Below are 144179 nucleotides of genomic sequence, written 5' to 3'. Positions count from 1 at the left end.
CTGGTGCTTTACTCTCTGTGAGTGGTGGATCGAGACGTCGGCGTAATCTGAGCCTGGTAGCTGAGTGGCTGTTACTCTCTACTTATGCCACTCAAACTGTTTTAACCTTAGTGTTCAAATGTCTCCTTAGGATTTTTTTGTTGTTGTTGTTTAATGCTGTGAAGATGTATTCGGTTACATCTAGCTCTTGAAAGACCCTTGACTCCTGTGCTTTTCTTTTCAACTTTTCTTTCTACAAACTACCTAACATGGAGAGGATGAAAAAAGATCAGAAGTTATCTTCAGGTAATAAAAATAATAAGAAAACCCTAAAAAATTTAACTTTTGATAAACTGTATTTATCTAACATCTACAGTTCAATTAACTTATTTCTAGAACAGTGTTATCCAGTTTTAGAGTATGCTGATGCAAAAATTTATTTGCAGCTGCCTGCAATGAGGTTACAAATAAACTAATGATATATTTTCTTTTCTTTTGGAATTTATTCTGTGAAGATGATTCATATTGGGCAGCTAAAAGCTGTCAGTGTTGTGTCAGCTTTTACTGGTTAAAGTATTTTTCCGTATGTGATAGTGGACTGTTCTCATTAATGGCTGAACTGTAAAATCTTGCTTTCCCTCTTATTTATTATACTGGAAAACATCCAATGTAGCATAGTACATGTGTAAGTCATTACTTCATTTTAAACTCCCCCCCAAAAATGGAATGTTACTGTATTTTAATATACTGCAGAAATAAACAAATGCTATACATGCGGGGAATAATGTAAATCAGACATTACTCAAAAGGCAAAATGGCTAAACAGAGTTTATTGGGCCTGGAAATCTCCAGAGCATCTAAACCTGTACTGGGATGGGGAGAGGTTGAGCTGCTGCGCTGTGCCCCTGCCTCACCATTTTGGCCACATCCAGCCCGGGGCATTGCCAGGTTTCCAGGTCATGCAGAGTTTTCTACACTAGTTTTTAAAGGACTGAGTATATCCGATATGGTTTGGGTCTTGGTGCGCGTTTATAGGAGATGGACTGGAAATTTGGCTTCTAAGAGCACGGCGGGGCGAGCGCTCGGGTGTAGCAGGCAGCGTGGGCGCGCTGAGCGCCGCTCAGTTCGGGGGGTGGCCTCTTCCTCGGAAGGAGATGCAGCACTGATTTCTGGCAGTGCCACGTGTGATTTAGCAAGGCATGTTCTGGCAAAAAGGCAAGGGAGCCCGAGGAGGCCACAGGGCACGTCAGCTGTCAAAGCCCAAAAGTATGACCCAGAAAGCCCTGCTTCAGCAGCCCTTGACCGCCGAGGTACCTCTCTGGAGAGCTGCGGAGGAAGCTGAGGTGGGTGGCAGGATGTGGGGAGATGACCAGCTGTGCCACCACAGAGGTGACACTCCCAGGCCAGTATGAGTGAGGGGCATCCTCAACCTGCTGCTTCGCCATCGTGAGGGGCAGGGACACCTAGACCCCCTCCCTACCTTCAAAGTTATGTTTGCAAGTTTTTTATGTGAAAGAGTGAAGGCTGATGATGGTTAGATGCATAGATATCTCTTTGAGCAGGGTGCCCGCACCATCTGACTTTCTTCCCGTTCGGCCCTCTGTATCGAGTGTTTCTCCTTGCGTTAGCAGCCCTGTTTCCAGAGGAGATGGACAGTGCTGAGGTTATTCTCCAAGGAGATGTGTTTTCAAATGCCCTTAGACTAGGGCAGGGGGGAACTGGCCCTCAGCCCTGTGTTTTGTGGTCCATGTGCTGCCGCTGTCATCCCACTCAAAATGCAGGAGATATCTCAGCAGGTATTGTAACTCCTAACCCAGAGACACCAAAGCCCTTCTTTGGATCAGGCCTGGAGTTTGCCATGATGAACTCTCCAGCCCAAGCATTTACGTTTTGATCAATTCTCTTTCACAGAGGAGGGAAAAACGTATTTATCCGCAAGAGCCTTTTCTTCCACCTGGATCAACACATACAACTTCATCTGACATCAGTGGGAGCTCTATAACAGATCAAGAGTAGTAAATGGTCTAATGGAAAGAATAATAATGTTATCACACATACATACTGCTTTTCATCCATCTTGCAATTTTCAAGACCCTCCTCTTGGTGAGCTTGGTGGTCATAATGCTCACTCACAGCTAATTCATTTTTTCTCCATTATCTTTTCAAAGGGCTCTCAAAAATCAGGATGAAAGTGGAAAAGCACAGAATATGCAGATTGGAAGTTGAAATGAGATGCTCTAAAGCAGGAGCCCTTCTGCCTTTGAAATGTAATAGGCAATAAAAGTTAAAAAAAAACAGTAGCTTTTATTAAAAGCATCATTATTTAAAAACTGTGAGCCTGGGATTTAATTTCATCCACAAGCTGCAATTCAATACTTATTGATGTCTTAAGTCGCTTTATACTGTATAAATATATATGTGTGTGTGTGTGTGCATGTATAAATACATACACTTAGTGCTAAGAGGTACATATTTATAAGCCACTGGATTATTTATTAATGCAGCATTTTTATTGTATTTCAAGTGGGAAGAAAATCTGTTTGTTATAGGATTTTATGTTTCATGGCATTTTTTTCCACCAGTATTGCTTCCTTTTGGATACCTTTCATAGCATTCATGATGGAGCTTGTTGTTCCCTATTTGATATTCACTTGAAACTGGATAACAAAGTGGGAGAGAGTAAGAGAAAGACAACAGAAAGAGAAAAGTCTTCTATATATGTGATGGTTATTTGTTTTGTAGCATCATCATTATGTCCCCAAAAACCTGTTTGTGTGCTCAAGATTTCACTATTCTTTTGATGCTTTTGTGACTCAGTGGAAGGTTTAAATAATTACTGTTTTTTTTCCCTTTGGTTAATATAGTAAAAATGTGCTGCTACTCTCAGGGTTTCAGTAGTCTCATTCACTTGTAGCTCTAGATGTGGAGTTACCAAAAAAATTCTCTTTAAGATATTGTGCAGTAGCCCAAAGAGCACACATTTTAGGGAGACAAGTAGAGGTAAATTACTTTCCTTATTTACTTTTACATCAAGAAAAGTATAAATCATCACCCTGGTGTTGTAAGTGATCATTAGGAAGCAAATGAGAGGTTTTTGATCACGTTAGATAATTTTTTTTTAAATGAGGATTTTAAAACAGTGTGATAGCATTAACAAATTGTTATTGATTGATTCACAAGAACTACTCCTTCTATGCCAGGTATCCCCATAGATTCACATTATGGAAGCCTTCCTATACAATGGATAAATAATAATAGCCCAAACATGAGGAGCTGTGATAAAAGCACTGACATTTAGTTCCAAAATGTAGCAAAGAGCTAAAATTAAACACATGCTTCCTCTCCCTTAGCAAATTCGCCTCGATCTTCAACGGGGAATCAGAAGCACATCTGTACATAGCACAATAAAAGGCAGGAATTGAGACTATTGATAGAAAATGATTTTAGGGGTAATTGCTGTTGCATTTGGTCTTGTCCTTGGAGATGACTGAGTTGTTACTAACCAAATGCTCAAGAACGTTATAGGCAAAACTGCATTCCCTGGGGGAGAATAGTCTGGGCGAACGTAAAGGGTTACTAGGAGAACAGGGATATTTTAACAGGAAATGTGCTGTAATGTGCTGTAGTCCTTAAACAAAGGAGACAACTTCCTTCATTGCAGGGAAGGAATTCATTCAGGAATTCTGAAATTTTAAGAGTGAACAATTAGGACTTAATTCACATGATCAAATAGCACACTAGAAAGCTGGCTGTACAGCAGAGCCATATTTTCAACGAGAAGAGCTGGAGAGAACTTAATCTACCCAGTGAAGCCCCGGGATAAATGAAAATATATTAAAATACAAAATACTTCCCCACAAACATCTGGGTGTTAGAGAGCACACGGCAAAAAGCCTAAATGACTTCTGAGCAGCTGTCAGTCATTTGGGATCCTGCCAGTCACAGTGCAGTGGGGAGATATGCAGTCATGACAGGTGCTTCATTAAGGGCCAGAAAATACTAATGTCAGGTAGCAGGATTCCACTTCTTGGCAATCTGTCACCATTCAGACAACAGAAAGGGTTGTCAAGACCATATGATATATTTTTTTCTTCCATTTAAACTCCTTTGAGCTCCTATTAATGAGCAAAAGCAGCACATTTCCAGCTTCTGGAGTGATTCTCGTGCGAGCCTCTGCAGCAATTTCTTTTGCAGAGGTCACAACTGAGTCTCAGCGAGGTTAAGTGCCTTTCCCCGGCCTCGAGTGCTGCAGCAGTCAGGGCTATGGGGAGCGCGCGGAGAGATGGCGGGGAGAGATCACACAGCAAAACAATTGCAAGTCAGGAAAGGAATCTGGGCCAGGCGATGCTCAGACCCCTGCGTGGCTGCGCAGCCGGACGCAAGCTCACCATGGTGAGAATAAGAAGGAGGACATTGTTTCTTTAAATTTCTCAGGGCTCGAACATTTATTAACATGGAGCTGTCTTTGGATTGTTTTCCAAAATGCAGTCAAGCCCAATGTTTTGTTGGATATCTGGAGACAACTTTGAAGGCGTTCATAAAAAGCAGTGAAGATTAACAAGCCTTTGGTAGGCTTAAATTTCTTATTTCAGCATTGCTACCTCCCCTGGATAGATGTCTGCAAATCAAAATAGTTTGAGAAAAAACATGGATCTCACCTTTACCCAGGAAATAGAACTGTGTAGCAAAATAATCAAAAATCTCAAGAAACATCCTTTAGAAATATGTCGTTTTCCTGATTCTTGGAAAGAATGAAAAAAAGATGAGCGCAAAGGTAGTTGCATCAAATTCCTTAAGCCATACAGAAGGTTTTTGGTGCACTCTGCTTTTTAATGTACATTAGGACTGAAAATGATTCAATAACTTCTTTGAAATGAGGAAAAACCCTCTGAATAGTGCAGCAGTAGGAACACCAGTGTCAGGGGGAGGAACTGCACAGAAAAAGGGTCAGATTTAGAAGGGCTGTAAGTGAAGCAGTAAAATCCTTGCACATTGAGGATGTTAGGGAAGATTTCTACAGCTGCCCCTAAAGCCTGCTTGTGGCCAAGACCAAGCCAGAGTATGCATTTGACTTACCTTTTAGTGTGGTTTTTCTTTTTCTTTTTTTTTTCTATCATGTCACAAGAATACTCTTCTTTAATGAGCTATGGTAGACCTGGGAAATGAGGTTCTTTATCCTCTCTGTGGAGCTCAGATGCTCAGAAGGAAGAAAAGGGAATCTGTTAGCGGTTCCTTGAGGCTAGGATTCATTAAAGTAGTCTAACTTTTACAGCTGTCGTAAAGGTTCATCAGTGGCCTTATTTCACTAGAAGATTCAGGTCTGTTAGACTATCCTCAGGGAGTGTTAAGAGCTTCTCTGCAGACCTTACGCACATAGTCTTTCTTTGTTGGGTAGGAGAGAGAAGCAGGTACCAGAGGAAGAATATCTGCTTGAAAAGAGTTGCTTTGCACAGGGGCAATACATTTCCAATCATTTCTGACCAGCTAAGTTGCCTTTGCACAATCTGAGTGGTAGAAAAGAAATGTAGCTCAGTGCAGAATGTATCTCAAGGGTGCTTGCATCCAAAATATGCTTGAAATACAGTCCCAGCTTAGCCCACCTCCTGAGCCCCCCCAAATCAGTGCCCCATTGAAGTGTACTTGTCTACATTTTCAAGAAGGACAAAAGAGATACTGAAAGGCTAACCCAGTGTAATGGCACTGTACATTACAAAATCTCAGAAACTTTGATCTAAAGGCTTTCCATTGGCAAATGTATAGATGGATAAATCCCCATTGGTGCATACAACCACGCACACCAATGATCAGAAACTGCACCTTCTAATTTATTGCTTGAGTGTATTTGTCCTACTACCACATGTTGTGCATTGGAGCTCCTGTAGATCCAGCCGGTGGAAGTATCTGCCTGCCCTAGCACTTGTGCCACTGTCTGTGCCAGGAAAGATCTTTTTCCCAGCACAGCCTGAAAGTGACGGAGTAGTCAGGAGGACACCTGAGTGAAGGCAGAGGATGGCTAGGACAGTCACAGCACATGGGAAAAGCTAGCATGGGGGATCCCGCTCCAATGCAGTTTTGGGTGTTACAGCTCCCAGCATCGTGAGTGCACGTGAGACCCTGATATGCACAGCCTGGCGTCACCCTGTCTCCCCACATGTCAGGCAGTATTCAGGCCAAAATCCTCCCGGCTGCTTACCGTGTTGTCTTGCAAAGGTATCCTTCGCTCTCTGCCACCCTTAACTCTCTGCCACAGCTGACTTTCTAGGTTTCTTGTCTCCTTGAACATCCGCGTTTCAGCTTGTTTTTCCCTACATATATTATGTTTCATTTTCTGAGTGAATGTCACTGTTATTTTTCAGTTGGTATTTGCAGACTTCTTCTATCCCCACTGGTGTTTGCAACAGTATCGTCTGTGAATCTTAATAAACCCAAGTGCGGAGTATCAAAGACAAGCGCTTAGTTTGTTAGGAATTCAAACCTGCACTGAACTAACGAAACAGGAAGGCAAATGCTCTACCCACGTCCTCAGAGGTGCGTTCAGACTCTGATGTGGCAGGGAGGCTCTGGGGCTATGTTTTGCCTGCTCTGCAAGGAGAAAGTCACAAACTGCCTGAAAAGAAAACGACAGCAATGATAACACCCCCTAGACTGTTTGTATAAATGAAAAGTCGCAAATATGAAAAACCATAAAGACGGAAGAGGAAAAAACATCCCTCGAAAATTGCGATTGGAAATTCAGACGTTGCTCTTGCTTTGAATTTACGGATTCTAGAAATGAATGAGTGCTTACATGATGTTATAAACGGTTACTTGTGCCGAGAGGGTCAGCTCGGTGGCGAACAGAGAGGCTGAGCGAGAAGCGAGTGCTGCCTAAAGGAGCCGCATTCCCAGCCTGACACTGCCCTAGGCAGAGAGAATTGGCCTTTAAAACAGGAGTGAGCCCTGGGCTCCCCCTGGGGCCAGCAGGGTTTTTCTGGGGTGCCCTGGGGCTCTGGAGGGTGCTTGGGGGTTGGTTAGAGCATGTTTACTGGAGTGGGCACAGATGGCACCACAACTGCTTTCTCCGCACTTGAAGCGGGTATCTTTTGGGAGAGCAGGGCCTGGAAGCCCGTGCTGTTATTCCTCCTGTATCCAGATCCTAAAGGCATTTGAAGGTCCTCTTTTCCCAGGGATTTGGTTCCTCATCCCTGTTCTAATGTGCTTGTGCATTTCCTGAATATCCCTTAGCTGTTACATACACTAAGTAGAAGGCGATTTTTGGAACAACATTACTTCATCTCTTTAAAAATGTTTCTTTTTCCCTTCTCTCCTCACTTTTCACATATTTTTCTTTGCTGGATTCCGGGTGAATGGTCAAGGGTAAACTCAATTTCACAGGCTTGCTATGTGTGGTAGGCTGGGGAGTAAGAGCTTTCTGAAGCAAGCATAAACATGGAAGATCTCTTGGGAATAGAAAGGCAAGCGGACATAGTAAAAAGGAAAGCTAGGATGAATGAAAAATAAAATACCAGGGCTGACTTTCCTATAGTTAGTGAGTACTTGTTTAGATTAGGACAAAAGGTATTCTAAAATGCCTCAGTTAGTGTGTTCTAATACCTCTTAATATTCACATCAAAGAATATTTTTATTTTTAGTATTTTATTGCGTACTTAAAGGTATAGTTCAGACTGAAGTAAAGGCTAATGGGAAGATAACTTTTATCCAGCCAGCTAATCTCTGCTAAAACAGTTCTCCTTGCCTATATTAAGGGCACAGGTCCATGGCTGCAAGCAGTTGTAGCAGCTGAACAAGTTGACCCTCACCAGTTGATCTGCAATACTGATTGAATGCCTGCTCTTAGTTCATTAAGAAGGTGAACTTAAATAATTTCCCAGTGGAACATTTATGGAAAATCCTAGCTACGGTTTAAAGTATGATGTGTAGGGCAAGCAGCTGCTATGGCCCTTTTAGACCCTTTCAGTGAAGGATCTGTCAAGTTTATGTGCCACAAGCACATCTCTTGACGCCACAAAGAGCCAGGATCTGGATCACTCATCACTCCCTTGATCCTTTAAGAAGCACAGCACCTACGTGAGGCACTTCTGAAAGGCAGCCTGAATAAAGCCCCTAGTCTCTATCTAATCTGACTGGGCTGATGTAATGCATGATATGAGCCAGCACCTTCATGAGATAGGAATCAAGGAGCTGCTTATATGGCTAAGCCTTATACCAGACACTGCCTGGTAATGTTGATAGGATGGAGGAATTAACTGGAGGAATAGTCAAGATTCTTTGATGAAGGGATTGCATCAACTGTCATAAGATATGTTTACAATAAAGATCTGTGGTTCCTTCTAGCAGGTTGGTATCAGCTGTGGCTAAGAACACTATCTTGCCATCTGTTCTTGGCAGGAATTGTACAATCCTTTCTTTCAAGTCACAGATAATATTACACTTACTCAGCCTTTGTCAGCTCAGGACTTGACCGGTATAATGCTCTCTGCAGGATGCTGCTTGCTGCGACCATCTGGAAAATGAAGCTAGATGAGAATACAGCTGCTTGCTTATTCAAGTAGTATTTCATACCACAAATGTCTTACACATCTGCATTATTGTCTGTCCAAGCTATTCATTTATGGGTGTGGTACAAGGTGTTGCTTTCAGTCTATACAATACCATGTGCGCACACACAAAACTATGTTAAAGGAACATAAAGTTGCAGAGTGGAGCACAGTTAGGAAATGTCAGAATGAGAGTGGACTGTGAAATCTTAGTTTAGAGGCTTTGTAGGTAGTCTCTGGACTTCATTAAATGTACAATCATTTATGATTGTGTATTCACACCTCCCACTTTAGGTAACATGAGCACAACATTTCTCTGTTGGCTAGATTTGTAACTTTGTTTTCTGAGTTGCCTCTAATGCAGATTGCTGTAATATCCTCTAGTCACCATTAATATCTTGTCACCAGACCCTCGCCTCATTCCTTGCACAGAAAGGATGATGCCCACTAAGTGAGCAGCCATTCAGTATTTTGTTTCTCATCATTATTCAATGCATAGCCCAATGCCTCACTGACCACACATTGTCCAAGTGTTTCTCAAAGGCAGATTTGTTCCTTTCCTCATGGTCCTCTCTGTGCCACTCATCACGACAATGGGGGTATTAATCAGTTTATTCTCATAGCCTCATCTGTGGGGAAGATGGTGTTTTTATCTTCATTTTGCCAGAACTTAGCTGCTAAATTCTCCAAAGGTCTCATCTGCTCTGTGTGTGCTTCACCCTTTCACAAGCTCCCTTACACCAAATGCACTGTGAGTGCATTGCCCCTGTGGGCTATATCTGGCCAAGGCTGCAGGTCATTCCTTGCTATTGCTGCACTTCCCTGATGGTGGCCAGGGTGGGCCTCCACCCCAGGAAGGCAGAAGACATGGTGTCTGCATCTCCTACGTTTTTGGCATGCCACTGCCCAGGTTGTGTGGAGAAGAATGTGCCCATCTCAAATACAGAGAAAACAAGCACCAGCTCAAAGATGGGGCACCAGGTGGAAAGCACCCGAGGACTTGGAGCTTTGTGAGGAGAGGAAGGGAAGAAGCGCTCGGAGGAATGGAGGCCATGACTGGGGCAAGGCCACCTGCTGTGGGCCCTGGGGGAAACACAGAGATTGCACAAAGGACTGGGAGAGGAGACTATGCCAAGAATAAAGTGCTCACAGGCTGGAAAATAAGAAAGGTTGGAAAGGTAAAGTGGCTTAGACAAGACAGGAGAGATGAAAAAAGAAGCAGAACAGGGACTGGGAGAGGCTGGAGCATGTTCTCCATCAGAGTCTGGGGCAGAACTCGTCTTGACATGACAAAGCTGGCAAGCAATGGCTATGAAACTCACCCATAAACTGTGTTATCATCCTCATCTTCTCATTGGTCAATGGATTGGATGGCAACCTGTTCCTGCTATCAGTTACTCTCTCAGATCAAGTGTCGGAGTTACCTGAAGTCCTGGAAGATCGATCTACCACAGACCACATCTAACCTACCAGCTTTGCAAGGTAGCTCTTACCTGTGGAGACAAGGTGGAAGCTAAAATTCAAATACAGTGGAAAAATCTTTGGAGCTACTACCATACTAACTCTTATATTTTCCCAGTAGTGTTCATGTAAGTCATACCAGCAATGAATGTGTAGCTGTTTTGTGTGCAGTTACAACTGCATAAGGAAATCGCACAGTCTATTTGCACAGCCAGTTAGCTGCATAACTGGCCTTTTGTACACAAAATCTCTGATTCAGCAAGTTCTTTAATCATGTGTCCTACTTTAAGCATGTCTCTGAGAATCGGGCTTTATGTCACGTATCTCTATAAAATTCATTTTTGTAATAATTTGCAGCCGTTTCTATAATTTTAAACCTCTTACTAGATTTAGCTAAAATTCTGTGTCTGAAACAGGACATCAAGCACACATAAAAGTTTATATAAATTACTATGTTTGTCAAACAATTTTCCTTTTACAGCTTGAAGTGACACTACAATCATTTTCCATTTTTCTGCAGTATTACCCCACAGGAAAGGAATACCACTAGAAAAAAAAATCTATTGCTAAGATTACCAAGGTTGGGCTTTTTTACTCACTTTTATTAATGGGGATAAAATTATGGACTCTATCTGCCTCTGCCTCTTCCCTCAAGCTTTACAAGCTGTGGTTATACTAACATACAGCTTTGCAAGGTTGTTTGTACTTTTCAAGCATGCTCAATCTGCATGCATCCCACACAGCCTATCATGTGCTGTGTCCAACCACATGGCAAGAAATTTGCCCAGACTAACAACAGTTTTATAGCGTGTTAGCAGGCCCTTTTCTAGGCCAGTGATTCAATGCCGTCTGTTGAGAAATGGGAAAAAATATCTCCTCCATTACTGTTAAAATCCAGCAGCTTTCCTAAACACTTCTATCCATTAGTGATCATATTTTTGGTTAAAATTATCTAAAATGCTTCCTTCACTCCTGTTCCTTGTTATGTGTATTAGAGTCTTCATAACTTGCTTTCTCAGAGATCACTGCTTATACCCGGGTATCAAAGAGCAAGTTCTCTGCTCTTGGGAGGTTTTTGAGAGCAGCCAACACTTGCCTCACTTGGTGACTCTCAGAGGATGTGTATGCCAGCCCTGATGGAAAGAAATGACAAACTTCTTTACAGGTATCTCCATGGAAAGCCAATTTGGGAATCAGATACCTTTGCATTTTCTAGGCTGCAGTCTGAATAGGCAAACAAGGAGGAAACCACTGTCAATAGATACAAGGCTAAAAATAGACACACTGAAAGCCTCAGCAGAGCTCTGGAAAACTTCTGAAGGTGGAAGTAAGAGTTATTTATAAGGTTGGGAATAGAGAAGGGAGAAAGAGGTCAGTGGAAAACTTTATTTACATAGTTCGGCTTCCAGAAATGACTTTCCTATGCACACAACATTATTAGGAAGTGTTTCTGCTCAAGTCCTGGCTGAAGTCTTGGCTACTTTTTATGCCTACAAAACATGCTCTGTAGTGCCAGAAAGCGGGTTTCTGTGCACTCCCAGCACTGCAAGAGGGTCAGGACTCAAGAGCTGGGATTCCACTTGTCAGCATGGAAGAGCTTTTCAACTCTGGATACAAGCTGTGCTAAAGCACTTCTTGAAGTCTGAAAGCAGGTTAAGCTGCCTTCATAGAGGTGGCCCCAGGTAGCAAGTAGGTAGATAGATAAAGAGATGCCCAAGCATGGAATCATCTTCCCTAAGCGAAACCACATAAAGGTGAGTTTTCTAAGTCAGTCAGCTAGGGTGTAGACAGGTATGGACTGTAGGTGAGCTTTGATGGTTAGTACTGACTTAGACCATGTATAGATACATTAGCAGGTAGTGCATATAGTGCAGTAGGAGCAAAATGAGAGAAGTGGAGCTGGAAACTTGATGTCTGCACTACAGACATTAGCAGAGGGTACTCCGGTCTAGCCTCAGTCTTATCCCAAGAGTGCACTAGACACTTATCCCTAGAGTACATCTTTTGATTTAGTTTCATCAGCAGGCAGTCCAGATGAGACCGCTCCATGAATTAAAACACAGCATGGTAAATGGGGATTACTGGGTGATGCATTTCTGAAGTGCTTTCTCAATGCAAGCAAAAATGTTGCTGTAGACAAATCCTTAGACAAATAATTTTTATACAACTAAAACAGCTATCACAATAGCTATCCCTCAGTCTAAGTTGTCTAGTGCAAACATGAGGTTTGAGACAAAAACAGGAAGATCAATGTCACTGACATTTCATAAATTTGAAAAATGCATAGGTTTTCACCTCACATTTTCAAAGGAAATAAAAGGAACATTTGTTTCACAAGAAACCATCAATATTCTTTCTATCTTTGACAATTTTGCTTGAGGCAGGCAAGTAGCATGAAAACTTTCTGCATTATAACAACTTCATATAGTAAGAAGTCCTTGGAAACCTTAATAATAGAGTCCAGTCCAGTATCTTCCAGTCTAATGTAATGTAATATAGCATAAATGACAAATAAGTGTTTATCTAAATAGAAATCTCCTTTTGGGTATTTTTTAAATTTGTTATTTACATTAATTAAGAGTTTAATTGTGAAAGATTGCTAGTGAATTTCATGAGGAACTTAATTAAGTTTGCTATGTATGAGAAACAAGCCAGTAGTTGAGCAGATGCACAACCCTGTTCGTTTCACCAAAAATCGAATGGACATCGTTGAAAGAGAAAAGATAAATGTTCTTCTCCAACCTTTTAAGAAGCTGCCTGTGCAGGTTAGCAGTAGAAGGAAATGCAAGTGATGTTTCTATCCTGCAGGACTTGGAGATGATTGGCATTGAAAAATCATTCATTTCATTCATTCATTTCCTTTGAGCCACTACCCAGCCACTGGCTGAAATCATGGAAACCATCCATGATGGGCAGAGACTGATTTTTCATTTCGGTGACCTGATTTATTGCCTGATGCCACAGACAATTGGCATCGATTATGCCACTGGCACAACTGCACTGTGGAGCTGTGGTGTGGAGGTGGGAACAAGCAACTTGGGTCAGGAATCATTTAAACCAGCTTTGCTGCAGGAGGAAATGAGTGAGCAAAGGAGCAACGAGATGGGAATGTCCCTTGCTGAAGCTGGAGCTTGAGAAGCAGCAGTACTTCTTCAGAAGCTAATTTAACAATCTTCTTGCATATCAAAAGGACCCACTAACTTTTGAAGTGCATAGAATAAATAATTGACCCTCATGAAGGAGACTACAAGGTCTCAGCCTCTAAGCTGATGGGAATTTTCCTCGTAGGAGAAAACGTTAGTCTTTGTAAGGCAGGATCGTAGACACTTCTAATGCTGAATGATTTGGCTATGACATAATGCAAAAGTTAATGATATGTTAATATTTTAATGTTTCATTTTACTCTCTGCTTTTCATTAAAGCCTTTAGTATCTAAAAAATTATTTTTTCCCAGTCACTGTGGCATTTATCAGAGCCCTCTGACCGAGACAGCTTAGTTTTAGTGCTCTTCTTCCAGGAGGGTCTCCTGATGCTGCTGCTGAAGCAAAAACACTCTCTGGAAAGTGTTTGTGCAGGCAAGAGGGGCCCAGCAAAGGCTATTTTCAGCTCTGCTTTGAAGCTTCTTGGATTTCACAGTGTGACGTCTTCAAGAGTGAAAAGATTGACATTCTTTTTAAAAATAAAGGCTCACGTTTTTAAGGGGGAAGATGTTGCATATGGCCCAACAGAGGCAGGATGGGATCATCAGCACCAACTGCTTTGTAGGTAAGGTTGTGTATCACAGATACTTCATTTGTTTTAGCCTGGGCACAAACACCTCACCAAAAGAAAATTCCCATCCCAGACTATCTGGTCAGAGTTAGGGCCTACTAGAAAATACCATTTGACTTAGATCATTTGGAATTAGCCTAGACAAGGTATGTGAAAATGGTCTGTGAATACAATACAAACTGCAGGGTACAACCATAAACAAGTAAAACAGTGAGTGAGTCTGGCCTATGAAAATGTCTTTGAGCCTCTGATTTCCATGGCTGTGTATTTTGGACCAAGTCTTCATTCTTATGCACTGGACCTATCTTCACTGCACCTAAAATTTAGATGAAGGATTTTGTTGGACCCCTGAGCCAGTCCAACAGAAGTAGAGCTGCAGTATTTTTACCAGCTACATATATCTTTTCCTTAAAAAAGGAGACAAAACAACGTCCAAATTTCTCGGGGACAGGTTACTAGACCAGGGAACTTCTGGGCATCCCAGTGGTGACTGCTGAGACCAAAATTCTTAGTCACACAGGGCAAAAGTACTGTGAAGCACCTGCTCGGCAGTTTGAATGTGCCCAGCATATATTGCTGAAATCTCAGTGGAGCTGGCTCTCTGAACCCAGCGCACTTCAGAGCATCTCAGATAAGGCTCAGGCCTGCAGCTGTTCCTGAAGAAAATAGTTCAGATCACAAACTCCACCCAGGACTGGCCAGGAGAGTGCCCCAAAGCCCGGTCATGCATGCCGTGCATGCCTCCAACCCCCCTAGGTGTCAACGGGAGAGGAGAGTGCAGCGGAAACGAGAGCCAACTTGGCCCCTTAAGTGTCAGCAAATAAAACAGCCGGAGGGGTTGTTTTCTGGATTCCTCCTGAGAGGGAGCGTAAGGTAAATTGATATGAAGGTAAAGGTGATGAGGTCTTTCCCTCTTTTCCCGGTGAACCGGTCAACCCCAAGCCACAACCAATCCCCCTGGTGCTGGGTCACAGCTTGTGCTGGGGGGCAGCTGAGTATTGCCTGAAGTCAAACAGAGTTGGAGCTGGGAAATGCAAAGAACTCTTTCACACAAAGGGTTTCCGCATCCTCAGAAGGCAGATCATGTTGCACCTTGTCATTTAGTAACATTTGGATAACACCTCAAGTTTTGGAAAGAGTTTGAATTGTTGACGTTTTGGAAACAGGGAGATCTATTAAAAAAAAACAAAAAACAAACAAACAAACAAAAAAACACATGCTGCAGTGGGAACCTGTGTAAGCTCTGTAAGATTTTAAACTGTGGACATTGCGACCTTGAAGTCTGTAACGCTTCCCAAATCCTCAAACTAAGATCTGGATAGTACTAATAATGATGTAGATTATCTGCTGCTTGGTTGAGATAAACAAGTGGAAGTGAAACAACTGTTTCTCTTACAAAAGTTTCCCACTTTGTAAGAACCCGTCCTCCCTCTTTTCATCAGAGCAGATCACCAGATCAAGTTCTCCAGGATCAGCAGAAAGCTCAGTTAGGGGGTGAGATTTCCTTTGTTCTACATTACCAAAATTTCTGAGAATTTAAAACCCATCAGTGAATATATTATCCTCCCACAATATGTCTGTATTATTTCCTCTGCAGATGAAGAACCAAACAGTGGGACATGGAGAGATTAAATGACTTGCTGAAAGTCATACAAAAGACCTGTGCTTTCCAGCCTTGCTTTTGGCATTCAACTGAAGTCCATATATCTGGAGCAGTCTTATCTCAAATTCTTTCTATTTTCTGTAGAGTGAGATGAATACTCCCCAAAACTGAGCTCTCTAAAGGTACTTATCTCTCCTATTTTTACAGAGGGAGTTTAACTTGGGTACATGAGAGGAACTGGAGATGAACCAAACCTCCACTGAAGCACTGTCCAATATCTTTATAATCATACTAATTGCCATTCTTAACTGTGCTAGTCTGTCTGGAATCAGGATTGAGCCTGTGATGGAGTGTGTTTGCATTTCATAATCTGCCCCTAAATTCTAACAATAATCTGCCATAACCGCTGTAATAGGCTCTTCAAATTAAAAAGCTGTTTAACAGGAAAATGAAGTTCTAGAAATGTATTGCAAAATTAGAATTACCCACAAAATAAAATAATTTTGACATGACATATCTGGCTGTAAATTTGCCTTGCAACAGAAATATTCATAATTACAGTAATTTGCAGCTCAGCCTCTTACTGTAGTTATATGATCCTGTAATTGCTGAGTTGTCTGCTAAGTGCTGGTTGTGCTAGCTAAACCAGTTTGCCTCTTTAAAGGAGCAGACCATGAGCCAGCTCCAGTACATCCTGAAGTCATGGAAAACTTCCTAGCAACTACAGTAAGAAGTGGATTGGACCTGGAGCTGGAAGGGAGGATATTCAGCCTCCTGCAGATCAGTGTTTCTACAGCATTTATTCATGAGTATGAAATATTGGATTGGAGGCAGATGTTGCTTATAACTGTATAAATCAACCTCTACTTTAAATCACTTACTTTTAACTGAGTAGTTCTGGATTTATGCCTATACAAATACAAAAAAAAATGCTGGTCAACATCACAGATAAACTTCTGGCCTATAGGTAGGATACAAAGCTGTTTGTTGCTGGAAATTAAGAACTGAACATGCATTTCCACACCTAGGAACCCGACTATACCTGAAAAGGAATAGTCAACAAATATTACTTCTAGCTTAAATGAAGGTACCAAACAAAAACATTGATTATATGGGCTCTATGACCTTCAGAAGAAAATCTGTTAATTGCTGATCTTATCCAAAATAACATAACACATGAAGGAATGTTGTTAATAACATCAGCAAGCAAGAAATTTGCATAAGAAAGGAGAGCTTGAGGTTCAGGTCCTTGATTGCAGGACTGCTCTGCATTTAACATTGCATAAAAGGCAAAACCAGTCCTAAGATCCTCTGCTCCTAAATCATAAGCTTTCAAGGCCATCTTCCAGCCTGTAATGCCACCCTTGTTCCATGAATCTTGGTTGCAGAGAGGTCTATGTTCAGCAAGAATAGAGACTGCACCACCTACGTGGCCACTGTTGTCTCCTGGGACATGGACACAAACTTCTTTGGACTGATGGGGGAAGAGATTTTCTATCTCCTAAGAAAATCCTCTTACTACTGAGCTATTAAAGACAAGCTGTGATGCATGGTCATATAATATGTAATGGTAGTGCAGACACATAAATACCATAAATAAACATAGTTTTTTGGGTATTTTATAAAGGATGGACAGAGTTTTTGATTAATGAGTGCTACTATTTAAGATATTTTCCTTCTAGTATGCAAAATAAATGTCCACTCTGTTCCATCTCACATCCTGACACTTCATAGAGAAAGTTGTAACAGGTATATTATATATTTACATTATTTTTATATCCAGTCATGTCTATTTGTCCTTATTGAGTACAGTTTTTGAGTAACTCCTCTGTTATCAAATGTGGTTCAGTAATGACCACCATTTCTTAGATAAAGTTCAGTGACCATGTTGGCGGAGTACCAGCAGAATTCAGCTAAGGCATAAACGGTGAAACTTCTCTCCTAGGCCTGGGAAAAAGCACTAACAAGCAAATTTACCTAAGACTATACGTGGGCATTGTGGCCCAGCATTACAAAGCAGCCTGAATCCTATTGCTGACGGGATATCTGCTTCAAAATGCCCCGTCAGTTCAAGCCCGTATGTTACAGCTTTTCATTATTATTTTCACTGTAACTTAATACACTGTACAGCTGGCAGGGTCCTAGCACATAAAAATGTAAACAGCTTGCATGGACTCATTTGCTATGCCGAATCCTGGGTTAAGTGCCACAGCCTTGTATACCACATGTTTTATGGCAGCTGGATAAAAATATTAATAATATTTGAGAAGTAAAATATGATGGTGGAATGCTAAAACTGGGAGCCAGCCATTCGGCTGCTGTAAATCCCCTCCAGAGACTCTTTCAGCACGTGACCACAGGAAGGAGAGTCCAGTCACACGTCACACACTTTCCCTTGCAGCAGGCCAAGCAGGGAAGTTGCCGGTCATCCTTACGTCAAATATATTTTAGAAGGTTGTTCTTCCTTCTGACCCATCGCACATGGCTTTTCTCATCATTTGTATCTAACTAGGTCTTCTGTCAATGGAGTTTGAACCACATGGAAGCATTCACCTTCCCGTCCACTCTTTCAAATGCCTATGAATAAGGCCACCATGGTGTTTCTTCTGAAAGTAATGGCCCATACTGGGATTACTGGGATTGCAGTACAGGAATGCAGGGGCCCAGCCTCTTCCTGTAAGCTGCAGCAAGGAAAATCTCTCTTCCCTCCTCCCTGCATACAAACCACTCAGTGCTAAACGTTGTCTGTCAGCCCCTTAACACATCCAAGGAAATCACATATACTTGGCATTCATTTAGTTTGCAATAGCAAAAGAGATGCAAGATCAGCAGTCAGAGGAGTGTGAGAGCTGAAGGATCAGCAGGAAGAGCTAAGGCCCCACCACCCTCTCAACAGGCAGATGTTCTAGAGCAGGAACTAATTCTCCAGCTCTGTCTCTATTCTCCATCCTTTTTGATTCAGGGAGGCCTTTGGAATGGCAGGGGTCCAAGTGCCGTTTTAAAGATTGTTTCTCCACCCTCGCCTCCATCTCTTTTACTTTTTAACCCTCACCATGCTTGCAGTTTTTAATTTCAAACACCTTTCTCACAGCTGAAGAGCTGTTAGTACTGGCTCCTGGTGCTGGATATACTGGTGTCTGTGCAGGGAGATGATGGTACCCACAGAGATGGAGCCCACTGCACAGATAGGCTCAGAAAGGTCGGCAATGGGGCCTGGACCTGCAGTGCATAATACCAAGGATCTGTTTTATCAGCAATTTTCTTGGCTTTTATTCCACTTTACTCCTGGATCAAGCTTAGGCTTCTCCATGGACAACCAGCAAACATTGTGTTAAGTCATCACCTCGTATCATCTATTTTTTCCCTCTCTTAAAAAGAAAGAAAGAAAAGCTTCATGACAAGAGGTTTGTTATATCAATAAGAAAAGCAATGCAAACATTGACTTTATGGAATCTTCTGCCCTGGGCTGTATGTTTTGTAAAGCACTTTTTCAGTCAGTGCCAGGCTGGGATTACCAGATTCTGATAATCTGCATGTATAATGATCTGAATAGCTGGACATTGCAAATGCATTGATTTTTGTCATACTTAATGAAAGTTATTATTCTGACCTTAACGCTTCCTTAACTTTCAAAGCAGTCCGTGGTGTTTCAGCTCGATGGCTCCATGGCCACATACTGCTTCTGCTGAAGACAATAGGAATTTTATCATTGACTTCAAAGGGAACAAGCTTAGACCAATGGAGTCAATAGCAGCTGTACTACAAAGCTATCCTCCTCCTGGAAAAATGGGCGACTTTATCAGATTAATTCTGACCGTGAAGTACCACAGTCCATGTGGTTGTACCAGTCAAATATCTGCACTGGGACATTATATGTCTCTGCACATTTCCAACCTGTGCTAGAGTGTTCACAGCTAGAGCGGCAAGGAGTAGAGGCACAGTCAGGCTCATTTTCAGGTGTCTGTTTCCTCTAGTATGAAGCCAAAGTCCGGGTCTATTGGCAGTGACTCCATAAAATGTCAGTAGTGCTTATGCTTCTGTGGCCAAAGGTAAATTGAGTCATTCTTTTTAATGAATGTTCCTTAATTTCTGTTATTTATCTGAACAGAACAGTAAATAGAAAATACATTTCATAGAGAGATTATAGGAAAGAAGAGTTGCCAATATAATCTTGCAAATGCTAAACCTGAATTTGCCTTTTGTTTGCTCTTTTACATTACATCTTTTCCTCATGTCCTCTATGGATGACAGAATAGTGTTTGTTTAAAAGAAGTATCTGACAGAAAATACCATGGGAAAAAAATGTATTGTTAAATCTCAGCCAACATACGCGAAGGCTCAAGCAGGGACTGTCAACACATACAATCCCAATTCAATGTTTGCTCTTTGCAGCAAAAGAAAGCATTGTGGAACTAAGCAGAAATTAATTAGAGGACTGAAAGGAAAGAACAGAACAAATTTTATGTCTTTCTAATCCCAACCCAAACCCAGTTGGCTAATACCTAGGTACTGTACAGGGATATGGTTTCACTTTGTAGTCTATCTAATGAAAATTATAAGACACTTTACGGTGAAATCATCATTCTTTTGAAGTCACAAACAAAACTCCTACTGATTTCAGCAGAGCTAGGCTTTCATTTGAGATGTTTATCTTGTGCTATTTCAGCACCTCAAGGAACCAGTATTTGTATTTTTTTTCAAAATCATGCATTTCTTGGTCTGTATATTTCAGGTAACTCATCATAAACTCTAGGAACATATGGTGGGACAATACATATTTCTCAGAGCTGTGGGATGTCTTTTTACTCCTTGCCCCTCACTACAGACACACAAGCTAATCCAGGCAGAAGACTTCTCCACACCTCTTCTGGCATAAAGTGTTATCAGCTCTCAAAGTGGTCTTTCCCATAGCAGACATGCCCTGGTTCTTGGGATTCCCCAAGACTGAAGGTACCCACAGAGACTGTCTGTAAATACCTCCTTGCTTGGCTCAGTTCCACCAGGGAAAACAATAAGTGCCGCACCCCATCAGATTCACTGAAATCCACTTTAAACTCTAGACACCCTCCAAATGAAAGCAGCTAGTTTTACTATAGCAAAGTAAAGGTTTGTACTTTTGATTACAAGTTGGAAACATTGCTACGGAAGCAGAGTATACAAACATATAGAAAAGAAACTTAAAATATGTTTGATATCAGTCTCTGCCCAAACTGTCACTTAAACGTCCTCTGAAGCACATGAGTGTTAACCAGTGGAGACTAAGCACAAACTAGCGGTAGCTGGTTTCTGTTTTATTTAGTATCCCAGTCTTGCTAGACTGGCATTGCACCTGACAGAATCATGGTTTCACTGCGTGCCAATGAACCTTAGAGTTCGTAGGATTCATGGGAATCCTTTCTTTTACTGAACAGTCTAAGGAAACCTGTATTACTGTTGCAGGAATGTAACTATACTGTAAAAGTTGTCTGGACCTGGGATGTACAGTCACTGCCACACTTACCTTCCTGTTTAGGAAGTTAAACTCACCTGAGATTGCCCTTCCCAGATAGCATGACTTGCACGGAGAACTTCTGATAGCGTCATAGCAATGTACACATTGATTACCATAAACAGAATTACAGACAGAGCATTTTGACAGCCTCTGGATTTGTGGGAGACTAGTGCTGGCTTTCTATGAGATTGTGTATGATGTTATGGTAGGTGTGGGACCTGGCAAGTCTTTTCTCCATCTACCTTACGTCAGTATTATAAAATCATCATAACTATTGTACTAGTCATGGCTAAACAACCACGCTCTTGAGCCACAGCAGTGTGGTATTGCAAGCTGGTCTGCAGCAGAATTAGTAATGCCTGGTTCCCTGCAGTTTCATGTCTCACAGTTGCATCTATGAAATTCAGGAAAGTTATGAGTATGGGGGTTTTATACACGGTCTAAGTATCTGTTTCTCTTACACTCTTCTTTCCATCTTCATGTCCTCTCAGGAGTAAATGTCACACTACAGCTTTCCTCCTCTACTTGTACTAAGCTTGTAGAAGCTGAAGGTGTTTGTGACCCTACATTTTTGTCAAATATGATAGAAATCACATATTGTTCAGAAGTAATTGATGGAACTGGAGAAGTAGGAAAAATAGGTACTCACAGAAAACTATCTAAATTTCAAGTCTTATGGGAGCTAGGTTAAATAAAAAGCAATACATAAGATGTAAGGCTTTCATACTACTGCACTTTCACTTTCCACCATACTGCTGAACAAAAGAAGTAAAATGGTCACAGAATATTAGTGATAAAAAAGGGCATGGTGCTAGCACAGTGCTGCTGGGCACCACAGTGGCAGGGGCACTTGTGCTCTGTAGAGAGATCCCTTATCCCCTTTACTTGTAGAAAGCCTGCCCTCATCACTTCCCTAAAGCAATGCTTCTCATTAGTGGGCACACTGGAAACAAAAGGCACAGCATGAAATGTTGCCTATGGTATGTTGCCACAAAAATCTGGTATAGTTTGAGCCCCCTTGCTAGCCACCTGGAGCTATTCAAGTGCCCCTTTGAAAGACGTTTTTTCACAAGACAGAAAAGCTTATTTTTGGGATGTGATTTCTTCAGATCAGCTGTTGCAGAGCTTCTGGGATGTCTGGTATTCCTGCAAAACTGTGAATATCCTGGGATTTATTGCCCACACTCTTTCCTTTTGCTGTCTTTTCTACAAACTTCTTAGGTGAGTAGGCAATCTGCAGAGTCTGGTACATTTAGACAAGTAGAATTCCTTATATTTAAGAGCACAGAAGGGGCCTATTGCTTTTTGCTAAATATGCGCTGTTTTGTCCACCAGGATTTTTACAGCTGATTGATTATGTGGCTTTCTAAGAAATCAGTGGCTCAAAGAACAGAGACAACAGAACAGGACTGTAAGTCCCGTAAGACTCATACGGAAACATTTGCCAAGGTAGGTCAGTGTGCTGTGTATTAATTTCAGCAGGCCTCCTGAAAGAGATAAAAATGTAAAATTGCTTTATTTGTTATTGACTTTGCAATCTACTTTGACTTATTTAAAGAAGTTGTTAAAAATATACAGAAACAATTATTATGGCAATTGAGACAATAGCGATCAGGTTGTGAACAGAAGCAGCATGATCATATACTCATGCAAAGCTCTAAAGCTTCCTTTGGCAGACTGCAAATGTTTCTGATTTAATCCCAGACCTTCCTGTTACTTATTACAATTTTTAACCTTAAGAACTAACAAATCATGAGAACTTTCAAAATTCCACAGCGACACTTTTCACCCTAGAGAAAATTAGTTTACCTGGGATTTCTTCAAAGAGCAGGAGGACAAATAGAAATTTTCTAGGAAGTTTAGTGAAAGATGTGCTGATCCAAATGCTACCTAGGTATCTAGGAGTCATAGCATTTTTTGCACCATAAATATGTAAATAAGACAGGATGTACCTTTTTGATAAGATATTATTATATTTGCTCTTCTAATATTCTGTGCCAATTCTTCAGTACCCTAATACCTTTCTCTAAAAAGAGCATGTTTTCTACAAAGATTCCCAAGTTTGCTTCTTAGTTCCTTGTAGTTAAATTTGATTCCTTACTTTTTTTCCAGCTTTGTTAAACAGCTACAACTGATAGCCAAATGTAATTCTGGGGCTGTGTTTTCAGCCAAAGAAATGGACTTAGGGCTCTGAAATGTAAAAACTCAGCCGAGGCACTTGTTTCACATGTGATTCCAAGCCTTCCCTATAAACAGCTTGAGCAGGAGAGCCCCTCTGCTTTTTCCTCCCTGCATTTTGACGGATAGCTTTGTTGGCATCTCCGCAGTTGACACTATACTAAATTCAAAAAAGAGGCTGAGTCAGTCCTAAGTAATGGAGTGCATCCAAATTCTCCTTGGCTTTGATTCTAACAGAGAAAGACATAATTTTCTCGTCTCCTTCCAGATTAAACTCCATTCGATTTTCTGCTGCCCTCAAAGCATACTCCTGAAAATCCCACAGATGCATTAACATTCAGTCAATGAGATATTTCGAGCTGCTAGACTACTATTATGTTTAGGTTCTTCTTGGTTCTTCTGTAGTTGCAAGGCCTTTATTATAGCCTGCTCTTGTATTGCAACAGCTGTCTTTAATCTTGACAGCCCTGAATACAATCTTGACAGCCCGTATTGTCTTGTATCCTTGCTAGCTGCCCAATTCTATATTTAAGTCTGTCATTTGACTCTTCTGTTGTATCCTGATAGAGTTTTTTTTTTTTTAATAACATTTATAATCACCATCCCAATCATGAGGAATCTTCAGTCCTCACAGAATTCATGAGGAATTTTTCCTCACTTCAGAGAAATTGCTCCGGGTGCAGGTGAAAAGTCAGAATGTTCATGTGTTCTTCCTGCCTTTGGTGCACAATGCATAAGTCACCTCCAACTGGTAATGCATCACCAACTGCATGATCAGATGTGGGGGAGCTGGGTGAAGGGAGGGGTGGCATGTCAGGGAAGCGTGAGAAGTAGGTTTGGACTGTCAGTAGAAACCCTATATCTGCTAAAGAGACCAGCTGTGGATCGGCTAAGATTATTGACTGAAATCCTTGTCTTGAAGATTCAGCCTTTCACTCTGCAGAAGGTACAAGCTATTTTCTTGCTGCTTGAAACTTTTGGTTTAGTTGCCTGCGGACTCAGTAAGAATTGCTGTGACGGTTTATGGTGGATCACATTTTCAAGGTTTTCTTTACAACTTCAGAAGACAGGAGGGCACCTTAGATTGGAAATGGACAGCAAAAACAGCACGTGCTTTTAAGTGTGCAGAGCACAGGCACTGTTTAGGTGCAGGCCATTCGGGCATACTCCGACATCCCTGAGCTGACTTTATACTAGCCAGCTCGCATACTGCTAATGGTGTAAAACCATTAGCCTAAGTTCAGGATAGTCTAACCAACCAAGAAACTATCTCAGTGCTCAAGAGTGTTTTACCATCTGTGCTGAGCTTCGGGTTACTACAGTGCTCACAATACCCAAGCTAGTTTAATGGTAGCCTATGTATAAGCTGCATGTGCTCATAGCAGTGAAGATTACTTACTACACAGTGTTGTCAAAAGTCTAACATGTTCAAAGGCGGTGACCCTGCTGAGCAGGGAGGTTGGACTAGATGATCTCCAGAGGTCCCTTCCAACCTTACTGATTCTATGATTCTATGATTCTGTGTGTTCAGTTTTCATTGGCCTTTTGTCTTCTTCAAACTCAGTTCATCTGAAGTAATTCACAGGGCCTGATCAAATGTAAAGCCCCAAAGGGCCAGGTTCCTTGAGAAACTACCACCTACCTTAAACTCCATCAAAACAGCCGAGATTGGTTACAGAGCCCTCCAAAACAGGTGGCCAAATGCAAACTGCCTGTTGGAAATGGCTTTAGACTATGCTCACTCTCAAACTGTGCTCAGGATCATCTGGGAGACTACCAGTGGGAAGAGACCAAAGCCATGCCAAGAGACACTTGGAGGATTTGATAACACAGTTAAGTGTACTACAGTGGCCAGAAATGTTCCCTAGGATTGTTTAACTCATAAGTACAAGCACTGACAGAGGATCTCCATAGAGGAGGTGTTAGGAGTGTCCTATCCACAGGAAAACCTGGCTCAAAATTGACCATATGAGACACTGGAGAATCCAAGCATGAAGCGCAAATCCCCAGGAAATGGGCCTCATTAAATCTGTTGCTCACAGAACGACTTATTTAGCTGATGGCACCTTATTTAGAATTCACTCCCACAAGCAACCCATTTCAGATATAATATAGCAACTTTCAGCCCTGGATGCCAGATGCATGTGCTGTTTTTTTTAGTACTCATTTAGCTGTTCATATTTTGTTGCCTAGTTTGTTTGTATTAGCTACCACTATAACTGGTGTTTCAGACATTATAATTATGTGCATCTTTATCACTTAACATGTGAATCAGATGATTTATCGTATTTGCTGTTTGTGTAAGAGTTCAGTCCATGACCTCCAGAGCTAAAGCTGAAGATGTTAAAATCTTAGCTAGAGTGTTAACTCTGCTAACTGGCAGCTGTAAAGTCTCATCATCCACAGCACAAAGAGAGACAGAGCACATATACTGACTATCTGGATAGGGGATATCTGCAGACTAGCCTGCTGCAAGAATAAACACCCTAAAACTATATCAGTGTTGAGCAGAAGACTCTGAGGAGCTAGAAACTTGAATGCCCAGGAGAGCTCTGCAAATTGCAAGCCGTAGACTCTATCTCTTGGGTACTGAAGGACGGAGACTAACATTCCTGCTGCAATATTATTAACATCTAGTGTTTGTATTTCAGTGGCACCTAGTGACCCAAATCCAAGATTAAGCCACCATTTACAGGAAAAAAAGAAAAAGAATACGTGCACACACTGTGAGTTTATTATATGCATACACTCTTTCCAAGAAGGGAGAGAAAGACTACTTTGATGGAAACTCTTTTTGCCTTCTTTCTTTCTTTGCCACAAATACACAACTTGTTCCATGAACAGCAGGAATAATGAAGTTTGGTTTCCTATAGATTATTGTCCCACATCCCTTGCTACACGGCAGGCTTCCTTTCTTTCTACTCTGTTGGCTGTTTTCCCTTCGCCAGGACACCTTCCCTCTTCAACTTCTTTGTTCCTGGGGGTAGGACACGTCCTGGCAGGTCAGTGCGTGCAGGCTCCACTGTGCCTAACTGGCCACCGGTGCCCTGAATGGCTGAGGGGATGCCTGTTCTTTAGTGACAGCAGCATGTTAGGACTTTGTCCTCTACCCAGCTATAAAATTGCATGAACTTTATGACCTTCATATCTTTGAGATCTCTATCCCAGCCTGAAACCAGCCACCAGGTTTAAAGTTATTAAAGAGAGACTGACAGACAAGCAGATGGACAGCCAGGCAGCACAGTTGTGTAAGCTTTGTTTCCTTAGGAAAGCAGGCTAAAAAAAGAAACCAAATGCAGTATTCACCCATCATTGTCTAAAAAAACTACTGAAATCAGCTATTTAACACTTTGTAACTAGTGTAATGGCTCAGCAGAGTTATTTATTCTGCTAGAAAAACCTGTTTCGAGGCCTCAGAGGATTAGCTGAGAAGCTGAGAGGCAGCATAACCTCTCTGTGACCCTATCTGAGAAGAAGCTGGTCTAACTGGAAGTCTGAAACCAGCATTTTGAAAGTGGTGGCAGCTAGGAATAGATGGGCTAGAGCTGGTCTAAGCTAAGGGGAAGTTTTACAGAGAAAGAAAATAATCCAAACATCAGAGAGGAAAAAAAAGAGTTAAAAAAAAAGAGAAGAAGTTAGAAGTAGGCTAGCAGATGAAGGAAAAAACAGAATCAGCACAGCAATGAATTTATTTTAGTGTGTTCAGGAACACAGTAAATAATTTATATGACAGGTTAAAGGTATATTAGGACAGTAGATATAGGCAGAACAATGAAGGGGGAGTTTGCAGAATGCAGATTTGCTTTCTTGAATCGTTTTTAAATCAACATCAGTGCCTTGAAACACAGTATACCATAGCAAAGAACAGCTGTCAATGTCACTGGAGCCAGGGCTGAGCCCACAAATCTGTTTTTTCTGTAGATAAATACACAAATCTGTAGATACCTGCCAGTGTTTGGTTCGGAAGGTCAAGCTTATGTGGACTGTAGCGAGCTGTCCGGGTTTGTGTCAAAGAAGATAACAAAATTGAGATGGAGCTCACAGATGCCCAGACTGAACCTGACTCAGAGCATCCACAGCTTATGGGACCTGACAGCAGCAGGATGCAGAAGCGTTGATTAGCAGACACTGAAAGCACCACAGAGTTTCAGTCAGAAAATGCACTACTATATATATACATGTATGCTGAGGAATAAAATCAGTATTGTTTCCTGTGCTGGATAATCACCTGTCACTTTAATCCTAGCACCACATAAGAGCCTTAAATTAAATTATTACTTATTGTAGTTTCTCAGATAAGAGCATTGTTTATATTAATGGTAGGAATAATCGTATAGATTATATGAGCCCTCTCTTGGTCAATGTAGGATTATTCTCCACAGGCAATTTTTTAGTATTTTATCCCATCTAAATTTGAGCATCTCTGTGACTGACCTTCTGTCACTTTTTTGTGGGCTATATTTCACTGTCATTGGCCAATGCATCTTCAAAACCGTTTGTCCTGGTGTTTAATCTAAATATTCTTTTTCTTATGCCTTTGGCTCTCCACCTCCCACCTTTCTCTAGGTTCCTACTGAGAAACATAAGTTAGACATCTAATTACTCTGGGCTCCCCCAACAGCCAGTGGAAAGAAATGATCAGCTTTAGAAGATGTAAAGGTTATGGGTGAAGGTTCCTTTTCTCTCCCAGTACTTTTAATGCAACTACACTCCTAATTCAGGTACTTCATCTGGGAGGAGCTGAATCTGGGTCAGAAATATCTTCTTGCCTCTTACAGTAGTCAGAGATTTCTTGTGGTTTGATGCCTCAACCTGCAGACACATGCAAAACAGAGATTTATTATCCATAGACCAAAACTCCAGTCTTCTCCATCATCACTTTTGTTGCACTTCTCTGTACTATTTCTGGTTTTCTAGTACACTTCTGGTAACATTGTGTCCTGAAATTATAACAATTTCTAGGTACACTGGCAACAGAGCTTGGCAACACAGCATCTTTGTGTATGTCACTAAAAATGTTATTCTGCATCCATTTTGTATTCCAAAATCAAATCTAATTTCACGTTTACTAAACGTGTAAACTAAGCAATTGTACTTCTTTCTGGAAATATTCAGCCCTCCTGTGTTATTTCCTGGACCAGACTGGTTTCAACAACACCTCTCATCTTAATGTCTATGCATTTCAGTTGTAACTCATTAACTTCCTTTTCCATGTACAAAGTATAAAAGTACTCTCTCCCGCAGCCCACACCAATAGGGACTTGTTGAAACCATCTCATGAAGTCTTCTCCTTTGCCCATCCTCATGAGCTGCTGAGAAGACAGCTGTCAATCAGAGAGCAAGTGCTCTGCATGTTTCTGAGCTAGACCTAGCATATATTGTTGACCACGTTTGTCTCTTGGCTGCTACAGACACTTTAGAAGAGAGAACTGAGTCACTGGGCAGGGAATGTGGGCTGCAAGAAGCAATTTCCTCAGCTATGGTGACACCATATTTTGTCTCACAGGACAGGCATGCTAACATACTACTGCTCACTCGGGTAGGACAAGTCACTTGATCGACCCAGTTGCAGGAGCATTTTGACACTATTTTTGCCTTTCCTCATTTATTAGCTGAGAAACCACTTTGCAGAGAGATGTGGCAAGTAATGCTGACAGGTTTTAAATTTCATCAGTGCTTCCATGCTGAATTACCAATAAAGGTATTAAAACTGAGCAGAAATAAACCAGATTTAGACAAACAAACACACCTTTTTGTTTGATAGCCTATTCATAAATAGCCTCTTACTAACACTAAAAATGCCTTCATGAGCAGTAAAACTGGAAACGAGATAATATGACTTGATCTTGAAACAGTGAAATATTGCAGGGTTGTTTTTTAAGCTAAGACCAAAAGCACTTATATGTGCCAGTACTTTTAAAAAAATATTGGAGAAGCTCTGGTCTGGTAGTATATGAAATAACATCACTTTCTTTGTGAAAAGGACTTAACACTGTTACCAATTAAAGATCAACATTATCCTAAGGCTACATACGACTGCACCTTAGCACATACCTCATCTTTTTTTGTCTTTTGAGCCCGCAAATATTTACACATGTTGAATGTTAAGCTCTTTGGGGTCTAGTGACTGAAAGTTAACAGTCAAAGGGACTATTCACATGACTGAAGTTAAGCCCATAACTACTTGTTTAAACCGTCAGGTCTTTACACATCTTTAGTCTACCAAAATTGACATAGGCAATTTTTTCTAATGCTTGAACTGGAAATTTCAAACCTACTTTCCACTGTATTTTATCGCAAGGACATTAATTCCACTTTCCAATGCCCCCCCCCCCCCAAAAAAAAAAAAAAAAAAAAGGAGAGAGAGAACATGCCTGAACAATTATAAATTAGGGAAACAAACCAAGGAACTCATATAAATGGAGAAATTAAATATACTACTTTACTATTACTGTAAATGAGTTTGCATGTCCTTTAGTAGAGATATAATATAGGTAATCATTATTGGAATTATGGGAAAGCACACAACTGCTTACTCGTAAAATGTGTTTGCTTCTGATGTATTCCTCACCAGTCTGTGCTTGCTTTCAGTAACCAGTTCAGCTGTATAACAGCTAATGTATATACAAAGCAAAGTTTAAGTTTGCTCAAGTACTGTCCAATAGAATTTTTTAGATTTGCACAAACATTTGCTTCTAAAGAATATGTTTTAAGTCTGAAGAAATACTGTTAACACGGTAGAAGAGGAGATGAAAAGAAGATACCTAAGATTCAGACAGTTAATGAGTTCAAGGACTTCTCTGTACCCTTCGCAGCTAGGACAGCCTACCTCCCCCCTGTTACTGCATGATAATATAATGACAAAACATATGTGGCTGTGCTCAATACCAGGTAGTTACACATTGTGCTTTCCTGAAGAATTTTACATTAGACAAGCCTGGTGGTTCAGGGAAAATTTCAAAAAATCCCTTTATTTATTCCTAACCTGAGATTATAAGATTTCTTCCTCACTACAAAAGACACATTCACCCATGACCATTCACAAAAAATCACACATAAGTTACAGAACTTTTAGACAACACAAAATTACCACTCATCTATCGTAGCAAAGCGCGTTCTTAAATGTAGCATTTTCCTAAGTGCTTTCCTCTATCACGGTTAAGATCAGTGAAAAGAAAACAATACCACACAACCTTTGTGACTGAGAACTACAAACTAAAAGAGCTTAAATTTGCAACACTATTAAATACTCCTGTGCAAATGTATATGACTAATTCATAAAAACTAAGACTAATGTAAAAAACTGGTTGACTTCACAATGTGGTCATAGGTTTTCCAGAGGTAAAAAAAGGGAGAGTCTATTAACAGTCAGACCATTTTTCAATGATTTGATCATTTATTTTATTTGATCTTCAGCTTAATTATATATACCACTTGGCTAACTAATAAAAGATCAAACAGTTAACAATCTAAGACTTGTATTCTACAAACATCTAATTAACAAAATGATCTCAGGCTACAATAGAAGTACATCCATTACAGTTGTAGGTTGAGGTATCTGAGAAAGACTGCAGAACCTGACTCTTGTATAAGATGCAATTTCATCATCTGACTACAAATGCAAGTGAAAATAGAGAAGTAAAGAAAAGGAAGATGATAACAGTGACAAAATTATGGTGTTGGCTTGATTGATAATACATTAGTCATGGAGTGGAAGAGGATTTACTTTTAACTTGCTTCTGCGGTAGATTGCTGTGCACGCAGTCTATATGCTTATAGTCTGTGCAGACTAAACTGATGATAAAACAAAGCTTCTAGAAGTCTTTCATAAAATCTGTACTTGAATACAGTCTTCATGAAAAGAACTATCTACTTTGGCCACATTTTCCAAGTGCAGGGATAGAGAAATAAAGAATATTTTAAGGTGACTTCTCCAGACGACCTACAAAGATAGAACTTTTGAGAACAGTGGCACTGGAAACCTGAATAATTAAATAAGTATAAAATTAAAAGTATATTAAAGTATATTAATAAGTATAAAATTAATTAAATAAGTTTAAAAAAGGAAAAAAAAAAGGAAAAGATTGCTAGGACTGTCAATTTCTAGGAGAATTTATTTAATAGAAGCTTGTAAGAAAATTTCCCTCTACAAAAGATTCAACATCATTTCATAAGCATTAAAATAAGGATTGAAAAATATCTCAGTAGGCGTTTTGGAATCAGTCAGTAAACCCAATCAACTAACTAACCAGCCAAGTAAAAACAAAACAAGAAAGGAAGATCAAGACTTGACTTGAACTTTCTAGGAAAATGCAGAATTATAACTTTTTCAGAGCTGAAAGATGAGAAATTTCTTATGAGTACTTCTCTAAGGAGGAAGAAAAATAATTGCACACACCTTTGCTAATCAACTTACAAACTACAGTCAGCAATATTAATGAATACAGAAAAATCTTCTGTCTGAAGTAACAATGGCAGCTTCATAACATAAAAATGCCACTTCTCATTAGTTTAAAAAATTATTTATGAAGCAACTGCTTCATAACCCCACATAGGGTTTAAAACACACTTCAGATTGATTTGCCAAGATTATGAGTTTGTCTTGAGTAAAAAAACCCATAGTATTCCTGTTGGTTTTATAATTACTCTGTACAAACATGAAATATCGCATAAACTAGGATGAGTGCATACAGCTGTGTCCCACAGCAAAGGCAGCTTAGAAATAGAAGATTAGAATCCTGCTTTTTCTAGTATCCTTGGAGAATCTGTGGTGTCAACAAACATGTTGTTTCCTGTCTGAAGAAATATTACATATATGGGAGACAGATCTCTAAATATGTAGACTGTGTCATGTTCTCTTGCACTAAGCTAAATCGTGAGATTGTAAGGTTAAAACAGGAAGAGTTCTTCCAGACACTCACTCTCCCTGCCTCGCAGCAAGGGCTCTGTCAAGCCCATCTGTGCTTGTTCATTTGGGGAAGCATGCATATAGGAGATGCAGTCCAAGGGGATTCCTCTATATTGGCAGCCCTCCAGCAGTCTTCAGTCTCCAGCTGAGGTAATGAAGGCATTGCAGTAGTCTGCCCTGTACTCATGAGCAGTGACCACAGTGAACAAGGTGCTGGATCCAGAAAGCGATGACAGAGGCACCTCTGGTTCCAGCCATTTCATTGATATAGTTTATTAAAAAACAGCAGACGGATTTGTTTGAAATAACTATGGAGTAATTTCACTTACCATTCAGCAACCCATAGTTGAGCGTGGTCAATTTTGTTGCTACTGAATTTTGAAATATTTGGTATTTTTAAAGGAATTATTTAACAAAATCCCTCTTCCCACTTTGAACAACTAAGTAACACAATTTATAGCAGTAAGCTGTCAATTTCAACTGTTTGACCAAATGTTTAATTTTATAAAGCTTGATGGATATGAAAAGGAATAAAAATCTTAAATTTGAGAAATCCCACTTTCATTCTTAGATTACAGCATATATAAAAAAAAGTGTTAGCATGTATTTGATGGAAACAGTTAAGCGAAGAAAAGCAATGTGTAACATCACATTAATATTTATAAGAAACACATTAAAATATTTCAATCGGGCTACTTCAGATGTGTTTTGTCTAGGCCAGACTGTCATTTGGATTGTTAACTGCAGTTTCTTTTACGTAAGAACAGAACTACATGGAGCCAATTTAAAAATCTGCTTCACATGTTGTTCTAATAAGTTTATTAGTCCAACAGAATAACAGGTAACTACCCACATTTAAAAATGAATAGAAGTTATTCAGTGAGTATGTGCGAAAGTAAATGTTTAACCAGTTATAATACTACTGTTTTAATTCTTTTTCAAGCTTATTGATGTCTATTGCTCTTTGGAAGATAGTTGCATACAAACTTTACAGTTCAATCGTGTTTGAGACACCTAAGCATGGATTTTTAAGGTTAAAAGATTTACTCATATTCATAGACAGCATGTTTTAAAAGTAGTTGGACTTTGTTCAAGTATTCAGAAAAATCATCTCTGAGCTGGGACTAATCATAGAAGACTTAATTCCTCAAGGAAACAGCTCTGGGAAAGTTATAAGCAGTCAGGATAGGAATTTATAATGGAAGCTGGCTTACAAACTCGGGCTCTCATCCCAAAAATGTTTACACACATTTAACTTTCAGTATATGAGTATCTCATTAAACGCACATATCAGTCCTCAGTGTTGCAACACACTTCATGTAGACAGAACACGATGTGATGCTTTGCTGAAATCTGTGGAGGTTACATGAAAACACTCTCCTGTAGGGAGCTCCTGACAGGTTCAGCTAGTAGGGTACTCAAGCTGTTTTGTCTTGCACTGGCCTAAGCATATCGGGAAGTTATTTATGTTAGAAGATCTGATCGATTATCAATTAATAAAAAAGAAAAAAAAAAGTGTTCTCATAAAAGGCAGAATGTTGACTACTAAGTGTTAATTGTTTCCTGGTGTTATGCACTGCCTGCATACAGACAGTGGGCTAGAGTCGAGAAAGGACCAAGGGTTGCATATACCTAGAGACTCAAGCTGAATGTCTGCATTCCAGATATAAAAGGAATTAGGCTGCAAAAGGTAGGGTTCTCAAAGCCATCCCTGGCCTCACACTAAAGGGAGAGCTAGGTGAGCTAGTTAACAGGAAAAGGCAAGACGAAGAGGTGAAATTTAGATCTTCTGTTTCAGGATCAGACAGCAAAACCCCCAGCTCCACACGACCTTGAATCTTGTTTTCACAAAATGGAGTTAGTAAAACAGCTTTTCCAGAATCTCAATAATTAAACTCCACACACCGAATATGGGAGCCTCAAATTTCCTTTCTGCCTGGAGGAACTAGAATTTACATCTCCCATAAGAACTCTCTAATGACTCAGCTATATGATATAATAGGTTGGAGTCTCACAACGTCTCCCCTTGGAGCTCTACCACTCCTTATAACATACTTAAATATTCACTGCAGTAAACACCAAACTCAGGTCCTTCCCCCCTTATCCTGTTGACTGCCCTAACCAACAGCTTTCATAAGCAGGTTATGGAATTAGTCTGAGCCAGCATCTCTCAGGTCCTGCGAACATTTAACTATTCAATGCAAAGTGGAACAATTTCAAAAGAGTGATTGAGATACCTCTACCAGCTCATGAAAATCTATAGCTGGAGATTAGGATGTGCTGCTTGAAGATGGGAAATGCAAACTTCTGTCCTCCACAAATGGGTGAAAATCCCACCCACCAGATTATTGAGAAAATGGGGGAGGAATGTGTGAACCTTTTTCCCTCTTTGCAGGAGAGCAGAATGCACCATTTAGTGAGCTCTGAAAATGCTCCCAGATGGGGTCCTGCAGGCAAGAGAGGTGAAGCAATGCAGACAGCATGAACTTCAGCTGGGACGGCTAACTGCTCAGCACTCACCAGCCTTGGGTATCTCTGTGGAAGCTAAATAACAGACACGTAGAAATAATCATAGAATGGTAAGGTTGGAAGGGACCTTGGGAGATCATCTAGTCCAACCCCCAGCGTAGCCCATATGGGACTGAGCCCGCAACCTTGACGTTAGTAGCACCACGCTCTAACCAACTGAGCTAAACCTGCCCCCGACGCTTAGGAAAATCTCCTGGCAAACATGGAAACACCTAGTGTCCTCAGAGGTAAGATGGTAGTCAAGGAGGGATTAGGAGAAGCTAGATTTCGGACAAGGAAGAGCTGCAGCAGCAGGTATGCACCACCGCGGCGGGGAGGTGGCCCGGGGCGCACAGAGCTTCGCCCCCGAGGAGGACCACGCACGAGGCCTCTCCTCCCTCACGACATGGCTGGGGTGGGAGCAGCGAGGGAAGACCGGTGGATCTCACCTCATCCCACTTAGTAATTGAGGAACGGCTTTTAACGGCAGTGTTTTTTGGGGGATGGTGCTTTGGCGCGCGTTCGCTCCAGCGCGCCTCGAGACCCCTCAGCGCCCGCGCTGCCACACGTGGGGGTCGCGCTGGCCCACGGAGCAGCCGGGCCGGGGGGGGGGGCGAGCGGCCATTTCGGGGTGTGCGGCGCCACAAAGGGAAGCGCGGCCCCCAGGCGGCCGCCTCGGGCTTCCCCCTCCACGGGGAAGGAGGAAAAGAGGAGGAGGGGGGGGGCGGGAATATTCTGGACCGAGGGAGGAGGAGGAGGGAGGAGGTGATGGATAACTTGAATAAATCCGCAGCAGAGCTGAGGAGAGGGGGAAGGGAGGAGGCGGCGGCCGGTCATGTGAGGCACAGTCATGCTGCGGCCCCGCTGAGGGAGGCGGCCGGGGGCGCCCGCGCCGCGTGTGAGTGTGTGTGTGGGGGGGGAGTGGGGGGAAGCAGCGGGGGAAGCAGCAGCAGCAGCGGAAGAAGGAGGAGGAGGAGGAGGAGGAGGAGGAGGAGGCGGCTGCTGCTGCTGCTGCTGCTGCTGCTGCTGCTGTCGTCGTCGTCGTCGTCGTCGTCGTCGTCGCCGCCGCCGCCGCCGCCCCCTCGCCGCGGCGCTCGGCGGCGCTCGGCGATTTCCGCCGCGCGAGCCGAACCCGCTTCCGTCGGCCGGGGCCAGACGGGCTTTATGTCGGCCAGCGGGGCGCGCATGCGCGGCCGCCGCCGCCATCTTACGTTGTCTGCCGCCTGCCCTCCCCTTTGGCGAGCTCTCCCCTCCCCCCCGCGGCCGCGCGCTGCGCCCTCCTCCCGCGCCGTGTGAGGAGACGGGGCTGGGCGGGCGGGGGAGAGACCGGCTGTGGCGGGGAAGCCGGGGAGCGACCCGGAGGGAAGAAAGAAAGGGGCAGACACACATGCGGGCGGAGAGCTAATCCCCGGCGCGGGGCTGCGGAGGAAGAGCCGGTGCCGCCTGTTATAAAGGGGGAGGAGGCAGCGGTGGGGGGAAGGAAGAGCGTGTGGAGCGGAGCCTCCTCTAGAGACAGCCAGACACAGAGGGAGGAGAGCGCGGCTGCCTGCCTGCCTGGCGGCCCCCCCTCCCTCCTGCCCTCCCTCCTTCCCTTTCATGGACTCTCTCGTTGGGCTGCCGCCGCTTTTCTTCCCTCCTCATTCCGTCTCGCGAGTCCCCAAAATGATTCAGCTCCATGGCTGCCACTGACGGGGATGTCCCTGCCCGGCTCAGCCTGCTGCTGCCGCCCTGCCGTGTGCCGGTCCTGTACGTATCTGCGCCCGCCTCGCTGCCGCGGGGGTGACGGGGGCCGCCCGCGGCCCGGCGGCGGCGCCCGCCGGGGCGGGGGGCGGAGGGGGGGGGGCTCGGCCGCGGGGTGCGCGGGGAGGCCGAGGAGGAGCGGGGCCGGGGGCAGGCGCCGGCGAGGGGGGGGGGGGGCGAGAAGGGCGGTGGGGGTAGGGGCAGACAGCGAATGGCGAGGGGCTGGAAGTGCCGCGTTCAGAGAGGCGGCGGAGGGCCGGTGCTCGCCCCCTCCCTGCCTCGGCGGGGAGGCGGCGGCGGCGAGGGGGGTGGTTCGCGGCGGTGCCGAGCCGCCTCAGCCCGTGCTCTGCGTGTGCCCGGGGGGGGGGGGGGGGGGAAGCTGCGTGTGGTGTCTCGCTGCCCTGCCGTGAACGCCAAGCTAACTGTGCGTGTGTGTGTGTGTCTGTCTGTCTCTCTCCATACCGGGGGATTACACTCTTTAAATACACCCGATACAATGCACCAGCCTGACTCAGCCGCAGACATTAGTGCTAGGAAGATGGCGCACCCGGCAATGTTTCCTAGAAGGGGCAGCAGCAGCAGCAGTGGCAGCAGCTGCGTTACTGCTCCCAGTGCGCCAGGTACCGGTGTTGGGAGTGCTGCCCTCGCCGCCGAGGATTATCAGCCGCCTCTGCTGGTCCAGCCGCTGCCTCCGTCTTCTGCAGCATCTTCATCGGCGGGTCCACAGCCAACACCCCCTCCTCCACAAAGCCTGAACCTCCTCTCGCAGTCTCAGCTCCAGCCACAGCCTCTGGCACAGACTGGAGCTCAAATGAAAAAGAAAAGTGGCTTCCAGATTACCAGTGTGACCCCTGCTCAAATATCAGCCAGTATGAGCTCTAATAACAGCATAGCTGAGGATACAGAAAGCTACGATGACCTGGATGAGTCCCACACTGAAGACCTGTCTTCTTCAGAGATCCTGGATGTTTCTTTATCCAGGGCCACTGATTTGGGAGAACCTGAGCGGAGCTCCTCTGAAGAGACTTTAAATAACTTCCAAGAGGCAGAGACTCCTGGGGCTGTTTCTCCAAACCAGCCTCATCTTCCTCAGCAGCACCCTCCTCTGCCACATCACCCACAGCAGAGTGTTGTGATCAATGGAAATGTTCACCCCCATCACATTCACCATCACCACCATCTTCACCACCACCATCATGGACACCATCATCCATCGCATCCTGGGGTTGGCAGTACACCAATTTCTGGAGGACCACCACCCAGTCCATCATTTAGAAAACTCTCAACAACTGGAAGCGCTGACAGTGTTATATCAACTGCACCAGTTTCTGCTGCATCATCCACTGGTTCCCCTGCATCTGTCATGTCTAATATCCGCACTACAAGTACTCCTGGCAGTTTAGGTGTAAGTCCTGCTACCGGAACTAGTACCTTAAGTAATATGGGTGGTGGTAGTTCTAGTGTGCCAAGCAGCATGCTTAGTACTATAAATTTAAGTAACATCCCAAGTACTGGTAATGTAAATGTGTTGTCTGGAACTAGCAGCAATGTAAATGTGAATATCTTGAGTGGTGTTGGCAATGGTACGAGTGCTTCCTCTAGTGTCATTAACAATGTTACTAATCCAACCGCAGGAATGGCGGTGGGATCAAGCCAGCAGCAGCCTGCAGCTGGCACATCAAGGTTTAGAGTTGTAAAATTAGATTCTAGTTCTGAACCTTTCAAAAAAGGTAGATGGACATGCACTGAATTCTATGATAAAGACAACACTGTTGCAGTTACAGAAGGAGTAGCAGTAAACAAAGCAGTAGAGACGATAAAACAAAACCCGCTTGAAGTGACTTCTGAAAGGGAGAGCACCAGTGGGAGTTCTGTTAGCAGCAATGTAAGCACACTGAGTCACTATACAGAAAGTGTGGGAAGCGGAGAAATGGGAGCACCTACTGTGGTACAGCAGCAAGCATTTCAAGGTGTGGGTCCACAGCAGATGGATTTTAGCAGTGCTGCTCCTCCGGCAATTCCAGCATCTAGTATACCACAGAGTGTTTCTCAATCACAGCTTGCACAAGTACAGCTGCATTCTCAAGAAGTCAGCTATCCACAGCAGAAGCAAGGGGTCCAACCTCCTGCTCAGGCCAGTCTAACCACTGTTACTGGGGTTCAGCCAGCTCCAGTTAATATACTAGGTGTATCCCCATCTCTGGGCCACCAACAACCTGCTATTCAAAGCATGGCTCAACAGCAGCTCCCGTATTCTCAGCCAGCCCAGCCTGTGCAAACTTTGCCAGTTGTACAACAGCAGCAGTTGCAGTATGGACAACAGCAGCAGCAGCAAACGGTTCCTACGCAGATGGCTGCAGGTCATGTGAAACCGGTGAACCAAAACTCTATTACAGGGGCAATGCCAGACTACATTCAACATCAGCAGATCCTTCAGACTCCGCCACCTGCCATGCAGCCTGGTTCTGCAGGAGTGGGAGCAGGCACACCGGTTCCCATTGCTCAGGCACCGAGCATGCAGCCTTCAGTACAAGCACATCCTGCTGCTGCCCCTACTCAGCCTGTTGCACATGCTCCGGCATCGATACCTGGTGTAGGTACCAGTGGTCAAATGCTCAGTGTTGGGCAGCAAGGAAGTGTAGCCACTGTGGTGCAACCACCTTCTGCTGCAAACCAAATTCCACCCCCAGTTATGCCGTCAGCAGCTGCTCCTCCATCTTCACAAGTAGTGCAGCCTGTGCAGACAGGAATAATGCAACAGGGATTACAGGCAAGTGCTTCAGGCCTTCCTCAGCAAATGGTCATTGCTCAACAAAATACTTTGTTACCTGTACAACCGCAGGCCCAAGCAGTGGAGTCTGTAGTCCAAGGAATGACCAGTCAGCAGCTGCCTGCTGTTAGCCCTATACCTTCTGCCAGTACTGTTCCTGCACCAAGTCAAGCTAGTTCAGCTGTACCTCCTGGCATACCTTCTGCTTCTATAGGTTTGGGACAGCCACAGAACCTAGCGCAAGCTTCAGCTGTACAGAATGGGAATCTGGCTCAAAGTGTTAGTCAGCCTCCATTGATATCAACTAGCATAGGTATGCCAGCAGCCCAGAGTATGCCACAGCAGATACCACTAAGCTCTACCCAGTTCCCTGCACAATCAGTAGCCCAGTCAATTGTAAGCCAAATTGAAGATGGCAGACGTCCTACAGAACCTTCCTTAGTTGGTTTACCTCAAGCTGCTGGTGGTGACAGCACTGTTGGAGCATCAGCTGTTTCAGATGGCAGTGGTAGCAACATACCATCCTCTGCTTCCCTATTTCCACTGAAGGTACTGCCATTGACAACACATCTTGTTGATGGTGAGGATGAGAGGTAAGATTGCCTGTAACTTTATTGAAAGATAAACCGTATGATGCACATGAGATGCACTACCTTGCAGCTCCTACTACAGCCATACTGTGAGATGAAATGCTGTGATATTTTTCTCTAATCAGAAATATTGTTTCTCAGGCCCCTGTGTATGTAGGTATGTTAAGATGCTTGTTTCTTTCTTAAGAGGGTGGGCTGTATTGATTATCCTCTGGAACTGCTGCGTGGGTAAATTGTGTTTAACAGTCTGTGACAACGTGTATATTACCATTGTACAGAGGAAGACAAAAGAATACTGTGGAATGTGGGTATGCTAGTGGTGCCTGTAGGTTAGCTTATTTATTATACTGAAATAATTTATATCTGTTCTTAGGTAGGTTTTTTTTTTTGTATATACAGGCCTAGGCTTCATCCTGCCTCAGCTTCTCTTTTCAAGTATTGACCTTACTCAAGTTGAACCAATTGCAAGCCTGTGGTGTATAGAAAAGCCTTCTCTTTGACAGCCAAGAGATACTTTAGGCAAATGAGTATGGTGGGAAAAGGGAGGTTCAGCAATGCTGTTGTGGCTCTTTAAATTGAATTTGGGGCATTTTTTGGTGTTGGTGATTTTGCTTCAAAATATTAATCCATTGTGAGAGCAGTTCAGGCCTGTGGAGGGGCGGTGAGCCTTTGTATCTGATGTGCCTATTCTGTGCAGTTGGAGTAACGAACAGTACATGTTCTCCCACCTTCACATTTTCAAATAAATGAGAACTGGTTGGTCTTAATGGTGTGTGCACCTGCATTTGAATGTTCTGGTTTCTCTGACAATGTGTGCAGAGAAGCTCTGTCAGTTGCCAAAGGCTCCTGCATGTGCGGGATAAACAATGATTTTTAAAGTGCAATTATTTAATTATGTCTATAAATTCCTTATTCTATTGAGGACCTGTTGTGATATGACAAATGAATAGGAAGATGGTGGTTCTTCTCCCAAATAACTTACTGTCTAAAAAGAAACTATGTTAATAGGAGAAGTAGATACTTTAAGGCAATTTGCCTTGAAAGTGAGGGGAGGATAGAAAAGAAAACTAAAAGAAAAACTTAGATTCAGGGAAAGAAACAAAATGAAACACTGAATTCTCTTTCAAGGTGGGAAAGAATATTGTAGCAAGGGGAGGTGAGGTACTTAAATTTATCTTCTTGGTGCCCTAACTTAAAGGAAAGAAAAAATCAGCGGGCAAACTTAAAATGTAAAAGAAAAAAATTCATGGGAGAGGTTGAATTCTTAATATTGAAAATGTTAACTCTATCAGCAGTCTTTGATTATGCTGATCATGAGGTGTTGACTGTCTTAGTGGCTTTCATCACTTCTTTCTAAGATGCCAGAGAGCTATAATGAGTAGCAGCTTGTCTTTCAGGAGTGCTAGAAGACAAGTTCCAACACTGTTCCATTTTGACTATGTTTTTAGTCAATAAGTATGTGAAGGTGGTAGAAGACAGATTGAGGTGTTAAAGCCCACAATGTCACCATAACGCTACTAATAGTCAGTTTTCTTGGAAGTTTGTTTTATTTGCTTTTCTTTCCTTCTATCTTTCTAAATTGGAACACTGATCTTTCTTTTCCTTGGGGCTTTTTATAAACATATATAAAGCTTCCAAGGGGTGCTGGTTGAGTAAGAGAATCATAAGCTTGGTGGTATTGAAATTGTTTTGAGAAATCACATCTAGCATGTTACTGTACCCAGATTTCAAGAGCACGTGTTAACTGTCTGTTGTGAATGCTAGTCTTTCCTAGAATGTTTAAATCTCTGAGGGTAACAATAGCCAGAAACGCCTTCTTCCTCTGCTGTTCGGCTGGCCAAAGATCACATCCTTTCTTCTCCCATGCACGTTGTGACTTTGTGCTATATGTCATCTCCAGGTAGACTATACTTTTGTTTAGCTACAGTTGGAAAATCATTTAGATACTCTACATAAAGCAGGATATAACTCTACTGTTAAATGGAGACCAATTTTTTTTTCTTCCTTTGGCATTGCAGTTGTGATGAGTTCTCTTCTGTGTATAGTGAGAGATAATTTACAGAGGCACCTTCTTTCTATGTACCTCCCTGTAAAATTTAAATGAATAAATGAGGGGGGAAAAAATAAAATGATTGCCATTTCTACTTCCAGGGAGTCTCATGTCAAGATGTTGTATGCATTGTCCTCTTGGCTCTGGAATTACTTTTGGCCTGGACCTTGAATCTTGTCATTTAGTAAAAGTAGTGCAAGATACGCTGTTATTCTGTTACTTCAGGTCTTTGAATGTCTCTGGTCAGAGTTCTCTTGAGAGTTTTTGGCAGTTTGGTTATTCTCTCTCCTGCAGGAGATAGAGGGTAATGTATTATATAAGTATCTAAACATTTAAAGAGCAGATATACTGTAAATATGCATACAAGTAAAATGAGGGTGAAATATATATAAACCTTTTGTTCAAAATAGATATTGATTATATCTGAAGTGGTTCTAAACTTGGCCGGGGAAAAAGTAGGAAAAAATTGCAAATGAAACATGTACGTGATGACATAATTGGGCTGGTGAAGAAGCTGTAAAATTCCATTTAGTGTGCCTTTGAAGAAACGTCTGAACCATGTAGTATCTTGTTTAGATTAACTCTCAGCTTTCATTAAACCCATATATAATTGTGTATAAAGACATGCCAGCATCTTTAAGTCTTCAGCCCCATCCCATTTTTTTGAATACCATTTGCAGCCCTTTCTATGCCTGTTATTAGAGCATTGTCTTTTAAATGTAGATAGTATAGAGTGCATTTGCTTTGAAAACAGTAACCTTTATTTCCCCAATATGAATGATTTTTTTTAATCTTCACTACAATTTGAAATGAGAGATATTAAAAATAAACTGCTTGACAGAATGCCCTATGGAAGATTAATTTGCAAACATTTCTTAAAGAGAAGATGCAAACAGTACTATTACATTTTCTGTATTAGAAACTATTCCTGTGACTACTATTCCTTCAGCTTGTCTGGTATGCCTGAGGTATTTAAATGTTGGCAAACTCACCATCTCTTAGTATTTCGATCTTCAAAAATACAGGCCATTTTTTTGAAGTAAAGCATTTCTTTTTCTTTTTTTTTTTTTTTTTTTCTTCCTTGAGTCTTGTTTTAAATGCATGATTTTCATATAGTTACTTCCTTAGACTTGTGCCTGTTACCTCAGTTTATGCAGTTCAGTTATTAAATCCTGTCCATTTTAGACATGTTCTTTTGAGGTCAGTATTTCATCGTTAAAATTGTAGGAGAGGAGTTCTTTTGTTTTACTTCAATGCCTTTGAAACCTTTAAGTGTGGAAAAAATTGTGCTGAATTCTTTTGTAAATTTATACTTCATGTTGCAAAATGAGTCAGTTTGATATCTTTCTAGACAATGCTTCATTATTCTATGGATATTCTCAAGAAGAATTTGAGCAGATAACAATTTTTACTTTACCTGTAAAGTGAAAATTTAAATACAGTAAAATACATGAATTTTTTTAATAGGGGCTGCTGTAAGTGAATATAAGACCAATTTAATTTAAACTTCGTATGCCATTACTCGAAAGTAGATTTTGTAAATGAAAGAAAACTAACAACTTTCTTTGTCGGTGACAGCATTTGCTGTAGAGTTGCTTTCATTCTTTCATCTGATACAGTGTGCTTTTACCTATTTGTGTATTTCATCCAGCAGTGAAGCAAAAGAGGAAGAAGAAAAAGATGATAAACCAATAAAATCAACATGGAAATTTGAAGTATTGTTTATCTTACAATTTCTTACCTTTTGTCTTTGAAGAAGAATTTTTATTAAAATCTCCTTACAAGTAGACAGACAGCAAAAAAAAAAAGTCTTTCAGATTTTTTTTTTTGTGTGTGTGTGTAGCATGTATGTTTTGGCTTATTATTAAGTCTGGGGAAAGCCTGGAAGATTAAAGCTAAAGATGTGAATTAAAACACTTGTAATAGACTTTCAAGAGTCTCTAGTAGTAATCTCCTAACTAGTAGTGGCTTGTAAAGGAAGAAAGTACACTGAGAAAATTGGGCAAAATATCATACGTGGGTAAAATATCATATATGTGGGTATATTGTATTAAGATCTGTTAGGTAGAAATGAGATTTCTTTATAGATGTAGGTTTATTTGTTGAAGATGTTTATAGGCAGTAGTGAACTAACATATTTGAAAGTAGAATTGCAGTTTTCAATTATCTTTTTTGTGATAATTGTTTTGCAAGCTTTCCTTTTAGTTTGATAAATTATTCTGCAGTTTATGTGGACTTGGAGATTTTATCATTTGTTGTGTATTTAGGAAAGAGGACAAAGATAGTTTAAGAAGGTACTTCACAACAGTGGTTTGCATGGATTTATGGTAGTTTCTGTAAGTTACATCATTAGTTCCCACAATGTCAGTGTTACTGTCTTCAATTTTTCAGTAGTTAAATTCACTTCATAGACTTCATACCAATTTGAAAATCATAGAACTTGATTTCCATATTTATTTATTTATGTTTAAGTCTGTACCTTCAATTTGACCATTTCTGGAATTTGAAAAGCATTTACCATCAATAATAGTAGATGAAATGAATGAAAAGAGAGCATTTTTGTGAATAAAATACGATTGCTGTTGTGTCATGCTGCCAAGTTCAGCTTCTCACTTCGTCTGATGGAATAAAATACCTCCATTGGCAGAAGGGACTTTGTTAGTTCTCTACTGTAAATAAAGAAGGATGAAGAGGAATTTAGGGTCTGCATTTCCTGTTTACTGGCCAGTTACAGTTGAAGGAGATAGCTGTTCTCCCATACATCTCTGCAGCAGTCTTGATTCACTGTGACTCTTGTGAATTGAATTCTGTGATGCTGGACACTGGTTATTCCAAATGAGCACAGTTTTCAGAGTATGTAATGACAGCAATTGCTATGCCTTCATTGGGTGGTTGTAGTAAGGGGGAAGGAGGGAGCTTCATGGAGGTAGGAAGCCGTGATACCTGTTTGGATGGGCCTTTCTCTGGGGTCTCACAGACGCACTCCTGCTGTGCCACGGTACCTTGCATACCAGGGATCGCTACAGTGCTCCGTATTCCATTGTCTTTAAGGACGGGAAGAATCGGCATGTTTTAGGGGTTGTAAAAGCAGTAATTTAACGCTGTAAGCAAGATAAGGCAGGCTGTTGGAGATACTGAGAAATGTGCTTGTTCAATTGATAACTTGATTTCCAGAAATGTTCTTTACCACTCTAGTTTTGGCTGCTCTCTCTGTAAGCTGTCAATGTATAAGCAGACTAAATCATCTGTGCATGTATATGCCAAAAAAAAAAAAAGGAGTTCTTGAGATTTAATGCTGAAAAGCAATCTTTGGTTTTTCAGGATTTGCTTTCTTAAAGTTACAGGCTAAACTGGAAATTAGAATCATCTATTCCTCAGTTTGTGTATGGGCAGTGGAGTGTTCCAGGCTTGACAAGTTACCATGATTTAAATAATGCTGCAATAGAGTAATGACTTTAATGTTAACAGTTAAGCTAGGGAAGCTACAAAAAAAAAAAAAAAAAAAAAAAAGAGGGGGCAGGGGGAAGCCATTATGCTATGCCTTGCTTAAGCATGAAAGAAGACACACAACTTGCACAGCTGTGGTACAAACAAAGCTATAATAACTAAGCTCTTCACTTTACAGAAGGTAGTGCAGAATGTGAGCTGTGTAGGGACAGACCTAAAAAGGCTTAAGAAGTAGATAAAGTTGTAAACATTACTATTTCTGGCATAATATTATGAGAAGACATTATACACACAAATATCAATGCATTAATAAGTGGATTCTTGATATGACTCTTCTTGGAGTAATATGATGTCATCTGAGTTTGGAGTATGGTATAGGTAAACCACAATCAAGAATAAAAAAGCATAATGCAGCTTTGTTCTCATTGGTTTTATGCTCTAGTTGTTTTCTATTCTTGATTAACTTAGAATAAAACATGTTATGTGTATAGTATTTATTATACTTTACTGCAGTTTGGGCATCCAAGTCTACACTATTAAAGCATGCTTAACAGCATATCAAGCAGGGAGTGCAGGTAGGAGATCATGATTATTCAGTAAATTATTTCATAGTAACAATCACTAAAGAACTGATTTATTCTCAGTATAATTGTACAAGAAACCATAGTCTAAAACTAAGATGGAAAAGAGTGACTGGAGAAGAGTGACTGGAAATACCACTCTCTCTGTGAATGTTTGAGAGTAGGTTAAAATAGTTATCAATCGCGTGGTGGAAGTGCTGCGTAATACATGTATCAAACTGGGGCGGCTAATCATCTTCTTGGCTTTAATGCCTTACTCTATAACAACCTAACTCTTGGTCTGTCTTTACAATTTGCTAGCAAAGTAATTGTGCTGCAGTCTGTGAGGCACAGAAACCCTTATCAGCAAATTCTGTGTGAGCCAACAAACACCTGCTATGCATTATCAGTGTTTGAAGCAGGATTTTTTTTGTGGTTAGTTGTATGCAAAAGTCTCCATCTTCCACTGAAGCTGGAGAGATTTTTCTGAGAGAGAATTAGAGGTTACAGAGTTTGACAGGCAGGGACTGTAACAATCCTATACATGCAAATGCTGAAGAGTATTAATGTGATAGACTGGATATTTAATCATTGTTAGTTAACTTAAGGACTAACTGACCTGCTAGTGCCTTCTAAATGAGGATTTCTGACTTTGGTGCCATGCAGAACTTAATGTTACTCATCACAGTACAAATATAACATTACGCTTTAACTGAACATGTTTGGTTTTATGAAAATACTTATACTTTCAAAGTAAAAATCACAAGTGAATGTTTAGGTAGACTAGAACAGTCACAGTAAATTCTTTTAGCATTTTCCCTTGAGGCAGCTATTCTTTTGTTACAACATTAAAAAAATTCTTTTGGGGTGTTTTGTTATTTTTGTACTTCAGAAGTGATTTGTAAATTTTTCTAATCCACAATTTAAATGTAGATTTACTGGTTGTGACCTCATCTAAGTTGTTCTCATATTGTTGGTGACTTAACTATTTTTTAACAGTTTAGTGAAACTGGAGAATTACTAATTAGTCTTTTTATCATAATATTTAAAATTAGAGAAAGTGACTTCTGAGCTTAAATACCACTGTAAACTTAAAATAAACTGCCACATGAATTTCTGGGGGGAAATCATTTAAATTGGGCTGTGTATACTGGAACTCACTGCAAAGTTTATAAATATTGCTCCATATGTATATATGGAGTCAAGTTCTCTTCACAGAGCTAAGCATGTCAAATATATGTTTAGGTATTTTTCTGAATTTGAGGACTTAGGCCAATCTGTGCTGTGGTATGTTAATATTTTTTTTTTTTCTTGATTAAGTAAATGCTTACTCTGCTGCTTTTGTGAGGTGCGTTGCACCAGAAAAGCTTCACATATTGAGTACCTTTGATAATCGGGATGCATAATTAAGTATTGTAGGCATTCAGGCTTGAAGTTCTTGTCCCCATTTGTATTTCTTCTTGCGATGCAGGGCCGGCAGTGCTCCAAAAGAGTCAAGGTGATTTTTTTGTTCAATGTAGAACTGCCTCCTAAACAAATTACCCTTTATTGTTAATCTTCACTGCTGGAGTTATAGGTTGTTTTTATAAATAAAATGGGACAGAATTTTGAAAGTATTTAAGAACAACAGAGCAGGAAGTAACACAGTTTAAGGGTTTTTCATCATTAAGGATTAGAAATTTAACACATTTCTAAAACTGACTGTAATCCTTGAAGTGCAGCACATGCAATACCGCAGATGTTCATTTCCCCCCCCCCCCAAGAAAACTGAAAACTGCATTTCATATTTTATTAAAATCTGAGAAGTATTTTGGTAATCTGTTTATATACTTCTGAGTGACCTATTCTTTTTATATAGTGGAGGAGTACAAATTTATAATTTGCTAAAACACCAGAAGATCTTCTGTAAGTTTAGGCTTAACTGAAAGATGCAGATGGGCCCACAGTCCACTGAAAAGGTGCAGACAGTATTTCTAGAAAGGTATAAATTCGATAGCAACTGGAAGCTGCAGCCTGCTGCTCCTACGTTTTCTGAACTACTGAGCTAGACAAACTGTTTGAGTTTGCAGGAGTTAAGTACTTTTTTCAACCTTCTGTTTGTAAATGTCTTCTTGTTGTAATTAGTGCAGATGTCCAGCAAAAGCTTTGCAAGACTCTTTCTTCATGTGTGTAATACAGAACTTCAAATTACTCATCTGTTACTTAAGTGACAGTATCAAAGTGCTATGTTAAATATTAGAGAGAGTACTTAAAGCAACTGAAAACACAGATGCCTTTGTGTGCATTTAGTTTTTTTTATACTACTATACTGTATACACTTAAAGATGGGGTACGCAGATGTGAAAATTTCAGCACAAACTGCTATTGGTGTGTGCTTACCTCAGTTTCTAGAGCATCACACTCAATTCATTCCTGTAAGATCGGGAGGTACCAACCAAATATAACTTAAACATTTTTGCAAACATTGCTGACTTTTATTTGTAAACTGATGTCTTATTGGTAAGTAATAGTAACAGAAATAATTCTTAGCCAAGTGTTAATCTTTTGTGCTTTTTTAATCTAGTTAGCAGTACCATTAATGGCAATGCAAGTATGTGAACTTGGTATCTGTGGTGAGTTGCCTCAAATGTAATTTTTCCTTTAAGTTGTAAGTAAATGTATGGGATAGAAACACCTTCTAATTTTTTTTCAGTAACTTTGAAGTTCAGCTGCATAATGTAGAGGGATGAAATCCTTGTGAAGATGAGAGAAATTAAACTCCTTTTAAGCTTCGTCTGCCCTTCATTTTACCTAACCCCTGCCATAATTATGTATGGATGAAGAAGATTTATGACTGCCAGTCATTCTTATATAAAAAGAACTGAAGAAACAAAGACAACAACTAACATTATTAAACTTGTTTGTAAATATGCAATGCTGTTGCAACTAATAAGGTCTTAGGAAGTCATTTAAAGAAGTGAATATAAGATTGCTCTAAATTAATATTTTTGGTATTAATTTCTCTGCATGAGCTATCTCCAGATTACTCTGAGAAAACCCTTCGTCTTAGACGGGGTCAAAATGTAGCATCTCAGAGTGCAGAATTTAATGTAGAACCTTATTTTATTCTAGGAATTGCAGGAAATAAAAGAGTGAAGGAAGATTGAAAAAAATAAAATTCAGTACCTCTTGTGTGATAGCTTTGACTTCTGTTTTGACTGCAATTTTGAAATCTAGCTTTTTAAGAGCAAGCTAAAACTACTGTCAGAACCAGAATTGTGTATCACTTGTTACAGGTGAATTGGGCTAAGCTTAGTCAAAAAAACTAAGGTCTGCCTAACTAGAGGAAATATTTTCAGTCTTCCATTTCTTAGTTTCAGACATTTGTATACAGGAATGAGAGAAGTGGAACTAGTTTAGAGTGTGAACATGGTATCTAAGAATCATTACTGATGTTTTAAGCAGGCTTTATTCAGGCTATTACACATAGGACCCATATTTTATTACATGATAACTATTTTTTTATTGCAGAGTCTATATTTCATTCAGTTTGATCTTTAGATCTACATCACTTAATTTAAAAATCATGCTTACAGTGGATATATATATATGTAACGTCTAATAATGTAGTTTTTTTAGTATATGGAAAGATTGTATGCTTCTTTGAGGAGGTCCATCTGTGGACTATAAACAACGTTTTAATTCTTACTTCCACGTTGAGCCTGGCAGAAGTGGAGTGCTTTCTTTGGTCCTAGATTTGATGCAAGTTTGTGCAGTAATGCCTGCCAGCAGAAAGGCATGTAAGGAGAAGCAGAAGACTCCAGTTTAATTCAATTGTGGGTGGAAGCCTATGCAAGGTGTTGATTGCCATCATCCCTTGATCTCACTCTCAGTTCAGGATTCTTATAAGTTTATAGGATTAAGCTCTAAATACTTACGAAATCTGGCAAGGAAGGATTTTATAGTAGTAGTTAGTTTATGTTCAGCATTATTATTTTTATTACAGCCATTCAGTGACAATCTTGATTTGACTTTAACTTGAAATATCTACTGAACTATCTGACTCAACTTCAGGGGAAACTTCTGGGTTTAAAATTCAGTATGCTACCTTATCTGTAGGTGTACACATGTATGGGAGTATTCAAAGTTTAATTATTATTATTTTTTTAAATTGCTAACTTAAAAGGAGCAATCGCTGCTCTTATGGTTCCATTTCTTTCACTCTTACAAAATAAAACTAAATGAAAATAAAAGGAACTATGAGTTAATGACTACATATTTTAAGTACTTGTTAATAATTTACTACTCAGATGAATTCAAGGTATAAATGTACCTCTTTAATCTATTGAATGAGGTTATTATGTTAAGAATAGATCAGCATATGGCTCTGCCAAGTGTTTCTTTAGTAGGCCTAATATTCTAAATGGGGTGAAATGGCAAGTTATCTTGCACCATTCCCTAAACAGTTATTCATACGTGTGTGCCTCCTTGTTCTCTTTTTTTCCAAGTTTGTAAGCCTGTTTACAATTCCATAATTCCTTGCAAAAGAGAGGAGTTCCTCAGTGTGTATTTGATTGGAGAAGGAGGAGGGAGGAAAGAAGGCGTGAAATATGTGTGTGATGGTAGGTTTGTTTTTTGTTTTTCTTCTTTTAGTGGGGAAAGGGTATATGAGTATTTTTAAACTTTGTTTTTGTGAAGTGGCATAGGGCTTATGTGTGTTTGAGCTAACTACATGCAGTTGTTGGCAACGTAGCCTCTTATTATTTGTGTGGTAGTAGCTAAAAGAGCTAGCCGTGAATTGGGGCTCTGCTTTGCTGGCTGCTCTGTAACAAAGAACAGGAAATATGATCCTTGTTTAAAAGGACTTGCTGTCTCCTGTACATATTATTTCTGAACTGATTGGGGGTTAGGGGTACTTTAAAGTGGGCAAAATCTTAAATGTTTTCGGTGATGTATGGAAAAAACACAGCAGCAGAGCAAGATAATAATCTATATATTCCTACAGAGATGTATTTTGTTAGTAATGAAGAACATAGTCTCTGGAACATTACTGCATTGGAACTTAATTATTTGTTTGACCTGCCACTTTGTCATGATGGGTTAGCTTCTGTAAGGTTTTACTATCTCTGGAATTGGGATGTGTATATTCTTGGTGCTGCTTGCTTATGGTGGAGCACAGGGATGTCATTGAGCAGTTTTCTTACTGCACTGGAAACTAACAGGCAGATGGAAGAAGGACCTGTAGTGGAAGATATTTTCAGCTTCTGGAAGAGTACTGTAATCTGTAGAAGAGGAAAAAATAAATATTAACATGTTATAGCAGACAGTTGTGACTAGCAGTAGTTATCTTCACTTCTTTTTGCATTTGTCAGACTCAGAATCCAATCAGAGTCTTCGATATGTATTTTTATTATCCAAATGATAATTAAAATATTTAGAGCATGCTTTTCTAGTGGATGTGAAGCTATTAGATGAAGGTGTTTTATCTGAAATTATTGCTGAAACAGCCTTCCTAAGAATTTTCTAAGGAACACAGAACGACTTCAGTGTGTGTTCATACGTATCTTTATACAGAAGATTGCCTTGATTTACTGAAGAAAAATGTGCAATCCTCCCTCTACACTTAATCCCTACAGCTGTTAACTGGAGAAGCATATAAGGAAACTTGATGTAAGAAGAAAAAGAAAAAAAAAAAAAAAAGCCTAAACTATCCTTTATGTTCTGGGAACGTAAAGCATAAATATCAAAAAAGGAAAAAAAAATCATTTTTAAATTCTACAACATACAATAAATTGAAGATGTAGATATCCTTTGTTCAATGACAGACTTTGCATGTTCCATACAAATTTAAATCAGAATATCAAGTCAGATCAATGCAAGATCCTAACAGTCGCTCAAAATTCAAACCCCTTTTTTGTTCATTCTCTCTGACTTTTAAATCTTGTAATTGAGTGAAACTGTCGATACTTAAAATTACTTTCTCGGAGTTGCTGTCATATAGTTTTAGAACAGAAGTTCTGTGTGGCAGGAACCATGCATCCTCTCTGGGATTTAAGAGGAAAGTTAATAGTTTCTGGTTTAAGACTATAGTCTAGGATATGTAGACAAATCCTCCTATGGTTTTGTTTCTATGGTCATTAGAACGGTCACACAAATGCGTTTGTGTAATAATATTGCAATGTAGCTTTGCAGAATTTGGCATAGACAACTTGGCAGCATCAGGTCCATGTTTTTCAGAAATATTCAAGGGTAGATCTTACTTTTCTGTAGTAGATTGTCATACATACATGTAGAACTTCTTAAACCATGCCACTTCCAAAATCTTTTGCTTTCTTGGATACTTTTCTTATAACTTGGCATATTGCTTACACTTTTAAACTTCATTTTGTTCTCTGCAGGAATATCAGGATGGGCAAAGAATTTGCGGTAAAACAAATTTGTGTTTCCATTTTTTCCAAATGCAAATTTGTTTGAATATTTTTCAGTTCAGTGAGTTTACTGTCTGTACTTCAGGATTAATTTACACTAACATTGTTTTATACATTCATACAGTATTTTTTCTGTAGTATCTATGTAATGTTTCTTCCAGTATGGCTGATAGTCAGAAATTGAAACATCCAGTGTTTATAAGTTGCGTGTTTTCAGCAATTGACTTAAGTTATGCGCTTCTAAAGAATATGCAAGATAAAAGAAATAAACCTTTCTAAATCATGAGCTTGCTGGAAAATAGCTATGTTTTGCTTCACATAGAACAGTTAAAAGAAGTAACTGCCATTGGTGGTTAAATCTGGCTTAAGTGGCCACAAAGAAAATGTACCAAACATAATCACTGGTAAAAGTCTGTGTGTCTGTGGGGGGGTGTTATGAAAGAAAATCCAGACACTTTTTTTTTTTTTTTTTTTTTTTTACACTTATAGTATCTATTGATGACTGTAACCAGCTTCTCTGTGACTATTTTTAGATAGTAAACAAAGGTTTGTTTAATCTTGAACTGGTAAGAAATGACCTGTTTGAAATGCAGTAGCTGGGGAGAGGTTTGCAGTTGTCTCTTCTGCTGAGGTAAACAGTTTTCTGTGTAGTATATTGATGTCAGTGGACTAAACTAAGATTGCATAGGTAGAGAACATCAAAACTAAGACTAACTCTTGAGTGCTGACTTCAGAAGACAAAACTACAAAAATTGTGTTAAAACATGAGGCAGCAGACATCTAAAGCTCCATGATGACTACTGCTGACATGGTAGCTTGGCCTTCTTTGAGGGACAGATCTGTGTTAATTCCTCGGAGTAATTGATAAGCATAGTAGAACAGCCCCTGAAGAGGGGAGCTGCATATTGTTATGTGACACTTATTTTTGTGGACAGCAGAAATATCTTCCCAAGAAATATCTTTGAAGATATGGAAGAATTTTTCTACTTCTCTCTGATAGCTTGTGGCTACAGAGGCCCACAGCCGCAGGGAGAAGTGACTTGTGGAGAAGCTTTTTGGCAAGCAAGAGCGAGTTTAGTACAGCCTGGCTAGTGTGGCTGAGTAGTGAGGGGGTGCCATGTGCTTCTTTCTGGAGGTGGCTATTTTAATTGATACCTTAATTATTGAGGCCAACACTCATTAGGATTGTAGATGGTAGAAACAACTGATTTGCATTTATTGTAGACTTACCAGTTTAGCATATTTTATGTACATATAACTTGCATTTTAAGATTTCCTTGTATATTTGCTTTTCATGACATGAACTGGTTGTGTTCCAGCTCCCCTGGATATTCAGCATTCTGAATATGCACTTAAATACTGTCTTGGACACTTGCTTCTGCTCCTTTCCCTGTGCTGCTTGAGAGAATGCATTAAGAAAAATAGTCTCGGGTTTCTTATTTTAAGCCTGGAATAGTCTTGCAGTTGTTTTGCCTTCTACATTGGGTCATGGGCTTGTCTGTTGGTCCAGTTCAGTTCGGCATCTGCTGTTCTGTGCTTGAGAACACTTGATGAAGATGACATACTTTGATTCAAGAGGACTAGACTGTTGGTGAATCTTTGCAGCAGAAACAACAGGAGGTAAGAGAAAGCGTAATAGGAGAAATAAACCAAGTGCTATGTTTGCATGTTGCTAGTTCAGACTGTGGGAAGGCCTCCTATGTATTATTTTTACTTAGCCAGAAGTCTCGTCTCGTCCTCTTGGGCTGTATGTGTATTGCTTGTAGTATTTAGTGTCGACAGAAAGCAGAGTCACTGTTAGGGCAGGTGGCTTTCCTTTTGTCTTATACTCACACATATGTTCCCCAAGTAACTATGGAGCATCTTATCTGATTGGAAAAATAGGAAGGCAAAAGCAATCTCAACAGTATTATCCTGATTGGATTAATATCTTTAATATAGAATTCTAGCTCTGTTGCACAGAATTGCTGCCAAATGTATCAAAATGATGAATTGGTTTTGGTGTGGGCAAATACAAAACTCCAAACGGCCATTGTGTAGCCTAGGCAAGTATTTGAATTTGAGCCTCTAAAATGTAATGATACATGGATTAAGGCCTGCTGCATCACTGTAGCCTTTACCAGAACATTTCAGAATAAGGTTGTGGTGAATGGGTTTTTTTATGACTAAGTATGGTCCAAAGGGATTAGAAGGAATTTAAAATGAAATAATAAAGTAGTACCTAAAACAAGAAAAACAAATCTCTAAAGCTGAATGATAAATGTAAATCGGACTCCTAGTTGAGACAATGACTCATAAGGAACCTAAAGCTATGACATGTCCGTTTTTCTCCCCTTTTTTATTTTTTAAAAAATTTATTCTAAACGAAAATTAGCTTTTAACAAGATCTGCCCTTCATATGTCCCCTCAGATAATTCAGCAACAAGATGACACCAATAAAATTGAAACATGGCTGATAGCAAGTTGGCAAAGAAAAGAAATTCTTACGTGGGTTTAGCCTATTGAACTCCTTGTTGCAAGATATTGTGGAGACCAAGAAGTTAGCGTTTAATGAAGAGCGTGTATGTATTTAAGTATGTATATTTAGGGAAGCATATGGAGTTACAGTAATACTCAGGGAAAGGTAAATGATTCTTGGCTTCAGGTTCTTCCAGCTAATCCAAGGGAAGCAAATGCATCTTCCTGAGACAGACTTGCCATAGCTATCTTGTGCAGTGATTTTGTTCTGGAGTATCTGGTGCTGGAAACTGCTGAAGACAATCTGCTCCTGCATATTTTCTTCTTCCAGAGTAGAAATAAGCTACAAAATAAGATTCCTTAGTTTGACTTTATTGGAAACAATGTCAAAGTGGGATGACAGAAAAGGAAACTAATGGAGCCAGATGGAAGAACAGCAGCACAGAAGAGGACCATGCCCTTGACTTGTTTATGGAAATGTGAACAATCAGAATTGATCATGTGGCCACTAAAAGCTAGTGGGAATGCAATGATGTGCTGCTGATTTTATAGAGCAGCAGAAGTTTAAGATTGTTGCATCTTTAAGATGCAGGAAGGACATAGCACTACGATACTCTTTCAAAGTGTAGCTCGGAAATTAAGATGTCATGTAAGCAATACCAAGATATATTAACAATAAAAACTCATTCACAATCATTATTTTTTCAGGAAGCTGTTCTCGTGCTTGAAAAATGTAATGGTCAGCACAGCAAGGCTTAAAATAGCACTTTGGATGCTACAGCACTGACATTAGAGCCCTACTGGCAAACATCCAAGAAGCCTGTAGAAGAAGAAGAAAAATACTTTAAACACTGTCATAAGCTAAGCTTCAAAAGGCAGTTTTTTTTTGTTTTTGTTTTTTTTTTTTTTTTTAACTTAAAGCTATATGTCTATTCAACAGAACATTTGAGAGAGAACTTGAAATGCTGTGAGGAGTCACTTCATTAAAAACAACCATTTCTTTGTGAAAAACAAAATAAATTAATGCTATTACAGGAATATATATAGAGTAGCTAACTGCAAGGAAATGCTGAGGTTGTAAGGAGTAATGTGGAAGCTGCAACAATAAGATTCAAATAGTAAATTTTAGCAGTTGATCTTTTTTTTTCCCCTCTTCTCATGCATGCAGTTGTTTGAAAAAAAAATGCATCAGGCCTTTCTAGGATATTTATATAAACGCGTGGTTAATGGTTGTGTGAAGAATTGATGCATGTGGCTTGTCATTTACTCTCTTCTGGATCAGTGCACACACCAGGAGGGGGACAGCCCCTAGCAGCCTGTCTCCCTCTCCTCTGCCAGTCACTCTTGGTAGTTGCATCCTGCCTCAAAGGAGGAAAGATACCTTCTGCTGGGATATCCCCTCTTAAAGCTTCTGCAGGTAACTCCATTAGCTGTTGCTAATGAATACATAGGTTGCAAGTATTTAAAATTACCTTGTCCTTAATGTTACTGCTGTCTACAAAGGACTCTGAGTAAAAGATGTAAAATATTTCCCTTGTGTTACCCCTTCCAATTCTGTCAGGTAAATGCTGTTACCAAAACTGCTGTGAACTGTCTTCACAGTAAAAAAGACAACAAGGCAGTTTCACTGGATATATGGCTAAGTGGTCAATTTTGCAGCCAGAGCACTAATGCTCATTTTAAGAATGCTGTTAGGTTTTTGTGAGATTTGGCATAATTTTTTCAGAGCATTCATTTGGAGTGCTTTTTTTCATATGCATTTACCCTGTTTCAAAACAAAAAGAAATCAAAGTTACACATTCTCATGTTAGGTCTTATTCTAGTGAGTAACCCTGGGGAAGAACTTGACTTTAAACTACTTAATTTCCTTTAGGGTTTGGTGACCTCTGACACATTTGCAGATCTGCTGAGCATCTGATATGTTAGCAATTCCAGGAATTTCTGAAGTCCTGAAAAATGTCAGAATTACTAGTTACTGGTAATCTGCTTAGTTCTTTTATGACTTTAGAGTGTCTAGTTTGATATACAGAAAATAGTTTTCTTTGTGTTACATTTCTGCTTTAACCCATTTGACAGTAGAATATTTATGCAGTTAAGTACAGTGTGCATATCTTTCCTTATCTGTGGCTATCAGATAAATATTCCTGTTGTATTTGATTTATAGCACCTGTTCCAGGAATCATGGTTTAGATCTGGAGGAGTCTTCAGGGGATGTACCTGGCATTCAGAGAAGGAAGGATAAGACTTTAAAGTGGAGTAGACTTTTGGGGGGAAGGGGAGAGAAGGTGGTTAAACAAACATAAAACTAGTATGTCACAAATTAGTGGTAAAAAAGTAATAAACTTGGAAATATGGAAAGGCCTGTTTTTTTTTTTGTTAATGTGAGAAGGTTAGCAAAAGTTTAGTTAATTTAGTTTAGTTAAGTTCCTAGTTAATAAAGCTGAAAATTTGTTTTGCATTTGATACCTTCACATTTTCCAGATATCTGGAATGTTACCTGTGGGTGGCAACAATGGGTAATATTTGAGGAAATTACTTTGTTTGGCTTAACATACTAAAGTAAAAGCACCAAATAATATGCTCCAAATCTTTACATGGCATTATAATTAATGTAGATGACTAGTTAGCAAATGTGTTCTTTGTGCATAAGTTTACTGTTTTGGCATGAAGCTCTCTTTTTTCCCCCTCTTTTCTTTTGTCCTGTAAACTGTTCTACCTCGTCTGGAATGTATGTTCATCTAGTGCTAACCTTTTTCATAGCCTTAGTGAAGCATTGCGAATATGTGATTAGTAAGTGCTGTGTAACACTAAAAATAGGATTAGCTGCTAAGTGTGTTCTACTTACACTTTCACTGCTATTCATGAAATTATGTTTATTTATCTATTCCAGGCTGTCTGTGTTTGAAATCTGCATTGTGTTATTGTGTAGGTTCTGTCAGAGAAGCTTCATTCAGACCTTTCCTAACCACAGGTTCTTGAATTTGTGATGCTAAAAAGTAAAAAAGTCTCAAGGGCTTTTATGAAGAGAAGGAAAGAAACTGTAGACCTCTGGTAGTTTAAGTGCTCCCCTCTTCAGACAAACTATATATGTGCATATATAAAACTTATTTTAGTTGGTTGTTCAGTTTTGGTGAAGGGCTAATTGTATTTTCTATGACTTTGTAAGAAGTCAAAGATGATATTTTAAAATGGATAATTTTGGGATCCCTTGCTGAGTGGGTCTGAGAGGATCACATATGGGTGTACACACAAAGTGTTGTGCCTGTTACTCTGCATACCTTTGCATCTCTGTAATCAGAAAACTGTCAGCTTTCTAAATGTTGAAATGATTAGTACAAACTAATCACTCCAGTTCCAGACATGATACTGAGAATTGCACCGTTTTACGGGAAGATTCAGCCTGAAGACTTGGTTCTGGTGTGCTTCAGCATTCAAGAGCATGGTAGAAAAGAATAATATTGAAGCTTCTACCTGTTCATTTGAAATACTGATAATCTTTATTTAATAGGATTAGGTCTATATGACTGAAAACTGCTTGGAGAAAGCTATTCTGGAACATCTGTGGAAAAATAATGTCTTAATTTTGCAAGAGGACTAGTAGACCTGGAATGAGATACAGGAGGAGGAAACAATTTTGAGAAATTCTGTTCAAGAGGAGGATTGCTTTGGTGATGCTTCCAGATGAGCTTAATTGAGTGCAATGTACTACAAGCTACTACTTTGTTTCAAGCTGCCATACTTGCTCAGTATTTTAGATTGGTTAGTGATGTTTTTTTTTTTTTTTTTAGAAGCATTTTCCATGATTGACTGCATTCTTCTCCCTCCTCCCCACCGAGCTGATAAGCTTCAATCTTTTATTCAGCAAAAGCTTATGTTACACTATGATTTTTATCAGCAATATTTACTTGAAGCATGCAGTATTGGTTTAATAGGCTGTGGGGATGGATGGACGAATTGTTACTGCTGCTAGATAAGAACGTAAGGTAAGATGCTCTCATGCTCTCGGTAAACTTGTTAATGTAAGTCATCAATGAGGAAAAGAAGTGTCGATTCCAGTTTGCATTCGAAAAGAACTATTTGCACTTGGGAAATGATCATGTATGTATAATTAGGGCCTTGAGGCTAATGGAAGAAAATCATGAAAGACTTGCTAAATTTCTGTATTTAAATACTTTGGCCTCATTAATGGCAGAGGCCATGGATCCAAGTCATACAAATTAAAGAACTTTGGTACCACTTTGGTGTTTTTTCTTTAAACAGTGTCAAGTGAGGATGAAGAGAAAGCTCAGCAGAGGAAAAGACAAGGGAGCCAGAACAGCCCAGTACATAATTCTTACTATATAAATCATGTTGAAATTGGTGACTCCTATGTCAGTGCCTTAAAAATGCAAAATATTTGTATGCAAATATTGTAGCTCTCAACTAAAACCTTGTTATTCTTGCTAGTATCCGACTTCTTTTAAAAGTATAAACTCTGGCAATACCCAACAGCTTTAAAAGCTCTCAGATGGAAAAGAGTGGAAATGCACAACAGAAGTGTAATTTCTGTGATTGTGTTTATTAATAATGTATTATTTGTCTAGGATGAGGCTGAAATACTTTTGCATTGTTTGAAATGTACATGAAAAATAGGAACTGTTCTGAGGACTGTGGAACCTGATTCAGGTACTTGTGTAACACTGTTTTTCTATTTTGGTTCTGATCATCTGATCCCCGCTATGTTATTAAAAGCTTTTCAGCTATTGCACAAAAGGACCTTATGCTGCATTCCGGGATCAAAACAAGCTGTTAAATTCTTCTGTTTGTACTAATAGTCTATTTGTCCTCTAAAGGTTAATATAATCAGTTTAAATAATTAGCTTTCTAATAGAAAGCCTACTTAATAATTAAAAAAATCCTAACACCTGAGGTTTAATGTGTGGAAGCTTAGGTTGGAAGAGGGATCAACAAACAAATCTTTTGCTTAACGTTTTATTTGATACTTGATTATTCTTGCAATCCTGTATAAATCTACGAAAAGGACTGTTGAAAAAAGATGTTTATGCTAAATAGCTATATTGCTGTATTGCATCTAGCTGGTTTAATGCCAAAGCATTTTGATAAATGCTTGTTACTTCTAGATATTTGGAACTCATTTTCCTCGGAGGAAAAGGAAAAGTTACTATAGCATTGGAAGAACTTTCTGTTGGAATTTACTCTTGACTATTTAAAAATTCATCCGTATTTTATATCGTAACTGCTTGTCTGAATGTTTCTGCTTTTGTGTGAAATATTTTCTACAGGTACACTAGCAGAAGGCAGAAAAACGTGAATTGCTGTAGTTTGGCACTGACTCGATTACATTCATTCTCTGAACTTCTCACCTAGCTCTTGCAGCAGCTGGTTCACAATCAGAGGGGCAGATAATTTTTCTGTTTCGAAAGCGTTTGAGCTTACAACTTTCTGTTCCCCTTCCTTCCATTACTTCTGTACTTGTTTCTGTTTTTAAAGAGCTACTTGATTTTGATTCTGTTGCTGTTTGTTACTTAAGAATGGTCTTCCCTGTGTCTGTCTGTCTTTTGGTATAGTGAAAAGGACCAACTCTCACAGCTTTGGCTTTTTTTTGGGGGGGTGGGGGGGGAGGAGGGAAGTGGAGTGGAAAACCAAACTTAGCCCTCTTATTTTCCGCACTAAAAGAGAAAGGGTGGTCTCTCTTTAATAACATAATTCAGAGCACTCAAATATTGCAGACTGAATCCCTTAGTGTCACCCAATGTATAACCCAGTTGTTTTTGTTCACCATTACGAGCTTTTGAATGTGTCAGTCCTAGCCAGGTTGAAAACAAAGTGCTCTGCTCATTTTCCTTATGGTAAATCATGTTAGTCTCAAGGTTGACAAAGTTTTTATTCTCTATCCAATTTTGCTTAAATGATGCTTTGAAAAAGCAATTCATGAATGAACTTGAAAAAATTTCAGTAGTTCAGGCTGTTATTGAGTTTTCACAGATATGTTTTTGGTCTATTTTCTAGAATTTACCATCTGAGATGTATTATGAATGAGTTTAGGCTCTGGTCTGATTTGGTGTGGTATTTCTATGTGGATTAGCCAAGATTACTGATAAAGGAGAAGGGGCAAAGGAAATACTTAAAAACCTTTTGCAGGGGAAAAGGAGGAGGAGAGGAAAAGATAAAGATAAAAGGAGTTATTCTAAATGACTTTGCCTCAGTAGCATATAAAATAGCTGTTCACAACCCATATCTCAATTTATTTTCCATAAGTTAAGGTAGCTGAAATACTTAATTCATACAATAATGCTTAAGGTGAGGATATTTTTATGCCAGATCATTTAGCATACTGAAAATCTTTTAATGAACCCCAGAAATAGGAGTTTGGGAGCCTTCCCTTTGAGACCTCTGATTTTTCACAATTCACTACTACAGTAGTTTCTCACTACTGTTTATTCTACAGTATGCTCATTCTTAATGCTAAAATTTTCTATATCCCTAAGGTTTTTAATAATGAAGCTCTAACTTAAAACACACACCTGTACTTAAAGAGTTTTCATGAAAGTCGGTGGGATTATTCATGTGAGTTATGTTACATCTCTTCTACTGTGTTTGCAATATAGTATTTTAAGCAACATTGTGACTCTTAGTTTGTAAAAACTAAGCTGGAATTCATGACATTTTTTTAAAAAAACTTGATTATACATATTATAAATTTAAAATACAAAATACTCATGCTTATTTCGAAGTCTTGGCCCAGTTTCCATTAATCACTGTCTCTTTAAAGAGTCTCAAGTGACTAGAAACATTTACTTACCAACTTGGGAGGAGCTATTTAATCTTCTGTGGCTTTACAAACCCTTTAATTTTGCTTACACATGTGAGTTAATATAATTAAAAACCCAGCACTTTTTTTTTGTATTTCCTATGCTAATATTCATGCTTCAAGAGGTGTTGCATAGTTTACTTTCTCTTCTCTTTTAGTTTATTTAGTAATCTTGCCATGTGCTCTCTTGAAACACAGTGTGTCCCAAAGCATCCTGATGAAATTCCATTGAAGTCCTGAATATTACTTACTATCTTTGCTTTTTCTGAAGTTGGCTCTCTGAAGCTTCTGCTTCTCTTCACCTGTTCTTTTTTCATGTCTTTTTGCATTTCCTGGGTTAAGTCATAGTGGATAAAAAAAAAAAATCCAGTTATTTTCTGTAGTTGTTTCTTGGCTCTCCAGCTGCAAAACAGTAGTTACTGATTTTAAAAAAACAAAACCAAAAAAACCCTCGTAGTTCATGCTCAGATTCAGGATTGTATCAACTGGATAAGAATTTACCATCATTATCCATTTTGCACTTGAAACAAAATTTAGGGTACAGACTCTTCTATGTGATGTCCCTTTTTTTATTTATTTTTTTTAAGTTACAGATCAATAATAGACTCTTCCCATCAGTTAAGGAATGGCTTATCGCCTGGAAGAGGTTCTCAACTAACAGAGAGAGGCTTCCCTTAAATCAGGAAAATTTGACTAGTGACACGTGTATAAACGAAGTTTCTTTTAATAATGAGATGTCAGAATGATATATCAGAATGATATATTAAATATACAATTACTTGTACCAATGGCCTTGGAGTGCATTGTGCTTTAATTAAAGTGTCATAGTTCTGCAATGAAAAAGCCTGTTTTTTCTTCTCCAAAATTAGTATACCGAGTCTCCTGTATGCAGCTGCTGTTTCCTGTAATGAAGTACCATTGTTCCCCACCTTTGAAAAATGGGCAGGAAGAAGAGAAGGAAGGGGAAAATGCATTAGTTCCTTGTCTTAGTTGCGTCAGAAACTCAGGAATTGGTACAATGGAATATCCTTATTATTCCATTTGATAATTTCAGTACCTGTTAGAAGAACTGTTCACAGAAGTGTGGCACTATATGTGGCAAGAAAATATGATTACTTGTTTAGCAATTTTTTTAGAATAAATGAGAATAAAAATTGGAACCTGTAATGTTAAGACAGAAACTGAAGGCGATGTTTCACTAAAACAGTGGTAATGAATTTTCCATTTCAGAACTGAAAGTGAAAGTCTTAAATATCTTAGATTGATATGTGGACTGCAAACCTGACTTGTGTTACTCTAACTGCAGTTCTTGTTTTTGTCTAGAACACCTTTAATTTACTTCCTGGTGTGCTCCTACAGGTGTCCCCCCCCCCCCCCCCCCGCCCCGAAGCATTTTCAAGGAATTTGATTTAGCCATCTCTCTAAGTTCCAATTGCGCACTGGTTTCAAACAACAGTTTGCTGCTTCGTAAAGCTATATTTTACCTTTCTCTGCTTGCTCGCCTTTTCCTGTTTGTTCGCTTTATTTGAAGCTTCAAATGGGACACCCTTTGGGGGAGAGGTAAGGAAGAAAAGTGTAGTCAATCTACTGCGATATTCTGTCTCTGATAAGCTCCACAGATCTGATTCTGATTATTGGTCATATTTAGTTTATTGAAATCTGATGCTGTATTTGATTTCAAGTTTTAGCTAAAATTAGCAAGTTTTAGCAAGCTTTGGAATATGTGTCGTTCTGTATCTTAAGCATTAATATGGTGAATATTTGATTTTATCATTTTAATTCAGTACTCTATAGTTTAAAAGAGAGAGCACCTAACTATATATAAACTAAAATTTCTTGAAAGACTAAAACACCTATTGCTGCTTATCTTCTGTAACTAATGCTTCTCTGTCTCATCCTTTGTATCTTTTTAGACATGTTTCCGCCTTCCTGGCATCTTCTGTCTTGGGAGTCACAGTGCAATCAACAAAGCTGCCTTGAGTTCAACTCTTTGGGATCGTGGGTGTCTTTTTAGATGCTCATTTTGGGGCAGCCATATAAGGAAAAATTCTTACTTTTTTTTTTCTTTTTTTACTGTAGTTGTCGCACTTTATGGTTCTTTACTTCTCTACGAGCTCCAGTGAAAGAGCGCGTTATGCAAACCCGTTGTCCTTGCTTTGCCAACTCTTCCACTTTTCATGGTATGCTGTTACCATATTGCTTTAGGCAGCAACCTACAAGTTTCTGGACAGCTGTCAACCTATGCAGGCACTGGAATTCTTTCCAGAGGAAGCTGCAGCCATATATGCATAGATCAGGCATGCTGCTGTGGAAAGGCATGTGCACTGAACTCGCTATATGCTCTGAGCTAAGTCTTTCAAGGGATTGGTAGGCTGTACATAGAGTACTTTGGACCTACTGCTTTCAGGTCTGCCAGCACTGGAAAGGCTGTGCTCGTTATTTCCCTTTCTTCTTTTTTGTATCTTTTGAACTAGTAGAGAACCTGGCATAACTGGGTGATGCAGTGAAAATCACATGCTCAGACTCTAGTTGTACCAGCAATTCAGATCTTGTTAGGGTTTTTTTTGTGGTTTTACTTTGGCCAGTGAGCAGACCAGAGTGGGTATACTGGAGCCAAGAAAGTGGAATATGCTATTGAATCCTTGTTCAGATCCATCCAAAATATTTCTTTGCCTGTTTGTTAAATTTATCTAAATGGCAAATGCATCATCTGTCAAAACCAGATAATGCAAGGCAAAAAAAGGTAGAGGAATCGACAGCAACATGTCAGTCTTCGTATACCTGATTACTTTTTCACAAACATGTAAAACTCTTTTGAAAAGGCTAGGATATTAAACTATAAAAAGAAACAGTAGAAAGCTGATACCTGCAGTTGTCTTGTATTTTGGAGTCTGATTATGTCACCATGACAGTAAGAGTTTCACAAATCATAAAATTTAAAAATGGATCATGAGAATCCATATTAAAGCTTATCAGTGTTATGACTGGCATTTCATATGTTTCAAGTGTCATCCTGAATGTACCACGATGAAAATGAAAGACCTGTATTTCTGCAGTTTAGTTCCTGTGATGGCTTTCTTACTTTCTTTCCTTTGTAGTGTAATGCCAAACTTCTGGATACTGTCATTCATGCAATCTGAATCTTATACTGAAGTGAAGTCAGTATAAAAGACATATCAGGGATTGTAGCCTCCTAATTGAATTGAATTACTAAACAACTCAAATCTCAACTTTTAAACTATCTGGAAACTGTAGAACTCTTCTTATATGTGGCATAACTGGAGAAAGCTCAGCAAATTGTTTAAAGATAATTCTATGTCATTTCTACAGAAATCTTAGCTTGAGGTGGCTGTCAAGTTCTGTTTGAAATTCTAAGAGCATATGCACCACCTTTAGCACATACTAATATGAATGTGATTATGGTTTTCTTATAGAAGTATTTTGAACTTTGATTTGTGTTAGGTGGCTAAACATGAGATACTGCACAGTGAAAGAATGTGGTCCTCCCCTGTCCCCCAAGGACTGTGGAGAAACATTTTCAAATGTAGCTCTTATTTGTATGTGTGACTCATCTGTTGCATTCCATTCTGTTGTAGCTCTGAGTTTTTATAAAACCTTTTTGTTTCTAGTTAATTGTTTTATTATGTCTCTTGGATGGTATTTATTCTCATACAGAGCAGTTTTGCTTCCTATTTTTCTAAGGCGTGCCTGGTGGTCTCAAAGGAAGAATGCTTCTGAAACTGAGCCAAGGACACTTCAGACTGGGCACTGAGAACCCGTTGCGCTTGGAGGAGACTTTCAAAGCATTCACCTCTACTGCTGTTGGTTAAAGGAGAAGGGCTTCCTAAAATATTGGGTGCTTAAACTCACAACTTCATGTTCTTCTCTCCCAGTATGTGCGATTAAAAGGGCTGGGGAGAGCCATTTTATCTGTTATAAAATGTCCTTGGAAAGGGCCTAATTTCTTCTAAACACTTAATTTCCAACTCAGTTAAGTACTGAGTGCATTGAACACCCATAAAACGATGCGTGTTCAAGTTTCATATTAAAATTGCGTTAAAAATCTGACAAAGTGAGCTCTCTGAAATACAGCACAAGTAAGACTATTTACTTGTAATAAGTTTTTAAGATTGAAATACATCTTTCAGAGTACCTTGTTTTGATTATTTAAACCTTGGTAATTTATTTTTTTTTTAAGTTGTCATGCTACTTTTATTTATCTGTGTGTCTTTCTGTGTTAAGACCTGTATTTCTGCAGTTTAGTTCCTGTGATGGCTTTCTTACTTTCTTTCCTTTGTAGTGTAATGCCAAACTTCTGGATACTGTCATTCATGCAATCTGAAGTAGTAAAATGGAAGTAAAAACAAAATGTTTTGCCAATTTTGCATATTCAAAAGGATAAATTTAATAAGAGCAGCTGTCTTGTCAAGCATAATCATCTTTGCTTTTAATAAATGTTTTCACTGATAGACATTGCTGTATGAGATTAGTATGACTCTTAAATATTTGGTGAGTAAGGGAGTATTGAACAAACTGCATTTGAATAGCAGAAGAGGCATACAAGCTTGCTTCAGCTCATGAAGGAAAAGCTGTATTGTACTTAAAAATAGCATGGCTGATGCAATATTCAGGCTAAATGTTCAAGTCTAAGCGTTATTCCCATAACACGGGCTCCAGTCCTGCAAACAGCTTCACGAACGGAGAAATGCAGTGCTGCGAGAGCGTTCAAGTCAGAGTTTCCTCCAGTCAGGTGTTCTGTTACAGGGGAAGTGTAGGATGTAGCAACTGAGCTTAAAGGTTTTGGGTTTTTTTGGTCTGTGTTTTTCTTTGGGTATTTTTGCTCATTATTTGAGAAACAAACAGTGTGTCCTTTGAGGATTAGAGCCAACAAAGGTAGGCCTTCAAAGGCTTTGTATCTCAGGCCACTTTTGCGCTGCACTGTGGTGGTCCCAGACCCTTTCCTATTGCCGTGCTGCTTTCTTTCCTCTTCCTTCACCACTTTCCAAAAATTGAAGCTCTTCCAATATCTCTTTCTTCCTCCTTCTGCACTGTAATTTCCTTCTTTATTCTGCATGCCTTTTGGCTTGCTGGCTGTGCTGCTCGTGGATCAGCTCAGGCAGTGCTACCTAGAGAGCTGGTGGTTGTCTGTCTGAGTAATGTTAGAATTCTCCTTGATAGCCCTCCCTTGGTGTCCACAGAGGCATTAAGAAGTTCTTGCTTGTCTACTCAGTCATCAGTGAAACATTTTCATGAAACCTTCCTTTTATCTTAGAGGTGACGACAGTGTCACGCTTGATTTTTTTTTTTTTTTTTTTAATTGAACGGTGGATTCAAAAGTTATTTTGTAGGGATGATACAACGAAGTATCTAGTTTGTTGTCTTTTTTCAGAAGACCACATCAAAAATTGAGGTGCAACTATGTGTAATAGATACTAATCTTGTGGAGTCTTGAGTGGTTTAGCACTTTGAACTATTTAATTATAAAAAAATGTAATGGGCAAGTTCATGGAGTTTTAAACTTTCTGTGGCGTTCTTAATCCAAATTAAATCAATTTCTGGTAACTTTTAGTCATTTACTAGACAAAACGAATAATTATAAAATATGCAGAAGTATAATTAAAATATGTGGAAGTATTTGTAGTTGTGATAGTTATGAGCTGTATTTTTCATATAACCTTTTTGTTAGCTGCAATTCTGAAGTGGATTGTTAAGCATATTTGAATTTCTATGATCTTGATGGTAACTCGGGTTTCTTCCATTGAGTTGTGTGCCTTATGACTAGCCAGTGAGGAAATGAATTATTTTGAATTCTTGTCCATATAGTGTCAATTTTAAAATTCAGATTAACTTCAGCTTGTGTTATGTATTCATGCTTGGAATTAGCACATAGTAATAGTTCTTCACACTTGCTTTATGGCAGATGAAGAGCAGGGTTGTCAGATGGTATTGACTTCTCTCATTGCCAGCTGCTGAATAGACTTCATTTTATTTTACATTAATATTTAGGAGACTACTCAGAATAACCAATTACTATCATAGAATTTAAGTGGTGAAGAGGAGGGAAGAGTTTTGAGAGGTTTGTTTTCATTTAAAATGCTTACACTTTATTCATAATTTTATCAGATGATAATTTTATGATTTATTAAATTGCAGTTAAAAATTCATCATATGTTTTATACTTTGGCAAAATAATACTATCACATACTAAAGTTAAAAACAGTTGTTCCGTCTGTTCTGTCCAGTTAGCTCATAACTTAAGTGAAGCATTAAGGTTGTCACGGTTAAAGTTTTGGCTCTTCTTGACAGTTGTCTGCCAACGTACGTGCTACTAAAAGCTTTTGTGATGTGATCCCTTTATATACTACTTCTGGGTGTTCACAGCAGAAGTGTAAGCACATGGGGACTGTTGTCCCCATTTTTCCTGATAACTTAGGATTTAGAAAATTATGAAAAGATGATTGTAACAAATTGCAACAAGTGTGAAAACGACTTTATACTTTATTTTGGTAATGATAGACTATTAATATCTTGTTAATGCTTTGCTTTTCCATTGTGCCTCCCCTCCGTGGTCTGCGTGCCTCAAATATATCAGAGGAAAATGTTGATACATGAATGAAAATGTTGGGTCATAATATCAAGATACATTACTGGAAAACCAAATTCTTGATTTGTACAACAAAGAGTTGAATAGTTCTGGTGTTTTTGAAAGCTATGTTCAGTTCATATGGTAAAAGTAGAACATGCTTTATTGGTGCATTGCAGTGTGCCATACAGTGTTCATCAGAATACTTGCTACGGCTTCTCTTCAACAGCAGTATAAAAACTATAGAGTTGCCTCTTCAAACATCAATAGAAGGCATTTTATCAGGCACCACATACAATTCTTCTGTCATACACATTGCTTAAATATCGATGCATGCTCTATTTTATGAAAGAGGATGAAAGAAGCAACTTGATGATTCAAAACTAATTCCCTGGTAACCTGGAAAAAGACTGCCAAAACTCAGCAAAGTAATTTCTTACAATAAGCTACATCTTGAAGCATGAAGTTGGCAGTACTACTTAAAGACTTTTCTGTTGGGCTAAAGCCTACACTAAAAATAAAAAATGGAAAAACATAAAATTGCTTTATGTTCATATCTAAAATTATTTACATGGAAGACTACTCAATATAATATTTGTCCAGCTAAAAAGGGAGGTGGAAAAAAAAGCAGTTGTACTATACTAATCTCTGGTTTAGTTGGCAAAATGCTTGAGGGGAATTCAGTTGTATAAATCTTAAACTATGATTAAGAATTATTTAAAACTTGGAAACAATTGTTTGGAAGAGTAAATCTAGTTTAAAAAATAAGAATCATTCTCCATTGAATTATATACAGTATAACATTGTTTAACTTTACAGTGTGTAGGGAGTAGATTTTGAATGCATGCAAATAATGACTTTTATTAGGCATCTGCGTTGTGGTTTCCTTTCAGTTGGCAATGTCAACCTTTGTCACATGCAGTATGCTTTACTTTTTCTACTGGTAAACTAAGATGGGGCTCTACTTAAGAGTGCAAAATGGGAGATTTCTAATGTAAAATTTCCTGCATGTAGAAACAATAGCAGCATGAATGCTTGTGGGATTTTGATTTCTGTTTTTCTTTTTTTTTTTTTTTTTTTTTTTTTGGCAGCTAGGAAGCCATTAAGCAGAAAATATAGTTCGCATACAGTGTTCAGCTATATTCTGATGACTTTAATGCAGACCTCTCAGTTGTAGTGCAAACTAATTTTAGACTCTTACCTTAAAAATGTGATAAGAGTGAATAGAGTCTTGTTACTCTTATAGGAGGGCTGCTCTTAGGAACTTGATGGCGGAAGCATATTAAATAAAAGCTATTTTGAGGAAACACCTTTATAATTGTTTTGAACAGAAAACTTGTAATTAGATCAGGCAGCTAATTTTATGCTAAAAAATGTAATGGCAAGAGCATCTCCTGGTGCATGTAGTTGTCAAACTCTCCTCAAAATAAAGCATGTGTGCTGTATGTAATAGTGATGTACAGAGGTGTTTGATAAGTAATGATTCAGATGGTCTTTATGATTATAAGGGTTGTAGTCTCTTGTATGTTTGCCTGCATGTTGGGAGAGGGGTGTGTGGGAAGCTCTTTTTATCTGCCCTGGATTGTATTAATTTTTGTCCGTGAAGCCTTGGCTCAAAGGGAAAGAGGATCCTGTGAGACTAAGGTATAGTTAAACACTGTCCAACCCAGATCAGTCAGTGGGTTAAGCTTCTATTTTGGTACGGATGTTTAGAACTTTTCTCGTCTGTATAATTTTGTGAAAGCAGTAAGCCTAGACTTTAAGGACATGTGTTCGTGTATTTTTTGTTGTTATATATGACTTAACATTGTTTTTTGCAAGCAAGCTAAAATAAGTGCTAATATTTCAACAGATACAGAATGACAGTCAAACATTGCACACTGGTATGCCTGTGAAGAGGCACTGCCAAAGTTAATTGTGTCTAGTGCAAAAGCTGGGAGTTCTGGCTGATCAAAGCAGGTGGGTGAAGGTGCTTGCATGGAGAAGAGTTACAGGGGCAACTCACTGTAAACACAATTCAGCTAAAGCAGAGCCTGATGATACATTTGAAATAGTCTTTATCTTAGCTGACATGTGTGCATTTTATTATAAAAACTTGTGGTTCTTATTCCAAGACACATTTGGAGAGAATTATACAATTTAAATTTGATAATAAAATATAGATGAATCTGGGGCGCTAGTCTGGCAGGGGAAGTGATTAAGTCAGCAAACCTTCAGAAACTATTAGCTAATTAAAGACAGCAATAGAAGACGTGTGTGTGTGTGTGTGATGTTAGCTGTAGAAGATACTCTAGAATGCGTTTTTTGTGTACGGTTAGCACTTATTAGGTAAAAATAACCCAAAATTCTTACTCTGGTTCTATTGTTAAACATAATTATCTGCACATGGAATTTTACTGCTTGGGTCTTGAACCAAAACCCAAACCTCCTGCTGTAGAGTTATGGTGGTATGCCTGTACACTGCAAGTCAGGACCTTAAGTTGGTTTCTGTCTCCATTGTCAGCAGTTTGTGTTAGACAAATAAGCCTTAGCTATGTCACCCTACTTTTAACTGCTGGGGAACTAACATAGCTTACAGTAGCATTTAACACCTTATGCCCCAGCAGTAAGAGTAAATTACTGGGGAGCTGACTCCAGTTTTGTCTGTAGATCTTACTACTGCAGAAAATGAGAGAAGAATCAAGCCTATAAGTCAGATTATAGGCTAAATGTGTGAGGTTAAAAGTTGGAAAGTTCTTTTAATGTGAAAGATACGGGAATTATTAAAAAAAAAAAAAGGGAAATTTTGTTCAGCCTCTTTTTCAGTGCATCCATGTAACTCTTCATTAACATATTAAATATCCATTTAAGCAAATACTTGTATGAAAGAGATGTCTTTGCTATATTTGAGTTCTCCAGAGATCCCAGACACCAAAGGAGAGTCATGAGGGAGAAGAGCAAGTTTCTTCTTAAAGAAAAGTCTTAGAGGTATTTTCACCTGAAAATTCATTTTGAAAAAAATGCAGGCATCCAGTCTGATGTGGTTGTTGAACAGTATTGGAATAATTTCTCTTAACATTTCTTATCTGTAGCATTTCAGCTTCCAGGTTTCTACAGATAGATTGGCTGAAAGACTCTGGCCAGGGAAGTGTAGGAAATATGTGAAGATTGAGAACTCATTAAGAGAAATGATACTATAAAAGAAAAGGCAGTGTAAGGTAAAATTATATAAGCTAATCGCATGTAAATGGAATCAAATAAATCAAATAAAACACTCAGTGCTGAAAAGGAAAATACAAGGTCATTGTTAGTATGAAGGAATTACAAGTCCTCTTCAACTTCTTGAAATAAGTTCAGAGTGTATGTAAATATTACAACTTTGATAGCTATAGTATTTATAGCTTTCTTTAAAAAAATTAAAAAATTATTTCTTAAAAATCTTGATTTTTTTTTTTATATCAGTTCATACATTCTGCTCAGTAGTGGAAAGCTATTTTTTTTTTGCAACAGAATTTTGTATTAATGCCAATCAAGTCTATTAATCTGGTTTAAAGATGCATTTTAACTAGACTATAAAAGGTTTGCTTCTTACTGTACTTGGCATAAAAAGTTGAAAAGCAAAAAGCACACAAAGATGCTTTGAATATTCTTACAACTTAGTTTTAAAAATAAAAAATGAAGAAATGGTTATGACATTGTCTAACAAGTACCAATTTCATTAAAATTCCAGGTTATAAAGTTGCATCTATAAATAGGAACTATTTTTTCAGGATACTATTTATTATAATTAACCATTGGTTCTGTTTTATTCCCCTAGTATTTTCCTGCTTGTCTGTATGTTCTCTTAATACAATGAGATAATAAAATAGTTCTCAAATATGCATTGCTATGACAGCTCTACCGTTTTGGATTTCTCTGTCATTCTAAGTTCAGAAAAGCTTAGAGCATTTTTTTTCTCCATTCCTTAACTGGAAATGGGAAGAGTCTTTCAGGTTTCGATAGTTGCACCAGTCTTGTAGGTATTGTAGGTATTTATTACTTGACCCCTTTTTTGATAATCTATTGGTGTGTAGTGGACCCCCTTCATAAAAAAAAAAAAAAAAAAAAAAAAAAAAAAAAAAGAGAGAGAGAGAAAAAGAGAAAAAAAAAAGGCTTTACTGGAGAGCTGCCAAATGCTTTAAAACAAACTCTGAAATCCAGAAAGTCAAGATTCTTGTTGTTAGTTATTTGCAAAGTTAGCTGCTTTTAGTGATGAGTTGCATGACATTTGATCTCTTAAAATCAACACTTTGATCACTTGTTTTGCTTCCTCTTCTTCCTGAGGCTGGTAATATCTTATTTTGTTGATGTTATAGTGTTCAATGGCTGCTTCTTCTCCATCCTCCCAAAATCTGGAAATTTTGGGAATTTTTTCTTAATTTTTCTTAAACAATGTCAGTAGCTTCTGGAATGTAAGCAATCAGCCTTACATCTCTTCTGTTGCTGCTTGAATGTGCATGTTGTATTATGCTAATTTTCAGGAGACTGGTACTTTACAACAAGAACAACAAATTTTAGTAATGTTTATTTTGAATAACAGTTCAGCCAAATGCTGTTGTGTAGATCCTACAGTAGATTTTCAGCCTTGCACATACTTTGAGAGGTATGACTAAACCAATGAATGGCAATGGGGCAACAACTACTCCTTAATCTGGAACAAGTTATATTTTAGCAGCTATAAATGCTCCATACGACCCGTGGCATTTTAAAACTAAAATAACTGCATGATGATGCCTTAAAATTTCAGTCTGAGGGCTGAGAAAGAATTGGCTGAGTTGCAAGTGCATTGAATCATATGAGAGAGCTTACTTTTCTGTTTATGTTCTCTTTCACTGAGATCCTGCAGTAATCTTACAGGCACTGGATCTGCAGTACTATATGAAGTAAAGAAAGTATTGCTGTTTTACTCTACAGCACTTACCAAATACTTGGATTCAGTTTTTCAGTTTTTTGCTTATTTTGCAGATGGTCTTCCACAGGATTTACTCACAATTGTTTAAACTTTTCTTTGATGGCTATTGAGCAAAACCACACTGATGCAGAAAAGTGGGGATCCCTCTTCACTATCTCTTGAATTATTGAGTGGCAGTGATATACCTGCTGTGCAGAGAGCATGGAAAAAAGCACTAAAGGGAGTTCTGCTCCCAGAATATCTTACCAACAAGTCAGTTCACTGACAAAGATACTACAGGGATTACTTTCTTCACCCAAAGAAGATCGGAACATTGATTATAGGATTCTTTACTGTATTCTGTGTGTTGCACAAGCGGAGCTATCAGTGCCTTTCCTGAATCCATCTTGAACTGAAGATACCTTCTCCTGCATTCTTGTGTCATCAGAGTTGGAACTTCTCCCTGCTCTAGTTAGAAAGATCCCATCAGAGCCTGCACCTGAGGTAAAATGGCAAAGTCTGTATGGTGACTGAGAGGAGCTGCTGTGTGTTCAACTCCTTAAGCTGGCCTGACATCCTGTCTCACTAATGTGAATCTCTTGTGGTGTTTGATACAAAGCAAGAAAAGACCTCTTCTGAAACTCCCGTAAGAAAGATTCAGGTACTTTAGATGATCTATTCAAAGTCTCTTCCATTATTCTAAATCTTAAATGAGCAGAGGAAGTACTTACTAGCACTTACCTCAAAATGCAGAAAGATGTAATTGTTTTGGCCTGAGCTGCATATCCATCTATAGGAGTCTGTCAAGCTAGTATTTTTTGATAGCTAGAACACAAAAATCACAAGCTTTGCTTATTCTTTAGAGTTCAGGACAAGTCTGTACAAAGGAAGAAAGATGTACGAAAGGATAAAAATTTGAAGAGTTTTCCCTTTCTTGGAAAAAGAGTAGATACTTTGACCTTGATGTAAGGAAAGAGAGATTTATAAACAGGTTATTCCTAACTACATGCTTCCGAATGATCTTCCAGAGACAGTTCTGTTGTCAATCCATTTCCATAAGGAAAACAGTGATGGACAAAAAGTGTTTTTCCTCAAGTTTTATGTTGGATCTTTTTCTCTTTACTGAACAGCTACTTGAGTCCAGTCAACCAACCAGTATTCTCCACCCCACCAGCCTGAACAGGTAGGAATTCTCAATTTCAGATGACTCATTATAGCAAAGATGATCTGGAGTCTTTTTTCCAGTGAACAGGGATGTTTCCCTGGTGATATAGGATGTGTCAAAGGATGCCTTTTTTGGCATGATAGAGGGACCCAGCCAGGTTCTTGTTTGAAAAGAACCTACAAGAAGCTGGGTCATGCTGCTTCACCTGAGTTGACTTGCTCTGATATGTCATATTGCTTAGAGCTGGAAAAGAATATCAACTTTGCAAGAGTAAGTTTGCAGACGTCAGCTCCTGTCACCTGAAATTAAGCCTATAATGCTGTGTGTGGCATTGTAGTTAAGTGTATTTGTGAATAATGTGTATTAACAGCTTGAAGAGTTGCTGAGAGTCAAGGTGTTTGCAAGCTATCTAATAAGAAAGAACCTTCTGTTCATAAAAGAATCCGTGAAGAAACATACTTCAAGTCCTTTGCTGGCTACAAAACTATCATAAACCAGACAGCAGTAAAAATTCTTTCCTTGAACATGTCCTATTACACTTTTTTCTTTCATTTTTATCTTGTGTGATCAGCCTTACTGGAAGATCATCGACATCGTCTGAGAGGCATCTGTTGGCTAATGACATTTATGTATGTTTTAGCTGCTATTCTTCCTGAACAGAGCAGGCCCTCTTCAACAAAAGCATGCATATGGGTCCAGAAGACAACCTATCTCTCTAACCTTTTAAAAGTTGATCTTAAAAAGGCAATGCTTTACCAAATTGGAAGAAGTAGCAAAACATCTTACTCTATGTTGTTGTTGAAATGGAAATAACCTGGGCAGAAGTCATGAAGCTCCACTGGAAATTAATGTTCAAATTTCTATGAAATAGCCTTGGTATTTAGAGCAAAAATTCTTACATTAAATTGAAATATCATCACTATATTCAGTGTCCTCAGAGGAACCAAGAAATGAAGTATCTTTCTGCAAGCAAGTGAAGAAGTTTCTTTAGAACCAACTTACTGAGTTCCTTTCCTCCTCTTCCCTGCGCCCCCCCCACCCCCCAAAAAAAAAAAAAAAGGATATCAATTTCTGTCCTTGATGGCTTTTTGAAACCATAGGGAAACTTTCCTGTCTGATACTGTACCTGCAAAAGTTAAAATGCATGTATACACACACACACACACACACACACACACACACACACACACACACACACACATATAATTGCAGCAGTTTTAATGACAATTTTGTTCTAACTTCTTGGATTATTTGAAGCAGAATGAAGGGAAGTTTCTTTGGGATAGGTGTGGGGCAACAAGCTTATAATGAAGGACACTCCAGATACCTAACTTGATAAAGATGTTTTGGCCAGGTATATGCTCTAAAAGAGAGAAGGAAAAAAAGCTACCAAAATTGCCCCAAAATGAATTAAGTGAAATTATGTCAAACATAAAAGGCAAATCAGTAGCACACCTTCTTGGTTAACTATTGGATCATGCTCTACCTGGTGTCTTGCTGAGAGCCATAAACAGCAATGTAGCTAAAAATGATCATGCCTCATCTGAGGCACATATCTCAGCAGTTACCCCATATGCAAACTCTAGCCACTGTTGCTGTCGTGCAAAAGATAGTGCAATGAATAAAAGGCCAGTAAATATTATACTTGAGAAACTATGCATGTATGTGTATTTTTAGTCCTATGACTTTTCCTATCCTGTTTTGTTACATCTCGGCTCCATGCCGCTGATAAAATTTCACCAAAGTCTATCAGCTTTCAGAATTAATGAAGAGGAAAACTTCTCTCTTAAGCATTGATTTTTGTTGTTGTTGCTGAAGTAATCAAAACTAACTCCTAGGAGGCCTAGGTTCTCAGGATAAAGGGGAGAGATTCTAGAAATCTAAATACTTGATTCAGGAATGTGGACAGATTTTTAACTTCCCCAGCTAACAGACCTGTGCATTATATTAAACAGGAAACTGTGATAAGGTAATTAAACTGTTGTCATTGTGTTTAATATGATTTTTGCAAGTAAAATAGAAGACTTGAAATTGGATGTAGGCCTCTCCAGAGAAGTTGGGGATGGGGTTAGGAAGTCAGTGGAAAGGGTAACCTTCAGGTAAGTATGGTGATTTCTTCTTAAATTAACTTTCTGTCTAGGGTCATGGGGAAATGTTCACTGCATTGTAATAAATACCATTTTTAATTTTCCTGATAGAAAATGGACAGAGGAGAGATTTGGATTTTTTTCTTCCAGAAATGAGCCCATAAATTTTTTTTCCACCTACATCTACTTGGAACAGACTGAAAGAACTTTCTGGACAAAACATCTTATGATTCGTCTCATCTATTATAGATATCATAAGTGTCTTGAAAGTTCACAGTCCAAAGCCTTGGGTTTTTTTGGCATCAGAGCATGAAAAAACTGCATGTCTAGTATTCATCTCTTCTCATCCTCCCCTATTACAGTGACTCTATGTGTATGTCTCTGTGTGGCAGAAAATGAAGGAATGCAGATCATTATTCAAGAAGTTACCAACTAGCACTTTTCCTTCCCCTCCAGTCTTTCTGCCTCCCTATCCTGGAAGTATGGAGTCCCTGCCTCAGCCTACAGCTTCATTCTTTTCCAGCTGCCCACAAAAGTAAAGAACCAGAGTGAAAGGTTGAAGAAAGAATCCACTCAGAGGACTGAGTCTCAAGAAAAAAGCTCCAGGTTGCAGACTCAGAAAGAAACTTCCTTTGGGGAAGGATCTGCTTCCAGGATTTACTCGTCTCTTTTTCCTTGGGCAAACAGAGTTCTTGACGCAAACAACAGGGTTGCAGGTAGGTAGGGCCCCTTTGAACTGCCATCCACTCAGATGTGCAGGATGGACTTTATGCTGTTTCTTTATGCTTTTTCTATTAATGTTGTCTTCCACTTCTCTAGGCTGAGAGAGGGAGAGTATGAACAGCTTGAAGAAGAGAGGGGGGGGGGGGAAAAGAGGGTAGAGAGAGGAGAAAATATGCTGGGTGTTTGGAAATAATATTTTTACATCTCTGTATAAGCTTCCCATTCCTGGGGTCATATTTACACTTCAGTTCTCTGAAGAATGGCATTCTTTCTGTGACCCTTTTCTACAAGGGACGCTAAAGAGCAAAATCTGGTGGCTAAGGGCCTAAGTAAAGGCCAGTGACTGTATATGGCCTATAGCCATGTGATTATCATCCCCTCCTATTCTCTCTCTACTAGTGCTAGCTTTGGATAACCAGTGAAGTGTAAGCCATCAAATGGTTTGAAAAGCCTATTTGAATCCCAGCACAGAGCAAGTTTCCCAGTTCTAAATGTGTAAGTATGTTCCTACAGAGGAGTCTGGCTGCTGGGTTTGTCAAGTCCTGTTCCTTTGTCTGTCTGAAGGAAGTAGACTGGGATGCCCTGACTGAGGGGATGTGCTGCTAACCCGTGCAATCGGCAATTCCCAAGGCCCAGCCAGCAATATTGGTAGAATCAGCTCAGGTAAATTCTGCTTTCCTCACTTCGCTGTACAGAGTGACAGCCTCTTGCTTGCAACCATCAGAAGCCCAAATCAGACCTTTCTTTTTCTAGCTATGCTGTTGCTGACACAGGAAGTTTATCCTAAATTTCCTTTCACCTGAGAACTAGCAAAGAAATTCTAAGGAGATTTTTACCAGTTCCTCTTTCATGCTGAGTCAGGTCATTTGGAACTATGTTACATGCCTTATTACTTTGGTGCATCTTGTGACTCTTCTCTCCCTCTTCATTTCCTCCAAATTGCTTCAGGACACCTTCTATCCTTTATACTGCATCACAAGCCTTCAGCAGAAGATCTTGAGAACCATTTATGTTGCTGGAAGATGACTGGGTTTGGATCTTGGCCTTCATTAAGCAGGATCTCCTGACAAAAATGGGATTGAGAAAGAAATGACTTTTTTTCCATCACACAGAGAGAGCCGTTGAGCCACCATAGAAATGGAGGCCTAGACAGAAAATTACTTCCAATGCAGTAGTCTCTAGGGAATTTGTTTGGCCTCCCCATGGTCCTTTTGTTATAATGTCATGAAGATGGTTTTTTATCAGACCTAAACCTGATATCTTGCTATCTCAAGATCAAGTGAATAAATCTGAGTTTAAGACTTCACAGTTCTAATAACGTGAACACGCCTGGCCATCCCTTGCATAGGAAGTGCCAGGTGAATTGTTGAAATGGGATTCTTCTGTGCTCAGACTGTCTTTATAAAAGCCTTTTCTACTTGTAGTCCCTTTAGATGATTATAAAAAAAAAAAAATAGCAGTGAAGCTTATGAATCTAACAATTAGGCTTTCTCCTCCCTTTTCAAGATTTAAAGAAAAAAAAAAGCACCCACTGTCAAAGTGGCAATGTGGAAAGGATTGCATCTTTTGAGGTTTCTTGTGGTTTTATGTAGATAAGAGGTATGTTGGAGGTGTCAAGGGCCACAAAACTTAGATTTTTTTTTTTCAAGAGTGAAAAGATTTTTTTGTTAGAAAGCAGAAAGCTTTATTTTTTTTTCTCTCTTCTAGGGGATTCTATAGTCAAACCTCAATTAAATGTGATGCAAGATCTGTGAAATAAAAACCTTATGTCTGGCAGTAGTGAACAATGCACATGCATGCCCGTGTACCTTTGTTCTTTTCTGTGTAGGAAATTACTTTTGAAGAATAGGACTTACTTTTAATGTTCAGATTAGAAGGAAAAGCTTTGTTCTGAAGCTGAGTGAGAAGGGGTGGCAGGAGGGTGAACTAGACCCTCTGGCAGTAGGTAAAGAACATTTTTATTTTCCTGTTTTCTGCTTCTGGCAGTTGGAGTGAACTAGTCAGATGCTTGTGCTTGAATCCACAGTTACCATGAAACCCTGTTTTTAACTAATGCCTAGGTCTTTCATTAAGTTCACCAGCATATTTAAATTGTTTAACTATCTTAATGTAGCCCTGAGGCTACTACTTTATGGCAGTTGTGATTTCTTATTATGCTGGAATGCATTGCAGTCTTAGTACATTCTAAAAATAATTGTTCAGATGGTGCTGTTTAAGTACATACTTACGTAGTGAGCCGTTTTCGTTGGACTTTCAGAAATTGGGCTCTGTTGGATGGCTTTAATGTCTCCCTCCTCTCCTCCCCATTAAATATCAAACGTCTTTGTCTCATTTCTGTGGTTATCAAGTAAAATGCTAAATTTATAACCTGCTATTTTTAGAAAACTGATAGTCAGATGCATATTTTAAAATATGCAACCACAGTAACGCTTGTGAACTTTGAGACTTAAAGAGAAATGAGTTTAACTCTATTTGATGTATTAAATATAGTATGGCTTTAAAAAATGTGAAAATCTGTATATGGTGACTTTAAAATTGAATAGCTGTTTATTACAGATGCAGGTCTTTTGACAAACTGTGCAGAACAGGCGTGACCTAGAGGTTAAAAGCTACAGACCTGTGAATTGCAAAAAACAAATACTAGCATGTGGCTTGAGGTCTCTGCCAGTAGTGGTTTTAGTTGAAGAAAACACTTCCATCTGTGTCTGACTTCTAGTCCATGTTTTGTACCTTCCTTATCAGTGTACTTACCTCAGCCACAACTTTTGGTCACTTTATTCTGTAGAACAAGGTAAACTTAAGAACATTAAATTATGACCAAATAACAGGGGCACTGAGAATTGCTTTTATTGGTATTGTCCCAGTTGCTGTCTCAAGGGTAATTTAAAATAACTTTACTGCTCCTCCTCCGCTCCATAGTTATGATTTTTAAATAAAAATTTTTGACTGTTGCTTTTACACAAGAAGTATGAAAATATTGACTTTATATCAGCATTGTGTAGCATAATATTATCATGCTCGGAGTCTTGCAGCTGGAATCCTGGATTCTTGATATGTTTTTAGAGAGATGACTCTTGCCTTTTGTGTTATTAAATATTAATAAAGATGTCTGAAACCATTTTCTTCTTGTTTATATTATACTTAATGTAATTATATGAGTACAGAGTGACTCTCTTCTGATTGACTCCAGAATGCCAGGAAACAAGAAAAAACACCATGTAATTTTTGAGTTTCAAACCTAAATACTAACAGAATTTCACAAGATAGACTTATGTTATTCCTAATTTTATTCTTTTCATTCCTCTTAAGATTCCTTGAGCATTTGAGCTACCTGACTCATTTTACATAACCCTTTCTCTTTTTTACCACATTCCTACTCCTCCTAATTCTTAATCATGACTACTGTGATATGTTGAACTCCGTATGTGGCCAATAACATCGTGGCTGTTGACCTCTCCTCCTTTCCTGTCCCAAAAGAGTGATCTTTCAAGTGTGTTTTTTTGTTGTTGTTGTTGTTTTTGTTTTTCTTTTCTTTTTTTTTTTTTTTTAAAGCTTTCTTCCTTCCACCTTCTGTCTCACTTCAGGTTTATGCTGCAACTCTTTGATAGGATGCTTTGGAAGTGATGGGACCATCAGTAAAGTTTGGGAAATTCCAGGGAAAATCTTGTCAATGTTGCTAGACTCTTTTCATTTGTTAGAGATGCTTTGTCAGTTCAGAGTAGTTACTTAAGGAAGGCAGAAGTGACCAAAAACATGGTCCTGCTTTGAAGAGTAGTTGTTTATGGATGAGACAGAGTGAACTGCATAGATTCTGTGGTGTTTATATTATATTCCGTTGTTTTATAATGAGGGAGATAGAGGTGTCAAAACCACCAGCAGTTCACAATGAACGTCTGAAAACCAGACTGGCTCAGTCAGCAGTAATATGTTGTAAATCAGATAAGATTCTCCATTTCATTTCTCCAATCCTGTTTATAGGACATGGGAATTCTCTCAGAGGGATGAAGAACTTCTTTTCAGTTCTCCCCTTTCTCCCTGCTTCTTGTGGAAAGTAGAAACCTTGGTTTGGAGAACCTCTGTTGGTGAACCCCAGAAGACAGAACATGGTTTAAGGGTTATTTTAGAAATATTTATTTATATTTTTTAACTTGAAATGTGAAAAATGCATTCTGTAAGCAGCAATGCTAACATAGTTGAATCCTTCCAGTTTTGTTACCTGCATGGGCTTCATGAAGAGTTGGCAGCTGCAGAGCTCCTACACCAGGTCCTTAAATCACTGATACCAAGTTGTCTGGAATCCTTTTGTAGGTGGGTGGTTTCAGGAATTGTTGTTCTTTGCTGCTTAGGAAATTGGATTGTCTGAATGGCATGAAAGGCATTACAAATTAACTACTTAAAATGTATTTAAGTCTGTTAGATTTTTTTTTTCTAAATTGATGACTCTGACACTTCCTTGATTGCTGACTACATTATTCTAAAGAATATAAAATTACTGTTCTGATAAACTACCCTGTATTGCTTCATTTTTCTGTCCTACGCTTGTTCGTGTGGTGATTCTCCCTCTTTATAGTAGAAACTGATGTTTCTTGCCTTTTCCATATACCAGTCAAGTGGATGTCAGGAAAATATGTGGGTTATAGACTTCTGTTACAGAACAGTAAGTGAAGAAATCTGTCTTGCACAAAGACAGATATCTCTTCTGTGGGGAGAAATAATTTTATTTATCCAGACAGAATGTTGTAAGACTGTATAAATGATTAGAGGTTTATGGCTTGGGGTGATTTCCTTCTTAGTGACTACTTAAATAATTTTAATCTTACCAGTATCTGACCACCTCTTGCTCAATTCAGAGAAAGGTATTTCATCTGTGGTTCTAAAGTAAATGGCATTTGAACAAATTAAAAAAAAAAAGAAAAGAAAAACCTTTTATGATCATATAGAAAATATAATTTACTTCTGAAGATGGGACTGTGACTTGACATTCCACGGAATTCAGCTCTATGCTGACCTGAGTTTGTACATAGGATAAAATTAATTCATTTACAGCCCATGTTAAAAATGATGATAGTTTAACTTGCTATTCAAGAAAGTCAATTGTTAAAAATTAACTTCATGTACCTTTTGGTATTACTGGAATTAAGCATAGGAAAATGAGTCATGTATTCTCAGGGAGGCTGATATGAAAAATACGAGTTTCCTGCAAGTTGTTGCACTTTTTCAATACTTTATTTTGATTAAAATTAATTTAAATGACTAGCCAGTGTGAAAAAGTGAAGTGAAACGTATTCTATATTCTTTTATACAGTTGCAGAAGGAATACAAAGACTGCTTGGACCTGTGATTTGTCAAAAATTGTTGACAAATGATAGATTTTTATTTTTTTCAAAACTTGGTTTGATAGGGCATGTCAAAGGCTATATAGCCTAAGATCAGGAGATCTCAACTCCTTGAGCCAGAAGTTTAATCCTCTTCTCATTCATTGTGTTGCTTATAAATTTGTATCCTGCTAACCTCCGGTGAGAGAGGGCATTATGCAAGGTTAGAAAATAAAGTTGAACATGGAATGAAAAGTAAGTAGTATGAGAATATGAAATATGAGTCTCTGAAAAACACTGGGAATTACCTTGAGTTCAGATAGGCCATAACTTGGGAAAGCACCTTTATCCATTAAAGCATTTCAGGGGAATTTTCACATACCTACTACTAGTATGGATTTATAACTTTTTAGAATAGTAGAATTTGAAATACATTTTAAAGTCTTTCTGGTCTGTGGTAGTGCTTTAAGTTAGATAAGGAAGCAGGAAAAACTAATTTGCAAAGTATTTTTGAAAATGTGTATAGAAGATGGAGAGATAACACCTATAAAAGTAAGTGAAGAACTGAAATCAGTGCAGTTGCTATGTACTGATGGAGTGTTGCTGAGTAACCTCAGGACCCTAAAGAAATTTAGGCTGACTTAGGTACTGGAGTAGCCCGGGAATTAAAATAACAAGCGGTCAAGTAATGTAGGAATTCTCCATTACCAGATATTAGTCTTGACAGAAAATCATTTGAAGCCACTGAACTTTTTTTCTGTAAGCAATGGTGCTAGCAAGGTCTGGATTTCTATAGATTTGGCTCTTGTAGTTAGATTCTCTGGTGCCTACTAGAACATGAACTCTGATTTTTCTGTGCTTTGGTCATTCATGTTTATCACCTGATGGAGTCTGAATGTGGATGTGTTAATGCTGCAGCCCCTTTTGAAGGGGGATGTAGGGATGTGCATAGGGGCTCCTTGATTTGTCCAACTACTTCTATGCAGCTTTTAAGAGCTTGTATGTCTTTACAAGCTGTAACCCTCTGTCAGATCTGATTGAAATCAGAAATAGATAGAAAAATCTTTATACTTTTTTGAAAAAAGATATGAGAATGGAGACATTCACAGAAAGAGAACTTGTATTAACTCTCTTTCTAATAAATTATTGTAAAAATGTAGATATGCTATAGTAAACTTCAGCTTTGTAAACTTCTTCTCAGTTTTACTTCTGTAGCTTTCTTAAATATGACATATTTTTCATACCTATTTGAATTGGTTGCTGGACTCTTTTTTTTTTTTTTTTTTTTTTTTTTTTTTTAATAGCATTTACAAAACAACCAGTAACATTATTTTCCTTGGGTATTTTAGGGAACAGCAATGTTTTCCTTTATTATACGTTATGCTGAGGAGAGTTCCAAGCAGTGCTTTCAGTTTTTAGTTCCAGTTGTATTGGTGATATCTTTTTGGTACCTATTTTCCTGTATTAATGTTAAAGACTTTAAAATTTCCTTTTATCTCACTTTTTTCAGAGTTGTTTTTTTTTTTTCCCCCCTATACTTGCATCTGCTCTGGAGACTTTTCCTACATATCCCCCTTATAAGAGTATATTAGCCAGGTTTCTGAAATGCTTTCTTTTTAATTAGCTCTTTATTTTTTTTTTAAGCAGCTATGCAAATGAGATAGATGAACAGTAACACTATGTTTGTCCAGAGAATAAATCCCTAAGAAAATCAAGGATTTTTTTTTCCCCTGCATCAATCCTCACATTGTTCTCCAGAAATACATATTAACTTGGAAGCCTCAAATGTTTCTCTCTGGCTTGGAGTCAAACGAGTGTCTCCAGTGTGGCAATGCAGAGCCTCAGCTGCAGGGCATTCCACTTGTCTCTCCAGGTAACTTTAGCACCTAAGTACCTACTTGTAACTGAAGTTGGCCATTATTTCAGATTAGTTTTCTTCCTCCTTAAAGAGTCAGTGTGTCTCGTGTGTGTGTGTTTAGTAAACTTGGTAGCAGCGCGGTAATGATACAAACGCCTATACTGCTTCCTGTTCTTTTTGACTTTGCAAGTTAAACAGTCCTCTAAGGGCTTTAACACCACGTGGGGATAGTTGCGATAAATCTAGATTTTGCTTGCCTTTACACTTAAACAGCGAATGGCTTGTATTGCCACATTATGTCACCTTGAACGACCATCTGTTTTTGTCTTCCTTGGAGCTCCTACTGTTTCAAAATCTGGCTAACGCTGTGAATCAGTGTACTTTAGAAGGAAATTCTCCTTTCTGCCTTTATCTAAGTGGTGAAATCTGTGCAAGATGTGACTTGTCAAGCTGTTTGTATTTGTTTTGTTAGCACATGTTTTCTTTGCACTGAATGCAAAATTCTAAATTGCAGATATTTGAGGACCAGCTATGTGTGATGCCTTAGTTTAGTGAATAGTCTCACAGATTTGATTGACATGGGATATTCAGTTGTCCTAAGGAGACTCCTTGAAAAATGGTGAACTGCACTGGTGTAAGGCATGTAGTGACTGGCTTTCTGCAAGGTGAGCATTCTTGTTACCTAAAGGACCTTTTTCTGCTCTAACTAAAAGTAAACGTAATAAAATGGAGGGCTTCATATTTCCTTTCCTCTTCCTCCCTTCTGTGTTTCCTGTCTAATTAATTTTTTGTGTAATGAAGAGAAATTCTTCCCATAGCAAATGCCTTCCCCACCCCCTGAGAATCCTCCTAGCTCAGATAACCTTGGAAAATGCATCACTGTCAGTATGATCAGCGACCCAATTTATGTGGTGTACTCTAAATTTGATATATAAAAAAGCCAAAATGTGTCTCAAAATACATTAATTTTTGCCTAGAGTTAGAGCAACCATATTGTACTATAAATGCTCTTTATACCTCCTCCCTCAAATCTAAACTTATGTTTAGTCTGTATTTCAAAATGATGAGTTTTTTTTCCTTTTTGCTTAGTGCCAAGAAGGAGGCCTTGCTTGTTGAATGAGATCTATGGATAGTATTTCATTACAAATATTAAATCATTTGTTTTATAAAGCAAGGATTTATTTTATCTACTACCCAATCAACTTGTATTTTCTTGTTCTTATCAACAGTTGAAAACTATTCCCTCAAAACTCTGATCAAAGTAAATGGCAAAGACAGTCATATAAGGATTTCATTAAGAGAAAAACTCTACTAAACTGGAGTTTGGAATCTGAATAGTATAGATGACGACAACATATGGTGGGTCCCCTTCAATTTTGCTCAAGTCTTCTTTTCCTTTTTCAATAAGTAAATATCCTTGAGGAGGAGAAATTAAAATCAACCAGTGCTATCTATCAGGTTTTTTAAACCATGACATAAAAAGAGCCATATTTAGAGAATGAGATTTTTATATCTTTTCCTTCCCCAAAGCAGAGTTTTTCATAAAGGAATAATTAGTATTTTTGAGAGTTTTCTTTGATATTAAAAGTAAAAAGTCTTTATTAGGCCCTCTTCCCCCTGTTGCATGGTTTCTGTCTGTTTAGTGTACTCACTTTTTTTAAACCGTGTTGGTGGCACTTCTGTGGTTGTACTTCTGCCCTCCCCCTCCTGTAAATGCAGTAGGAAGATTTCTAGGTAAACATCTTAAATGTTTGTATGTATTTTACTCTACTGTACTGGTAATGATAGCTTCAGCTTTGAGTTTGTGCTAGACTTCTAAAAATACACAGGGAAAGGAACAGAATGTATTTTTAGAGCTTTTTGTAAAATTTCATGCTGTTTTTCTATAGAAAAAATCAAAATAACAATTTTTAACTCATGAATATATATGTGTATGTATCAGAGTACTAAAGAGTCTATAGTTGAATTGTTTTTTACACTAAAGAAAAGTAGAGTTTTGGAGATGACACTGCTTATTGTGTGAAATTTGTGCTGAGGGCAGGTGAAAGAAAAATAGTAAATGAAATTTTACTATCTTAAGTAAAGAACCACTTCATAGCTCTACATGTCCTTAGTGTGTATGTGTGTACGTATTATTAAATGAAAGCTGAAACCAAAAAAGCTCAGAAGCTAAAGCAACTAACGTGATTACCTGCAGGAAGCAGACTCGGATAACGGATTCCCTGAGGATTCCCACTGCAGGTGTGAGGCGTTGGGGTTAAGGGTGTGGGTGACTGTTTTTGAAGTGAGACCATCCAGTGAAAGAAGATACTGTTTTCTACAGAGTCAAGATCTTTCTTGGGTGTTTTATATTCTAAATTGCTCAGGAGATTAAAAACATAAATTTATATCAGTGTGAACTTTTTTACCGAATAAAAGCGTAGTGAAGTATCAGAGATCTCTTTTTCTGTTTGGGTTTTGTAAATAGTGCTGATGCAGGATGTCATTTTTGTAAACACTTCAGTTTTGCCTAGGGGCTCAAAATTTTAACCTCTTCCTTCTGGCTTTAATTTACCTCAAAACTCATATGTAACCATTAAAGAGGTAAGTGCCTTAAAATAACTTTTCCATAGCATTTCAAAGATTATATTCCATTTATCTAGTTTCTAATGATTCGGCACGAATGTTTAGTTTAATGGCTTTGCCACTGCAAGGGGCCGTGCTCTGTCGCTGCACCAGCTCCTTAGTCACTAGATATGGCTGCGGGAGGAAGCTGCTTCTGCCGTCTGTTACTCCTGTGTGCTCTTTTTTGACTTGACCTGGATGCTCTTGCTCTGTAAGGGCAGTGGGGTTTAAATGCTGAGCACAGACTGATTAGCAAGGCATTAAGTCACTTAATTCTTTCATTTTTAAATAAACTATTAACACAGTTTTGATAGTCACTGATTTACATAAGCCATCTCTTTTGCTTAAAATGCAAGCACTATGGGTTATTAATCTCCTTTGTGATGTTTGGTGTCTTTCAGCTCCATATTTGTTCTAAATTGTGAAGTTTTTTTTTAAAAAAACAGAACAAAAAAACCCACTCAAGTTGTGGAATCTACTTGCTTGTGGTAACTGTTGCAGCCCTGTAAAGCAGATATTTTACTAACTTGTTTAAAGACAAAACTTAATGTGATGAGTGACTAAGCAAAAGTGTGCAAGCTTAGTTCAAAACAAGAACTTGCGAATTTTCTTTTACATAAGGGAATATTTGGTTACGTAACAACACGAGGTTTATTTACCTAGCTACTCCAATTGCTTAGCACCTAAGTGAAGTAGCTCATTGCGTCTTGCTATAAACTGGACTAAGACTTGAAGGTGGTGGGCTTATGGCCTTTAGAAAAGGTAATGAAGTAAGTAACATGAGCCACAACTTAATTGTTTTTGAAGTTTTTGAAGTTTTGATGTGATGGACTTGATTATTTGTCAGTCACCACCCTGGTTGTATATTTGACCAAAGGTCTCCAGTTCAAAACCAAACAACTCTCCTTACCCACTCCTCCCCTAAACCAAGAGATTTATTTAAACTTGGTAACTTTAAAAGTGGATTTGATTGCAAAAGTGAATCTCTTGCTCCTTTATGTCATTCCAATTTGATATTGTTACAGAACTGATGCTACAGGAACATCAGTTTGATTTTAGGAGATGCTTTTGAGTCCTGAAGCCATTTATATAAAGACTTTTGTACAGGGATCTTTCCTTCAGCTAGGGACTCAAGAGGATTCATTAATACTGCTTTAATTTCCTGTGCACGGGGAGGGTGTAAGAGCAGTTAATTCTTTGTACAGCATTAACAGAGGGCCCATTACTGCAATAGAGCCTCTCCTTGAGATGTGGCTGCTGAATTTGCAGAGGCAAGTTGTGGTCCTTACGGATTAAGAGATACTGTGTAGTAGTGTTACCAACTTGTGGTGTATTATCTTTTAGGAATCTTTGTCTTAAGATTGATGCTCTGTGAGCTGGTGTGCTCTTGAAGAGCTTATTGAGATTTCTGGTAGGCCTGTTGAATTTGTCCTGCAAATTAGAGTACCTTCTGTACTATAGGCATTGGTTTATTTGCTGTTGCTGCTGTTGGCAGAATGACAGTGGTAGGGCGGCTCCCTGACCTGCCCTATGTTTTTCCCCAAAGCTGTGTTAAGTGGCCTTCCGGCCCATGCTGTTATGAGGAGCTGTTCCAGTCTCTCTTCAGTTGGAGATCCCTGGGCTCCCCTCTCTTCCTGGGGCTTATTATAGGGTTTAATTTATAAAAGAGTATTAATTTATAAAAGAGTGTTACTTTCTTACAGAGTGCTGGAAGGGCAGTGTAGTTTGTGGCCTGTGTAGGGAGAAGAGAGACTGAGGCTTCCTGGGGAGAATATTCTTGAGGACTCTTCATGGCTACGCAGGACTTGATACAGCAAACACAAGTACTCCAGGTTTATCTCCCCTTGCCCTTGTATCTCTTATGTGAAGGGCCAAAGGCCATGTTTCTAGAGTCCAAAATAAGACAGAAAAATTTATTGTTTGCAGAAGGTGCTTAACATGCACAAATGCTTGCTTTGTGCTTGTATAGATTCATTAGTTTGGGAGCATCTCATGCTGGATAGATTGTAACTTTTTAATTGCACTGACAAAAGCTGGGGCTGGAGTTCTTGTTCTTTCCTGTTCCTTTTTTCTGGAGCTTATTATACTGCTATACGGACTGACTGAAGTCTTAGTGAATTAGTTCTTACAGTAAAGACACCAAAATTTACTTAGGTCTGCTTGTTGATGTCACTGGCTTTTAAAATAGGACTGAAAGTGTGAATAAGTTGTCTGAGTCATAAAGCCTTTGTTTTCCTTCCATGATATATATACTTTGGAGTATGCTGTACTTGTGATTTTATGTGGAAGGAGAATCTGCATTCAAAAGAATGTTGACGGAAGTATGTCAGGTATTTAGTCACTTGATTTCCCCATAGTCTGAGCAGTGAAACCATAACACTTTGAGTAGAGAAGTTTAAGGTCACATTTGTCTGATCCAAGACAAGTTACTGATATTCTTTCAATTATTTCTGCAATTTTTCATTCTGAAAATTTTAGGCCAAGTATAACTGTTCTGTAAATCTAAATACATCTTTTTGATAGTTTTCATGGCTTCATGTTGCTACAATTACTGTGATACTCAAGTTCTAACATAATGGGATGTGCCAGGACTTGACGAATTAGACCCAATGTAACCTTTCTTTGACAATGGAATTAAACCAATAGAAATTTGATATGATTACATTCTAATACTAAAAGTATCCTTGTACATCAGTACATGCAGCCATACACATTGATACTGATGTGTACTTTTTTTCTTTTTCCTTTCTTATTGGGTTATTGAAAAGTAACATAGGTTTACGATAATGATGATTTCAAAACCTGTGATGATTGATCTGTGCAAGCATATAGAATTCATTTAAAATGGTCTTTCTGTGTTCTGTTTTGTGTATGTGTTTCCACCACCCACACTGGAAAGGTTCAGAGCTGTAGTCTTTGTAATACGTTAAATGTGTACTTAGGAAAATACAGGGTCTATGTATAATGCTTTGTAAATAGAGATTTTAAATAGAGATTTCAATCCTGTTTTGGGGCTTCAGATACTGTGGTGGTATAAATATCAAATACATACTATTTCCTTCAAATTTTAAATAGTCTTATGAACAATTATATGTTTCTTCTACTAGAAGCAAGTTATCTCTTCTACTAGTTTTTACTCTTTATGATAATGTTACATGTTAAGTAGACATACTATTCTTAAGACTAGAGACGTAGGGATTTGTGTGCTTTCTTCTCATAGCTTTTCTTCCTCTATTCTTGCTTTTAGCTTTGTGTTAAAGTACTGTCTTGCAAGCTTTTTTCCTTGTGTTTTAAAGGGGTGATGATGATGTTCTCTTTTGGGTATCCACTTCCACTTGGTGGGTATGACATCTCTCTTGCCACTTCTTCCTCCCTATATCCAGCTGCTCTAATTTGTTCATAAAGTTAACAGTACAACTTCCTCTCTCTCACTCAATGCAGAAAAGATAATCTCTGTCCTAGAAATTTTACAGAAGTGCTAACAAGTCAATGTCTGAACAAAAGTGCTGCTATTTATAACTTCCTCTTGTGCATGATTTTTTTTTTTTTTTTTTTTTTTTTTTTTTTTTTTTTTTTTTGCTACGCTTATGTCCAGATTGAGCTGCAAGGTGCAAGGTGCAGAGAGTGATGCAACACTTCCTATGATGATAGTATAGATGGAAAACCAATAATGATGAGGGAAAGATCAAACCAAAAATAAGGCAATGTGTTAGGAATGCCTGGTATAAACTAAACATATGGATGTGTGGGTGACCATAAACTTTCTGAAGCACTGTGCTCAGAAAACCTGCCTGACTAATATTTGGGTTAATCTCTAGTGAGTTGAGCATTCAATTCCAGATGGTTGGTAGTCAGAAGTTTTGTCTTATTCACAACTCCAGATGCATATCATTCATCTGTCTAATTCAAATCTCTCTCTCTCATGAAGTAGTTCTAAAACCTTGTACTGTTTTGACTTGACTTAGCAGTAATATGTGAGCTCCTCCTGCTGCTGTTCATCCTTCATATCGCTGCTCACCCTATTTGTCAGAGTGATGCTTTGGCACAGAAGAGTGGTGCATTTAAAAGGCTGTGCCGGCTCTTTCTGTATACTGACCTTGCCATAACTGTGACTGAAAAGGTTTCAGTGATAAGAGCACAACTTTTATGTCTGATACTGTCAGAGTTCAATTTGGACTAAAATCCAGGCATTAAGAGCTTGTTCTCTGTTTTTTTTTTTTTTTTTTTTTTTTTTTTTTTTTAAAAAAACAGCAACAACAACAAAACCCTGTAAGATGGTAGTGTGCTTGCCTTTGGGACTGGTCAGCTATGCTTCTTCATCGAGCGTGGCTAGCCAAGCTCATTTCTCTCTGAATATAAGTTGTTACAGTATTTGTTGCACAAGGGAATATATCTTAGTGTCAATGAAACTTGAGGAGGGAAATGTTACAGTTCCATAATAATACCTGTTTTGCCAGATTGTAAATTATGTCACAGGGATCAAATAATATGGAAACACTGAGGTTTTAATTTCAAGAAAACAGAAAAACACTCTGCTTTTCAGAATTAAGAATCTGGAAAGAGTGATCTGAAAAAACTATCACCGCATGTACTGGCAAGGATGGACAGAATTAGAGTGACCAGAGAAGATGATGTGTGGGAGGCAAAGGAACAGAGTAGCTTTTCAGCTCTAAGATGGGAACGCTGCCCTCGTTCCTCCTTGTCTGTTCCTCTTCCATTTTCTGGATGACTTCTCTTTCCTTTGTACATGAAGACATTTGCGTCTTTGCAGCTGCTCGTGAGGAAAGCAGAGTCCCCTCACCTTCTAGATGTAAAATACCACTTGGCAAATTCCAAATAATGTTTTTAGTTTTCTCTACCTTGCAGAGTTACTATATGATTCAAACTTCAGCTTTCTTGTCATCTCTGACACAACCAGCACATCCTGCACTTTTTAATCTTGTTGTGGTGCCAATGTAAATTATGAATGGGAGTATTTTTTTTAACTTTGACTTTTGTCATCACATGATTTAGCAAAAGTTAATGTTAATTACAGCATGTAGTTCTCTGTGGGCCATATATTAAAACAGTTCAATCATATGCTTGCTGACAAACAGCACTATGCAAATACTGTGTGACAGATAGCTTGGTTGCTTAGCAATAACATTAACAGTCTTGAGTGTTTATAAAACAAATATAATATGATATGGTCAATGAGGTATGTGGTGCTTTTTGTATTAAGTGTCCTGATAACTATTGAAAAGTGTTTAGTAGGATTAGATATAAGCAAGCACCTGACACTTAAGAGCAACAGTTTAAGTGAGTAAATCTGATAAAAGATGTACTTTTGTTCTTATTTATTTTTATTATTAAATCTAAAACCCCACAAGGTAGAACATGTGTGTCCATGGTGGTTTTCCAGAGCATTTTCTTTGTATTGCAATGTGTTATTTTTGTGGTTTTGATAAATATTCTTGGAAAGGCTTTGGATGCTCAGTCTTAAACCATTAAGGGTGCTGGGTTGTGTAATTAAAAGACCTTCTTCCTTCCCCATGTGTCTGAGTTGGCCGTTAGTCTGGGCTAGAGCTGTGCTTGTCTAAGACAGCCAGAGGAGTGGGCTACTGGAGAGGCCCAGGCTGGCTACTGGGGAGGCTGGGAGGTCTGGAGGTCAGCAGAGACCTGCGTGCATGAAGTAATGGGAGATGAGGGGCCAAATCCTGGCAGGATGCCCAGCACATGTGTCAGCATATGCTGGTGCGTGCAAGGGGCTCTGAGCACCAGCAGCTGGAGAGGGGCCCCAGGACCCGTTCATCACCTAGGGGCCAGCAGCTGGGAAGAGCCTGGATCCAGGGACAGCTACTAGGTAGACAGTGCCTAAGCCCAGCTGCTGGAGGGATCCACGCTGTGTGTGTGTGTGTCTATATACGTATGTGTTCGTATATACACACACATATATGTGTGTGTGTGTGCATGTTTCCTACTGATGTACTTTAATCCTACCTAGTCAGAGAAGGGGAAGGGATGAGGCTGTTTGTGCTGTTTGTATTTACGTGAGTGCTGTGTGTGTCAGTCTGTGTGGCCAGCTGTGTATGTCTGTATGCATGTGTTTATATGTGCATTTGTGTGTGCACCTGTAGGGAACACGTGCTCAACCTCGCTACTGGTTGGACTTGGGGGTTTGGAGCTGCAGCACCTCACTTCTGTTGGGCTGCTGGATTTGGCAGCCCCTAGCAAAGGCATCCAAGGCTGAGAAGAGGTGTGGAAGCTTTCTGAAAGCACATTCCTTCTTGCAAAATCTCAAACTGAACAGCTGAGATCTTCTACTTCAGAAGATACTGATTCTGGTTTTCAAATATACTATGGTAATGAAAAGCACAAAGAGAATAAGAAAATTAAAATATTGTGCAAGTAGAATAATGGAAAACTATTGAAATGTAAAGAATTGCAGATGCTGTAGATTGCCTTGTAGGAAGTCAAAAGTCTGAAATGACACCTTTTATAACTTGCTTTGAACATGCTTCATTTTGAAGAAAGTTTGGTTTAAAGTAAAACTTTAAATGGGCATCTTATGTTCAACAGCATCACTTATTCCCCTGCTAGACTAAGTGGATTAATGAAATCTGTTTGGCAGTGTATTTCTGTTTATTATTGTTAAATGCAGATTTTCAAAGTATCTGAGCAAAATTCAGGTTCTCAATCCTGACCTTGAAGCCTGCTCTCCCCAAGAAAAACCAACATCTAAAACAGAACAGCATATAACTAAGTCTTTTCGGTTCCTGGGATAGTCCTCTATTTTGCTTTAGTAAGCATGGGTGTTAAGCATATTCAACCTGTAAAAAAAAAAAAAAAAACAAAAAAAAAAAAAAAAAAACTTAATGATGTAAAAATTCAGTCTGAAGAAAAGTCGTCATTCATAAAACCTTCTAGATGTTTATTCTTTAGTAATATTGTTTATAATCTTATGCAAGTTGACAGCTTTTTTAGAAATATTTTGCCTTGGTGAGTACTGTCAGCCACCTATTTGGCTGGAGGAAATAACAACCAGACAAAAAAACATGGAAAGCTACTCGCAGTAAGTGTGCAAATAAATGTTTGATGCTGTTGTGCTCTGTCTTCAGACATTTTGCTGAAAGGCTGCTTCAAAAATGTCATGAGCACTGTGTGAATAGGTTGCTGTTGTGTTCAACTGTACTTTTGTACCCGGTACAGGTTCACCTACAGCATTTAAAAAGTGTTTTTTTGTTGTTGTGATTTTTTTTTTAATATGGTTAAATCTCCAGAGAAGCCCAAGTTAAATGCTTAAGCATTATTTTTAAGATTTGACTTATTTTAAAGCAACTGATGGAGGAGAAAAATGGGGAAGACTCAAGTTCGCTTCATGTGTATGTGCTGCTGAAAAACCTGAGTGACTTTTGCCATTTGTGGAATGGTATGGAGCCTGGTAGCTAAAGACTGATGTAAGACACAAGAAAAGCAAGTTAAAGGTCTCCGTTATCTTAATGGGCGCTGTGAAATAAGTAACTCAATGGGATATATAAAAGCGGAGTCTGAATCTGGAAAGAGCTGTGTTCAGTTAAAATCCGCTGGATGGGAAGGTGTTTTCTGGCTGCCATGCCAAGATGGAAAGGTTATCTGCTAAGTTTAAGATAAATATAGATTTAGAGAGATTGAATTTTGGAAACTAAAAGAGAAAAGTGCCTAGTCTTTAGTAAAGAAAAACCCATATATTTATTTCTGCAGAGGAGCCTTTTGGAAAGACTGTGTTATGCAAACCATGTTTCCAAGGAGTCTGTAGACAAAACAAAAACCTAAAAGCTCCAAGATGCAAAATGGCTCTTGTTTTAGTGCAGTAATTGGGGTGTATGTACGTGTGTATATATAATCAACAAAGTAGCCTAAATGATTATATGAATCTTTGAAAAATTTATTCTCATGAGTACATAGGACGTTTGGCATTATCAGCCTTGTGTGATGCTATTGTAAATAAGATTTGGTGGTGCAGGTAGCTTGTAAACTTCTGTATCTGCCTTTTTGAGTATGGATCTGGAAGGTTTCAGTTCTAGACAGTAATGAACTGGCAAAATAATTTTGATACTTTGTTGTACTTCTGTATGGCTATCTGTCCTTTCAGTTTTTGTTCAGTGCGTACTCTGGATACATGGCATCTTATTTTTGTGATGTTTCCTGGCTTACTTAGCAGGTGACTTGCTGAGGAGAGTGTTCATCTCCAGCCACTGAATGCTATGGCTCCAAGAGGGATTAAATCTGTGGTTTGGAAGTCATTAGCTTCATCCTCTTTGACCACTAAGTACTGAAATAAATGGTTTCTATTTTATGTTCTGTCAGCTTCTACAAGATATAACTTGGTATGACTTGTGAAGCACATGCTTAGTATTTAACCATAATAATAAAAAAGTAGATCCCTCACCTGATTGTTCAGATAAGAACTTTTTTGTTTATGCAGTGTCTGCTTAATGATTGTTTCTTTAAGTTGCAAAATATCGGAGTATGGGAACTATTGTCTGCAATGATTCTGTGTTCAGTTTTATGATAATGTTTTCCCTTTTACTTGCTAACATATATACGTGCCTGTTCTTGCCTTTACTGATCTTTTTATAAAAGCTATCAGTTCTTTCCTATTTGTGCTTGTGAAAAAGTCTTAAGCTAAATTAGCTGATGAAAATGTCTCTATTCTACTGATGCTGAGTCAGAAGTATTTATTTAAAGATGATGAATTTTGTAATCGTCAAACCTTGTTTAAATCACCATGAATGCTAATTATAGATAGGCTAACCTACATTTCTGAAATACACAATGACCTAAGCCCAGATCCTTCCCTCTTAAGTTAATAAACACATTAATTTCATTTGGAAATGGGTGACACTATAATTCACAAAAGGCAAAAGCTGTAATTATCTAGAGGAAAGCTTGAAGCTTGTATCTCATGAGGTGAAGGGGAGCTGAATGACATTCTTGTTCTTTTCTGTACTCTTTAGAGTAAGAATCTGTGAGATCCTTTATGCTATAAATAAGGCTTTAACTATTTAGCGTTGATGATGCTTTCCTGTCTTTTGGTGTGTATTAAGTTTTTTTCTAGGCCTACCTCTTCAACTTTGCTAATTTTTATTTTCCTAATTCTTGTATTTTCTGTTGACATTTTCATTTGCTATTATTCAAGGATCATAGTTAGTCTTGATTATAGTAAGTGTATTTGAGAGTCAGTAAGTAATGAAGACTGACACAATTTGAGGAAGAAAAGCCATTCTTACAGCTAACTTAACCATTCATTCAACATTTTATTTCAAGTAATTGAAGTAACTATAGTGGTATCTATCACTAACTAGTATAATTTTCCATTGAAAGCTAATTCTGAGATGCAAATGTTTAGAGAAAAAGGAATTTTTTAATTTTATTTTTTTTTGTGCCAAGAGACTGTTATGGTAGAACTTGACTCTGAATTTTTCATCATTTAATTTTTATATATTTCATGTGATAAGGAGGTGCAGGCACAACAGTCTGGATGTATTCCTTATTAATCTGAGATAAAGTCCAAAGAAAGTCCTCTCTCTTTTTTAATGATTGTGAAATGTAACACACTAATGTAATGGTCTTGTATTTTGATGTGAAGCAGCAGGCTTTTTTTGGAAAACAGAGTTCCCTTGTCATTCATGGATCATGTTTAAGTTTTTTAAAAAACATCTGTTTGTTTTTTTCTTAAAACTAATAGAAATGTGAGATAATCTCACATTAATAGAAATGTGAGATTCTTACTTACTAGTAAGAATCTACTTAAAAAAGGGAAGAAAGTAAAAGCATTTTGAATGTATCTTATTAACTTAAGTGAAGCATCTATCCAACTAAATGTGCCTGAAATGTTTTCAGTCACTGAGGCCTAGATCGTCTCTTCTAGAAAGAGTTTTAATTAAAAAAAATGAAAAAAACTTTGATTCAGAGCAGCTTTTCAATATGGAAATATTTAACCTAAATGGACTCTTACATATTAAGCTAACTGGTGATAAATAAAATTAATGCAGAGCAGCTAGGTATAATTATTACTGTTAATGTGTCCAGCGTGTTTATGAATGTTTTTTAGATGAAATTTTAAATTAAAATAGTAAGTCTGATGGTTTCTATTAGTATAAACAAACCTCAAGTGTACTTCATTATTGAAAGTAGAATGTAAAATAAGATACATATTTCACTATAAACAAAACAGATGTTTTATGGGCTAAGCAAATTCTTATTGCTGCAGTGACTTTAGATGTGATTAGCAATATGATTAAGATGGTTCTAAGAGAAATGATGTAGATGGCATGTGAGATCAAGTAACGTTAAATCTGTGAAAACTGGTGTTTTTCACGAATGCTCTGGGCTGTTCTATACCACCAGCAAAGAGAGATTCTGGGTACCAGGCTTTGCTGCTGAAAGGTAGCCATATGCCACTGCCATGGGCTACAGGTCCTGTGCATCACTACTGCCTTCCTCCTAAGCCCTCCAAATTTAGTTCTGAATATAGATGATGATAGAGGTAACATTGTTTTATTATGTTTCTAGCTCCTGAGAGCCATGGGAAAGAATTACTCTGAACGGTTGCTTCCCGGATGAGGGTAGATCTGTTAACAAAGCTTTTCTTCAAAACCTTCTGAAGATGTTTCTGATATCAAGTCTGAACCTTCTGGTTTGATGTTTAGGGGGTGGGGGGGAGGGAGTTGCCCCCTATTTCTTATATTGATGATGATGATAATCTAGCTTTTGGCATCTAATTCACATTGAGTTCCTGTTCTGTCAAATCACTAATGGTGTGGGGTGCCTGTGTGTTTTTTCATTTTTTATTTTTGTGTTTTTTTTTTTTTTTTTTTCTGTGACCTGAATCTCTCAAAGCTTTGTGACAGCAGGGGACTGTCACCTCATTAAACTTTTGCATGGGTTTGGAGCCTGGACAGTCAATGTTTGAGAGCAAATGAGCCTGAGCCTCAAAAGAAGAATGCTTTGTGCCTGGTTAGAGTCCCAGTTCGTAACTGCCAAGTTTAGGCAACTGCTTATCTTTTGGCATTTCTTAACTACAGCAAATATCCATTGCAAACATTTCTAGTATATCTCTAACCTTCCTGTTAGAGTTCAGTCCGGAGTACAATTTTTGGCATAAAATAGATGAACATTCTGGCATAACTTTGTCCTGTAGCTTGATGGTCACAGTAGAAACTTTGGTCTTTTCTGACTTGCAGAAACTATAGCATTCAGTTGAGTATGTGTTTACTATCAGCTGTATTATGTGGCAAAGAGTTTGGGATTCAAAGTATATCTGACTCTTAAAGACTACAGAAATGCTTGAAATGGTTGTTCCTTAGCATGGACATTTTGAGAATGTTAAATGTGCTGATACAGGGTTAAAACATGTCTTCAGCTCTTTTCTGTAGGCATAATAATAGACTGTTTCCTGCTTTCCTGCTTTCTTCTAAGTCTCTTTTCTGTCTTTTTTTTTCCCCCACTATGCTATAGATAGGAATACTCTTTCAGTGATGCATCTCTAGTTTCCCTGTTTCTATTCCCTTTTCCTCTATTTTGCTTCTGAATTCCAGAAGCAATCATAGAGGGCAGTACTCAAGAAGTTGTTCATTAAATATGTATCCTTACACTTTAACAAAATGTTTAAGGCTGCCTGAATTAAACTACTATTTTCTGAACATTTGGACTGAAACACTGCTTCATCTAGTTAATACTTTATGAAGGAAATAGTCTGAAGTTTTGATGGTTGTTAAACTCTGTAAATAGTGGTCATCTGACTGTTACAGAACAACAGTGACGTGCATAACACTTAAGCAGATTCATAGGTAGGTTTTTTAACATAAAATTAGGAGCAAGATGTTCTAATTTGTGCCTGGGTTTTTTGAGAGTGTGTGCGTGCACATGCATGAAGACTGAGGGGAATGTGATTTTTTTTTTTTTTTTTTTTTTTTTTTTGCATTAAACATTTAGGAGGGAGAAGAATTACCTAAACTAAGAGATGATAGCAACCTGAAAAACAAAAGTATAAGCTAGTGAAATAAAACGTGTGCCTGATGTTAAAGACTATGGCCGTTGGAGAGCTGCAATTCTGGTTTGTCATTCAGTCAAGAGTACACAAGCCAAATAGCTGAAGTAATTTTTAAATTACAACTGAATGCAAGAATGCTCTGAGGAGGTGCCTGGTGCATCAGGAGCTGCACTTCTCGTGACCTGTGCAGTTTCACCTGGTTCTCCTAGCCTGGAGCTGTAGTACTTGGAGGCCCCATTGCTGGTTGCTCTGATGTTCTCTTCTTTCTGCTGGTCCGCAGAATAACTTGCTCTATGGCAGTGAGGGTAGGTGATGACAAGCATGAGGCCTTTGCTGGTCTGAATTGCTAGGGCCATGTAAGTGCTGCACTATTATCCTCTTTACTGCTGTTTATCGTTGCTAAGGCTGCTAAAAAGCCTTTCAGGTGGCTTTTTCCAAATTGTAGTGGTCTGTCAGGATGGTGCTTTTGAACTTTAAATTCTGTCTGTTCTCGTTCAGCTATCTGAAAAGGCCGTGAACAACTGAGGTAACTTTGAAATTAGCTGTCTTTTGAGCAGAAGGTTGGTCTAGATGAACTCTGAGGACTTTTCCAGTCAGAATTTTTCTATGATTCTGTAGTTGGTAGTACCAGACTTGTGCGGTATGTTAGCTTTACTAATTAACTTCTAAATTTCAATTTCGGTTATTTTCTTGATTGCATTTTTTTTTAATTGGACATGACTTAACAATGTTTGTTTTCCATACTTTGAAGGATACAGTAGAAACTTCAGTTCTCTTCAGGTTGTAAAACACATAGCAAAAGATACTGAGTCAATTAAGAACATTTGCACTTCAATATTTCTCTTGGAGTTCTTATGTTTCCATGTATTCCAGTTGAGATCCACTTTTGGAGAGAACTTTTGTTTGTATTTTCATACGAAGTAGATAGTAGTAAGAACTCACCTACTTAAGAAAGTAACCAGGAAAAGATTGTTAAGGCAATTTATTGAAGTAATTGAGTAAAAGTACTTTGTAGTATTTGAGTAAGAGTATTAAAAAAAAAAAAAAAAAAAAAAAAAAAAAACCCACCTCCTACAGCCTATATACAATATTAAAAATATTGGAATAGATGAAACTTCATCTGAACCCAATAACAAAAGATTCAGAGTCTTGTGTCATATCTTGTTATGAAAGTTGATTCATTACTGAATTTGGGAGTCTGTCATAAAACACTCAGATTTTTTTCTGAGTTTGCAATCTTGCAGGCACCTCTTTCTACAGAATACCATGTTGCACTGCATGTGTAGGTAGGTCAGCAGGTGGGGAGAGGGAGGGTTGGTGAGGGAGGCAGAAAGTCTTAATTCCACTTTTGTGATTGCCTCCACTCCATCTTCAGTCCTTTTGATTTTTGTGAGCTGGGTTTCTGAGGGAATGGATCTTGAAGTGAGTTGGAGTGGTTAAGTCTGAGGTGATGCTAGATCTTTTTTTGTTTTGGTTTTGTTTTTTTTATGATTTCTTGTCTTGCGAGCTTTCATACTGTTGGGCTGGGTAAGCTAACAATAGTTTCCATTAATGCTTGACCTGGCAATGTGTATGTTCTGCCTCTACAGAGTGAGAAGGCCAACTCACTAACAAAACAGTGCTGACATCACTTTTATACTAGTGATGCTATTGGCAGATGAGGAGCAAGTCTTTGCCATGTTGGCTAATGCTCTATTAAAACAAACAAACAGAAAAAAAAAAAGGAAAAGAAACCCCAAACAATACCTTCAAGGGTTTGATTGTTTGTAAAAAGGAAAAATACTGAACGGATATTCACTAGTATGGTGAAAATGATGACACATTTGAGTAAGCTATCTTATTTTATTCTTTTTCCTTTTAACTTCCTGTTTTTTTTAAGGAAGCACTGGGGGGAGGAAAAAAAATCGTAAGACTAATTTAAATAATATATTTCAGTATTCTAGAAGTTAAAAACTGCTAGAAGTTAAGACTTCCTAAAATCTGTTCTGACATAACAGCCTCATTTGTACGTACGTGTATGTGTGTGTACATGTAGAATCACAGAATCAGTAAGGCTGGAAGGGACCTCTGGAGATCATCTAGTCCAACCTCCCTGCTCAGGCAGGGTCACCTACAGCATGTTAGACAGGGCTGCATCCAGGCAGGCCTTGAAGATCTCCAGAGAAGGAGACTCCACAGCCTCTCTGGGCAACCTGTGCCAGTGCTCCATCACTCTCACAGGGAAGAAATTCCCCCTCACGGTCAGGCAGAACTTCCTGTGCTTCAATTTCTGCCCATTGCCTCTTGTCCTGTCACACGGGACAGCTGAAAAGAGTTTGTCCCCATCCCCTTGACACTCTCCCTTCAGGTACTTTACACATTGGTAAGATCCTTTTATATATATATGTATATAAGTTCCCCCCTTTGTGTGTGTGTATATACACACACATATATATACGTGTGTGTCTGTGTGTATACATGCACACAAAAACCTTGATACGCTTTTAAGCTACGTTCACCGATGAGTTATGTCTTCTCAGCAGCCCTTGGTCAGGATTCCAGTGCACAATGTCTTGCTACTTTAATAATTTGCTTGAAGATAACTGCCACAGAGCAGACCTGCTGTTGATGGGGGAAAGATCAAAGTGACCCTTTGACATCTCTGTTTAAAGTGAAGTTTTTCTGTTTTATTTATGTGAATATGCTGTGAATCTGGCACAAAGGATAAAGGTCACTTTTTCCCATAAAGCTGCAGTATGGTAAGCATGTGTAGCTGTGTTTGCTGTGGCTAAACTAATGACCCGCTAAAAATGGAAAGTAATAAATTTAGAGGAGCTTTCAGGAAGGTGCTGGAAGGGAACCAGTAATCCCATTGATTTAAAGATTGCCTAATATGAGAAGGGGCATCGACTTTACTTTGGGGAAAGAATCATTTTATCATTTGAATGTTTTGAAAGGAAAACATTGGTGTCTATTAGGAGTTACGCTTTGAATTTTTTTTTCATCTGTTGTTGATGTTTGATGTGACACCAGGAACTTCCTACTCTTGCCTATGGTTCTGCCACCCTTCAATCAGAGGATTGAAGGACCATGTTTTGTTTTGGTAGCTTGACCAAGCTGGTCAGTCTGGTTGTACTCTGGCCTATGCGGTGTGGTGTTTTGGAGGTCAACACTCATGGAAAACGTTGTGCACTCCGAGAGCATTTCAGATCCTTCTCTCTGCCTCCGTTCACAAGCGGATTCGAGGAATCAAAGCTGCGGTTGCTTCCTGTGCTTATGGAAAGGGTGAAATTTATCCAGACTTTGCCTGTGTGCACACAGGCTTAAATATTTACTCAGAGAGAAAAGCAACACGAGTTTTGGCCCTGAGCTCTTTGTAGAGCTGAAAGGAATAGTGAGAGATTTCCTGATCTTCTCGCAGGAAAACAGCTGGTTTATGGAGTCATCGTCGCATCTTGGGACACCTCCTTTCTCAGACAGGTTAATAAGAGGAGAGGACTGAAGAAGCACAACAAAGTGCAGGAAATTACTGTCAGGTTTTCTCTGCAGTTCATTAGTACCTGCCTGTGCCTCTGAGTTTTCCGTTGGGACAGAAATGGTTGTTCTGTACTGCAGAGGTAATTCTAAGAGCCCATAAAAAGATAGGAAATGTGCGTCTCAAGACCGAGACAGATGTGCAAGAAGTGTCATCCAGTTTCCCATCGCAGGGAGTGTGCTCCAAAGTGATCTGAGAATGAATTTTTGCTGTAATTTGAGCTTTGTCTAGAGCATTTGAAAACACTGTGATGCAGTCAGATGCTGATACGTGTCTCCCCAGCCTCTGTATAAAAGGAGATATTTTTGAGCCTTCCTCTCTGTTTCATTGCCTGTGGCAAAATCAGCCTGTTGTGCCTTATCTTCAACTCAGCCTAAAAGCTATTTTTAATCATCCAGATCAATTTTTGGAGAAATAATTGAGAGCATAAGCCAACACATGCCATTTTATTTAGTTATCTCTCTTTTTATGAAAAGTTTTCTTGTAAAGCAACTGTTTTCAGTTGACCTAAGAGATGCAGAAGAGTAATTCTGAACCAAGAGATTGTTGCAAAGAGTATTTGTAAGAGATGCTGGACACTGTAGTCTTTGGCCCTTAAAGAGGACTTTTAGGGGTCGATATCCTAACTCCTAGGATTAAGAAAGTTGAAAATACTAAATCAAATCAGGATGTCTTTTTCTTTTTTTTTAGCATGACTTGTGTTGAAGCTTATCTAGTAGCGCTACCTAGTGGTCTCTGCAGTCAGTGTTGGCTGTTGAATTGCAAGTCACGGAGCTGAGAGCAATCCCGAGTCCAAAAAGCTCTAATTTTTTTCTTTTCTTTTTTCTTTTTTTTTTTCTTTTTTTACCTTGCTCCTCAGGAGCCCGTGGAGTGACAGATTTATATGTGGGTCCAAGCTCAGAGGACTTTCTGCAGAGCCCAATGCTGTGTGCTTTGAAGCATCTCGGGGGGTTATTTCCTCCTCGAATCTGTAGCTATACTGTGAGCAGATCAGGGTTTAATGTCTCACAGTGTGCAATACAGAAAGCAAGGCAGTGAAAGGGGAACATAGGTCTAAGTAGTAGCCAACTTCCTAGAATAAAATACGCCGTGTAGGTGGTGGGAGAGTAGTTGTGGAGGAACCAGGTTTAACTCTGTCAGTGACCACAAGGTGGCAGGAATGAATCATTACAGTGCGGGTATAGACTCCTCCTGACCTCTGCCTTTACGGTTATTTTTGGAGAAGTATTTACGGCTTATTTATAAGCAGTTAGTAGTAGATATATTTAAATAAGCAATTCTAGCAATTAAAGGACGCATTGCCTTGGAGACTTTGCTTCAGTAAACAGAAGCTCTGTAAAGATAACGTGAACAGAATTATCCTCTTCTGAACAACAGAAGCAGTACTGATGTGAAAGCAGCATCCTCGGGAGCTGTGAGAAGCTGCTATCATGACTTAAGGTGGTATCAGAGAAAGGCCTTCTAAAGCGGAAGAAGGTGAAGTCCTTGGTTCCCTGAAAAATGGCCGTGGAGTTCAGTGAAAGTGAGGACTGAAAGAAATGGACAGAGTATGGTGAATTTGCACGATTTGAGGTCTTGATTTTCCCCACGAGATGTTAATAGTATTAACTATTGTTTTTAGGTTGTATTAAGTTACTATTTTTAATAAGAGCAAGTTTCAGCCTGAAGACTGTTTGATAGCCAGGAGAAGCAGAACGGCTTTGGAGTCGAGAACAGTTTGTCTTGCACGTAGTGGTAGTCAGGAATATAGCTGTATCCACATTAGACAGCACTGATAGTTAAATTTAGTGGGAGGGGGTAGCTCAGAGGAAGAAATGGTGGCATTTCCTTAGGGGATTGAGAAGGATGCAGACTTTGATGGCGTATGACAATATGGTAAATGTTACTCACAGTATGATGGACATAGTTTTCCAATCAAATTATATATGGGTGGTTCTAGTAGATTTTGGTGGAAGTAGCTAATGGCATGAATACTGCTTTTTTACAATAACAGTTCTTCATATTTAACACTTATGATGATTACTTCTTTGCTTTTCTATAGATTAATTCTGCAGAGTCCTAGTCTGGGGTTTTCTGTGTAAATTTTGTATACATTCAGTCTTTACCCTGAAGAGGAAGGGGAGATGAAGTCATTAGTGGCTTGCCTAACCTCTGTGAACCAGCTATGTCAGACTAAGCAGAGGAGTGATCGCCTCTAAGCCTATCGATCCTAGTTGTAGGGAAGCAGCAAAGGATGGAAAGGCAGAAAAAGCTTCAAAAGTATCAGTAACTGAGTTATTTCTGGCTAAGGCTGTGGTATCAGTAATGTAGTGTATTATAACAGAATTCTTAACTACTCTCTGGTACTCTAGGGAGAGAGTCTTAATTACTGTTGCTGTAGAATAACACTGTCAAATTGTGATGCTTCGGAGAAAAATAGGTGGGTGGTCCTATACATTGCTCTTAACTCCATACTTATTCCCATACCTTATCTATGTCCGTCAAGGAGGCTTTTCTATCTCTGTGTTGATCGTAGAAGTGAATTCAACGGTATGAGGAGTCATTCAGAGGCAGTGTTTCAGGGGTGTTTGACCTTCCTGCAGCAGGAGCGGTGACTCCCAGGTTGCATAAGCATCGTGCAGCTGAGTTACAACTTTGGGCACAGTACGCTATATGGGAAGTATCAGAAAAATGTTATCTTGTAGGTTTTCTTTAAACATCTTACGCATGGTCAAATGGTAATTGTTTTTTTAAAAAAGCTGCGTGACTGTTTCAGCTGCCTTGTAGTGCTGATATCGGTGGCAGTTTCCTCTGCCTATAAAATCAAGTTGATGCAAAAGTAGAAAAATAAGAAATACCCCAAAGTTGTTGTTGTTCTTCATTTAGAAGAGTTCTGTAGCAAAACTGGATAATTTTTATCTTCAAATGATGCTTTTTGTGTTCAGATGCACAAATACTTTATAGGCAACTGAACTATTAGATTGTACAAGGATTTAAAAACAAAAGAAACAAACCCAACTGGTGAATAAAAGTAGTCTTGCAAGTGGATACGAGTAACCAAATGCTTTAAAAGTTGAAAAGGAAGTATGTTTTATGGAATACCTTTTAAATCCAGTAAAAGCTTTTTAGAAATGTTGTGTGCTCCCCCGTGAATGCAACACTGCTCTATTGGTGCATGAGAACCAAAGTGAGACTGGCAGCTAACCAATTCTTTTTAGCTCAGGCTGAACAAAGAAAAGAGACAAAAAATGGAACAGAAATAAGACATTAAAGTTCCAAGTTATCAAATAGTGCAATTAAAAGAAGGGTCAGATCTTAAAAATACCTTTATTCAGCTATTCCTCTCGAGAGCAATGGAAGTTACTAGATTTTTGGGGACTTTCTGGAGCTGCTGGGATGGCTGCTGAGTGTTACCAATCTGAATCTAATGCGTTGCTTTAGGATTAGGCTGTATGATGTAGGTCAATATGTAAAGATTTTTCTCTTTTCTCCTGTAACCTTTGACTTTGTTAGAGGTGCCATCTATGGCATTTCATCTTGCTATGGAATTCCATCTTTGCTATCTATACTTCGAATTTCATGTTTTTACTCAGTGGATGTGCTAAAAGAAATGGTTTTTCTACGTTTTTCTGCAGAGGCATCTGTAGCTCAAACAGATTATGCACACTTGGTATCCATTGCCTGCCCTCCTCCTCCTCCTCCTTGCAGTTCTTCATGCTTGTAAGATGATTGCCAAATGTGTCTGCTGGGGTGGAAAGAACACCTGGAAAGTTTACTATGTGCCAATCTGTTAAATCAAAGCGGGGGGTGGGGAGGAGGGAAGTATCAGAAAGGATGGAGGAAAAGTGTGAGGGAAGTAAGGCAGGAGAAGTGGATGCACTTGGAAGCCGGGAGAATGAAGTATGGAAATAGAAAAAGTGTGTTGCTAATCTTCTTCCTGGTCAGCGCATCATCTTCAGTAACCTTGTGAAATGAGTGCCATTAGGTAGTGTGCCTATGGCTTTTTAGGTACCAGAATTCTCATTTAACTCTTTAAATCAAAAAAATTTTTTTAAGCATCCTTTGCTGAGTTTACTTATGCTCGCCACTGGAAAAAATCCTTTAGAGGAGGATATTCATAAAGGCTGAGCTTAGTGCGGATAAATTAGTTTTGTTGTACTGCTTTTCCTAATAGGAGAGAGAAAGGCAGGGACAAGTGCCTTAGGCTAAGTACTATCTTCTAGATATCTGGGGTTCCCTAGGCAAAAGGAAACTGGATGTTAAGAGGTGTTTCCCAAAGCAAGTAGTTCTGGTAAGATTACAAGCAGGGTTTTTTCTGTCTGTCTGTGTGCTTGTTTTGGAGGGTTTCTTTGCAAATGGACAGATAATGTCACAAATGAGCAATCCATGACCTAACTATTTTTTTGATGGGGGAAAAAAAATTGGATAATGCTGTATCAGTGTCTATACCTCTTCATTCCTAATCACAAATGATAAAACCATTTCTTAAGTACGCTTGAGGTGTTTAACAGGCTGAATGTTACAGGTACTTTGTTATGTGTCTCATAATATTACAGCCTGGATTATTATTATTATTTAAATCTGGGTTTCATGCTGTCCTTTCTGCCTGCCTCCTTATCCGCTTTGGAATGTGGTTCTTCAGCTGTTCTGATACACTTCTGACAGGTAAATATCAGTCTGTTGATATCAGTATGTACTGAGCATATTCTCCTTGGCAGTGTGCAATGAATCTTTAATCACACATGCCACACACTTAGCTGCGGACTGGGGAAGGGCAATCCCACAGCCATGATGCTATGGATATCATTAGAAAAGACAACTAGCTGGGAAAATGGCCTGAGAGTTGCCTTCCTATCTGTTCTTCTTTCTCCTCTCCTCCGGGAAATGCCCAGACAGACAACAGAGACACGAGCATTTGTTTGCTTTTTGGTGCTAGTGCAGTGTCCAGTGTTTCCTAGAAGACTTGATGGCCATAACGTAGTTGCTGTGTGTGCATGTGAGGAAGGGGAGAGCAGCCTAGAATGTGTAATGCTTATATATTCATGTCTTTCCCCTCTGCCACCTGCTCATTTTTGTGTCCACATTTATGGTGTTTGTGTGGTATAGCAGGCTAATAGTTTTCAGTAGGTTGGTTTCCCATCAGATCCAATGCAAAAGAGAAGGCAACAACACATGGGCAGGACGGACTGGGAGAACCTTTCATGGCAGTTAACTGGAGCTCGTTGTGATACGCGATAATGAAATACATATAATGGGGCGAGGGGGCAAGAATGTTATTTAACTTGTGGCGTTAGCTATATTCTTGTCTTTTATTAAAACATGGAAAATCCAGGTTGTCACTGAAAAGTGTATTGACATGAATGCCTGAGAAGTTTGTGTCTTTGGATTTAGATCAGTATGTACCTACCAACAGGGATCACAACAGATGTTTAATGGGATATTGAACTGTTTACTGAAGCAGAAAGTAATATGCTTTTCTTTTCTTTTTATTTTTTTTCCAGACACCTTAGAAAAAAAGAACTCTTGGTTCTTCTAGTTTGATTAATTGATATTCAGGAAACTCTTGAGTTGTAAAGTACAGAGACCTTTCTAAATACATTTAGAACTTAAAATCTTTACCTCATTTGATGCAAATTTTCAGGGAATGTATTAGGTGTTAGCCATTATTAACTAAAGCAGAAATGCGGATATCTTAACTAGAGTTATGTCGCTCTATCCGTCCTCCCTCCTGCCATGCATGCAAGCATGCACGCACGCATACTCTGTGCTCTAAAGAGGAATGAAAATAACACTGTATTACTTGGAGCTAGCACAGAGTGCCATTCTTAAAAAAAAAAAAAAAAAAAAAAATTGTTGTGCTTACCATGACTGAATCAGTGGTGATAGTGCAAGGGCAGGTGCAGGCTTCTGGCTTTGAATCACTGCACTTTTTAGCTTACTTCCACTGAAGGACAGCTGCCATAGCGGTCAAACCAAGGCTGCTGGTGTAGACACCGACCTGTAGTGCTTCCGGCAGCACAGTTAGCGTGGCGGAAAGGTCTGTGCGTGACTACAAAACACACGGCAGAGCACTTCATTTTAGAAAGCACTACCTTAGCACTGCTGCATTAGCACTTTCCCGGGGGCTAAACTGAGCCATTAGAAGATTTGGCTACTGTAACTGTGCTGCTTTTGATACCTCCAACAGATTAAAGTATTTTTTTTCTTATGACATAATATCCTGTACATGAACTAAGAGCCATAATAGACTGGATGTTTATGCTCGTATATGCGGAAAAGGTATACACTTGATATACTTGAAGATATATGCACTTGAGAGTTTGGCACCTCTCTTTTGGGTATGTTCCTATATACCCAAGTGCTGTCACCCTAAGACAGTGATGTTGCTGCATTGGGTAATGAATTGAATCCTTGGTCTGCCAGGGGAAATTGTGGGATTTTGGCAATGGTTCACAGTAGACTTAGCTTTTTCACCTTCTCTGTATTTCCATATTATATATATCCTATATTTTTCTCTTCCTAAATGTTCAGATTTTTCTATAAAAATCTAGCCTTTCTGGAAAGGTTGTTTTTCAGATGATGATCTAAATATACTAGAAATACCGCTTCTTATTACCTTTCCTTGGGTATTTTTATCCCATAATTCTTTTATCCCTTTGTATCCCTCAGGTGGCTCCTGACCCTTCTCTGTCTTCAATGCCCTCCTCTCCTTGCTATTCTCTCTATTTTCTTCCTGTTTCTTCCCTGCTTCTATTTGTCTTTTCACTTCTACTCTTTCTTTTCTTTTATTAAATCTTTCTTTAGCTTACTGAGATGTTCTTCTAGTCTCTAAACCTGTAGTTAGTTTTCTTATGATACTGTTACTTAATACTCAGTTTTATTATCAATACTTCCCTTCATTTCTCAGTTTCATTAGTAATAGTCCATATAAAATAATCCATTTGCCTCTATAAGATATAGTACTCTTCCAAACCTTCATGCATTTTGGACTCCAAAATAAACTCTATAGCGCTTACCTGATTAGGGCTATTAATTTTAAGAAAACTATTGCTAATTTAATAATTACGGAACTGAAGTCCCCATTCCTGGTTGAAAAGAGGGGCATTTCAGCACATCTGGATTACTGTCAATTCTTCGTCCCTTACTGAAAAGAGGAAATGATCGTAGAGTCAGGGGGGCTTTGAAATGATTGCTTTATCAGAGGAAACGAATTTCAGAATTACTTTGGTACATAAGCAGGTAAGGTTGCGACTTTTCAGTCTTTCTGAAGTAAACATTGCTGAACACATTCAATTTAGAACAATACTGAAACGAGATACACGGTAAGAGCTGTGTAAGAAGATGTTCACGGTAAAAATAAGGTATAGGATTAGCACTGTTTTGATAGCTGTTAAAGTAACTCATGTTTAATGTTATGCAAAACTTTTGAAGAGAAATAATTGGTATTGCTGACACATCAGCTAATGTGGTTTAATCATTCATGATGGGCCACTGATTTGATTCACTGCAGGAATAAACTTAATGCGTCTCAGGGGCTTGATATGGCAAGGTATACTTTTCAGTTTGCTATCTGCAACGTTATTTTATTGCTATTTTCTTATGAAACCTCTTTAAGAACACACATATGATGGCAGAAACCAGCATATTTTAGTAAGGGTCATAGAACCATGAAAATTATTGTTTTACAGAAGTACCAGTCATGTGCAAAATAACGTCAGACTTGGAGGTTTCGGCTTCAGCAGCAAGTTACGCCCTTTTTCCTTCTGCATGCATAGCGCTTTCGTTGTGCTGTGTGCTCTTAATGATGATTCCTGCTGCAATACCCACAGTCCTGTTTACCTGGAAGTTGACTGCTCCGGCCTGAGGATGTGGTCTTGTTGCTTACGGTATTAGGCTCCTGGAGGTACCAGAAAAAAGTTGGACTTCATTCCAAACATCACAGGATCATTTTAAGCTAGATCTTGCTTTGCAAAGCCTCTGGACTAAATAAGGAAGGTGAAATTTTGTAGGGAAACCACTGGCCTGTGAAAATGGCAGAGAAATTTCAGTCTCGCTAGTCTCAGCAGCTTGCTTGGGAATATTGAAGGATGTACTACACCTGCTATGCTCACAGTATCAAAGAGGGGTCTCCTGCAGCAGTCTGTGCTTAGGTGGTGTCTCAGAGGTGGCAATGCGTTGTTCTATCCATTTGCCTACTTTTTTAAGACAGGTTTGTGTGTTGAAAATGTGATACTAGACTCAAGAGCGCAAAGCTTTTTGAGCTGAGCAGTTGCGCAAGTGTATGATCAGGAGTTGTAGACTGCTTTCCGGAATCTGAAAATTTTTTTTTTTTTTAAATGGAAAAAGCTGTACAGCTGAAAATGCCATCCATGATTAGAGCTACAGTGTTGTAGAATTTTGTGTCTTACTCCTTTAACGTAGAAATTGTTGAATGCTCAAGTAGTGTCAACTATAATTCAGTTTCATAAAGTTCTCATATTAAATGAGGAGTTTCTAGAATCCAAAAATAGCTGTAATGGGTTACTGTTAGCCCACATCTAGTAATGTAGCTGAAATTTTGGTTGTTTGGGCAAAACATCAAGTAGTTTTGGAATTGTCTTGTGCAGGTTTGGGATGTTGAGGTGTAACCACTGGTCCTTCAAGGGCCAAGTTCAGACTGTGCTGAACTGAAGGGCTTGCAAGGCTGAACAGAAATGCTTCATGTCATGTTTGTCTGTTGGAATTAAGTTATCCTGTGAGGCTCCATTCACAGATTACATGACTGGCAACTTCATAAGAGCTCTTAAGTTTTTTCTTACATCCATGAGTTTAAAAAATCCAAATCTGTACATGTGAACGGTGGAAGTTTCCTTCTTCTCCACTCTAGCCAAATATCCATAAATCCTTCAGTATTCTTTTATTATTATTATCCTTCAGCTGATGAAACATGCAAAATAAATTGACACCCCCTTGCAGCAAAACAATGCTGAGCTGCTGTTAGTGTGCTGTGTCCGTCCAGGTTAATCGGGCTACTTGTTAAGTGGAGATTCTGCTGGTTTGGATTGCCCAGGTGCTGTAGCAAAGGAAAATAAAATTTGCTGTAGGGTGGCATAGCACAGCAAGGGTGAAGATGTCTAACCTAGAAGTGGAACAGGTCTTCTAGTAAACGTTACCTGATTTTAAACCTGCAACTGAACTCTATTGATTACTACCATTTGTGCTGCAAATATACTAATTGGCAATACATATTCAGTCCTATTCACCTCCCGTATATTTTACTCAATTTTTTTAACATGATTTTTCTTCTGATACTAACATAATTCCACAATTGAATAAACTTTGAGGTGTTTTCTTCACCGTAATTTTAATGATACAAGCTCGATGATGTCCCTCGGTGGAATGCAAACCACCCGTCTGCGGGCTGCTCGTGATGGCTCTCGGCGAGGGTCGGCTCCCCGCAGCTCTGCTGTCACGTGTCTGCAGTCTCTTCCAAAAGTTTCTAACGTGGACTCTTAAAACAGATCAGCCCTAGAGATTCACATTTCTCTCTTTTTAGCAGCTGAGGTTGATGGTACTTCGTATTTGGCCGTTTGAAAGCTGTCTCTTCCCTGGATAACTCGGAATTAATCAGTTTTATTCAGGCTCAGAATTGTGATGTGAATTACTGTACAAGAGCAAAACAACCGGACCCGTTCTTTTGGGGGTGGGGGGAGAGGGAAGTCTCTCAGGAGTTACTAAACTTGGAGGAATCTCTTCTTGCACAGGAACTCCTTAAGCTGGGAGTTGCTGACAGGTAGGAGGATATTGCAGGGAAGTTGCATTTATCAGCCTGGCTCATTTGATTACTTATTTTTAATCTCCCCTGGGCCTCTGCTTCTGGGCAGGTTTAGGGATGGATCCTGCAGGCTGGATGGATATTTCTGAGCCAGTAACGATGTAGTTCTTGCACATTTCTTTATCTTCCATAGAATCTGTAGAGGGGAGATTTGCATTTTGACAGCATCTGTCATAGTGTCAAGATGAAAATACAGAACGAGTATATACCAGATAAGCATTTTAAATTTTGCACAGTTAATCCTCTTTGTTTAACTGAACATATTTTGACCTTACATATCGCTTGGTGATGATTATGTAGGATTTAAAGGAATAGTTATTAGTCTCCTGATTGCGTGACTTAGAATTAAGATTATTTCCATCTTTTGAGCTGATCTTAATGATGGACTGAAAGCTATCTTAGATAACTGTACTTTGTAACACTGACTCAAAATATAGGGATAGCAAAGGTCCAGCAGTGACTTCTGCTGCTAGTATTTGGGACTGGAGTATGCTGGGCTTGGCATCTGCACACTTGTTTGTCTTTTCTTTTTTTCCCCCCCTTTTTTAGTTTTCCTTTTGATTATCCAGCCTGTTTCATTCCACCACTGACTTCTAATGAATATTTTTTGGAGTGGAATTTATGTGCACTGCTGTCTCTGACTACCACTATAAAGATTGATTAAAATTAATAATAAGAAAAGCATAAAAGGGATACATAAATTAGGATGCAAATGTTATCTGGGGCATCTCCCATAACAATCAGCACTGCAACTTCATATAAAGGTTTATTTGCTCCCCCTTCCCCCCATACCCATTCAAGTAGCAGTCTTTGGAGACAATGCTGTAATCACAAAATAAACTTTAAAATTCTAAGTACTGGCGGCTTATGTCAGTCCCAGACTACTGTTTTAATAATTTTTAACCCTTTTAAATACCTTAAGGATTGTATATTTGTAATTTTAAAGCTTCCAGAAGAGCTCAGATGTTTTGTTGGTATATGCTCTGCTTTGTCAAGCACTGGTATTCACATGAGAATTTTAAATTCATTCCTAGTTTGTCACTTCAACATCAAATTTAACACTTTTACCATAGGGCTTGAACCTCGTTATGGCTGTGGTCTAAAGACTGGCTTGCTGGATTCTTTAAGGAGCTGTCTTTGAAGTACTGCAGTACATGGAAAATGAACCTGCTAAGTGTTTACTCCACCAGGGTACAGCAGCTCACGCAGTGATGCGTGACGTGCTCTGGAATTAATGCTCAAGTGCTGGGCTTCATTCAGACTGACATAAACAGTAAATTTTGTTGGCTGAATGCCAGCTTCATTCTCTTAGCAAGTTAAATTCAAACTTGAATTGTTGTGGGGTTTTTTTTCTTTTTTTTTCTTTTATTTAAATGCAAAGCTATCAAGGAATACAGCAAGTTGAGTATCTTGAAATATTCTCCCTCCTCCCCTTTGGGTGTAAGAGCCATTGAGGGGGAAAAAAATAAAAACACTAGGTACCCTGACGCTATCATGCATGAAATCTTGTTGTTTTTTGTTTCATTAAATGCTAAAACTTACCCATATCTGACATCCTAGTGTACCCACAGTGATAATTCATCTGTGCGCAATCTGTCACTTTATATAAGAGCCAGAGTGGTTCCGGACAAAGGAAGGAAAGCATAGCCTGGTGCTGAGTTCTTGAATGTGACAGGGGAAGAAAGAAGATCCTTGTACTTCAGGCATTTTTCAGTTACAGCTAGAGGCTATTTTTCAAAGCAGTAAAAATGTTCCATCACTTGCTTAATCCAGTTGATTTAAGATTCCTTTGTGGTTTCTATTACCTGTAAGTTGTTGACCTACACATAACTGAGCAATATTTTTAATTACTGGAACGCATTGTAACGAGAATTGGCAAATTTATGGGAACGTTTGCAAGAAAAATCGCACAGTTACTGGAGCAGCTGTCTCTGAAGTGGTTATGTTTTAAATTTGAACCCGTTTTCGATCGGGTAACTGCCAAACATTTCTCAGTCCTTCACTGTTTGCCATGAAGGTGATAAATGGAGCTGATAAAAGTCTTCCAGGGCACAAAACTGCTGAATAAAAAACTGATGGGTCAGAATTACGAAAATGTGCTTTTAAATCAGTGGTATAGAAACCATTTTACTTAGTATAACTGGCGAATTAGCATCAAATGAAGTCTGCAGTTGCTGCCTTGCAGCAAGGAAGTCGCCAGAGCTGGAACTGAAGCCTGAGGAAGGCACAAAATATTATCTGAGGTGGGGGCTACCTGTTAGCTCTCTTTGGGAGCCCAGCAACTGCCTTGCTTCAGTGCAAAGTGATGCAGCTGAATATATTCAGCAGTTCTGCATCACACACTCACATATATATATACACACACACATATATGAGTGTGTGTGTGTGTGTATATATTTATGTATATGTGTGTATATATAACACATATTCACCTTTCTTTTCCGTGCTGACTATAGCATGACTTACATTAATAAGCAGAGCAGATTAGAGTGATTTTTAGTGTAAACTCTTGAGGAGGATGCTGGAAAGATAGCTATTTTTTTACCAGATCTTTTTATTATATGTATGTGGACTTGAATTGATAGACTGTGCTACTTTTTTCTTGAAAATGTGCTTTCAGTACATAATCTTTGTTTCTTAAATGGGTTTTTCTTCCATATAATCTAATGTTTATGGCCCTGCTCTAGATATAAAGAAAACCCAGATTTGAGTCAGAGCAGTGTTGGATTTATGTAATGTAGGTCAGACATGTACAACTTACTGGACTTTGCTTTTAATTTTCTTGATGCAGCACCTATTACAAGGGACCTCCTGTTCAGGGACCATCTTGGAGCAGGAAAGGAGAAAGCAAAGACTGCTCAGTGTGATTTTAATATCCTTAGCTTCTTTCATCCCTTTCCCACCCCAACATCTTTGTAATGCTTATTCGTTGTTTTAGGCACCCTGGAAAATTTCTGACTAGTGCTTGCACTGTTTATGCAATAGTTACAGAGAAAATATTGATTATTAAAGACAATGCAATTTTAGAGGAGGATATAGACAACACAGAGCTGGCAAAAGGATGTTGGAGTTGAGAGAGAGGCAACTTAAAATCTGAAGCCTTCAGGTCGATTGTCACACTCCCCTGGGATATAGGCTCGCCTGAGGTTGACTGCCAGTGATAGCAATCCCATGGGTCAGCCATGTAGATCACAGAATTGCCATGAGAAGTTGTAGGATAAATAGTGTAAAATGATGTTACCGATAGGATTCCCTAGGGATTATTCTTGTACTGGGTCTCTGACTAGGAAGGGGTTTGTAAGGATGATGCTTCTTTCTTAGTAGAGCTTTCTGGACTCAATTTTGAGTATTTCTGTAGCCAGTTTAAAGTTTCTTTAAAATAAGCAAGAACTATGAGTAACATTTTATCTTGAGTACTCAAGTCATTCAATAATACTGAGTCAAATGCACCCACCATAGTAGTTGTTGATCCCTTTGTTTCTAGCTTCATGTTCTTTAAAGGCATTCTTAAAGTCCCTTTCCTTTTACAAGAAGGGAATTTCTTGTTCTTCTTTACATAGTTACATGATGTTAGTCTCCATTTGAAGTTTTTAAGAGGAGATCTGCTTTCAGAGCCAGTGTCAGTCTCAGGACTGATATACACATCTGCCTCTTCTCCAAGGATCAAGATACTGGAGTACAACTGCTGTGATCCACATGATCCCACTTCAGTGTCTTGTGAAAATGAGGAGAAAGCTCAAATGAGCAATGACTGTGGCCTATTTCTATGCTATGTTGAGGGAGATGGACTTAATAAAATGACCCTGCTATACAACTGATCTGATGCCCAACTGAAATCATCTGAATTCTCTTTTGGCTCTGGCAGTGGAGAGGTAGCCTTCTGCCCCCAAAGAGTTAATGTGTTGTCTTTGCTTGCTTTCCACCTCTTAACTAAAACAATTCCATTTTTGTCATGTTAAACCATTTTACCTATTCAAATCAACAAATCTAACACCTTCCCCCCCCCAAAAAAAAAAAAAAAAAAAAAAAAAAAAAAAAAAAAAAAAGGCAGACTGCTTTGCTTTCCATCAGATAGGGCCTGGATCTATTGCCATCTGAGTCACTGTGTAAGCACCTTAGCAAGATGCAACAGAAACACAGCTAAATAGTAGATGGCTATGCCCTGAGCCTACTCAGCCTACCATTTTGTTTCTTTCCTGTGTAGTCATATATACACATGCATATATATATATATACACATACATACACACACACACACACACAAACACACACATATATATATACGTGCTTGAGGAAACGTTCGGTATCACTTTAGGAGGAAGGTAGTAATAGAGGTAAGCCCAGGTAGTATTTGCTAGATTTTATTTCTTTGTCTTTGAACTATTGTGTTCTTGGTCTGGTGGAAGTGTATAAGAACAATGCACTACTATACATGCTGTCCTGTACCATGGGGGATCTTGCAAACATGCTTATAGTTAGTCTGCTGTTTCTAAGATGAGAAGTAGCCTCCGGCTGTCTAGCTCATGTACGTGCTAGGAAGGGGGATCTTATTAATTCACTTATCTGCAATATGCTGTAAGCAGTAAACTTTTGTTTACACTGAAAGTGTTCCTCAACAGAGGAAAGCATGTTATGTTTACATTAAATCAATGTAGGATAATGGCACCTATGCAGGTACATTAATGATACATATATCCTGTAAGGTACTAAAAATTTCTTATGGTGTTACATGCTTCTGTGAGGAAGAACATGCAATATTTGACTTGAGTTTTGAATTGATACATGATTTATGAGAACAAAGAAGTATAGAGGATGTTACCTCCATCTCGTCTGGGAAAGACATGCCGAGAGAGAGATCTGATTAATCGGAAACTCTCGTCACTGCTTTTTGTGACAGTAGCAGTTGGGGATAAGATTTGTCTGTAAAATGTTTCTTGACATAGCTGGTACTGTCAGTTTTGTATCTAATTAGTGTTGTTATCTAACTGGTGTTTGTATCTAGCTAGTGTTGCTAGCGCTGCGATTTGAGAAGTGGCACAACCCAGCTGTCCGCCTGTAAGCAGAATTAACTACCTATAGCAATTACTGTATGCTTCACCAGAAGCGGGAGCAAGCTGAATCAGCTTTAGAGTTGGCGCTGTTGAGAGAAGATGCTGCATTTGCTTCTGAGACTTGAAAACCTACCGGTGGAGATCTTAATCTCTCTTGATGCTTTATGTAACAGAGCGTCACGTGCTCTCGAGAGCTGCCGGGCCGTCACTGTTGGCCCCTGTTGTTTGTGTCGATCGCTACCCGCTCGCTTCTGTTCAAAGTTTGCCGAGTTTCGTAGCGGTTGGTCATCTCCAACGGGCAAGGCTGTGTGCCGCTTGAAAGCGCCGCGGAGCTCGGGCCTCGCGGTTAGTAGCGGAGCGTTACCGCTCGTCTTGCTGCTGCCAAGGGTTGCAGGGTATTTCTTCAGGCTCCCTGTCTGGGGCAACTAATCAGCAGGTACTAAATAGATACATCAATGAAAGTGGCATTTCTCCAGGAACGAGGCTCTGGCGGGAATAACCATGAAAGTGTTATTCTTGGAACTGGAACAGAACCTAAAGAGGTATTTATAAAGTTCTAATTTTTAGGTACTGGATTTGCTTGTCTGGATTTTTTTTTTCCTTTGTTTGGGCAGGTCTTAAATGTTTTGCTTTGAGCAACTGCTTGAATCCTTCTATTAAGGTACTTGTTAAAACCATTTCAAACTTGGATTGAATAATACTGTTTCAGAGACAGGTACTTGTTTATTCACTGAAACCTACACCTGTTAAACCTTTAATGCAATAGTTAAAATAATCCCCGACATAAACTGTTTACCGCTAAAGTGTTTTTCTTTACTCTTTTTGAAAACTATTGTTCCTGTTGCTCCAGATTTTAAGGGGGGTGACTCTACACCAAAACTGAGAATTTTAGCATAACTTGGAACTTCTGAAATATTCAGTAACTACTTTGTATTTATTCAGATATCTTTTTTCATATGTAAAAAGCAATGATATTATATACTTCCATCTACTATTATATTCTTCCAACTTTTTTCCTACATTTAAAGAAAAGTTGAGTACATCACTTAAGTGTATTTGGAAAGACCTTGAAATGTAGCTTAACACAATTTACGATGCGTGTTCATCTCATTTTTCCATATAAACAGTGAAATATGAAATGTATGTTTTATTTTGATCTAGTTCCTTTCTAATGTTTAAAAGAAATATCTAATAACTTGATAAATGTGGAAAAAAATTACAGAGCTGAGTTAAATTATGATAGTGAAAAAATGCCTCGATTTCTCCATATTGCGGAGTTATTGTTCTGTGTTCAAAAGGCTCCCACCCTTTGGTGGGAGCAAAAAGAATATCTCTCATTTCCTCTTAGGATTTTTTTTAAGGGATTCTGGGGAATGTGCTGTTTTCCTACTAAAATAATTCAGGGGACAGGTTTTGCCAACTCTTTTCTTCCTTACACCCGTAGTCTAAGTAAGAGTTGTTTTCCTGCTCTTTGCGCAGAAATGGCTCTCTTTGAGGCCTTATGTGTGGATGGTGTAAGGAGGGGTAAATGATAAGGAATTAATTGCTTTTGAAGACTTCAAATCTCTCAACTGTTGTGTCTACTTTGCCACACGCAAAATGAAGATACCTTGTTGCACAGATTCTCACAAATAGTGATTAATGTATTGATACTGTTTGCATGATCTGCTTGTAGTAATGCCTGTGAAGAATAACTTTCCTCTGTGAATGGTGCTTTTTTAAAATAGTATCAGCTATACATTGGAAGACTTGCAAAAGGAAAATTATTTTTAACTCTCTTCACTAAACAATTTTTGAAGTGCTTGAACTTCCCTGTGAATATTAAATATTATACTAAACACATTCATCTGAGCACTTAATGAGGAACCAGTGCAATGGTGATCATACTTGCAATTGAAATGCATGAAAGATAACAGGTATTTTTTTTACCTGAGCAAAGTGCATGTACTGCAATGCCCTGTGTTGTCATATATAACCAAACAAGGAATGTAATAGTGAGAGGATTGTTTCTGACCATGAATTAATATATAATGAAAAGCATATGATGAAGCAGAGAGGCTGTGGGATTTTATTTAACCTTTCTGCACTGTTGAAAGATGGCTTGCTATAATTGTTATTTTACTGATACGCATGGTTGAGGTGCTACATCTAATACGGCTACAAAATCTTCACCCATCATTTTATGAAGAGAATTTGCATGTTCTTTGTGATATTATGTTTTTCAACCAGCTGCTGCATTTATTTCTCATTTATTTTTGTTTGCTTTAAGTTGCTCTTGAAAAGACTCTGGTTTTACTGTAGGTACTTCTGTATGAATTAGGATGGGATGAGTGTCATGTCACTATGGGTTGTAAACTAAGGATAGAGAGAGAACCTTCACTTCATTTTCTGCTGTCCTTGGCTAATACTGCGTATAGCAGCTGTTTTTTTCCCAAGACTGACCATGCCGAATCCATTGACTAAATTCAAAGAAGCATTTGACTTCTCCAGGTTAACTACCCACAAGCTTTTTAGATGTTTGAATGGAGTCCAAGATCTAGAGCTGAGGTACTTGGGCTCCTCCGTGGTGCTTTGGAAAAGTGATCTGAAAAATACTTGTCCGCTGGTTCTAAGCAGCTGGGAATAGTGATTGCGTTGGTGTGAGTGAGCTCCTGCTTCTCTTGTAGTCAAGACGGCAGAAAAGCAGCTGCGTTCACCTGAGATCCAGGGCCTGGGATTTGCTGCTGGACATCAGCACGTGCTGTTGGTTAAGGCAGCGCTGGGTGCAAGTGCTGGCTCCTGGGATGTTTAAAGTGGACTGTAGTTGGTTCAAATACACAAATGGTACCAAAGGCAAGGATAAATATTTTCTGTCTTGGGCAATTATGTTTAGCTTATACCTGTTCTGAGTCCGGTTACTCAGGCTTGTTAAAGCATGCCTTAGGGAAGGGCACCCAGTGTCTTTTTGAAGATGCCAAGAGTTGGAAAATCCACTATTTTTATGGGCTCATCCTCTTTAGTGATTTTTTTTGGGGGGGGGGCAGACTTTAATTCATTATTGGACAGATAATAAGTAGACAGTCTGATTTGGAAAATGAAACCAAAGTCTGACAGCTGCTTAAACCTTGTACTTTCTCTCTTTAAAGGCAGTTGTTCACTGTAGTTAAACTGAAAACTAGAGATTTCATAAGCCTTGTAAGCCTGACATCTTTCAGTCTGTCCATGTAAGTAATTTCCCTCCTAAGTTCTGAATTGCTTTTATGGTTCTCTTCTCCCTTCCCTTCAGTTTCCCAGCAGCTTGTTTTAAAATGCTGAGGCCTTCAGAAATGGGGCTGAGAAACAGGTTTGGGCAAATGAAATTAATGCCAGAGCCTATCGCAATAGCACCGGTGCAGCCACGTGACTTGCACATTCCCGTACGAAGAATGTTTTTGTTTATAGCTGTCATGATTGCTTGCACTTGAACCGTTGACGGCCGGCGTAACCATCTACCTGCCCTAGGCCGCGGGCAGTTAGTGCCGGGAAGAGTCGGAGGGGAGTTCCCCTGCCCAGCACCTAAGGTCAGAGAGGCGGGTGCCTCCCCGCAAGTGGCAGGTTGGAAGAGGAGGTTTGGCCCTGTGCTGTGATCCTGCGCCTCTGTGCCTTAAATACTATGTTTTTTTGCAGAGATTTTTTCCAGGTGTTTTTAATTAGAGGACTGTGCGGCCACTTGCCGTGGGGATGCTGAGACTAGTTGCCACTGGGCACCAGTGCTAACACCCCACTGGAGAATGAGGAAACATACCTGGACTGTGTTGGACTCCCGTGGGTTACTAAATGAGTTACTCATCTGGGACTTCTGGCTGGTGTGTGGTTGTTTTTGTGGTTTTATTTTTTTGTTAGTTTTTTTTAAGCCATAAAGACTCAAAGTGTTTTCTGACAGGAGGATGAGATAACAGCTTTCGAGAAGCATGATGTGACTGACCCTGTACATACTACTCAAGTTTAAACTTTGTTGTGTGTGAAAGACTCTTCATACAGCTCATGAAACATATTTTAGGTGGATATTTGTCAGAAACCAGGCTCCAGCAGTACAAGGGAATGGTTCAAGCTGCTTCATAACACAGGGCGCCATTCACAAATTTAGCCAGCTTTGCATGCTCTAAAGGTGATTACCCAGACATTGAATAGAAATGAAATAATGTGCTGTATGTAATCTTTCCTTCGCTAGTTGTGTATTAAAAGATTAAGGATATATCTTCTGCTGTTTGCAGAACGTCTGGCTCAAGGGTGGCTAAACATCAGTGCTGTCTGTCCAGCATGGCCACCCCAGGTGCTGTGATCTCAAACTACTTGCTGTTTTAAGCAAGAAGATCTGGTGCTATGGAAAATGGGGACCCTCTGACCCAGTATGTGCTGCCCAAGGCTCCCTCGCTTGTAGGAGTGGAGTACTAAAGAGGGCTGAATCCTGCTTGGAGGGAAGCAAGGACTTTGGGATAGGGACTTTTCTGTGCCAGCCATTTGCGGTCTCTGGGCTAGAAGGTGCTCCAGGGACATGTTCAAAATTTGCTGAGCTGGCACGTCTCTGCTCAGACTGTTCTTTGGTGTGCACAGTGGAAGAATTGCAGGAAGAAGTGTTGTGTTAAAGTAGGTAATAATATCTTTAAAGCCATAACAAAAAGTCAAGTCAGGTCTTACATTTATCTGTGTAGAGAGATACCTTTAGGTAATTCTTTCAGCACGCCTCTTTTTATAGTCTTATAAACTGCACGAAGTGTTTTGCATTCTATTTCAAATCAGTATTGCTTTACAATTTCTTTCCTATGTGGAGGAAGCTCAAGTGTTTTTCACAGGGGAGATGCTCTGTTGGGACTTTCACAATTGTGACTCAGTGGGATTTCTGTCCTTAAGTCACTTAAGCTCTGCCTGGATTAAGAAACCTGGGAGTACTTTCCTACTTGAGAGTGTTGCTGTACCCACCTGTTTGTCAACACCTGACTGAGCTGAAGCATGGGCCTGTGGCAGTTTCTCCTCATTTCCACAGGAAGGAAAACCAAAAGCACTGGCTGAGGAGGAAAAAGGCATCGTTCAGCTAATGTTTGATAAAAGCAGCAAGACCTTGGGCTGTACTGTGCTGTGCAATAAATCTGGTAAACCAGGCTTCTGGAAATTCCCCCCAAACTTTCTGGCTGGGTGGAGCTACCTGGTCCCCCCCCCCCTTTTTTTTTAACAAATTTTCAAAATGATAAAGCATGTGTTCAAGCACGATTAATGTGACGAGCATTTGGCAGTTAAAAAAGAAAAACATACTGTTATAAATTTCAGCATTCATTAGAGTCAGGAGATGGACAGTTAATTTGAAACATTTTCACTAAATCTCTTTTAAAGGCAGTGATAGGGCTTTGGTGGCCCAGGAAGGGGAAGGAAGTGAACACACTTCTGTAGGCTCAGCATGAACTGGTATCTCCTTGCGCTGGAGGAGCCACAGTGGTGCATTACCACATGTTTCGCACTGAGCTAGTAATCTCTTGCCACACAGTTCAGGAGGGTATTCTGAAACACAAGTTAAAGGAATTTTTTTCTTGGGAACAACTGGGAATGACTTGCCTGCTCTGGCGTGGCTCAGCGCTGTTGAGGTGCGTCTTGTGTCTGGAACGTATGTGCTTGAGCATAAGGCTTTAAAGAAATGAAGACCTGTTTTAAATGAATGTTCTGTAATAGTTTTTCCTAATGAAGTATTTGCAAGCAGGATAGGAGGAAATTGTAGAGAAGAGTCTAAAATAGCACTTCTCTGTAAAGGATCACTTTCAGCTCTGAATATACCCTTTATTTCTGACAAAGCATCTCCATAAGGAGATCAAGCTAGTTGTTCTTACGTAGTGCCTAATGGCTGTTTGCCAGTGGTTGCAAAGATCCTAAAATTGTTGCAGTGCAATAGATCTCTGGATAAAGGAGAGAGGTCTGTTGTAGTATCATCTCTGTTGAGGAAGGAAAGTGGCACTTGAGCTCACACCTTACTGTCCTCAAAGTGTCTGTGCAAAAGAGACGTCTTTATATATGTGCAAGTTGCAGGAAAAGTTTTAGTAGGTATTGGTACCACCATGCAGCCAAGGTTAATTTGTCATAAAATACAAACCTCTAAGTTAGGTGTACTTTATTTTGGTACATGTTTAAGCAAGTGGTGCTAATGTAGGTTTAATATTATTTAGTGGAATGGCCTTTAAAATGATCTTGCGCAATGCAGAGGTAAGAAGTGATCTGCTGTCTCACGAGCAGATAATGATTTACCTTCATTGCTTTTTCTGGAAGATTGGATTCCACATCCTCTGTGCTCTGTTGTGGTACTGTGGTCTTACGGGTTTTTTCCTCCCCATTTATTTATTCATTTTTTGCTTTGGCCGTCATTGAATGCTTTGAATCGTTTCTGGAGAAGCTGGAGTAGGGAACCTCATTCAGAGCTTCCTGAAGGCCATCATAGGACTAAATTATTAGCTGATTTAAGGTTTCCAACGTAGTTTCATGGGGAACAATTAAAGGAGGAGGAGGTAGGAAAAAGAGGAAAGAAGGAATTAGCAGTAAAAAATGCATGACAGGCCTGGACTTTATGGGGGGCTGGGGACTGGGTAAATAGAAGGACTTAAGGTCCACCACTTCTCCCCCACCCCTTCTGCAGTTAGCACCAGGCAGCGGGGTGTAGCGCTCCCACTGCCTGCGACTTGGTTAGAACCATGTGAGTTTTCAGGAAATCATCAGGAGATAGTAAGAGTTCAAATAATAATAATAAAGACCCTTCTCAGTTACAGGTTAAATCTTTTGCCGTTTGTTTGTTTGTTTGTTTGAATTTGAGGATGAAATCCCAGTGTGTGCTATGCAAGCTCGTGTGTGTGTGCACGCCATTGTCCCAGAGTCCCTCCTGGCCTGTGTGCTTGGGCAGCCTGTTGGCCCTCTGTGGATTAGAGATGCTGTTTAATATATAGAATTTATGCTTTCCAAATGCATGTCGTGTCACTGTGCCAAACCACTTCCTATACTTGCTTTATTTCTTTTGTTATGATAGGTGTAACTAGAAATGCTCCAGTGACTTTCTTTCCTCTCTTCTCTGTTTAATTTTGGAGTACATAGTCAGAAAATGTGCTGTTTTGGAGTGAGAATAAGAAGTGGGATTGAATTTTTAGTGCAAGTGGTTTTTACTCAGAGATGTTCTCCTTGGCTTTAAGAAAAGTAATGCACATTAAAGCTACAGATAAAACAGTGGAGCTGAATGTTCATATTACGAGTGAAATCTAAAATGGTTTAAACAAAGCTTCACAGAAGGGAGAACTGAATTTTAGCTCCACGCTTGGTGTTATGAAACTTAAAGTAACATTTTGCCAGTCTTCTACATCTGCTACTTTATAGCACTCTTCTCCACACTTTATTCTCCCGCTGCCTTGGCAGGATAGCAACAATACATAGAAAGTAAAGTCTGCAGCTTCCTGAAAGAAAGAAAACCGATTCCCATCGGATTCAGATACCTCATTTAAAATATGCAGGGTGCTGACATAGTTATTGGATCCTTTCTCACTTGCAGTCCTTGGTGAAGGGTGGCTTAAAGGGTACCAAGGAAGGCTTTTTCTTTTTAGTAAAGCTAAATATTTTACATTTTTTCATTTTAAGCTTGGATATGAAGTTAGGGAAGCCTGTGATGCCCAGACTAGGTGTTATTTAAAATGTATAAATCTTTAAGGTAGTATAGTCCCTGGAATTGCATCCAGATGCTGGGTGATCATAAACCTCACTTGGCTCCGAGAGGAGACTTTGAAACTTAACCCAATTGATAGGCACAGACCAGGTTCTCTAATCCCAACTGTATTGCTAGACAGTCACCTGTGGATGATCCCAGGAAAAGATGCCAGAGGTCCCTCTTCAAACATCAAGATTGTTTTAAGATGGCTCATGCTTCCTTGCAGAGTGCTCCCAGCCAGGTAAGGAGTGGATCCTGTCTGTTAGCCTGTATCCAGGTACTTGATACTGACCTTAAGTTTTATTTTCTTCATTAAAATTGGTAGAATCGTTATAATTCTCTTATTAAAGTAACTGTGGTTGACTTAGCAATTACTGTCCTTTTTAAAGGAGAAAGAGGATATCCCCAGAGGAGCCAGTGAGAACTCCTTGTTTTCCTTTTGATCTTATATGGTTATCTTCTTGCTTTTAAATGCGTCCTTCTGTCCCCTGTGCTGAATGCACAGTATGATGCTACTGTAAGTGTTGCAATTAGAGATACTGTCAAGTTATTTCTAGAGCGCTAGTAGGGTGTATGTGTTCTTTCCTCTGAATATTTAGTTCTGTTTGTGCATCTGGCAAAAATAATGTACAAATATAGCACTCCATTTCACTAGAAGTATGTCTTGCATAGCTTTGCTTTTTTCTGCTTTTTCATAAAATTGAAAACCAATTCCTACCAAGCCAAATTATGGATGCAAATAACTATTACTAGGGAGGAAAAGCACACAATTAAGAAAACTGATAGGGAAATATCAGGTACCGAAAAGTTTTTCAGTTAAGCAGAGGTACATACACTGGAATCTATAGAATTCACACAGGAAATAAAATGCATATTAACCTTTGGAACTGAACAATGAATTCTCATTGGCTTGATGGTCTTAAATCCAGATGATAACTACTCATTTTGGACTTGAAAAGGAAGTTGATGGGGATTCTGGGGTCTTTATCAGACTATCTGAATGTGATTTGCCTTGGTCCTAAGTCTATGAAAGAATTTTGGTTTTCTCTAGGAAGGGAAAAACTCATTAGGCAGCTTTTTTGGTCTATCTTGTCTCTTTACTGACATGAGGAAAGAATCACTACCTAATTAAATAAATAATGTTTTATCCCTTAATTTTAGCTTCAGTCAGCCTTTCCCCTTTAGATTATTAGTGGTTTTGAGTGTTTTTCTAAGTTTGATACTGTGGAGGTTGCTCTCAGTATGCAGATAATTTTGAATTTATGAATTTTAGGGCAGCATAATGTTTTGTCATTTTATTGACCATTTTTTAGATTCCAAGTAAGGTGTAAAATGAAATGTTTTGTAGAATCCAGTCACTTCTGTCAATTCTTGGGCAATTGACAATTTTTTTTCTTGTAGTTTAACCTCTTCAGTCTTGCATTTTATAGTTGAAAAAAATGTAGCTGAAATTCATTGTATCTAAACCTGTCTGCATAGTGTAAGATTAAAGTGTGCTGTGACAGAAATCACTGTTTGGTGTTGCAGTTTCTAGTGTGATCTCTTCGTAACATAGTCAAAAGATAAGATGTATTTCCGGTTCAGGAATTGCTTGTCTAGAGTTTTTAACACTGGCATCTAAAGGCAACATACATTGATTGACAAGGTTTTTGAAAGATTAATTAAGAAGTGAAAGATTTGTTAAAAAAAAACACATAGAAATATGCCAAATCAGACTTGCATATAGACAAAATGATTCTGTACTGCTTCTTACCTCGTTACGCACTTAAGATGAAAAGCACTTTTTAAAGTGCTTAGCATCACTAAACTGAGACAAGAGAAAATTATAGGAGAAACAGCTTTTAAGAACTGAAAACTCTTCAAAAGGTAAAGCTTGCTAAAAGTCTTTAGTTACGGTATATGTTTCAACATAAGGGAATTTCTCTCTGAAGATCAAAGCATGTGTGTGAGCTGCTTGTTTAGCACTGTGTTGCATTTTGCTGTGCTCATTTCTCAGTAACCCATCATTAGTTGTCTTGTATCGCTTTCTACGTTTTTTGTAAACACCTGTGGTGCCCTATAAACACATGTGTTTCCTAAGAGTGTGATCCCGTGGGAGAGTGGACTCTGGGGAAGTGTCACTCACTGCAAGTCAGGGCTGGCACAGGTACAAATTGGGCCACTGTGGTGCAGACCCAAAGCAACTTTACACAAATGAGGAGTTCTGCTGAAAGAGCAGGGGCAACTCTTTGCGTTCCTGCTACGAGAGATGTAAAACTGCAGGGAGAGATCATGTCCAGTGCTGCGTAGTGTCTGCTAACACGGTGCTGAAGAGGTCTGTTAAAGAGCCTGTTTGTGGGTTTTGCTTTGAGTAACATTGTGGTCATACCTGGACTCCCTTCAGAGTTGGAGTCACTTTTTTAGACCAAGTAGCTTTGAGGTCCATGTTGACTGTTATGGTGTGGAGGAGGCAAGAGGGGAGGCACCTCTATTAGTAAGAAAGGGAAAAGGGAGTTTGAAGGAGCGTTGTCATTAGCTATTCTGTAAACTCATTCCATAAATAGTATAAAAAACCCCTCCAAAATGACAGCAAAACCCCAACCTTTAAACGTAATGTTCCCTCTCTGTCCTTGTCAGGCAGATGAAGGCATGTTGAAGTGAGAACCTCTGTGGAGACTACTGGTAGCAAGTGCACTGGAAAAGAAGTGCCTCCCCCTAAGACTTTAGTGTGTTTTTATTTGCTAGATGATCTAAAAGCTCAATGGTCTGAGGCTGCTTGATTTTCAGACATAAAGGGACACTTTAGGTTTCTTTTTTCCCTAGGGTGGGCAAAGCAGAAAACTTGTATTAATGTGCAGTCTTAGTTACGGAGCTGACAGCTTTGTGTTGAATCACAACTCAGGCTTGTAGGCACCTAAAAATAAAGGAAGGAATTTGCTAAAAGCACACGGAAGTTAAGGGAAGATGGTTAATGAGTTTAGTGGGAATTGGATTTAGGATTGAATCTGTACCTCTTATTCACTATTAATATAGATTACATTGTTAATTCAGTCTGTGAATCATAGCATCTTTCTGTCAGAAGTGGAATGTTGGCATTTAATAGTTTCGTGATCTTTGATCAGTACGGCAGCAAACAGTAACCATCCTACAATGCACCTGCGGCTTTCTTTTGGGGTGTATTCTGATACAGATGTCTGCCCGCTATCCCACAAAAGCAAAGCGGGCATTTCAGGTGTGTGTCTGTATATGCATGCGAGTTTTATAACTTCACCATCTTCAAGAGAGTTATTTTATAAGGATCTAATTAGAGGAGAGATGGGTCTTCTCCCTGTTTGCAGCCTAATCTTCTTTCTGATTCAGAGCTTCAGCACATCAAGATTTCCCCTGAGTTCGTGTCGAGCTGTGGTGGAGTTAACAAAATTGTCCTGAGCAACTGCTGTGGGATTGGGGAGATAAGTGATGTTCAGGGCCCTTCCTAAACAATTTAATTTAGGTCAAGTCTAGGGCAGAAGTTGATACAGATTCCAGATACAGGTGACATGTTCTTTGTAGCTGGGTATAAGGGTCTACGTGATCACCGATTTACTTGCTGCTAAATTAACGAGTTTGAGAACTCCTTTAATTTTCAGTCTATTCTGAGTGAAGCTCACCCAGGTAGCCCAGAGAGCGAGAAGAGAGCTGTGCCCTTCTGGCGCGCACATCCTGCATGGTACTGGGAAAACATGTGTGTGAGACTTGCTATCCTTAAATGTGACCTCTCCTGTGAATAGGATTAACTTGTTTGTACTACTGAGCTGGCGTTATTGAATGGAGGTAGAGTAGAGCAGGACGGCAGGAAAGAAAAACCGAGCTAAGAAGGATGATGCAGATACGCAAATGCTAAACTTAGCTTTAAGGTGATTATTTCTTGCCTCCTCGCCTTCCTGCTTCTGCGAGAGCAACGCTTGTGGCACATATGTGACTTGCAGCTCTGGGGTCGGCTGTAGAGGATCAAGGAGGTGTGGGGCTTGCGCTTTATTCTGTGCCTCTAAGTCACGGAAAGGCAGGTGGAGGCGCAGGTCTGGGAAATGGGGTTTTCAGAGGTGGTTTTCCATGGGAGAATTGTGCGGTGCTCAGATTCGGCCTTGGGCCTCTCGCTAACCTGCTCGCTTTGAGTCCCTGACAGCGGTGCCTGTGTCCCTTAACACAGAAAGCAGAGCCGTAACATTTGTTGAGGAATACAGTGCTGATTTTTGTTTTTCTGTGATAATTAACGTGTTTCATGGCTTTAAAAAACCACGGATGCCATTGGGGTCACCTGCGCACGAGGGAGCAGGCATTGCCGCTGTTGCTGCGTGAGGGTGTCAGAGCTGGCTCGAAGTTTGCAGGTTTGTGCTGTGCAGGCATTTTCTGGGTGATCTGATAGCTGAGCCTCTTCACAGGTGGCAGTCGGCTTTCTGCCTGTGTAAGGGATTAGGCCAGATCCTCCCAGCTCCAGCAAGCTTGTGTGACTTCCAAATTTGGGGGGTTTTTTGCTTCGTTGCGTGTATGCAGACCTCAGTTTTACTTTGTTCTGTGGATTAAGCACAGCGTGTTATCCAGTACGTGGGGATGTTTTTTATTATTATTTTTTTTAATCTCTTCCCCCCCCCCCCCCCACGGCCGTGGTGCGGTTTGCAGCCTCCTCCGGCAGCAGCCACAGGTGCCCCTGGCGCGGCTGCCGCGGGCCGCTGCTTGGGGCCGCTGCGCCGACAGGTGGCGGTGTCGGCGAGGCCACCGCCGTCCCGCCTTGCTGCCTTGGGGCCTGCTGCTTTTTCCTGTTGTTTTTCCTTACATTTTATCGTTCCTTTATTTATTTATTTATATTTCATTTTATTTTGCGGGTGCTAACGGCCGTCTCGGAGCGCTCCGTCCCTCACGGCCGCGTGAAGGGAGGGGGGAGGCTGTTGTGGCCGGGCCGGGCCGTGTCCCTCCTCCCCCCACGCCTGCCGGGCCGGGCCGCCCCGCGTGGGCGCCGCGGCCGCTCCGTGTGTATGTGCGTGCCGCGCGCGGGGGGGGGGGGGGGGGGGCTCCTAATAGATGCGGCGGGGGCGTGGCCCCGGGCGGCGGCGCAGCCAATGGGCGGCGGCGGCGGCGCATAAATTATGCGGGGGGCCGGGATGGCCGGGTTTTGTGCGGCGCGGCGGAGCGCTGACCCGGAGCCTCCCCGCGCAGCCCGGCGCCGCCGCCGCCCCGATGCTGCCGCCGCAGCGCCCCGCCGCCGCCCGCCGCCCGCCCCGCGCAGCCTAGCGCCGCCGCCGCCGAGCGCCCCCCATATACATGCGCACACATTATATATATATATAAAAAAAATATATGTATATATACGCGCACACGCACGTAATATATAAAATCTAGAGCGAGAGCTTTGTTTCTGCGGGGAGCGTTTCTGGCCGCGGTTGCATGAATGCCCAATGTTGTAGACCAGTGGCAATGGATCTAGGAGTTTATCAACTAAGACATTTCTCAATTTCCTTCTTATCGTCCTTGCTGGGCACCGACAGCTCCTCCCTGAGGCTCGACAGCAGGTAAATGGCCGCGGGGAGAGGGGGGCGGCGGGAGGCAGGTGGCGGCCGGGCCGGCTCCTTTGTCCGGCTGCGCGGGGGCTGCGCGGGGGCCGCCGTGCCTCCCCCCGCCGCCGCGCCGCTCCTGCCGCAGGCTGTCATTAAGCCCCATCTCGTATGGCTTGTCGGGGGGGACGTCCGGATCCGTGGTCTGGCAGCGGGCGGGGGGCGCGGGGCGGCTGTACAGGTTGCTGTGCTGCATTGGAGCATCTCGGCGAGGCGAGCGGCGGCAGCGCGGCTGACTTCGCAGCCAGCGGGCTGCCAATACCCGCGTCGCTGGTGTCGTAAATAATTCAGCCGCTGCTAATGTTGTGTGTGTTTTTTCTTTCTTTCTCTCCTTCCAGCTCCTCTGGCGCAAGTGTGGTAGCTATCGACAACAAAATCGAGCAGGCGATGGTAGGTACCGATCGCGGCACGAAATCCCGTTAAAGCGGTAAACAACACCGGGATGCGGCGGGCGGTGGATGCAGCCCCGGGGGAGGGGGGGGGGGGCGTGGGGGAGCGCACACGGGTTTGGCCGTGTGTGTGCGTGTCGGTGAGCACGGGCCCGCGGCGCGGCGCGGGGGATGCGCCCGTCGCCCCGCCGCTGCCGTAGCGGGCTGTGACGGCATCGCTTTCTGCCTCTCCCAAACGGTTCATCTGGCCCCTCCGTGCGGCAGGAGGAGGGGCGGGATGGGAAATCAGCGCTGCTTTTTTCTTTATTGGAGGGGGGCATTATTTTTTTAGTTTTTTCTTTTTTGTTTTTTAATTCACCGCTTCTTCCCCTGAAGCATCCCGCTGGGGGAGATCTGCGCAAAATGGGAGCATCCCCCAGCGGGCTGCTGTGCTCCGGCAGGGGCGTGCTGAGCCGGCCTGCGCGGGCAGCGGGCAGGGCAGCGGTGGCGCCCGGCGGAGCGGCCCCGGTGCCGGCGGGCCGGGCCGGGCCGGCGGCGCCCAGCGCCCACTTCCGCCCGGCCGCTCTTTGTTGCTGGAGCGGCGCCGGGAGCCGCTCTCACGGGAGCCTCTGCCCGCTGTTGCTAGGCAAACTCCGAACCTTTAACTCCCGGCTATAAATAGCGCGGCCGCTCATTGGCGGAGGCGCGGCAGGGGCGGTCGGCCCGGCTCTCTGACGTCACCCGCGGCCGGCCGGCGGGAGGGAGGGAAATGCGGCAACCTGCTCTGAGAACTGGCTGCAGCCGGTGCGCGGGGGGCGGGGCCCGGCGGCCCCGGGGGCGGGGCCGGCGGCGCGGGGGCGGGGCCCGGCGGGCGCGGGAGGCGCACGTGTGCGCCGGGGGGAAAGGCGGCCGTGCCGCCCTGCGGGGCAGGGGCGCGGGGGGCTCTGCGCGGCCCCGCTCCCGCGGCCCGGGGGTCTGCGGCCCTCGGCGGGGTGCGCTCCTGCCGGCTCTCTGCTGGGCGGTCCTGCCCTGGTGCCTGTCTCCTCTGCTAATACCTGTGTTTCCCTCTGTGTTCCAGGATCTGGTCAAGAGCCACCTGATGTATGCGGTGAGGGAGGAGGTGGAGGTCCTCAAAGAGCAGATCAAGGAGCTGATAGAGAAGAACTCCCAGCTGGAGCAGGAGAACACACTGCTAAAGACTCTTGCCAGCCCAGAGCAGCTTGCCCAGTTCCAGGCACAGCTGCAGACTGGTTCCCCACCTTCCTCTTCCCAGTCACAAGGGACGGCGCAGCAGCCCGCCCAGCCAGCATCACAGGGGTCAGGGCCCTCCGCGTAGTCTCTGGTGTCACCGCCGTCATGGTCACAGTTCTCTGGAGTGCCCAGAGCAAGAAGGACTAGTGGGAATCTGCCACATCCACCCTTCATCCATTTCAACGCATGCTGCAACCTAGATTGAGGACTCCGTGCCCTGCATACATCACCATGAGAGGTTTTTTTTGTTTGTTTTTTTGTTATCCCCAGTATTATGCACTCATCTGTCTCTCTTTACCCTCCCTTCCCTCTTTGGCTTGAAGGAGTCTTTGTTCTTAGGTTGATTTAATAAAATAAACTTTTTCCAGCGAATTAGCACAAGTACACTGGGGACTTGAGCAGCTTCTGCAAATGGCTGAGAAATGGAGCTGCATGTCTGAACTTTTTTTTTTGTTTTTAAATCTTCCACTCATCCAGTGGTGTAACTGATACAAGTGCTTTTCCAGCATGGAAACGTGAAGAAATAGACTGGAGTAAAAAGTGATGGCTCAATGCCCCATAGTGCACTGGGCTTCCAAAGTGAGGACTGGTGCATAGGATCTAAGAGGAAGAGGGAGAAAGGTAAATTCAGTGTTTAACACTTAATTGTCACCTGAAACCTTAAGTGCAAATATATTTGCACCGTTTTCTGAAGCAGTGGACAGGTGCATAAAGCTGTATTATATATAGAAAGCAGGTAGGTGACATACAGTTGGGTCATAGGATAATTACAATGAAGGTTATTTGCCTACTGTATATTTGTGTATTTAGTGTAATTACTTTGTAAAATAGAAAACTGTAACTATTTAGGTTGTACAGATTGAAGTTTAGTTGTTTCATTGGCTGATCTGAAGAAGTTTGAAAAGTCTTTTTTTTTTTTTTTTTAATGCTACATAAATAAGAATGCATCTACGCAACTGTTCAGAATTTGGCAGATTTATGCTGTTTGTGTAACTTCTGAATTTCCCTGGCTGCTGATTATCTTGAAGTAAATCTTTGTTCATTGTAGTTTGGTTTAAGACAGGAAAAACCACTCCAAAAATTATCAGACCTTGCTAGCAAAGAATAAAAAAAATTGGATTTCCCAGTATGGATTTTTGCATATGATCTGTATAGTAGTATGCATATGTTTTTGTGCATGTTCTCTAAACAGTTGTAACACGTCAATGTATTTAACTGTTGCACTTGTCAACTTTCAATAAAGCATACAATGTTGATAAATCATTGTTTGTATAGTGTAATAATGTTAACTATAATAATTTCAACATGTTGCAATTCAGTTTTACCTATTAGTAAGGTTAGAAAGCGTAGGTTTCTGTGTGTGGTTTCTGTGCGTGGTCTTCCTTGTTGACCTCTGAACTTTGTAAAAGTTGCAGAGACTTAAAAAAAAAATGTACTAAAAATGTAGCTACTACTTTCCACAGTATTTTAAAAATACAGCAAATGTAAAGTCAAAGGAGGGGGGGAATGTCAGAGGCCTGAGCCTTGGAGCAAAGCTGCTTGTTTTAGTCCAATCCTGTGCAATGCTGAAACTTCAGGAGTGCTGGGTGCTTTCTAAACTTTTAATAACAGATAAGCAGAACCACAGACCTCTGTTGTATGGTTGGCAGTAAAGGTATAAGCCTTGTGCAACAGTTGTTTCCTAGTGACAAACCGCATCTCTACTTGGACACGGAGAGTCCCGTGCTGGGCGCCAACTCTGAACCGCTTAATTCAGTGTGACAAATGCTGAGGGCATTACAGCTTCCTGAGTAGGTCGGTCTTGCCTCCATGTTCTTATTAAAGCTTTTAGTAATTAGACCAGGCCTAATCTAGATGTTCAAGGATTTCTCTTTCACACCTACAGCTCTTATCTCTGACTCTTTCAGTTTTGTGAGTTCAAATGGTGTAAACTTGGACGTAGTGTTAATTCTGCCTTGTGAAATTGTTGAGTTTTTTTTAAAAAATCAGTATGAAGATAAAATTGTTTCCCAAATTGTTTCCCTTCAGATTGGAAAAAATACTTATCTCCTTTTTAATGATGATGGTTAAAAACTTCAGTAAGTCTAAACATGCAAATTATCTGTGAAAGGATATTGATACAGCATGATTGATAACCTGCAACTGGGGCAGCAAAGGAATTTTCTGTTTTACTCTGGATATGAGTCCTATTTTAAGTGCTCAGAATCCATGAGATAAAATGATCAATCTTTTAATAGAATAGCAGGACAGCACTTTTACCTGGAGGAAACTGCACATCTTAAGATTTGAATGCAAGAATGGATTTCACTTGATGTGATGGCTAACTACAATGTTTTTATTGGGTCTTTTCTTTGATAGTTCCCTCCAGATAATGAGAATGAGGTAAGGTGCTGGTGGAACTTCATAGTGTTGAAAATGATCAAGTGTAGCAGAAGAAACTGTGATGCTGAGAGTTTAAAGGCAGAAAGATTATTTTTTGTGTGTGCGCAATTTGTAACTGAACCCTTGCTTTTGGGTTCTGATTATGCAACAGTTTAGACACTGCTTAGCTGTATTAGAGCACAAGTAGTTGCATTGCCTTTATGGGGATTAGTATATCAAAGTAAATGGATGAGTATGTGGGAATGTGGGACTTACTGTGGAGTTAATTTATAGTTTGTGTTCTCAATTATTTTAGTATATAATTTAAAGATATTCTTAATGAGGAAATAGAAGAGAAACGCTAGATGCTTTTTGATGGATTGAGCTAAAATTAGAAATTGATGATAGCCTTTGTAACAGAACAGCACTTGAATTATCAGGATCTGACAAAAGAAATGCTAATTTTGGTACTTTTTAAAATGGTTTAATTGTCTTCAGTTGCCTTTATATTCTGCATGTCTCTCTAGCACTTCCAGGTCATAATGCTTAGTGTATTAAAAAGTCAGCTTTACCACGCAGATGTGCTTTTTCACACACTTTACTTACCAACATTTGTACAGATATTTTTGTCATAAAATTTGACCGCTAGGTTTTATTTTGTTTGGAAGAACAGCCTGAGCATGCTCCAAATCTAGGATTTTTTTTAATCTGTCAAAACTGAAGCTTCTGTCTGTGCAGTTGACTCAAATTGACTAAAATCTCATTTGAGATCAAAACAAAGAATTGCCTTCTTGATTTGTCATGTTGTAATACTTCTGGAATGAATTGTTTTGATTTTTGCTTTTGTTCTGGAAGAGACCATTTTTCAGAGCACTTTAAATCAAGTGTATTTGATAGCCAAGGGTGATCCCTCCTCTTCCCCCCACCTCATTTTTTTTCTCAAATGCTCAGGTTTTCATCCACAGTGAGAACAAAATTATATTTAATCTGCCTTTTTATATGGCAGACTTCTTGCTCTCCAATTCAGTAACTCTTCAGGCTTTTTTCAAATTATTTGCCATTTATCTTCTGGTTGACACTTAACTGCAAACTTGCTTTATTCTAAACAGCAATTTGATGAACTGACCTAGGCAAATTATCAAATTACCGCAAAGTTACTTTTCTCTCTCTCTCTCTCTCTCTCTCTCTCTTCCCCCTCCCCAAAACCAGTAGTTTCTGATGAAGAATTATAAGGCAAATCCAGATTGTCCAAATTCTGAGGGCTCTGTAAATACTTGGGAAAGAGAAATGTGTTCCCATCACATGTAAGAAGATTGTCCAGAGACCAGAGAGTATTCAGGCAAAACCTCCCTGCAGCAGTGGAGTAAACGCAATGCCTTAGAGATGAATACCTCTCCCTAATTCTTACGGAATAAATCAACACCTGTCAGGCAGCTTCCCATCTTTCAACTAGGAAAAAAAAAAAAAAAAAAAAAAAAAAAAAAAAAAAAAAAAAGCCAGCAAAGCAATTTGGGAATTACCACCCTTAATTTCTGTAGTTACAGTGAATGTATTAAGATTAATATAAAGAATTTTAATTATTGTTCATTCTTTGTGTGGTCAAATAATAGCATTCAAGCTAGCTGAGTGTGAAGGCATACTTGTTTAGCTTAACATATACCATTCAAAATACCGCTGGTTAAGCATCTCAAATACTTTAGGAATGGTTTACATTTTAAGGATGTTGAATTATTTCATGCTTTTCTCCTCTCCCATAGGGATTATGTATCTTACCTTTCTGGAGAGGTTTCTGCTGGGATGAACTTGAAATGAGCTACAAATCCAAGGCTCTATCTAAACTGGAAATTAGCCTGATTCCAGTCATTGGTGGTCAGTTATTGGCATAATTTCACGAGTGAAGCTGAACAGAGGATGGCTGCTGGAGGGAGCTCCTGGGAAATCTGGAACAAACTGAATAATTTTAAGTACTTGTTTGAGGATACTCTGAGAAACATTTGCTGCTGGCCTGCTCCTTTTCATATGGAGAGTAAGTGGGAGTTGTCCTCCTGCACTTAACATGTGCTGAGTCCAAAAGACAGTGTGTTTGAAAATCCCATGGTGGGGAGTTTCCAGCAGGCACTGGCAACTGCCCTCCTGAATCAGGTCCCAATTTCCAAAAGGAGCAAGGCCAAGCTCAACAACAAAGTTCAAAGCCAAACCGTGAATAAACTGACTTCCTTTTATTGTAAATACATTGGAAAAGGGCAAAGGTTGGAAATACAAATTTACAATTTATTGTAAATACATTGGAAAAGGGAAAAGGGAAAAAGTTCAGGAGGAAAAATGAGCGAAGCACTGATGGCTTCCACCAAAAGGAAGTCCTAGGTTGTAGTGCATGGAGACGTCCATGAGAGAGTCGTGCTGGGCTTTGCCAGTGCTCCAGAGGCAAGAGGGGAAGTTCAGAAAGGACATTGCAAAGAAGTCCCCAAAATGAAACAGAACGGGAATTTGGATAGAGTGGAATGGCCAGTGGAGAAAAGAAAAACCTCTAAAATTTTGATCCTGAGCTAAGCCAAGTTTTTAGGTCATCTTGAAGTTTGGATCCATGTGGATTTTCAACAGTGAGTATGTGGTAACACATAATGGATGTATTTCAAGATGTCATGAGAAAGTTGCTACAGGCCAGAGGGGAGGGAAAAAAAAATCTTACCAGTCCTATTTGCAGCTTTCTAGTTTGAATGGACTGAGAGCTTTGTTAAAGATCCCACTCTAATCCTCAGTGCTCTAAAGGCATCAGAAAAACATGGCAAAGTTAAGATGTGGCCTGTGCAAATTCAGGGCAAATCAGTCTGAATCTTGGGAATGATGAAATGCAGAGGATAAAATTTGTCACCCTTTTAAAAACAAAGAGGAAGAAACATATGTGACTATTAATAAGGAAAGCATCTCTGATGTTCTTAAGGGAGTTTGGGATGGAGGGAGATGAGTTTATTTGTGAGTTATTTAAATTACTGTCAGCTTTTCTCATGTACAGCATATATTCTATGTCTACAGGAGCTGGAAACTGGGTTTTTGTGCTGACCTTTCAATTTCCAAAAAATCACATTTAAAGTGTCTGCCCGCCTTATGATCCCTGAGGAGCTGCTGTAAATGGTCATTCTTCCTTCCATTAGTTTTATTACTGGGAACAAGCCTGTTCTGCATCTCTGCTGCTGCTTTAATCAAAGCTTTGCTACTAGATAGCCATCAGAAAAGACATCTGCAATTCAATTAGACGTGTTCTTAAACTCATGATCTCTGTGAAACCGGTCGCTGCAGGAATACTGTGCCCTCCGCACCACGGGCTTACGCTGGCTGCAGCAACCCATTCCTTCTGGGAAGCTTTTAAATTTTTTTCTTCCTACTTGCTAGGCAGGAGAAAATAAGTTAGAAGTTCAATGCCATTCAGGAGCCACAAAATCTGCTCTATTGGTTCCTGAGTTGCATCTTTCTGCCTTGGGAGGCAGTATGGAAAAGCTCAAAGTTGCTACAGCGATAAATTGTTTGCACCTTTTACATCAGCACGAAAGAGTGAATCGGTGGGAACTTCCATACCAAAACAAATAATAAATCTCAAATATTTATTTGCTTTTTTCTTTTTTTTTCTTTTTTCTTTTTTTCTTTTTTTTTTCTTTTATTTTCCTTTTTTTTTTCTTTTTTTTTTCTTTTTCTTTTTTTTTTTTGATGGACTTCAGTCTCCTGTGCTGTAAATGCATGTTCTCTTTTGCCAGGGACTAGTGCATTGCTGTTTTCAGAGGTACAGGCCCACAGACCTTCTGGAGAGACTGCTGAGCACTGGTGAGAAACAGCTCTTCAGAAGTATTTCCCTGACTCTCCATGTGAGCTGGTGCCCTGGAGGCAAAGGTGCCCTCTAAGTGTTGTCAGGCTGATCTCAAAGCATACTACAAGTGTGTTTAAAAATGTTCCTAAAAGTTGTTAAAAATATTCTCTAATGTTCTTACCCAAAGCATTTCTAACATCTGATTGTAAAGACTCACAAAACCACAAGAGAGGCTTGGGGGGAGAAAGGTTCTCGTGTTTTTTTTGTTTTGTTTTGTTTTTTTTTAAGTGACAAAAATCTCAAACCAGAAGATGAGCCTAAGTGAAGATGAAAGCTAGGAGTGAATGCAGCTTGCAGTTTGCTGTAAGCTTTCCTACTTTCAGGGACCAATGGCCTTTGGCAGGGAAACAGCTTTAATACTTACATGGGAGATAAGTAAAGGGGGATCAAGACAACACAGCTGACTCTGAAAGTCTCAAAATGTGTTTAGTTTTAAACCTGGAGAGACCTTTTGTCAGTGGTCAACTCCTGTATGCTTCCCTACTGTGTTCTCTGCAGTCTGTTTGCTCTTTGCCTGGTGAACATGCCCGATTCAGAGCTTTTCTCACCATTGCAAGCCCTCCCAGTGGCAGAAGCGTGGCACCGTGGGCTGTAGGAGTCAACTGGGGGGAGAGCTTGAGGATGGGTCAAGGTTGCTGTACTTGTGCGTACACTTGGGTTGCAATGCTCCTGTTGCATGTGCCACCTTGATCAGAGGCAACATAGAGATTATTGCCCTCACTGTAGTTGTATGCCAGGAGCTAGAGACAGCTGCTTTGAATTTTGGAATATATTTGCAATTTCCTTCAAGTGGGATTGTGGGCCTAGTTCTTTTGGCTACAATAGAAATTTCTCTGTCTAGGACTTTCCACAGAATGCAGCTGAAGAACAAGACGAGGAGCTTGCTATAATTAGAGCATACTGAAGACTGAACAAAAGTATTTAGCAGTGCTCTACAGCCATGGCTAAATGACTCCATCACCGAAAATTTTGCTGTTCACAAGGGCCTCAGCCGAACTCTGATGATAAAACTGCTTCGTGTCTACTGGGGTGAGGTGAGAATAGGACTGAAATGCAGGTACTTGTAGGTGGCTCAGGAAATGTCCGTATCTCTTCTCGCCATCTCCACAGACTTCAACTTTATATCCAGTTAAGAACTTCAATGATGTTCTTAATGAACATCAGCTACCTGTTTGTTTAATGGGTTTGTGTAGAGGATCTGAGCCAGGACAGCCTGTTTACTCAGAAGACTCCTTGTTGCTTCTGAAGTGTCACAGACGCACTCAGACTTTTCAAGGCATGGCAGTAGCTGTGTTGCCAGGCCGTGTGGAGAAAACCAAACAGCCTCCAATCTGCGGTAAGATAAAGTTAGAGCTGGGGGTGCTCTGGAAAGTTCAGGAAGTCCTGTTGGGTGCCAATAGTGTTGGAAAAGCCATAGCTGAACAGTGTATTTGCTTCAGCTCCGGACTATTACAGTGCTTTGGTGGAGTCCTGAGCTCTTGGTGTTGATATTGCACAGGACAATGAAGATGCCACCTACCTTCCACCGTCCTTGGGGAGGTTGCCCAGGACCAGAGGGGGAAATGTCCGAGCTGATATTGAGTAGTTCTATTCTCCTGGTCCTCACAGACGCAATAGGAAAACGGTGGGAACCATCTGCCCCATTTTTGCTCTTTCTTTCCTAGAATCCCTATTTTATAATGCTACTAACTAATTGTTATTAATTAATGAAATGGAACCTTATAAGGGAAGGGAAATTTAATATTGGGTCCATACTTGTTTCAAATGGTTGTTTGGGATGGAGATCTCAGGATAATCATGGGATGTTTTCCATGTTTCTCAGTCTGTGCATCTATGTAAAGCCTTTCCATTGCCAGCTGCCTGGAAAGCCCTGTGAAACTGGAGACCACTTATGTGCTGCCTGGGGGAAGTGACCTTATCCAGATTTTTTGCTGGTGGTGTTGATGCTCTTTTGCATGCTCCAGCATGAGGAGCTAGGCCAGGCCTTGAATGTGGAGATGAGTATTGGCAGAGCCAATAGGGAAGATGGAGTCAGTGGGCACAGATCTGCCTCCTGGGCTGCAGGGGCTCAGGGCAATTAGGGAGCCAGGAGCAAAAAAAAACCCAGCTGGGCTGATGTAACTCTTCATCTCAGTGTGACTCCTTGCAGTCTGCCTGGAGGTTTGAGAAAAAAAAAAAAAAAGAAAAATCAAGCCATACTACAGCTCAATTTGCATTTCACCACATCAGCTGCTTTAGCATATGAATGCAACTTTTTTTGAAAAAGTTTTATTTTGGATTGTGAAAATACAGATATCCATTATTAATTAACTTAAGGAAGAAAAAGCTCCCATTTCTGCGATCTTGTTTACAGCACAGTTTTCCTCATGACTGGGAGGGTTAGATGCTTTTCCTTTTCTCTAGCAAACTTAAGACAGGTATTTGAATTAATCAGGAAGAGTGAGCAATATGCTCATGCACTCACCTACTCAAAGCCCAAGAACTCCAAAATAAACAAAAGACACACATCAGAAAACAAGGGAAATCTTGCACTTGGCAAATTTTTGTGGCTCTGGTCATTAAAAACCCATCCATTTTACCCCCATCCAGCACAGGAAGGAAAAAGAAGGCTCCTGCCCCTGTAATCTTGCAACATCTGTAAAGTACATTCCTCTGCAGCCAGGGACACCACTGGAAATCATACAGCTTCATAAACTGCCTGGCATAAAAATACTAAATCGTGGTACTGGAATGCTGTCTGCTGACTTGTCCCTTAAGAGCTGCTGCCAAGGTGCTACAAAAAGCACCACGATGTTCTTGAAGACTGAGGTTTTGTTAGAGCACACGGGCGCTGCTGGAGTCGCGTTACCGCTCGGTGTGAACACTGTCATGTTCTAGCAGTGGCTGTTACTACTAACCTCTGCAGGATCAATAGTGTGATGCTGGTGTTGCTACACTTAAAATGTTGCTTTCTGCTCGGTCTGCCTTACGCAATTTAATACTTTGTTCATGTTCTTGCCCATGTTATCAGCGAGGACTATCTCAGACTGCGCAGCCCAGCATGACTGTGGCCAGCAGCAGATGTACGATGGACAACACAGAGCCTTTTTCCCTGGAGTGTCTTCTCACTTTCCAGCAGCCAACAGTTTCGGAACTTCCCGAAGTGGAAGCTGCATGCGGCTGCCCATGCTTAGCAGTTGCCATCAGACCTGTCCTCCAGCCATGCGGTTAAATTCGTCTCCATCCTTGTCTTTCACAGCATCCTGTGACAAATTCCACAGTTTGGTGCTACCTGGCACAGAAAAGTGCTCACTTGGCTGCCTCAACATCTCTTTTTAGTGCCCTTAGCTCCTGGTATAAGGAGGAAGAGCAGATTGATGTTCCCTGGTTGTCTGAGTCTAGTCTACATCTCTCTACTTTCTCTCAGGGTCCTCTACAGACCTTGTCCCCTTGTGCTTTCCGCTGTCTCCCAACCACTTAATTACTTAAATGAAGTAATCCTCAATTCCTGAAATGGAGAGGACTTCAAGGGTTGGCATCCCTTATTAACTTTGTTTGCTGTCATGGTTAATCATTGGAGAAAACATCCTGAAATGCATCACTCTCATTTTTATGTGAAGTTTTACTTTCTCTTTCCTTGATGAAAATCTAATCCTGGCAGGGCTGAGATGCAAACTCAGCTAAGGGAAAGTTTAAGCGAAAGTGTATCCCAGCTTTTGAGATGTTGCATAGAAACCTCAGACATATGTTTCCTTTTTCTTTTTAAAAGGAGAGGAAAAAAAAACCCAACTTTTATTTTTGCTCTACGCTTTCACAAAATATTGTTTCTAGATATACTCAGCTGTGACGTTTGCTGATGAGACTACTGACAGTATGAGTACAAGTGTATATATCAGCTATGATCTGTGTTAGAAGCACACCCAGGATACCCCTTTGGTATTGCTGATTTCTCACAAATTTATTATAAAGCTTGATGTTTAATGTTCCTATTAAAGTCTAAGCTCTTGAAATCATGTTTCTACTATGAGACTCTCACCTTCTATTAAGGATGAGACAGTTTTTAGCTTTCAGTTTCTAGGGAAAAGAGCTGAAAATACCAACCAGGTACAATACACAGTCAGAAACCAGAAAAGATTTTTTTAAAAAAATCTAAAAATAACTCTGAAGGTTGCTGGTATGTTGTGACCTGACTTATGAAGATTTGGGGTGCTTTGGCAGCTCTGAAACTGTGTTGGAACGAAGTTCTTGCACCTTGTTCTTGAGCTGTGGACAGCAGCAGCAGATGCCTTCAATGTTGTGGTGCCCTGATGTAGCAACAAATTAAGTAAGGGTTTGGGTTAAATGCAAATATAGGACCAATCTTTCTGGTTAACAAAGTGAGACAATGTTTTTTGCTGATGTGTGACAGTTTCCTGATACTTAGAAATGTGTGTGATCTTGAATCTTAAATAAGTTTTATTCATTTCTCTATTTAGGAGCATTTTTGCACCCACAATGTTTTGTTCAGTGACGCATTCATATGAAAAATAACATATCTAAAATAATAATTGCTTTTGAAGGGGGAATAAGTGATCATGTTGTTCTGGACTGTGAAGAGAAATTCAATCCCTTCCAGAAGGAAGGACTAAAGATTGTGGGCTTTGATTGTTTGTTTGTTTGTTTCTTTTTCAAAAACGAAAAAGACAAATGATCTCTGGCTTTTACCTGTGTAAATGGGTAGGGAGAAACAGCATTCAAATTGGTGCCTCACAATACTGTAATTGTGCAGACCCTCACAAGACTGGATTTTGCTTTTGCTTCAGAGGCGATGATGGCATTTGTGCATTCACCCAGAAGGACTCTCTGGAGTGCTTTTATTATAGCACCTACAACCCAGGCATTGTATAGCAGCAACTGCTCTGGATGAGATAACCTCCCCGGAAAAGGGGCTCTTAGAGACCGTGGTGTAAGCAGTAATAGCTAATACTGTACAACTGTCAGTGTTTTCTCACAGCAGCATCAGCAGTGAGGGCAGAAGCAAGTAATGAGAACTTTCTGACAGCAAGTTTCTGAAATCTCAGGTTGCGTTTTGCAATAAAGGGTCAAGAGAAAGCACTAACTATTTTGTTCTCCGGAAACCACTGGTTAAGTCAATGAGACTGAAAAAAAGCAACACCGGTTTCCAACAAAAATAACCAGCCGCAATAATGATTGTATCTCAAGTTCTTTAAATGTATTTCAGTCTTTGCAGGACTAAATCAGGAGAGATAATGATTCATTGAAGAAACAGAAGTTAAACTTTTTTGTCCCCCATCCTCGATAAAACTGCTGGCAAATTTAGCTTATCTTGAATATCCTAAAAATGCCTTGGGGTGTCTTTGGGTGGGGAGGTTTCTAAAGAACAATTCCACAGCTGTATTCCCATCTGCAAAATGATGGAGCCAAACAACGCAGCCCTGCAGTTATATATAGGCATTTCTCATGTACTATGCAAGTCTGGGAACTTCTATGAAAAGTCAGTTTTGATATGGGCCAGGTCCATCTGGAAGAGTGTTGTGGAGACAGCTTCTTTCCATAAACCCTACAGACAGAGAAGCAGCACGTGCAGCACTTGGTTGCTCCAGCAGATGCATCCAGACAAGGCTTGAACAACAGACCTTTCAGGAGTGGGTAAATACAGGATCTCAGAGTAATACCTCAGTCCTTCTGGGAATGTCTTCGGAGCTGGGAAAGGCTTGGACATCTTTTTAAAATGTATTTTAAGAATAGACATGGCAAATGACACACTTGGGAACTGGATTAAATATATCATGCGCTTCTGCGTGGTGACTCTTGAATCTTAAAATTCTTCCTACTGATGAAGGGCGTTTACAACTGCCCTGCTCTACCGAAAAATATCAATATGATGGTAACCACAAAGTGCAGCACAGTGAGTACAGAGGTGCTGTTTAAATACTGGCATTAAAGACTCCAGCTATTTAAAAAACAGAACCCTGTGCAAAGCTTGTAAGATCATTAGAGCCTCAGGATGGGGGTCAGATCCAAGCTCTCTCTCCGACAGCTTTGTGCGAGGCGCAGTTCAGAGACCTGCTCCCCTTGGGGTACTGTGTTTTCCGTCTTTGCTACAGATCCTGGGCTGGCTGTAACACCTCAGGTGTGCCCGATCACACCAGATTTTGGAAGCCAGGCAAATCTGGGCCTTGTACCTGGATGAATGCTTAGGATTATGGTCTAGCCTGGGTGCTGTCAAA

The 144179-nt window shown here is 39.8% G+C and overlaps 1 protein-coding gene across 3 annotated transcripts; it reads left to right on the top strand.

Annotated features, from left to right (window-relative positions):
* The first annotated feature begins 35820 nt into the window (after positions 1-35820).
* TSC22D1 (TSC22 domain family member 1) lies at positions 35821-133010 on the top strand. 3 transcript variants are annotated; one of them, XM_062566989.1, is made up of 4 exons: positions 35821-36182; positions 36682-39539; positions 130470-130521; positions 131578-133010. In XM_062566989.1, the coding sequence occupies exons 2-4, from the start codon at positions 36715-36717 to the stop codon at positions 131833-131835; spliced, it is 3135 nt and encodes a 1044-aa protein (XP_062422973.1). In that variant the 5' UTR covers positions 35821-36182; positions 36682-36714; the 3' UTR covers positions 131836-133010. The 3 variants fall into 3 exon arrangements, with proteins under 3 accessions (XP_062422973.1, XP_062422971.1, XP_062422974.1); XM_062566987.1 differs by lacking the exon at positions 35821-36182 and having other exon boundaries at positions 36673-39539; XM_062566990.1 differs by lacking the exons at positions 35821-36182; positions 36682-39539 and adding an exon at positions 129776-130089.
* The last annotated feature ends 11169 nt before the right edge of the window (positions 133011-144179 follow it).

This window comes from Rhea pennata, chromosome 1, assembly GCF_028389875.1.
Source record: "Rhea pennata isolate bPtePen1 chromosome 1, bPtePen1.pri, whole genome shotgun sequence".
NCBI classification, from domain to species: Eukaryota; Metazoa; Chordata; class Aves; order Rheiformes; family Rheidae; genus Rhea; species Rhea pennata.
Note: the sequence above shows the minus strand (reverse complement) of the source record. Positions and strands in the feature narration are given on the sequence as shown.

Coding starts and splice junctions, on each gene's coding strand:
- TSC22D1 (XM_062566987.1), top strand. CDS start 36,673: ATGCACCAGCCTGACTCAGCCGCAGACATTAGTGCTAGGAAGATGGCG. Junction 39,540..130,469: donor GTTGATGGTGAGGATGAGAG/GTAAGATTGCCT, acceptor CTCTCCTTCCAG/CTCCTCTGGCGCAAGTGTGG. Junction 130,522..131,577: donor ACAAAATCGAGCAGGCGATG/GTAGGTACCGAT, acceptor TCTGTGTTCCAG/GATCTGGTCAAGAGCCACCT.